We start from the raw sequence: 143,481 nt of genomic DNA on the forward strand, positions 1-143,481 counted from the left end.
TTGTATCACCGTTTTTTCCGTGGTTTAACTTAAAGGACAGCCGATTTCAAATTCCTGATGTGCACATTGTACGTGCATTACTTATATACATGCAGTATATAGCAGGGCACTAGTAACCGTGCCCATAGCGCAGCAGTCTGTTATCTTTATTTTAATTTTAAACAGGGTGGCAAAAATATTCATATTTTACACAGGCGAGCCTAATTTCCGTCTGGGTAGCTCGCGTCATCTCCTTTCCCACCTCATACGAGAAGCGTGATGCTAGCTACGTTTAGCGACGCTAGCTGGGCAGCACCTTTCGAAATAAAACAGAATGTAGGTAGCTTCACGCTACTCCTCGTACAGTTCAAATAAAAGCACATTTGCGCAAGATTTTCCTCCCCGGCTACAGTCACATCGTCTCTCGACTGCTTTCACTTCCGGGTCCGAGGCCGGCGGAGACGCGCTCTCTCTTTCTGGTAGGTTTAGACAACTTGAAACGCACATGGAAGCCGCGTAATGAGACAGAATCGTTTACAAGGGTTTGTGTAGTAGATTAACGCGATCAATCGGTTCAATCCCTCACTCTGTAGGGAGACGGGCAGGTGCGAGAAGCGCTTCCCAGTTTCTCATTGGAGTAACAGCCAGGACCACATGTGCAGCTGGATAATATTTAATATTTAAAACCAGAAAGCGAAATAGCGGCATACATGCGTTCATACCGACGATATATACACGACTAAAGCTCAGTATTTCTACAAGTGCGTTTACACGCAGCAGGCTTGGAATGCAGAACAGCTTTTATTTCTTTTATTTTTTCCCCCCTTATCGTTTCTTTCCCAATTTCCTCTTACCGCAAAGCACAACTGCCGCTCGATAAATCCACTTGCACAACAACCGGCTTAGCTTCTCCATTTATATATATATGTGGGTTTAGCTCTTTAACTTAAAGTTTAAGGGCAAGCAACAGTGGCGGCGGTTACGGGTTTGTTTTCATGAAGAAATACCGAGCCGCCCTGGGAAGGATGTGGAAGTGGAGCAATGGTCTCCACACGCTGGGGCTCAGGGTCCGGGTCGCGCTTGTCCCTTTTAAAACTGGAGCCGTCGGATTGTGCCTGTAATACATCAGCATCATCATCATCATCATCATAATTAATAACATCTGTGAATTGCGATAGGTACAACACCAGTAATAACCGACGACAATAATAATAATAATAGCTGTGAATTACGGTAGGTGCATTAACAATAACAATAAAAGCAACAATAATAATGATAACAACGGTGAATTACGATGGGTACAAACCAATAATAACAACGACAACAGAGCAACAATAATAATAATAATACGGTAGCTATGAATTACGGTAGGTGCAATAACAATAACATCGACAACAATAATAATAATTGTGACAACTGTGCATTCCGGCAGGAACAATAACAATGATAACAACAACAACAATAACAACAGTAACTGAATTACGGTAGGTACAATAACATTATTATTATTATTTTATTATTATTATTATTATTATAGCTGTTGCTATTATTGTTATTGCACCTACCGTAATTCACAGTTACAATTATTATTATTGTTGTTGTCGTTGTTATTATTATTGCACCTACCGTAATTCACAACTATTATTATTATTATTGTTGCTCTTGTTGTCGCTGTTATTATTGGTATTGTACCTATCGTAATTCACCGTTGTTATCATTATTATTATTGTTATTGTTATTGTACCTACTGTAATTCACAGTTGTGACTATTGTTTATGTTGTTGTCGTTGCTGTTATTGTTATTGTACCTATCGTAATTCAAAGCTTTGAAGTCAAAGGTTGGTTGGTCAAGGTCTTTATATCTTATACCTGCTATTGTATTAGTACATTAGTACATATTAGTACTTTAGTACTATTACTGCTACAAGGAATTTTGGGTTTGCGTGTTGTTTGCGTGATACCTTGCCCTATTAAAACGATGAGTTAAATACAATTGTACTGACACGGCTACCTTAGATATTTCTAATCAATGTTCCATGAAAAACTTTGAAGATATAGAGTATCTAGCGAACTAAAACTAGACAAAGTACCTTCACGCAGTGTTGCGTTGGTACCTTTCTACCAACATTTGCAAAAAAATAACTATCGGTGTATAACGAGGCACCAGCTCATCATCTCGTTGTGTCTCAGCTAGTGAAACACTGATACACTCCTCTCCCTCTCATTTTGCCGAAAGAAAGTGTTTTTAGAAGCTCTTTCTGCTAGGATGGCTCAGAAGAACACTACCAGCCTTTTCTCAGATCACAGCTTTGCAGCATCGGATGTTCCGAAGACTGCCAGTCCTGTGACACAGATCAGGTGGTTGTGCGGTGCTGGGACTGTGTAAGACCGGAGAGAGGGGACAAAGGCAGTTTAATCAGCCTGGAAAGCTGTGTAATTAGTGGAAACTGTGCAAAACATCTGAGGAAAAGAAGTCAGAGGATGGCCAGGTCTGTGCTTCTCATTTAACCTGGCATGTGATCCTGTTAAAAAAAACCCACACAATACTCGGTTGTAGGTCTTAACTATGGCCATTGTCATGTTATCTGGGCGAGTCATTTAACTGCAGTGTATGTCGTTTTTTTACTTCTGTTTTTCATTGGGTTTTTTTTACTAGGCAAAGGTAACCACACAAAAAAAAACAGTTGCCGGTCATCTCAAAAACCCCAAGTATGGCAAATGTCAATGCGTATAAATTCTGTTCTTTATCATTCTTTTGCATTTTTACAGAGGGTATAGAGCTGTGGCGGAAAAAAAAAAACTTCCAGAAACATAAAATCGTTATCAGTAGGTTATATCGATAATCCACCTCTCCCAGTATCTCTCAAAAACCTCCTACTGGAGTCTTAGCCTAAAGGTTCATTTTTCCATTTTATAAATCTCCGAAACAATAACCAGTTTTCTCTGGTCGGGGGGTCTGTAGCCATTTACGGGCTGCAGGGTATTTCGTTTCAGGAAATACTGTCTTGCCTTCATCTAGTTGCTTTTAGTCGGAGGGCAGTTTATATTGGTGACCAGAGGGGGGGGTTGTTGCCCATAAAGGGCATGTGGTTGGTAAAGTTTCATCCAGGTACCAGAGGAATACAGGACGTCCTGTCTAGGAAGTTGCTAAGACCTGTATAGAGGGGAGAAAAAAAGCTGTCATTTAACATACTGGACTCCTTCTGAATGACTGTGTTTGTTGTCCCAGCGTTTGACCTTAAAATACCTGCTCTCCACTCATTGGAGCGCTGAGACTTATTTTAGCGATTACGCTGACGTCATAAAGCAGCCGCAGAGTCCCTGGGCTGGTGCCATCATTCCCTGCAGTCCGGGTCTCTGCCTGACAGAGAGGCCGTCCCACCAGGGGAACCCAGTCTCCCGAGGGGCTTGACGAGGTGAGGACAGGGATTTTTAGGTGGATGAGGGTAAAATCTGCAGGTAGAAATCTTTCCCTGGCTCAGCTAGAGCTTGCTCGGTCTTTTAACTTATTTTCACAGTTCGGGTAATTTTGGTTGCTTTTGAAGTAGACAGCTCAGCCTTTTGATTGTTTGATCTGTATACCCGACAGAAAAGAGCAGTTCCTTGCTTTATATTGTGAGGGACGGGGAACTAGGGACTTAATGCAGAAAAGCTGGATCAGAACCTTTAGGGATCAGTGGGTTTACAGCCCAGAAACCTGGAATACTTTTCTTCCCAGGAGGTCAGTTGTACCAAGCTGCTCTGTGAGGGAGAGTTTCATATGTCCTGGACCACTCCATACCAATTTAGAGACAGATCCAGCAGACAGTTTGGCAGACAGCACACACGTTTTGGGTTTCTCAAAGTTTAAAGACGATGTTTTATGAGACGTTTCCAGAACAAAACAAAACAGGTTATATGAAAGGGCTGGGTTTGTCTTCCTGTTTTCTTAAATCCCAGGAAGTAAAAGCTTTCGTTATTTTTTTTGTTAAAGGTGGAGGGGAGTTTAAATACCTGCTCTGTGAAAATTCTGCCTCCTGTTTTATTGACGTGGATATTAAGTGTAACTCCAAACCGGGTATTTTGGGAAAAAAACTTGTTCCAGAGGTTACTCAACATAGAAACCTGAATGAAAGTATCAGTACGTTGTTTTAGAATACACTGGTTTAAATGCTATAGTTGACTTGCAAAAAAAAAACCCAAAACAACTCCCATAACTAAAAAAAGTCTCCAGTCTTGTATATTACCCAGAGGAAAGTCAGTGTCAAGGTCCCCAGCAGCGTTTAACCAGTAAAGTCGATTGTGTTCTCACCGGTAGCGCGGGCGTGAAGTGTAATTTAACTCCGTGTGGACGTGCTACCAGCTCACATGGTGAACAACAGCTGTCAGGGGAATTCTGCTCCTCAGTGTGCCAAACTGGGCTGCGCTGGCCTGGATCATTGGGAATATGGCCAGGACCAGGGGCGAAACCTACATGTATCCAGAGAAAGAGCTCAAAAGTTACATTACTAGATGCTAGACTCATAGTGAACTGTGTTGTCAGTTGTTACAATTAGGAAGGATCACTAAGCATCTAGTCTTTCTCCAGTGTTCCCCACTTTTAACTCTTTGCAGGACTGCGATTGTACCGGCCTTGTGTTCCCTAACGTGCATTACAGTGACTATCAAAAGTATTCACTCCCTTTGGCCTTTTTTTAAAAATTTTATCGTGTTACAACATGATGTATTTCACTGGGAGTTTTTGCCCTTTGTGGACAGAAAACACTCTACAGTGTAGTATCAAAGTGAATGCAAAATTCTACAGATCCTCCTGAATTCGTTATAAATATTTGCTCATACTCCCTCAGGGTATGAGCAAATATACGCCACAGATTCTTGATTGGATTGAGGTCTGGGCTTTGACTGGCTCACTCCAGAACATTGACTTTTTTCGTTTTAAACCCCCAAAAAAGTTTAAAAAAAAAGGGTTTGGCTGTACGCTGGAAAGGTTTGGCTTGCCCTACTGGAAGATGAATCTCTTGCAGATCCCAGCTGGTTTTCCTCCAGGATTTCTCTGTACTTTACTGCATCCATCTTTCCTTCTGTCTTTACCTGTCTTCCAGGCCCTGATGCAGTGAAGCTCCCCCCTAGCAGGATACTGCCTCCACCGTGCTTCACAGTAGGGATGATGTTCTGACGATGTTCACTGTTACACTTGCGCCAAACGTACCGCTGAGGCCAAAAAGGCCAGTTCTGGTCTCTTCAGACCATAGGCTCTCCTTCAGCCTGGTCTCGGAGTCTCCCACGTGCCTTCTGGCAAAGTACAGTCGAGATCTGATGCACGGTTTTTGTCACTCTCCCATGAATCCCAAATTTAAAAAGCGCCCAGGCAATTTTCATATGCATGTTTCTCCCATCGCGGCCAATGCAGACTGTAATTCCTTAAGACTTGGGGCCCTCCCTGATTAGTGCACCTCTTGCCTGGAGACTCCTTGTTCTCCACAGCTTCGCAGTTGTGCCTGTGTCTTTCTACATTTCTTTACGATGGACTTTGCTGTGCTTTGGAGGATGTGTAATGCCTTGGACATTTTCTTCTACACCTCCCCCGATTGGGGCTTTTCTATAACCCTATCCCAGATCATTTGTCTTCATGGTATAGGAACTGTACAGCTGTGGGACCTCCCAGAGCTAGGTTTATTTGTCCTGGATGCATGTTTTGTTCGGATAAAAAAATCGCAAATAAATACGTTATGATTCTATAAAGTAACATGGTAAAATGTGAAAAAGTCCAAGGGGAATACTTGTGACTGTAGATAAAACAGCAGTTGTCAGCATAACAGTACGAAGTGACATTCTGGTCAGTGAAGTGGATTGTGGTCTGACACCTTCATTCAGAGTTGCTTTGCTCTGATGCTGTCAGTTCTGTCTCAGTACTGCTAGAAATCGTTAGGCTGCCTGTCCTTCCTGCAGTAAGACTGTCAAGTCTGTGCTTGGCTTTGTGGTAAAATGCCTCCATACTGGGCCAGCCTTGGCCCTGGACCACACATGTCCTTGTGTGTCTCTGAGGCAGTCATGCCATGACCCTGATTGTCTGTCTCCTCTGTCCACAGGAGGAGTCCATCCGGAGAAGGACTGATGGCGCTCGTGTCTGGGAACACTTTCCTGTTACTGCTGGGCAGCCTGGGGCTGGTGGCACTGTACCAGCTGCTGCAGAGGATGCGCCAGAAGGCCTATATCCAAGACGCGGTGGTGGTCATCACGGGCGCCAGCTCCGGACTGGGGAAAGGTGAGACCAGGGATTCTGTGCCTCTTTCAGCAGGGAGACCCCCCCTTGTCATCCCATTGATGGACCCTGGGACTACCCTGTTCTAGCACAGAAGCAAACTGCTTTGTAGAAAATTGATCACAAAAAAAGAGCAAAACAGTCCCATGACAGGTAATCAGGGCACCCAACAAACTTTGATTTTTGAGAGCAAACCTCATCACAGAGTTAGAGGATTGATTGGCCCGGGCTGGGGTGATAGGTAGACATTTGGGAACACTTCTTGACGGTGTCCATTCGCTGGTAATCAGTCACGTATGTCTGGGTAGTCTGTTGCCGTTGTTATATTAGAATATTTAAAAAAGGGTTGTGGCAGATGCAAAATGATGTTCGGATTTAACAGAACATCAGATCTGTCTGCGCGAGTGTGGAGGAAGGTTTGATCACTTCTCGCTGGCTAGGGATTGATCATCAGGAACAGACATTTGTCTCTTGCTCCCACCCTCCAGAGACAGGCTGATAGGTTGGATGGCTGTCCTAGGTAGTCCGTTTCATGAGGAGCTCGAGTGAGGCTACTTGTAGCTTGTATACCAGCTGGAATGTCAACTCCATCATGACTGGGATAAGATTCAGGTCAAGAAGAAGAGAAGACGTATTTTGTGTAACTGGAGGTGAATTTTCCAAGGTTGTTTGTAGCTTTAACGATTTACACGTGAAGCATAAACAATACTGTCACAATCTTAAACGTCTTAGACACAATCAGGGGTTACAATATATAAATATAGCAACATTTTATCCAGTCTCCATTGCTTTCTACTACTGTAATGACAGTTTGATTTTGTTTGAAAAGAAACCAATCGTATTCATTTCACCACGGCCCGAATCTTAAAACGCATGATCGCAGCATCCTGAGGTAAGCTGTACGTCAATAAAAAGTGCTCTAGTAGCACGTCCAGCACATTTACTGGTCAGATCTAACTGACTCATTGGCTCCACTTGCTCCTCTCCACTCCCCATAAAACTCAATGGCTGCTTCTTTTGTGTTAGGATTATCGGTTATCTTAACACAAGATGGGTATAGTTTCAAAAGAAGATCTAAAGATCAAATAATGTGCCTGCAAGTTTTTCTTTCACACTGCTGCCAAGTTAAAAAAGGCATGTTAGCAAAGACAAATGGTTACTATCCTGTACACCTACAAAAAGGTAAATGCCAGAATTCTTCCTCATATTTTATTTGTGTGCCTTGAGATGGAGTGGTGTCCCGTCCAGGGTGTATCTCGCCTTGTCTTGCTGGGGTAGGCTCCAGCTCTCCTGTGACCCTGTCCTGGGTAAAGCTCCTGTTTGTCGCCCCCACCAGAATGTGCCAGGGTGTTCCATGCTGCTGGTGCCCGCCTGGTGCTCTGTGGCCGAGACAAGGCACGACTACAGGAGCTCTCCAAAGAGCTGGCTGGAGTCTCGGATAGCGGCAGAAAGGTGAGTGACATGGCATGGCTCTTTGTCCTCTCCCGGGGGGACACCTGTACAGTTCGTTTTCAGTCCAGGAGATTTAGCTTCAAGATCCCTCATTGCTTACAGAGCACTGCAAGAGCATGGCAGACAAGCTACTGTATTTATCTCATTGTAAATTTGATCCAATTATCCTAATTAATAAGATAATAATATTACATAAAATTAGCTTATATCCTTATTTTTAAGGATGTTACACACATTAGATCAAACCTGATATGCTAATAAAGAGCATCTTTATCTCATTCCAGCATTTAGGAATAATTGTAGCTACAGTAGAGCCGACAGGCTCCAGCCCATGTTAAATGCCTTACAGGGTCTGATCACATTACGAACTCACAAGGACTTGAGGAGTGCTGTAGAGGAGTATTAACTCATCAAACTGGCAGTCATACACCATATAGCCATAGGCTGCTATACTAAACCCAGCCACCAGCTAACACCGTGATGCCCTTATATACCATATATAAATAATCACACCCCCGTCAGAATGGATCTTGAGCCCACTTAGCCCATTATTAATTAACTAATGTTTACCCGGTGTGACTTTTTACGACCCTTAGCAGCAGGTCGGCTATAATTTCAGTCTTTCCTGATTAGGCACACCAGGCAACAAAACTGTATATGGAAAGGTGTATTTTCCTCTGAAAAGATATAGATCTTTTATATTGCTTTGAGGGGCAAATATCCCTCTAGCACAAGGTCATCTGGGTTCACTGATTCTTCAGTGTGCTTTACTAAACCACAAGCCCAGTGCTTGATTTCAGAACCTGTGGAACCCCTTTATACCACAAATGATAGTAACCTTGTGCGGAGCCAGTCGTTTTATTCTGTGTTGCGTGATTTGTTCCAGTCAGAGAACCTGGAACAGAAATGTTTTGTGCGAGTCAGTCGTGCTTCAGAATGTCCTATCACACGCCATCACCACCAGGCTGTACTCGACTCAGTGGTGTCAGAGGGCCTAGACCCCAGGAAAGCTGACTGGGCTTTATCTGATGTTGTTTTCTTTCTGCTGAACAATCTGTATTCACCTCGGCACTCTGCCAGCCTCTTCGCAGTCTTTCTCATTTCCTGGCTTTAAGTCCAACTGCTGCTGGATTCCTCAAGCAAGCTGTAGGATATATAGTGTCTGTGTTTGAGCTGGATGTTTGTTGAGACTGAAAAAATTGTTCTAAATGAACTTGTCTTGGGGCAGCATTTTCACATCATGATCGGCTTTCCCCAAGGCAGCCCCTGCGAGGTTACTGAGCAGCTCACATTTCTGATTCCAGAGAATATCCTGACTTTGGGTAAGGGCTGCATTCCGAACATCTGTGAAACTGGGAAAAAAAAAGTTGGATATTTCTCCTTCAAAGCTGTCTTAGGGCTTGTCATAAAAATCTCAGCACTGACATCAAAGACCCAAATCTAGGAAGAGCGGGTTAAAATTCTTCACCACGTGCAGAGGAAAGAGGGTTAATTGCATGACCCGCATTTGAAATGTTAAAGGCGTAACCTTTAAAGGAGAAATCTGAAAATACAAAACGTGATGCTGTGGTTCACGAGTAATGGGGCCACATTACTAATAATTGGGACACGATCCAAGTTCACATCAGCCTAACCAGCGGCTCAGGCTCAGTGGACATTGGGTGCGTGTGTGCGGAAATGTTCACTGATTAGAATCTTCGACTTTCACAGACGTACCCACCGAGCACTGTGACCTTTGACCTTTCGGACACGGGCACAGTGGCCAGTGCCGCAGAAGAGATTTTAAAATGCCACGGCCGTGTGGACATTCTCATCAACAACGCGGGTATCAGCTACCGGGGCACCATACTGGACACCACAATCGACGTGGACAAGGAGGTGATGGACATCAACTACTTCGGATCAGTCGCTCTTACGAAAGGTAATGGAATCTTTCATTTGCCCGTCCACATTGTCTGAACTCCTAAAACTGGACAGCAGTGACAGGTGGGGTGGCAGATTCTAAACAAGTTGCATTCAAAAAAACATAATAAACTCCTGTGGTGAAGAGAGATGTAAATGCAGGCAACAATCTGAATAAAATGAAACAGGTAGAAACGAAAATATTCGTGTTATAGAATTCCGTTTTTGATCACACAGCAGTAAATGTCAGGATCATCTTTGATCTAAGTCAGATCAAAGGCGACTGGACTTGGATCTGTCCCAGCACAGTTTATTTTCTGTTTCTGGAATGGGCCTGCTGTGGGCTGCGCCACCTCTGTCTCCTCTCCTCCGACCTGCCTGCTGAAATCAGGTGTGGCACGATGCCTCGGGGTGAAGCCTCTTCCCGAAGAGGTGGAGCTCGAGAACGCAGCCTGCTCTTGCCACCCTCTCTGTAAACAGTGTCTTTGCAGCCATTCTGCCCTCGATGGTTCAGAACCGGAGCGGACACATCCTGGTGATCAGCAGTGTGCAAGGGAAGATCGCTATCCCCTTCAGGTCTGCCTGTAAGTACCCTGCCTTGCTTTCAGTGCACGTTTGCCATGAAGCAGCACTCTGGAACCTAAGTAACTAACAGAAAAGCCAACATCGATTTTTCCTTTGGTGGTGCTGTTCGACAAAAGCTTTAATTCATGGAAAGGCCTGAATCCACAGAACACTACTAACCCTTCAAATCCTCCATCCCTTCCAGAAAAGATAGTCCAGGCAGTAGTACACGGGAAAAAAACTCTCTCTGGGTTAAGGTCATCGAATCCGCCCAAAGTGCACAGCTGTAAAAATTGCTGTCCGCTACGCAAACTAAGACTTTTGCTTTTCTCTGTCAGTTAAAGGAGCAAATTGAATAATGAGTGAAAGAATTGGGATGGATATTTTTTTTTCCAGTTACGGAATTGGGGGGTGCCAAGGTTATCTCTCATGGCCAGGCAAATTGTGTCTTCTGGTGGGGATGATTAAGAGTGTAACTTTCACGGAGGCCTTATCTGTGATCTATCCCTGGTAACATGCCCGTCATAGGGAATGACATTTTAAGTGGCTGCAGTACTTGAGATAATGTGACTCGTGACTTGGTGTTCAGTGAGGAGAAGGCAACATGCTGAACGTTTTCATCCAAAAAGAATCCTGAGCACCTCCTTTCTGTGGTTGCTGGTTGTAACAGTTTCTCTGGTTAAGATGCAGATAGAATTGTTCGTTCAGTTGCGTGCCACCGGGAGGCAGTGTGTGCTATGAGCGTTGGCGTTGTTTGGAAAATCGTGTTTCAGAATGTGAACGGCTGGGCTTTGCGGTTGAGTTTGGATCAGCAGTGTTAAGGAGAGGAGTGGAATGAAATGGAGTTTAAAATGTGATGACTGAGAGGAAGGACAAACAGGCCTTCACCCCTGCCTTTATGTGTGGGTGTATGAAAATGTACGTGGAACACATTGTATTAAGAAGTTTGAAAAATGTATAGTGATGCACGCTATGCATTTGTGCAAAGGAATGCCTGTCCTCCTGGTAGGTGTGTGTAGCTTTTCTCCTCCAGTGCTCAAGCCAGAAGCCATATCACCCTGCAACTCCCAGCTGGCAGCCCACTGAAGCTTAGTAGGTGTGAGCCTGGTCAGTACCTGGATGGGAGACCTCCTGGGAAAGTTAAGGCTGCTGCTGGAAGAGGTGTTAGTGGGGCCAGTAGGGGGCGCTCACCCTGCGGTCTGTGTGGGTCCCAATGCCCCAGTATAGTGACGGGGACACTATACTGTAAAAAAGACACTGTCGTTTGGGTGAGGGGTAAAACCGAGGTCCTGACTCTCTCTGGTCATTTAAAATCCCAGGGTGTTTCTTGAAAAGAGTAGGGGTGTTTCCCCGGCGTCCTGGCCAAATTTCCTCTTGGCCTTTACCAATCATGGCCTCCTAATAATCCCCATCTCTGAACTGGCTTCATCACTCTGCTCTCTGATGTGTGGGGAGAGTACTGGCGCACTGTGGCTGCCATCACATCATCCAGGTGGGGCTGCACCTAGTGTGGTGGTGGAAGGGGGTCCCCATTAGCTGTGTCCGAGCCACTGTGTGCTAACCTCTCGCGTTCGTCCTCTGCCAGACGCCGCCTCCAAGCACGCCACCCAGGCCTTCTTCGACTGCCTGCGAGCCGAGGTGGAGCAGTACGGGATCGAAGTGTCCGTCTTCAGCCCCGGCTACATTAAAACCAACCTCTCGCTCAACGCCGTCACCGGAGACGGGTCCGCATACGGAGGTGAGCGTCGCATTTCAGCTACAAACATGAAGCGCTGTACGTTTGTTAGCAATTGTCAGCATTGGGGGGGTCAGTGGCTTTTAAAACAAAATCCGTTACAGTTACAAGTGACTTGTACAAGGGTTTACAATTTCAAATTAACAAGTTGTGGGGGGGTGTTTTTAAAATGTATGATCTATGTAGTATGGCTATAGTTAAGTCCTACATCTCAGTGCAAAGCAGTGCATCTTTTCAAATGATTTCAACCTTTAATTTACAAAATAGGAGTTACATAGTTACAAGCCCTTACATATGGAACTTGTAACTACAGTGCATTACTTTTTTTAAAAGTGATTTACCACTGATACTGGCAATCGACCAGTGATGCTTACAGGACGATATCCCTTTGGATATCTGCAAATATTCCTCTTTGTTTTACAAGTCGTTTTCCTACAGATGTACATAGTGAATTGGTACAGGCGGTTGTTGTTTTCCTAGTTAATTATCATGGTCTGCTGCTCCTGTGTTACACAGGCTCCACAGTGCCTGACTGGAGACGTATTCCAGCTGCCCAACCACGCCCCAGGGGGTATACTGTATATATTGGGGCTGACCGCCATCCTGCCAGTAATCAGCCAGCTGTAAACACGCAAAAAAAATATGTTGTCGTTCTCTTTTCGACACTTAGGTCAACACCTTTCTAAACAGCCAGTTTAAGTAAAAGGAGGAAATTTTGCACTAGGGAACAAAAAAAACTCTTCCAGTTATTTGTCCATGCCTTTCATATCTGTTTTCCTGCACAGGTCTGATGAAAAATTGCGTGTGGTGGGGCAGTTTTACTTGGCTAGTGCGTAGGACGGAGTCCTTTTGGCACAAGCAGACTTCCATGTTTTTATTTACTTAAGCAGAATTGCAGCCATAGCTCAAATTCCTGTTATCTTGCTCAAGCTTAGCTGGACAAAATTGCACCAGACTGGAATTTGTGGTCCAGCCAGTAATTTTAAATCTAAGCAGTCCATAAATAAAACTTCAGCAAGACTGTTACTAAGCAGACAATAGTCCCTGCCCAAAGAAGCTGTGGATCCTATAAAACCACATTGCTTTTTGTAAATTATAAAACAATGCTAGTTTTAAAATTACTATGGCATTCAGCTAATGGAAGTTGTACATTTGGGGAGTCAAGAGTCCCAGAGTTTTACTTTAAACACATCTGCAGATATAATTACATTGAATGTGACAAAAACATGGGCACTTAAACTACCTGACCAGCCCTACCATGGAAAACTGTGAAAAACTGACATAGTTCAAAAAGAGAAGTAATTTCGCTGCCTGGTATGAACTGGTTTGCAGGATGCTTTAGTTTAACAATTATGTAAATCAACCTATAGGCACAATTTGTACCGTTTAGAACACTTGTCTGTGTTTGTCGGTGCAGTGATGATTTTAACTCCCTGTGACCCTGCGTTTAGAAACAGTATTCCCCTTCAGAAGATACATTTTCAAAGTGTGTTTGACTTCCTTGTTCAGTGGCATCAAGCTACACGATTTCTTTGGACAACACAGACGGTAACAGTGTTTCCTGATTGCTCAATAATTGTTGCATGCAATTACTGAATAATTATTGCACACAATCATAGAGTGATTGTGCAAAAACACATCGATTTATTTCATTGAAAATGCAATACGTTATTATTGTTTGGCACCTACTCTTGGAAATAATTTCAAGCAGTCACTGCACTTAATTTCGAGCAGATGAGGCCAACGGCTCAGAACTGTTACTTGACACTGTTTAGCTAGAGCAATCGGGCGTTTACTGGGGTGCGGCTAATTTGATGACCCTGTTCGAGTCCGTATTCCATGGTGCAGTCCGCAACCTTCAGTCTCAGCAGAAAGATTTACTCCATTGCTCGGGTTGTCTGATTCCTGAAAGAGGTTTGTCTCCAGTCTGATTGCCTGGTAGTAGATCTAGAGTGGCCAGAAGGTGAGATCAGCGATGACAAGGAGACATTTGCGCCCGGATTCTCAAAACGTCCTGTAAGCGCAGTTCAAGTGGAAAATGGGGGATAAGATCTCGGACATCGCCAGGATGAGTACAGGCCATTAGGAGGGGAGCTTCCCCGCTGATCTGGTTGTCTCTTGTGTCTCAGTCATGGATAAGAACACCGCAGAGGGCTGGGACCCGCAGGATGTTGCCAGAGCCATCCTGGGGGCTGTGGGCAGCAAGAAGAGGGACGTCATGCTGGCCGGTCTGCTGCCCACCCTGGCGGTCTACCTCCGGACCCTGTGCCCCAGCGTCTTCTTCAGAATCATGGCTTCCAGGGCGAGGAAGGAGCGCAAAGCCAAGAACAACTAGAAACCCGCCTTCTACCCGATGTCCTCATCTCCCCATGGCTGGAGCTGCTGGTGTTGTTTGGAAGGGTGGGAGGGAACTGGCTACTAGCAAACATCTTTGCACCGTACTTGATTTGAAACACTACTAGTGTTACTGCTAATATTGCTACGGATATAGGGGGCAGGAAAATCGAGACTTATAGGATGTGGGATTATCAATAATTGAAATCATTCTAGACCCCGATTGTCTTAGATATGTCAAGAATGTGCCGGAGTGGTGGGTATCGTTAGAGGCACCAGAGCTCTTCGTTCTCTGGCACAACTCTGGCAAAAGAGTAATAAATGTGAAGCACACTAGGATCAGTTTTTAATTAACACTAACAATAACACAAACTAAAACAACACAACATGCAGTATACAAGTTACCCACTTCAGAAAACAGGATGTTTCAGTGGCCCACATTTGGACCTCCCAGAAAAAACCCAAACCACTGACCCAGTACTCAGAAATCCCACATGATGCCTTACAGGCTCAAAAGAGAGTAAAACCTCCGCCCAAAATAAAACTGAATACAACCCAGAGCTACATCTCCATTCCTGTAAATCCGGCTGCTCCAAAGTGAATGGCCTAACCTGGAGAGAACGTTTTTAGCCTGGTAGCCTGTTTCCTAAGATAAGAGGACAGCAAGCTCTCTTAAAGAAGGTTCAAATACTGAGCTAGAATCTGGCCTTTAAGGTCCTCTTGCCAGACACATGTCTCCTCTTCCTCGCTGTCTCTCTTCCTTCTCTTTCTACTTGCTTAGCTGTCTTTTATCCTGTGTTTCAGGGTGTTGAATATTTACTAATTCCCCAGGAGGTCCCCTTAGGTTTTTGCCTCTTCTTAAGCTTACCTAAAGCTCAGTAAACACCTCCACTACAACTCATTGGTTCTTAAAACCTCGAGAACTGCAAAAATTAGCCTCTTAGCTTTTTCTGGCAAAATCATGTTTGTAACAAAATCACTAACCTGATCACCAGGATCATGGAAGTCGAGAGAAACGGTGGCGGTTGAAAACACTGATACAAATCCTTCCAGCCACTTACAGTGCCTTGCAAACGTATTCGGACTTTTAAAGCTTGTTGCTAGTTTACAGCTTGCAGTCATGACCCTCTGAAGTGGCCATTAGTTTTTTGTTACACAACCTACTCCACACATGCAAAGCACAAATACAAAAAGTTATGACTGCATAAGTATTCAGACCCTTTGCAATTTGTTTTAGGTGCACAAATTACTTTATCAAGCCACACAGTTATCTGAGTGGCCCCTGTCTGTGTGCAGTAAAACTGGTTCTCCTGATTTCAGAATAAAAACACCTGTCTCTGTGAGGTTCCTTATTCAGGCCATGAAGCAATGTTCAAGCAAAGACTCAAGCATGAAGACTAAGGTCCCTCCAAACTGAGCAGATGGTCAAGGAGGAAAGTGAGGTGCCAAAAATGAAAGCTGTGGTCAGATTAGGCCTCGTTGGTTTAAATACCAAGCGTTACGTATGGCACAGACATAACACAGTACATCTCCCAGTCAAATTAAAGTGGACAGAGAAAAATACAGGCATATACAGGAGGAGAACCAGTTTTGGTCTACTTTAACTTACAACTGAAGCGAAAATTCACCTCTCAACAAGACAATGATTCAGAGCACGAGGCCAAAGCTACATGGAAGTGACAACTGGAATATGTGCCAGGACACTAAGGTATTGTGCCGAAGAATGGAGTGGAGTTTTTCGACAACTCTTCCAGCTCTCGTTAGACACTGGCACTGTTCCAGCTGTTTAGAAGCACTACACAGTTGTACCCATTCCTAAGACGAATAGACCTAAAGCTCTCAGTGACTTCAATGATTTCAGGTCTGGCTCCATGAATGATGAGGGGCTGTGAAAGGTCACATATTGGGGCTGCAATCGAGTCCGCCCTCCAGTTTGGTTACCGTCCTGGAAGGGGAGTTGATGATGCTAAAATGTTTCTACTCAGAAAAATGTAACCACATTCAACCACATTTTGGTTGAAAAACTAATCACACGTTTCAAATTAGATTGTCAGCTTATCCTGTGGATCGTTAGTTTTCTGACCAATAGCTCACAAAATGTATCTACTAATGGTTTAACATCTGTCTTCATTTACACTTCTACTGGTTCACCACAAGACTGTGTTCTTTCTCCCGTTTTTCATCTCATATACTGTACTGACGACAGTCAGAGCAACTACGAAAATCATTATATCATCAACTAAAACACTGTCATGCTGATGACAGTCTATTATTCTCTCTCCTCTCAGAGCCAGGACAAACACACAGACCCATTCTGGACAACTCCTTCAGCTGGTGTGATACTTCCTGCCTAGAGATGAATGTGTCAAAAAACCCAAAGCAATATCTTTCCCACAACAATCCACAGTTACAAATATCTGGGCACTGTGTTTGACGATAAACTTAAATTCACCGAGAACATTGATGTCATTGTGAAGAAATCCCAGGGGCGCTTTTATGGTCTGAGAAAAGTCCAAGTAGGAATTCTTTCAACATTTTATAGCTCTTTCATTGGGAGTATTTGAACCTTTTCTTTTATCTGTTGGTTCGCTTAGTCAAAAAAACTCCTTCAAAATGTTGTCAACCTCTGAAATCCTTGGTGAGCCTTTCAGACCCCTGGCACAGCTGTGTGCCCAGCAGCCCCTAAGGAAGCTCACTTCCTTCAGCAGTCTCCTGACCTTCTGCCTTCAGGAAGACGTTTTTATCCACAGCGCAGGATGGATAGAATGAAATTTAGCTTCATTCCAGAGGCCTGAGGCTCACGAACAATGACTGGAAATTATGTCTATTGGACAGAGCCCACCACCCCTACTCCCCCCACAAATAATACATAATACCAGACACTGCTACTGTCATAAACTCAAAACCTTCTTCTTTAGAAGGGCATCTACTTAACTGGTTCTGTTATTTACCCCTCTGCTTCTACTGTACTCAGTACACCCATCTACTGTCTCTTCCTTCTGTGTATTCTTGTGGTGCATATACTGTGCATTTGTTCATTGTTGTTGTCGTTCTGTAAAGCGCTTCAAGCCACCTTTGAAGGTGTTATACAAATCAAGTTTATTATTACTTTCAACCACTTCGATGGTTCGTTTGCTGTTATACCTATGTCTAGTTTTTCTTAGCAATGTTTGGTTTTTCTTTGGGGGGCTTTTTGGTTTCTTTGTTTTGGTCTTGCGTTGTATGTTGCACCAATGTGCTGCTTAAATTGCCCCCGCCTGGGGAATAAAGTATGTTAAATTGAATGAATGAGAGTCTGTTCAATCTATCTGGATTCTATTGGGAAATTAATCTGAGGATCTTGTGCATTTAATTCTTGAAGGGCGCCGATTTAAAGAATACCTCGTTCCAGACCCCCCACAATGCTTTGCTCAAATACAGGTTCAAAAATGCCATTTTGACTGGGAAAACAATATCTACTAATGGGTAAGAGGCCAGCTACTCCTACGTTTTTAATTCACTGATGAAAGCGAAGATGTTGGGTAAGCTCCGTGAAGTTGCTCCCCTACAAACTTAACCTTGATTTTTAAGTATTTTCCGTGCGTTTGCGTGAACGGGAAATGTTTGTTGTCATCATACTGTAATCATAAGAGTTGCGGGTTTAGCCTTAAGAAGCGAACAGTTGCATGATCTTAAAAAGGCTTTAACTAGCACGTCTTACTAATTCGTAGCGTTTTTAATATTTGTTATATCTGAAGGAGCAATCAGTTTCCCATCGTGTCCATTTTATATATGCAAACCAAGGGATTTAAAGATGCATTACGTCTTTCGAGCCACGTGAATTTAAAAATTCTAGAATGAACAACTTCTTGTATTTTCTGCAAAGCAAATTCTGAAACGTGAAAGAGATCCAAGAAATTGTTTAAAGAAGCACTATTTTAGTTAAGCTAGATAGTTCAACACATCTCCAAAAGCGTTGGAACCTCAGGGTGTCTCACACATACAGACCTCGGAAATATTTGAATATTTTTATTTTCAGATCAAATAATTGAACATATTTTACGTTTTAAAGGCAAAGACGAAAACCTCCGCCAGAACAGTTTTTAAAGGAGACCAGATGAAGGCTGATACAAGATTAATCAAACCTGGCTTCTGACTTTTAATTATTTAGAAATGTCTAAAACACGGACTGGATCTTGGAGCTGGCCGTCTCCGCTTTGACGCAAGAAATTTGAAATACAATCCCACTCCGTACTTCTAGCCGAGCCGCTGATGAAGTAACCTTATTGAACCTTCAATTGGACATTTACGTTTTGTTTTCAATTCAATTCAAAATACTCTATTTATCCCCAGGGATTCAGATTGTCATTAGTAAAAGGTTAGAAATAGCGTCAACCTTGCGCCAGAAACAGTGTTTTAGATTTCCCGTTTTTTAGCTTTGGATCAAGCGGTAAGAATTATATAGTGTTTGATAGTCAATCTCAGCTGTGGTTACTGTACTGTACTGTACTGTACATCACTCATTGGGTGTGGTTCCCCAGCACTTTTCACTGTATAACCTTTATATGCAGTGTATAATACGATACTGAATTTGAATTACTTCATCAGAATGAGTTTGCGTCTCTCTCTTAAAGATGACAATTATGAGTTCATATAAAGTTCCTGCATACCTGTCACACACAGTTTCCGCTAGTTCGTTGCCAGCTGTGTGATATTCATAGACACCATTTTTACCACCTGCACTCTTTGCACTTGACTACAGTAACTTTCTTATCTTATAGTATATTAAATAATAGCTTCTCTGATAGTAATAATAAGGAGCTCTAATAGTAATAATCAATGCTCCTTTGATTGCAAAACTAGTTATTACACCCGTATCACTATTCTGTTTTCTATGCATACAGCAGTTCACTTTGTATTTACATGCATTGCTTTTGATTATTAACTTTTCAATCTGAAAGATTAAAATTCTATGTGGAACCTTGCCAAACGCCCATGGAAATATGAAATATAGCATGTCGTGACACCTACTAGCATAAAGGAACTAAAGGGATACTCTGTCCAGATACCAGCTGGGGTATAAAACATTTAGATGAATTTAGTTGTTCATATATTTTTTTTAAGTTGTCTTTAAAATCGTTTCAGACATTTGGTTTAAAAAAAATTTAAAAACAACATTTTAAACACTCAGACTTGAGACATACATATGACACATGACATACAGGCTCCCCCAACTGCATATTTTGATCCTTTATTTTTCATTGTCATTCGAAAAGATAATCAAGTCATGTCCAGTCGCAAAATAGGCTAGAAAAGTGCTTTACAAGGGCGTTTCAGTACTTTTAATGCTTGAAAAGAGAGCAAACAGGTGGAACCTCCTCATCTCGGGACTGTGACTTGGCTTTAGGCTGAGTAAGAGATGTACATGGCCGGTATTTTGCATGGCCGGCCTGGTGGCTCCGCGGGCTGAACCATCGGACGCTTCTAAAGTTCAGAGAGCAGATCGACTCCCGGAGAGTCTTGTGAGTTGAAGTCAAGCCCCGAGCCTCCCCGTCAGTCTGAGATCTAAACCCCGGGTGTAGCTCTCGTGCTGTCATGGTGCTTCTTCTTCTGGGAAGGAGAGATCCTGCACACTGAGCTCGTTGGAGGACACAGCTGCCACAATGCAGGTAGGAGTATCTCTGCTCTGCCGGCACACAGCCTGTGTTTTACAGTCCAGGCTCTTTTGCACAAAGCACCTATTAAATGTAAAGTGCTTTGTAAAATACCAGCTCTTCCCTCGTGTATTCTTGTTTCTGTCAGTATCACGTGTGCACCTGTCCTTCTCCAGCAGTGTTTAGACATGAACTGGATTCTCTAAGTATCACTTTGTCCACCTGCTTCACTGGAAGAATGTGTGAATGTTCTCTATTAAAAATATTTATTCATGGAAGATAAATTTTTGATGTTCATTTTCACATCACTGTGTACTGAACTATGAATTTCAGTTTGTAGAACTTTTGTGATGCCACCACGGGCACTGCACTGAATGGGAGGTATTTTAAGAAGATTTCGCTCAGACTGTTGATCTCATTGAGATGGTGGAACTGAAGTACTGCAACATAAAACACCGCAGTGATGATCGAAGTGGAACAAGACAGAGGAGCACTCATACCTGCAGGCCATATAAATCAAACCAAGAGATGACAGAGAGTAGAAACTGAAGCCAAGCTGCACACAAACTACAGCTGACTGGATATGGTGAGTACGTGATTTCCCATTTGGAAAAGAACATAGAGAACGTGTTGGAAGACAACAGGAAAACAAAGACTTTGTATGAAACTAAACCATAGCAAAACAAAGAAAGGGCAGGGGGAGAAGAGAGAATTAGAAAAAAGAAAAAGGTAAAGAAATAATCAATAGCAGGTAGTATAAGATAAAAAAGTAAAAAACAGACCTTTTGATCTGACATGTCTTTAACTCACCAGATCGGGGACTCCTTTCTGGTTCTTTATGACCTCGCTACCTGCCATGGGAGTTTGGGCAGGCGTTTGCAACTCTGCTGTAGATTTCTCCTGATGCTGATTATAAAACTGCCTCAGAAATTCATTTGGGAGATTTCGATGGCTGTTTGCTTAAGTCAGTTCTCCCTAATGATTATCAGTTTGTAAAAGGCTACACAAGAGGTTCTAGGACATTAGATCCCTGTTATGGTAACATTAAGAACGCCTGTAAAGTTCATGTCAAACCACCAACATGATGATCTGATCTAATCCAAAAGAAAGAGCAGGAATTCAAAGCTGTGATAGATTGAGAGGGGAAAGTGATTCAGAGGAATATATAGGAAGAATTGAAACATGATAAAAGAGATTATAATTCCAAGGTGGAGAAACTAATGAATAGAAATAATGTACAGGAGGCGTGGCGTAGGATCTAAACCATGATTGGCCAGGTGCCCCTTAGTAATGTGCAGAGTCTTGAAGAGCTTAGTCCTGTATTTTATAACGTATTCTAAAAGTCACTAGAGATGTATACAGTTCTGAGTTTGTGGAAGACATCTGCACATTGGCATAACTCTATCTTAAAAATCTATCACCTGTTAAGTGAAAATATTTCTGTCCAGTTACATTAACTTCAGTCACAATGAAATAATTTGAACAAATAGTTTTAGTTCATCAGCACAGCTGCTGGAGGATATTCAAGAGCTGAAGGTCTTCTGTAACTGAAGGGATTGATTTGTGTTTATTTTACTTTAGCGACTTCCTAAGATTTCATGAAAAGGCGTGTTTTGTTGTTCACATGTTTTTAAACAGTGTACGAATAAGTGGCACTCTTCCCTGTGGCCCATCATTTCCATACCAAAGCCCCAGTACAGAGACTTTAAATATCCTGGGTCCTACAGGGCTCAGACAGGTCATTTCATCTCAAACTCTTGGAGTTTTATCTGGGACTCAGTATTGCTAACAGGTACATTTACATGCTCCTGGGCTTTCTACTGTACTAAGCATGTCAAGTCCAGCCCTACCTGATGCAGTTATAGATGAGATAAAAACTCATGAATATAAATGTTATGATTTTAGGGCCACTTTGTCCTAGCAGAAACCCATCTCTGACACTTGTACTGTTATTTTAGACAGTTTTAATTGGGTTAGGTTTGTCTGGCAATTTGTTTTTATCACAGTTATTTAAGATAATATTTTACATACAGCTATATAATCATAGATAATGATTGAACAATAGGCTTTGTATTGATTCTATTTTCCTCTGGGCTTGAGCAACTGTCTCTCCCTGCTGCTGACAACCCAGTTCTACAGAAAACCTGTCATGAGTTGTTTTGAACTGTGGGAATTATATTTGTATCTGCAGTTAATTGTGGGTGTCTGTATATATGAGTGCTCTGGGGCAGTGTAACCTAGCTTGGGGAAGGCCAGTAACTATCTAAATATCACAAAGGGACATTGGGCAGATTAACCTTTACTTGTGTGAAACTGACTGATTTTTAGGCTCATAATGATTTTCAATATCAATTTTATATATACACGAAACAGACATGAAATGGTTACATAGCAGTTTGGTTCTACAGTAAGTAGCCTTGTCTCATACTGAAATCTGTTTTCATATTTGTTGATGGAGGAATGATTACATCTCCAGTGATTTCTGATTGTATTTCTATACTCTCAACAGTGCAGAAAATCACAGGCCTTTCCCCTGTGTTCCTGAGCTGGGGGGGATCATGAGGACCATCTGGACACTCAACACAGTCTGCAGCCTCACCTGCATGAGAGGTCATTCTGAACAGCAGGTTCTTACACCATTAAGAGGGAGTTATGATGCAGGGTTTTGTCATTCAGGGGTTTAAAAGATATCACATTCCAAATTCTTTTAAGAAATGTTGCTATGAAAACAAAATAATGGAGTGATCATTTTATCACTTGATACTCATTTTCTGTTTTGTAAATAGCTCTGCACCTGCAGTAACAAATGTTGAAAGTTGTATCTCTTCATGTCTCTTGTTTTTCAAGGAATCAGTGGATAGTTTAGTGTTTTGTGTTTTGTTTTGTGAAAAAAAGGAAATGTAAACTAATTTTGTAAGCAAACAAAGAATGGTTTTCCTCCTGAAATGTATTTTTCTGAGTAAACTTCCAGTTTCTTTCATTATGTCTATGCTCTGGGGACCAGGATAGATATTAAGATTGATTTACATTTGATATGTTTTTGTCCTAAAGTAGTAAACAGTAAATATTTTATAGAAGAACTGCCAAGGTGAATTCTGCTTCCTGCAGATTAAAGCGTAATTTCTTTTTGAATGTTCAAAATGTTTTTTTTTCCCGTCACTGAGTGATAGTTAAACATTTGAAGAGTTTTAGTGTTTCTTCTTTGAAATATACGTGCATCTTAATCCTTGGTTGTTAAATTGCTTTAGTTATTTAGTCTGTTCTCAAAATGCTTTCTTAAATGTGGAATGGTGTTCAGAGCTGTTGTGTTGTGAAGCAGATTGTGGGTGTGTGCATTATAGCACCAGACAGGTGCTAATTAACCATGTAATGCTCTTTCAGAGGACAGGCTGCTCTGCTCATACAGGACTGTGATCATTTTTCTCATTGTGTGCTCAGCCACAGGAAAGCACACTAAACCTCTCTGATGGGTTTACATTCTCTCTCAAATTCTTGCCAATTATATGAAATGTCTTCACACAACACTTTGTAAATAACATTGGATTCTCTTGTCTGTCCTCAGTCATCAGTTTCTCAGAAGTCAAGCTGCAAGCAGGACTAGACTCCAAGATGAACTTACTGGGACTACAGCTGCTCATCCTTATTAAAGCTGTAGCTCCTTATTATTGTCAGAAGCAGTCTGGACAAGAGCAATATTCACTTAGAGGGAGCTGTGATATTAAGCAAATGCAAGCATCGCTAAACAATTATTTTAGCGATGGGAATTGTCTTATGACACAGTTGCTTGTGTACAGGGTGCATGCCTTTGTGTACATTCTAGCAACAGCTGGAGTTTAACAGTCAAAAGGCTTGTACAATGACTGCCATGGATGAAGATGAAGCATCCTAAATTCAAAACTGACAGCCACTCTGAGCCGTCTGCAGGTTCATTAAAGAAACAGGAGGACGATCCCCTGTCGAGATGCGCTTTTACCACATAAAAGGTGAGCGCACCAAGATACCCAAACAAATTGGTTCAAGAAACAATCCAATGACACTGGTTTATTGCAAAAATTGAACAAAAAGAAACCGAACAGGCGTTACTCGGTCGGCTGATATCCAGAAGCTCCAGCGGTCCGCTGTCTGGAGCCCCGGGAGAGGAAACGCTCCAGTCAGGACAGCCGGCCGGAGAGACCGTGGGCACCTGGGACCGCGAGGTGAGTCCGGCTGCTCTCCGGGATCAACTGCTGCTTAAACAGGGGAGAAAAAGCGTTTTTTTTTTACATATAGTCGCAAGTTCTGGCCTCTCGCCTTAACCTGTACAAAGTTACACCACTTTTGGAAAGCAAAAATAAACTGTTTAGTCGTAGGGAGGTGTTCAACGGAGCGAAACCCTGTTTTACCCGTACTGACCATTTCCCTGTGGTATTTTCCCCCACCCTCAGATTAAGTGAGCACAGGTGTGGGCTTCTTCACAATCTACTGCTTTGCCATACTGAGAAAAGTCCATTGGTCCTTGGATTTCTCCGACTACAACCACAAAGATCTCTTAAAACCCGAAAGCAAGAGGCTCTGCAAGCAGAGTGCTGATCGGTTGGATTCTCACCTTCGAACTGACTGCTCATCTGTCCGATTTCACGCCACACGGGAGCTCTGCGCTTCGGCGTCCAGGCTGTTATAGGGGACAGGAAGGCCGGGAAGCTGGAGAGGAGAAACTAGTGAATAAGACAACTGCTGAAGCACCACTAACAGACCTGAGCAAACATTAAAAATACAGGTCGCCATTTTAAATAGTAGCAACAACGATCCGTTCAATTTCGTCTGTTGAAAGATACGAAGGTTACTGGTTTAGTTTGAGTTCAACCAGAAAACCTTTTCTAAAAATGCAGTTACTGGTCGCCTTCTTAATTATTCTGAAGCTCTGATTCCTTTTCATGTTTCATTTTGAACTACTCCCTTCTAAATAGGAAGAAAACTTGTCCGGCATTCTGCTACCCAAATGAAACAAAACATCCCGGGAATATTTTCATGTCACTGCAGAGCCACTATTTAAGGATAAAAACGCAATACTGCTGCCAGAACAAGTTTTAAAGGACACTAATTGAAGGCTGATAAAGATTAATCACACCTGGCTCTGGGCTGTTAATTAATTAGACATGTCTAAAACACGGACTAGATCGTGGAGTTGACATGGATCCCTCAGTCTTTCCGACACAAGTAACTGGAGTCAATTCCGTTCCATACTTTTAACTACACCGCTGATGAAATAACCTTATTAAAACTTTAATTGAGGATTTACGATCTGTTTACAGTTTAATTCAAAATACAATGTTCATCCCCATCTATCATCAATAGTAAAAGGTTACAAGTTTACCCTTGCGCCAGAAACAGTGTTTCAGAATTCCGTCTTTTAGCTTTGGGTCAAGCAGTAAGAATTATACTGTTAGTGTTTGACAGTCAGTCTCACCTGTGATTACTGTACTGTACGTCACCTACTGACCGTGGTTCCCTTTTAACTGTAGAACCTATGTATACCGTGTAGAACATGATATAGACTTTTTTAAAGTAATCAAAATGAATTTGCATCTCTTAGAGATGACACTTAAAGGTATGAGTTATTGCAAATCTCCTAAACACCTGTCGCACACTGCTTCCACTAGTTCACTACCAGGTGTCTGATATTCATAAAAAACACTTTCACCACCTGCACTCTGTGCATTTGACTACAATAACTTTCACATATGATAGTATATGAAATAATAGCGTCTCCAATAGTAATAATAAGAAGCGATGTGATGCTTCATTGATTACAAGACTAGTTATTACACCCTTGTCACTATTCTGTTTTCTATGCACACACCAGTTCACTTTCTATTTACATACAATGCTTTTGATTTTTAAATCTTTAATCTTTAAGCTTCTATGTTGAACCTTGTCAAACGCCCATGGAAATATAAATATACTGTCGTGACACCTGCTGTTCTGAGGAAATAAAGGGATACTCTGCCCAAACACCAGCTGGGGTATAAAACATTTAGACCAATTTAATCGTCCATGTATTTTTATTAAAGTTGTCTTTAGAATCATTACAGACATTTTAAAAACATAATGCCTGGTGAAAGAGCAAACAGGGGAATCCGCCTCGTCTTGGGACTGTGACTTGGCTTTAGACTGAATAAGAGATGTACATGGCCGGTATTCTGCGTGGCCGGCCTGGTGGCTCCGCGGGCTGAACCATCGGACACTTCTAAAGTTCAGAGAGCAGATCGACTCCCGGAGAGTCGTGTGAGTTGTAGTCGAGCCCCGAGCCTCCCCGTCAGTCTGAGATCTAAGCCCCGGGTGAAGCTCTCATGCTGCTGGGGTGAGTTTGTCGAAGTGGCTGTTCTCTACCACGCCGGCCGTTTTGGGGGGCTCCATTTTCGGGGCCTTCCAAAACAGGTCAAATGGGGGGTTTAAGTCCTTTATAAATGCACAGATCGGAATTCAATTCTAAAAAGCAGCCCCTTATACCACTGTGACACCTGCAGGACAGGTGTGGCACTAGCAGTGAAAGAGAGGTGCAGTCCTAACTAGGAGCGACAGGGGTCTCTCTCCAGCACATTTCTCTTGATTCGACCAGCTGGCCGCAAGCTAAACGAGTCCAGCAAACAGACTCGTAGGGGAATGCTACTGTGTTAGGTTGTCTGAAAATCTTCAGCCGTTTTATACTTTATGTATGATTTGGTGAGTTCAAGTTTCTTTTTATCTTCAGTAGCGTGAGTGTTGAGCCCTTGTAACCGAGTGCACAGTTGTCATTCAGGAGCCGAGCCCGCCCCCAGAGTGACCTTCCTCAGCGGACACGCCCCGTCCGCCTGTTCCACAGGTGCGCTCGGCAAGATGGCAGCGGGGTGAGTTTCTGCGTCGTGAGGTGCGTTTGCGTTTTATTTCTATTTTTCTTATTTTAAATGCAAAAAGTCAAATTTCACTTTGAATACAGTTAGACATAAATGTATTGTTGTTGCAACTTTTGTTAATTGGTTTTGTTTCTCTTTAATTTGTGTTTTAGGACGCCGAAAAGAGTCTCCTGCTCGTTTGAGCGTGCTCTCGAAGTTTTAAAAGTTTGCATTCAGCGTTCTTGTACTACATTTCATGTAAGTATATATCTTTTTAAATATGGTATATCTAGCTCTTCTTTTAACGAAAAAAAACTGTAATTTGTCCTCAAACATGTGCTGTAAAGTCAGTAGCTGTGTAATCTCTACTCTTCGGATTCGGACTATAATAACGCAGAAATGATAAAATGTTGTAAAGATTAAACCGACTAATTCGTAAGTTTTTTTTAAATTTCTCCAGGTAACAAAAGGATTTGAAGAACGGACCTCCACTTATGAAAGAGTTTTTTCCAAGGTAAGTTCTGTCCCTACCTTGCGCTACACTATTTGTGTAACTCGATAAAACAACATGTATTTCCCAGCATTTTAACAAAAGAACAGTTTTCTACCAACTTGATCACTTCTTTTCGTTTCATGGTGCTTTTGTGGAGTAAACTCTAAGGCGCTGGTTCTTTTTTTATGATACTTTTATTCATCTATTGAATTCATTGTGTAAAGATGGATAATAGCAACAAAGTTTATCGGTGGTTTTCAAGGCCGAGTTTATTTGAATATTATACACGCTGTTACCTGGACTTGTATTTACAAGCAGCATTGGATTTCTATGTGGCCGAACGTATTTTCTAAATAATGGAGTAGTGGGACTGAGATGTATTGGTTTTTTCCCATGGTTTATTGTTCAATTTGAGTGCTTTTAAATTTCTTTATTTACAAGTCCGATATCCCGTTAATTTGCTCCTTTTTCTTTTGCCTTCAGTTCTGCGGCTCCTGGTTCTCTGCGCTCCGACGATCTCCTTTCCAGCTCCACTCCAGCAACTCGACGAGCGTTGGCAGGTTCTTCTCGACAATGTGTGCTTTTTCTTGCATTTGATTTTTGTTACCAGTGGTTTGATCTGTAATGTCCCGATTCAGTGCTGTAATTTATTCTTGACCTGCATGTTTTCTGTTGACTGCTGTTATTGTATGTGCTGCGGCTCCTGGTTCTCGGCGCTCCGACGATCTCCGGCAATTTTTTCTTGACAACGTGTGCTTTTTCTTGCATTTGATTTGTTACCAGTGGCTTGATCTGTAATGTCCCGATTCAGTGCTGTATTTTATTCTTGACCTGCATGTTTTCTGTTGACTGCTGCTATTGTATTTGCTGTGAATTCTGCAATAAAAACTCGTTTCATTGTCTGCATTGTCCTGTATTTTCGAAGGTGTGAAGTGTTGTCTTGCGGCGTGCGCCATGCACCGCAAGGCGACAACCCATCGCACTGACCTGGAAAAGTGCGAGGACGCCCGCCTTTTTAGATAGTCTGGGGGGAAAGGGTCCCTTGGGGGGAGGAGAAGGGAGGCTAGCTCTAGCCAAGCCCCCTCACTCCCAGCAGGAGGGGAAGGCAGGCTGGAGATGGTCTCGGCCCGAGAGAGAGGAGGCACCCAGGGCGGACTCAGCCCATCAGTCACAGCTTGCAACTGACAGCTTTCTAAGTCCACACCCCAGGAGACCTGCCTCTCTGCAGGGACCAAAGCCACCGCCATCCTCTCCTGCCGGGAGCGAGTGGGCCTGGCTAGAGCTGCGGTCAATCAGCCAGCCCCCGCCTACCCCTCTCCAATGAGGGGGGGTGGGCGAGGCTCGGCTTGATTGCTACCACACCCCGAGAAAAACCCCAGATACTAAGTTTTTTGGCGGGAAAATCTGGACACGCTTAAAAAGGGGGTAGCCTTTGACCTTTTCAAGTCAAAAAGCGATAGGGGGTCCCCTTGCGGCCACAAACTGTAAGCAAAATCTCTCCGCCAAAAAACTCACCAACACCGGGGTTTTTCAGGGCCAAGGCGGTACAGAACTCTGCACAAGAAATCAAAGAACAAAATCAAGGTTCAATCAACAATTTATTGAGCGAAAATGGCATACAAAACAAAGCATTACAATACGTCGGATGCACAGGCTTCAAAGTGGAAATAAACATGCATTTCTATTACAAAGTGTCAAAGCACGGCTACATTAACGCTAAATAGTGTTACAAGTCAACAGAGTAAGAAAACATTTGCAAACAACTACAAGCAAAGATACAGAAACACACAGCACGTTACTGTTTCTCCGAGTTATCAGTCGAGGCAGCGACCGGAATGAAGACTGGAACTTCGTTGCAATTCCTGTAAAACAACAGAAATCAGTATTAACTTTCGGTTACAAACAGGATCTCGAAATTATCCTAGCTACTTCGATCGAGTTTCTGAACTGATTCACACGTTCAAAAGATACAGTAGCAATAAAGCGATTAGCCTGGTGCAACAGAGTGTTCTGTTCAACAAGGTATAGAAGCAGTTACATTTAAAGTGTGAATACCGGAACACAATACAGCTACAGTGTGTCGATTAGAGAAAAGCACATTCTTTTTACTAAAACAAGTTCGTAAATGCACGAACAATTAATCCATATTGTGATGCATTTTGGAAGCTAAAACGGCTTCTAACGAATTTGTATTATGCGCATTAAAAAAGCGACATTGATCGCAGTTTTAGCAGAAAATGATGCTATAAATAGCAGGCTTACAGTGTTGTCGGGTCAAAACCATTTCTGCCCTGGAAAAATCTAGTATCGCCTAGTTTGAGTCCTCTTCTGACAACTGTAGTGTACTTCAATACGATACGTGTAAACGAATAAAAAGCTTTATACTTACATAGATAATTTCAGCAGCTGAGCCAAGTCCGTCCTGCCCGAAGACACCAAACTGGAAACACAAGAACACAAATATTTAGATTATTTAAAGAGAATTTAAACTACGTTTTCTTAGTAGAACAATCTCTAGACATACTCTGGAAACTCTTTCCATACTCTGGGAAACAATGGGGAAAAAAAATGTTTAAATTCTAAGTTGGCTACTGTTTGTTTGGATAAATGCGCACGCTTGGTTTTGTGAACAAAGTTCACCAAGTTTTTGAAAAAGATTACAATACGGATAATCGACGTTTTAATTCTGCTAAAACGGTGTTTTTCTTCGATGTAAAAGGAATACACACGTTGTGTGTGTACACAAGGGGCTTTTTAAAAATAAGTGAAGCGTTGCAAACTAAAAAAAAAATAAAAACTGCCGGTAAAATGCTATTTAGCTCCCAAAGAAAATACTATTTTAGCCTTTTCATCTGCGACGTTAAGACAACATAATTACACGAGTTAAATTTAATATACATTCAAATAAAGGAAAAATAGAAAAGAATCGTAAAAGACGCGGAACAAACTCGCTCAGCTCCGCTCTCTCCAGCAGAACCTGGCGCACAGGTGCGCGGGGCGTGGCCTGCGAGAGATGTCATTCGAGTGGGCGTGGCTACAGACTGACGGTGCAGGTCGCTTTTTTTCTTGGCTCCACCTGATAACGTGTTAAAGATATCGAGCATGTTTACAGAAGCCCCCATGAGTTACAAGTTCCAAAATCTTTTTTTTCCCCACAGCCTACTGAGTAATCACAGTGCGTTTATTCCTTATTAGTATCTGAAAGCCGCATGATGTGAATGAAATAATGTAGCAATATGCAGGCGAGCTGTGGGCTCTAAAGTTCTCTGCAGTACACTTACTGTTCTATAACCTGATCTATCTTAACTCTGCACCAAGAAGTCAGATTTTTCAGTGTGAACGTTTATCATGCACTCAATTTACCACCTTTCCACTTCTAATTAGTCATGCAGCTGATGTGTTCATGTAATAGGTTACAAGAACATGAGAAAGTTCAAATGAGAGGACAGTATTTGATCCATGTAGCCCTTTTGGTTACTGATATCAGTTTGATTGGATAGTCTCATGTAGCCATTGCTTAAAAGTAAAGAGGCTGTTGGTTTCAACAAAATGGCTGGATTGCTTGTGCCACTCTCCCACAACTCTTTGTGTAAAGAAGTTATAAATACACTTCACCTTGACATCCTTTCATGTTTCGCTAGGTTCATGTTAAAGTAGTCCACACTGTATTACTGCAACTTATTTTTTTCAACCGGTTAACTGCAGTAGCTAATTTACTTGTTAGGATGATGTTCAACACTAGTTTACTGGACTGAAGTATACATAACATTCAAAAAATGAAAATTTCTCAACCTCAGTGCAACCCCTTTCTAATCTTTAAACCCTCCCCTAAGCATTACAACTAGATAAAAGATCAGGAAAGCTGGAGTTTACAAATGAGGAGGTGGAAGAATATTTGTAAGAACCCACAGCGACCCCAGACACCAGGAGGAGCTGGAGACGATGGCTTTACTCGTTAAACCAGACGGATCCACCAATGCTGTTGAAGAGTCAGAACCTACCTGGCAGGAGATGAACCATTTCTTAAGGAGGTCTAGAGCAGGATCAGCACCAAAGCCAAATGGTGTCCAGTAGAAGACTCCCAAGTACTGCGAGAGGCTCAGGCGCAGACTCTGGGAGCTGGTGAAAGCAGCAGGGAGGAAGAACTCAGTCAAGGAAAGCTGGCTGATTGCAAAGAGGTGTGTGAGGCCATGAGGGTAGTGGCTGCCACTATGGACATCTCAGGCTCCGAGTCTACAATTCGCTGATGCCTCTGTCCTCTCTGATCTCCTCTGAGATCACGCCTCAGGTCCCTCACATCACCAGGCTCTTCACTCGTGGTGTCCTGAGCTCAATGAGCTTCACCTCTGGCTCTCACCCTCTGGCTAGTCCTTTTCAGGGAGAAGCAGTGGAACTCAGACTCAGCTCACTCATTACACCCAGTCTCCAGCTCCTCACTGTCGGGCTGAGACTTGACGCACTCATGTTAGAACCACACAGCCCCTCAGTGCCTCACTCTCGTGTCCTAGGCTGTGCACACACAGCTGCCAGTGGACCTTTCCTGTGCCCAGTCCCCACTGCGAACTACCTCCACCCTCAGTGGAGCTTAAGCTCCCTCTCACTCTCATTCACAGCAGACTTATTGCACAGCCCTGTTCTCACACTCAACAGGCTGCTCTGTCTTTAAATAATCTCATCTTTCACACCAGACAATTCCCTCCAGAATAGCTGCTCTCACTCGATCCCTTCTATGTTCTTCTCCACAGTCTCCTCTGACACCGTTGCTCTCATATCTCTCCCCTCATCAGGGTTTCTTCAACTGCAGCCACTACTCTGCTCTCACATCCGGCAGACCTGTTCTTTCCAGCTCTTATTATTAGATACAGCTCTGACCTGGTGACTCTCACTGCTGTGCCTCGGCCTGCATGTTAACAGGAGACCTGTTCTCCTCTGGACTGACACTAACTCAGGACTGACATCCTGCTTCAACTCTCCCAGGGAAGTTTTCAGCCTAATAATCACACCTCCAGCTGAATCTCCTGAGCTTCCAGACGCTTTTCAGCTGTGGTCACATAGTAATGTGTAGTTCTCTATTGAGAACTCCGCCTGCCTGCCAAACACACCCCATATGACAACACAGGTGCTTCATAACAAAAGAGCAGAACTCAACAAACCACAAGCACTTCAAAAACATTTCATTTCTTAATGCAGGTGAAATTTGTTTCACAATTTAGGCAAGTAGGCTAACTAGGCTGACTATGAACAACAATTCTATTGATGTATCTCTACAAAAGAGTGGCATTCCAGGAGTGACTAGATGCCAGGAACATGCTGGCACCATTTCTAAGATCACAGGAAGTGCAAAGCAAAAAGACCTTGCAGTCCTATGGTAAAATCTAGCTAATGCCTGTGGAGTTATACTATATCTCACAAGCTGGTTGTCACCATTTTATACTACTTTGTTCCTGGAAGGTTTTAAGAGCTACATCATCTTTTGATCTATAGACACAAAGCAGGGAGCCCTGAACTGACTGTGTCCTGGGGCATCAGTGTAGAGGAGGCACATGAGCAAAAACCCAGGGAATATCAGTCCCTCATCCCCGAGTGCCAGAGAAATGCGTGGACAGTATGAAGACTCCCAGCTGAAGCTGGTTGTAGAGGTTTTGTGGGACAGTCACTTTGGAGAGGCCTGGGGCTGCTTGGTGTCAAACAAGCAGCAAAGAGAAAGTTAGTGGCCAAGGTCAGTAAGCAAGTAAGTGCAGTATCCAGATGGATCTGGATGACAAGGAGTGAGCTTTGGCTGTAGGGAGACAGACCTGAGCTGTTATGAGTGGATCTGAGTAACAACACATGTGCCATAAACAATCCAGTGAATCTCAAAGAAAATGAGGGTTATATGTCTTCACACCCCTGTGTTAGTTTATTGTAAATGCTCCTCTGGCAGGGATTACACTAACAAGATGTGTCTTGCAAGTTTCTGGCCCTTTTGAGAGGGGATATGTGACCAATTTGGCGGAAGATGTTCATGGTCCATCTCCCATCCCTGAATTGTTCAAACTGGTAGAAGCAGTAAGAACAGTTCATTCATAATGGGTTGTGCCTTAAACAAAGAGATGAAACTGAAAACTGATAGGCGCTGGGGTTCTTTGAGTACATGAGGAGAAGCCAAAACCTTAAGCAAACACAAACAAAATGTTATTTCAGACTCTACTGGTGATTCAAAAAGTCACTCTGCTAGTTTTTTAAGTGCCTGCTTACCAAACCACCAGACCAATTCTCAGTGCAAATGGAAGGAAGCTGTTCAATGGGAAAAAACTGTTAAAGATCATCAGCCAATACAGGGCATCAAAAAATTGATGGTTAATTCTATGTCTCAATGTAATCCCTCAAGCTCCTTAGTTAACTCAAATTTCAGGAGATTAGCAAAGCATGGATTTGCAATGGGTCTGCAGCACTGATTTTCTCCTTTGAGAAACCTCAGGTGAGAATGCTATTCCAATCATAGCAGACATGGACAAGTGTTCTGACGGAGGAAGAGGAAGAATACTGGGTAGGGATGCAGAAGTGGTTTAAGAGTTCATCAGAAATCTGTACATGTATAAGGAATATATATAAGCCATTACCAAATCATTATATTTCTCTATTAAACGATTCCTGAAATAGATTGAGGTATGGTGAAATGTTTCGGAACTAATAATGTTCGAGGAAAATGGATTAAAGCAATGTTGCACTGTCCCTAGAAGGCTTCTGTAGGCACCTTGCATTTTGGCTCAAGCCCAGGCTGTGGTGTTTCTCTGAGCCAGGATGGCTTCTGAGCAGGTAGGGATCTGGAAACAGGTGTGCACTATTCAGCTGGACACTCCTGGGCATTCCACATGAGGATTGTAGGGCTTTGGGATAGGTTCCCATGGAATTAGCCAAGCCCCTGTAATTAATGAAGAGGCTTATAAAAGTGACGTTTGGGAGAAAAGCAGTCAAATGTCAGCGTGAGTATTGCCCATGCTCCTGTGGTCTGGAGTAGTGGGATTTGTTTGGTGAGAAGAGGAAGATGTCACTGGTTTGGAAAATTCAACCAGCACACTTTTACTGAAGCCAGCAGATCCTTCTTGGGACTTGACAAGCTGAGCTGTGTGAAAACACAACGTTTCGGCCGTGGAGCCTTCACAACGTTGTGTTTTATTTCTTCTTTTTTTCAGCATAGAATAAACTTATTACTTGTTCCTTTGCAGCCTATGCATACTGACACAGCTACCCACCTAAGCTGAGCTGTGGCTTGGAAATGCAGTAAGGGATGCTGTCCAGTAGGGGGAGTTACATGTGCTGGGATGGTATGTAAAGGATGCGTGTGCCAGCTCATGGGTAAGCTATGTTGGGGTGAGCAAAAACCAGCTGAGCTTGTCCACATTGGTGTTTCTGTATCTGCTAGATGAGGGTTAGCTGGCTGCACTGTTGTACTACCTCTGGAGGCAGTAGATCCTTCAGTACAGGACTGACACTCTGCACAATTGAGTCTTAATGGGTTCGTACAGTGCCTTGCGTTGATCTATTCTGTATGTCTTGGCAGCATGCTGTTATGGAATCTGTCACTGAGAACCCCATTCCAAAGTACAAGGAAGCTGTAGTGGGAAGAACCCAGTGCGCTCCCGATTTGGGGGATCCAGAAACCCAGTCTGACCCTGGTGAACAGCCAGTGGGGAGAGATCCCTCCACCAAAATCCAGGTAGGGCACTGTGGTACTTGGCTCAGCTGTTGAAATGAGTGGAAAATGAAGGTATTCTGGATAAAAGCATCAGCCTAACAACCCAGTTCCTTTGTGCTATTGGCTGCTTCCTCACAGCAGTATCTCCACTGGACAGTGATGGAAACCGTCCTTCAATGATGGTAATGATCTGGGTGAGGTTGAGCATGCTCTCCGTGCTTGGGAGTCCAATGTGTGACTGTCCTGGGTATGAGTGTCCAGTGTGTGGTGTCAGGACTTGGTCATGTAATCTGTCCTTTCAAGATGCGCAGGAGAGGTGTGCTCTTGGTATCTTTTTCCCCACTTCTGAAAAGAGCCCAGTTGATCACATGGGAAGAATGGAGAGATGTGCTGGGAAGCCTTTTTCTTCTGCCCTGGGAAGAATGGAGACTGGCAACTGAAGCTCTCCAGCAGGAAGGGGAGATCCTCAGCACTGCATCTGTGATGTGGAACCAAGATCTGTGGTTTGTTTGGGGCTCCTCTGACCTTCTGTCATGTCCTTGAGCCTGCTCTTTTAATATGTGTATCATGTCTGTACAATAAAGCCAAGGTGTCACTGGAAGTCTCATGTACAACCATTAACTTTGAACTCTGTCCTGCTTTATTGGACTGAAGATCAGTACCTTCAGGGGTAGCTTTCATTGGGCTTCAATGTAATGTGGAGGGAAATTGCTGTATCTTCTCATGTACTGTTCTCTCTTAAGAGATGAATGGCACCTTGCACTAACCAAGGAGCTTCAGTTGTCACACCTGTAAAGTAAGTCTCTGCCTATTTAATCTATGCAACTGCAGAAGAAGGGATCTATAGACCTCATCCTGAAACACCAATTGAAGTGGTCTTACTGGTCCTCCATTATTTACCCAGGAGCACTGGGGAGAGAGTGCAGTTACATACATTGATCACTCACTGCCAGGAGCTCCTTTAAGGGTCCTCATTTTGTTGTGACTCCTTCAGAATTTTACATCACCTGGAGGGTTGGTCCAAGTCCTTAAAATAGGCAAGTATGGAACCTGCAGAGCCCAGCCTCCCCCAAAATGGGGTTGAGAGAGTCTCCACTTAATCTAGAGCATATTGGGTTCTGTTACTTCAGTGCAGTGAGAGAACATCTTTTGGCGATTTATTAAATCTGGGTACAGGGCACAGCTACCATTCTCACTTTAGGTATTTTGTATAACTAGTTGGGGGCAGGCATGTAATTACAGTTATTAATTATTTATTATCTGTTGGTACAGAAAGCAGGGAATTCCACAAAGCTTGCATTAGTGTCACATATGCAGATATGTCTCCGAAAGAGACAGCAAACAGAGCTGTACCTTTACATTTCAGGATCTTGGTCTCTTGTGTTCAGAAGGGTTTCATCCTACTGCAGTTATTTCACTACCACACAAGGCTCAGTCCTCTTTTGTAGGTGATGTTTGACATATTGGCAGGGATTCACTTTATCCATTGTGAAAATGCAGCAGTAACTGGTGACATGCACCAACAGGCCCTCTACCAGTTAGAGGAAAAGAGAAATTAAATTAATGGAAAACAAGCCTAGGTTGTCTAGCCTAGCCATGAATTCAGCCAGGACTACAGGATTAACATCCCTACACTTTAATCTTTACAGACCTTTCTTAAACATCCAAACGATTGAACCTCTTTGAGCAAGGGGTAAGATGGAAGAGCACCTACCACAGGTCTCTCCCACCCCAAACCCCACTTGCAGCAACAGTCTTGATTCCAGCTTCTGTACCGGTCTTGAGTAGGCTTAGACTTGCTTAATGTGAGATCAGGCTACAAGGTAGTAACACTGTGTTTTATTTTCCAGATCTGCTTCCTGACTGAAGAGCTGAGGAGTTTTTATTGGCAAAGTTTAGAACCCAGAGCCACGCTCTGTCGACTGGTGGCTGGAGTACCCCTATCTCCTATTGGTCAGCTGTTCGTATACTGAGGAGCTGTTTCTGTTGCAAGCTTTATTATTGGTCGATAAGAGGAGGCATCTATTAAATTCCTATTGGCCTGATGTGGGGAGCTGAGAAGCCAATCAGATCGTTTTCTACACTCCTCTCTGAAACAGAATGTGTTTGAAGTTCCTGAAGTACAGGACTGGTAGGATTACAGAAAGTCACAATTGTATAAATTAAATAGAAGGCAATTTTCTATCCTCTGAATCATATTTACATCTTCATTAATATTCTTTGGATTATAATGACCACAAATGAGTTAGAACAGAGCTCTTATTATAAGTATCATGCTTGACAACAGAATCCACCTACAGTATAACAAATGTTGTGTGTGTGTAGGTATGTAGATGTATGTAAGTTTGTCATACAGTATGTCTATTGTATGGTGTTTATTCAGATTGCTGTGGGTGTTGTTTTTATGCAAACTTGTCAGTTGTGGTTTGACTGCTAAAAGAGCCTTGAGCTATGTGTTACGGTGACCGGGAGGTGTGGCCACCATACTGTGTCCATATAGCGCTTAATTGTAACAGTTTGGGACTCAGTGTTACTGTCATCACTGAAGCAGGAGACGATTTTTATTGACTCAGTATAAATCAAGTAAAAGCCACCATTCAAACACAAGACACAAAATGAAGAAAACCCAGACTCGCCTGTATCAGGAAGTCTGCGCATAGCTTGACCTGGACATGCATGCAGAATGCCAAGTTTACACCAAGAGTGCAGAAGATGAGAAATGAAAAAAATTAGGAATCCCTATATTTGTGACAGTGCTGACTTTCTAATGAGAGAAACTGAAACACGTTAGTGTTCACTTGCTAATGAGAGGACTCTCTCCAGTTTTAATCGAGAGTGTGTGCATTGTGGATTATTTCAGACCTGAAGGCTTCTTCTTCTGGGAAGGAGAGATCCTGCACACTGAGCTCGTTGGAGGACACAGCTGCCACAATGCAGGTAGGAGTATCTCTGCTCTGCCGGCACACAGCCTGGGTTTTACAGTCCAGGCTCTTTTGCACAAAGCACCTGTCAAATGTAAAGCACTTTTTAAAATACCAGCTCTTCCCTCATGTTTTCTTGTCTGTCAGTATCACGTGTGCACCTGTCCTTCTCCAGCAGTGTTTGGACATGAACTGGATTCTCTAAGTATCACTCTGTCCACTTGCTTCACTGGTAGAATGTGTGAATGTTCCTGTAAGATGTTTATTCTTGGAAGGTACACTTTGTTCTGAACTATGAATTTCTATTTGTATAACTTTTGTCATGCCACGACAGGCACTGTACTGATTGGGAGGTACTTTAAGAAGAATTTGCTCAGACTTTTGATCTCATTAAGGTGGCGAACTGAAGTACTGCAACATAAAACACTGCAATGATGATCGAAGTGGAACAAGACAGAGCAGCGCTCATAACTGCAGGCCATATAAATCAAAACCAGAGATGACAGAGAGTAGAAACTGAAGCCAAGCTGCACACAAACTACAGCTCACAGGATTTGGTGAGGACATGATTTCCCATTTGGAAAAGAACATAGAGAACGTGTTGGAAGACAACAGGAAAACAAAGACTTTGTATTAAACTAAACCATAGCAAAACAAAGAAAGGGCAGGGGGAGAAGAGAGAATTAGAAAAAAGAAAAAGGTAAAGAAATACTCAAGAGCAGATAGTATAGGATAAAAGAAGTAAAAAACAGACCTTTTCAACTGACACGTCTTTAACTCACCAGATCGGGGACTCCTGTCTGTTTCTTTGTGACCTCGCTACCTGCCATGGGAGTTTGGGCAGGCAACTCTGCTGTAGATTTCTCCTGATGCCGATTATAAAACTGCCTCAGAAATTCATTTGGGAGATTTCAATGGCTGTTTGCTTAAGTCAGTTCTCCCTAATGATTATCAGTTTGTAAAAGGCTACACAAGAGGTTCTAGGACATTAGATCCCTGTTATGGTAACATTAAGAACGCCTTAAGTTCATATCAAACCACCAACATGACGATCTGATCTAATCCAAAAGAAAGAGCAGGAATTCAAAGCTGTGATAGATTGAGAGGGGAAACTGATTCAGAGGAATATATAGGAAGAATTGAAACAGGATAAAAGAGATTATAATTCCAAGGTGGAGAAACTAATGAATAGAAATAATGTACAGGAGGCGTGGTGTAGAATCTAAACCATGATTGGCCAGGTATCCCTTAGTAATGGGAGCTGGCTTGAGCACACACCCCACTATGTAAATGAACTGATTTTTTTGCTCTGTTCGAGAGAACCTATTTTTAACAATGTGATTGACCCCACTGGTGTGTCTCTCTTTACTGTAACATCGAAACAAGTGAAGTGTATGTTTTTTGTGTTTTAAGGACTCAAAAATGAATGTGCCTGGAAAATCTGGAAGGCAATACTTTGCAGAAATGAACAAGTCATTAAGAGCTTAGTCTTGTATTTTATAAATTATTCCAAAAGTCACTGGACATATATACAGTTCTGAGTTTGTGGAAGACATCTGCACATTGGCATAACTCTATCTTAAACATCTATAAGTTAAGTTAAAATATTTCTGTCCAGTTACATTAACTTCAGTCACAATGAAATGATTTGAACGATTAGTTTTGTTACATCTTCAGTCTGCAACCAGTGCACTCAGGGACCCCTGTCAGTTTGTGTTACAGAGCGAAACAAGGAGTGGAAGAAGAGTCTGTTGCTTTGTTAAATCAAGAGTACAAGCATTTAGATACTCTGTCATCCTAGGTGTGTGTACTTCTTGCTGACGTATCTGCATTTAACAGTATTCAGCCAAACAGGTTGGTAAGGAAGATTTTGGATATGCGAGAACATCACACAATTACTCAGTGGATATACAATTCTCTTCCTGGTCGGGGACAGTATTTGTGAGTGAGCTTGGGGAAGACTCTCACCATCAGCACCAGCACAGTGGTAAGATTCCTAAGATTTTATGAAAAAGTGTGTTTTATTTGCATGGTGGCTGTCAGTTTTTAAACAGTGTACGAGTAGGTGGCACTCTTCCCTGTGGCCCACAACACCATACCAAAGCCCTAGTACAAAGACTCCTGCAGTGAACTTTAAATATCCTGGGTCCTACAGGCCTCAAACAGGTCATTTCAACTCATCCTCTTGGAGTTTTGGTTTGTCTGGCAGCCTGTTTTTATCACAGTTATGTGAGCGAATAATTAACATCCTTACATTTACATACAGCCCCAGTACAAAGACGCCTGAAGTACCTGTGTCCTACAGGTGCTACTCTTGAAGTTTTATCTGGGACTCGGTGTTGCTATCAGGTAATTTTACATGCTCCTGCACTGACTACTGTACTAAGCATGGCGAGTCCAGACTAACCCCGTGCAGATTTAGATGAGATAAAAGGTTATGAGCATGAATGGTATGATTTAAGGGCCACGTTGTCCTAACAGAAATTTATTTTAGACTACTTTAATTGGGTTCTGTTGGTCTTGCAGCTTGTTTTTATCACAGTTATTTGAGCTAATAATTTACATACATACATTTAAGTACTGCTATATGATTCATCATAGATAACTATTAAACAATAGACTTTGTATTGATTCTATTTTCCTCTGGGCTTGAGCAACTGTCCCTCCCTGCTGCTGACAACCCAGTTCTACAGAAAACCTGTCATGAGTTGTTTTGAACTGTGGGAATTATATTTGTATCTGCAGTTAAATGTGGGTGTCTGTATATATACAGTATATATTAGTGCTCTGGGGCAGTGTAAAACTAGCCTGGGGAAGGCCAGTAACTATTTGAGTAACACAAAGGGGTGTTGGGCAGGTTAACCTTTACTTGTGTGAAACATTGATTTTAAGGCTCATAATGATTTTCAATATCAATTATATATACATAAAACAGACATGAAATGGTTACATAGCAGATTGGTTTCTACAGTAAGTAGCCTTGTCTTATAGTGAAATCTGTTTTCATATTTGTTGATGGAGGAATGATTACATCTCCAGTGATTTCTGATTGTATTTCTCAACTCTCAACAGTGCAGACAATCACAGGCCTTTCCCCTGTGTTCCTGAGCTGGGGGGATCACGAGGACACCTGGACACTCAACACGGTCTGCAGTCTCACCTGCATGAGAGGTCATTCTGAACAGCAGGTTTTTACACCATTAAAAGGGAGTTATGATGTAGCATTTTGTCTTTCAGGGGTTTAAAAGATATCACATTCCAAATTCTTTTAAATGTTGCTATGAAAACCTAAAATAATAGTGATCATTTTATCACTTGATACACATTCTCCATTTTCAGTAAATAGCTCTGCACCTGGAGTTACAAATGTCAAAAGTTGTATCTCTTCATCTCTATTGTTTTTCAAAGAAACAGTGGATAGTTTAGCGTTTCGTGTTTTGTTTTGTGAAAAAAAAAGGAAATGTAAACTAACTTTGTAAGCAAACAAAGAATGGTTTTCCTTCTGAAATGTCTTTTTCCGAGTAAACTTCCAGTTTCTTTCATTATATCTATGTTGTGGGGGACTACAGAGATCTCAGAGACCCGGAAAGACATTAAGATTGATTTACATTTGATGTTTTTGTCACAGTACTAATCAGATATTTTAAAGAGCTGTTGAATTGGATTCTGCGGCATGCAGATTAAAAGTTAATTCCTTGAATGTTTAAAATGTTTTTGTCACTGACAAATAGTTAAACACTTTAGGAGTTTGATTGTTTCTTCCTTCAAATGTGCATCTTTATTAGTTAAGATGCTTGAGTTGGTACTCTAAATGCTTTCTTAAATGTGGAAAGGTGTTCAGACGTGTAGCATTGTGAAGTAGATAGGGGGTGTGTTATAGCATCACACAGGTGTTAATTAACCATGTAGTGCGCTTTCAGAGGACAGGCTGCTCTGCTCATACAGGACTGATCATTTTTCTCATGGTGTGCTCAGCCACAGGAAAGCACACTAAACCTCTCTGATGGGTTTACATTCTCTCTCAAATTCTTGCCAATGACAAGAAAACGCAAGTGTCTCTAAAGAATTATTTTACCAATAGGAACTGTGCTTTCAGGCAGTTGCTTGTCCACAGGGTACATGCAAGCAACAGCTGAAGTTGTACAGGCAAGAAGCTTATACAACGACTGCCACGGATAAAGATGAAGCACCCTCAATTCATAACTGACAACCACTCTGAGCCGTCTGCAGGGGCAGAGGAAACGCATGTAGGCTCACTAAAACAGGATGACGATCCCCTGTGGAGAAGCGCTCTTACGACATGAAGTGACCCCACCAAGATACCCAAACAATTTGGTTCACGAAACAATCCAAGGACACTAATTTATTGCAAAAAATTGAACAAGAAACAGTACAGACGTAACACGACCGGCTGTTATCCAGACGCTCCGGCGGCCCGCAGTCTGGAGCCCCGGGAGAGGAAACGCTCCAGTCAGGACAGCCGGCCGGAGAGACGGTGGGCACCCGGGTCCGCGAGGTGAGCCCGGCTGCTCTCCGGGATCAACTGCTGCTGCTTGAACAGCGGGGAAAAAGCGTTTCTAACGCATGTAGTCGCAAGTTCTGGCATCTCGCCTTAGCCTATACAAAGTTAACACCACATTTGAAAGGCAAAAATGAGGTTTATTCGCAGAGAGTGTTCAACGGAGCGAAACCGTATCTTACCTTTACTGACCATTTCCCCATGGTATTTTCCCCCACCCTCAGATTAAGTGAGCGCAGCTGTGGGCTTCTTCACAATCTACTGCTTTGCCATGGTGAGAAAAGGCAATTGGACCTGGGATTTCTCCGACTACAACCACAAACCTCTCTTTAAACCTGGAAGCAAGCGGCTCTGCAGAGTACAGAACGGTTGGAGTCTCACCTTCGAGCTGACCGCTCATCTGTCCGGTTTCACGCCACACGGGAGCTCTGCGCTTCGGCGTCCAGGCTGTTGTAGAGGACAGGAAGGCCGGGGAGCTGAAGAGGAGAAACTAGTCAATAAGACACCTGCTGAAACACCACTAAGACCTGAGCAAGCATAAAAAGATACAGGTAGCCTTTTTAAAAAGCAGCAACAATGATCCGTTTCATTTCGCCTGTTGGAAAAAAAAGTTACTGGTTTAGTTTGAATTCAGCTTTTCTTTATAAGACAGAAGGCCTTTTCTAAAATCCAGTTACTGTCCGCCTCCTTAATTATTCTGAAGCTCTGATGCCTTCTCTCGTTTCGTTTTGAACTGTTACTATCAAAATAGGAAGAGAACTTGTCCGACATTCTGCTACCCAAATAAAGTGAAACATCCCGGGGAATATTTTCCTGTTGCTGGAAAGCCGGTATTTAAGGACAAAGACTCAATACTGCTGCCAGAGCAAGTTTTAAAGGAGACTAATTGAAGGCGGATAAAGATTAATCACACCTGGCTTCGGACTGTTAATTAACCCTGGAGTTGGCATGGATCCCTCAGTCTTTCCGACACAAGTAACTGGAGTCAATTCCGTTCCATACTTTTAACTACACCGCTGATGAAATAACCTTATTAAAACTTTAATTGAGGATTTACGATCTGTTTACAGTTTAATTCAAAATACAATGTTCATCCCCATCTATCATCAATAGTAAAAGGTTACAAGTTTACCCTTGCGCCAGAAACAGTGTTTCAGAATTCCCGTCTTTTAGCTTTGGGTCAAGCAGTAAGAATTATACTGTTAGTGTTTGACAGTCAGTCTCACCTGTGATAACTGTACTGTACGTCACTCACTGACCGTGGTTCCCTTTTCACTGTAAAACCTGTGTATACAGTGTATAACACGATATAGACTTTTAATGACTTTTTTAATTAATAAAAATGAATTTGCATCTCTCTTAGAGTTAATACAAAACTCCTAAGCACCTGCAGTACAGTGCTTCCACTAATTCATTGCCAGTGGTCTATTCATAAAAAAACACTTTCACCACCTGCACTCTGTGCATTTGACTACAATAACTTTCACATATGATAGTATATGAAATAATAGCGTCTCCAATAGTAATAATAAGAAGCGATGTGATGCTTCATTGATTACAAGACTAGTTATTACACCCTTGTCACTATTCTGTTTTCTATGCATACACCAGTTCACTTTCTATTTACATCCTTGGCTTTTGATTTTTAAATCTTTAATCTTTAAGCTTCTATGTTGAACCTTGTCAAACGCCCATGGAAATATAAATATACTGTCGTGACACCTGCTGTTCTGAGGAAATAAAGGGATACTCTGCCCAAACACCAGCTGGGGTATAAAACATTTAGACCAATTTAATCGTCCATGTATTTTTATTAAAGTTGTCTTTAGAATCATTACAGACATTTTAAAAACATAATGCCTGGTGAAAGAGCAAACAGTGGAATCCGCCTCGTCTTGGGACTGTGACTTGGCTTTAGACTGAATAAGAGATGTACATGGCCGCTATTCTGCGTGGCCGGCCTGGTGGCTCCGCGGGCTGAACCATCGGACACTTCTAAAGTTCAGAGAGTAGATCGACTCCCGGAGAGTCGTGTGAGTTGTAGTCGAGCCCCGAGCCTCCCCGTCAGTCTGAGATCTGAGCCCCGGGTGAAGCTCTCATGTTGTCGGGGTGAGTTTGTAAAGGGGGCTGTTCTCTACCACGCCGGCCGTTTTGGGGGGCTCCATTTTCGGGGCCTTCCAAAACAGGGAAAATCAGGGGGTTTAAGTCCTTTATAAATGCATAGTTCGGAATTTAATTCTAAAAAGCAGCCCCTTATACCACTGTGACACCTGCAGGACAGGTGTGGCACTAGCAGTGAAAGAGAGGTGCAGTCCTAACTAGGAGCGACAGGGGTCTCTCTCCAGCACATTTCTCTTGATTCGACCAGCTGGCCGCAAACTAAACGAGTCCGGCGAACGGCGAACGTCACTGAATTGGGTTCTCTGAAAATCCTCAGCCGTTAAATACTCAATTTATGATTTGGTGAGTTCAAGTTTCTATTTATCTTCAGTAGCGTGAGTGTTGAGCCCTTGTAACCGAGTGCACAGCTGTCTTAGGAGCCGAGCCCGCCCCTAGAGTGACCTTCCTCAGCGGACACGCCCCGTCCACCTGTTCCACAGGTGCGCCCGGCAAGATGGCGGCGGGGAGAGTTTCTGCGGCGTGAGGGGCGTTTGTGTTTTATTTCTAATTTTCTTCTTTTAAATGCAAAACTCAAATTTCACTTTGAGGAAAGTTAGACAAAAGTGTATTGTTGTTGCAACGTTTGTTAATTGCATTTGTTCCTGTTTAATTTGTGTTTTAGGACGCCGAAATGAGTGTCCTGTCTGTTTGAGCGTGCTCTCGAAGTTTTGGAAGACTGCATTCAGTGTTCTTATACTACCTTTCATGTAAGTATTTTTTAAAGACATGGTATCTCTAGCTCTGTTTCCTTTGACGAAAAAAGTTTTAATTTATCTTCAGTCATTTGCTGTATAAACGTTTTAACCGTGTATCTGTTAGTACTCTGCTTTTCGGAATCGGGTTATAATTTCGCTTTCCGTTCCGAAATGATCAACTTTTGCCAAGATTAAATGTACTCATTCGTATGTTTTCTTATTTCTCCAGGTGACAAAAGGATTTCAAAAACCGGCCTCCAGTTATTAAAGTGTTTTTTTCCGAGGTAAGTTGTATTCTTATCTTACACTATACTATTTATATTTGTGTATTAAAGACGACACGTATTTCACAGCATGTTAACACCAGAACGGTTTTATACTAATGTTATCACTTCTTTTCGTTTAGTTGTGCTTTTGCTGAATACAGATAGGAAACACTAAAGCGCTGGTTCTTTTTTATGGATTCTTTTATTCATAATAGGCTGAAGCTACTCTCTAAATATTGGAGTAGTGTGACTGGGATGTATTTGTGATTTCTCATGCTGTTACCTATTGGTTTCTTGTTGAATTTGAGCGTGTTTGTATGTTTCTTTATTGGGGCAGTTTATTTAAGAAGTTAAGACTTCAGAACTTCAAGTGAATCGATTGTGCAAATCCGATATCTTGTTAACTTGATCCTTTTTCTTTTGCCTTCAGTTCTGCGGCTCCTGATCCTCTGCGCTCCGACGATCTCCTTTCCAATCCACTCCAGCAACTCGTCGTGCTTTGGCAGGTTCTTCTTGACAATGTGTGCTTTTCCTTGAATTGTATTTTGATACCCATGGCTTGATCTGTAGTGTACCCTTTGTATACCGATTTATGTTATTGTTAACCTGCATGTTTCCTGTTGACTGCTGCTATTGTATGTCCTGCGGTTCCTGGTTCTCGGCGCTCCGACGATCTCCAGCAATTTATTGACAAAGTGTGCTTTTCTTGCATTTGATTTTTGTTACCAGTACCTTGATCTGCATGTTTTCTGTTGACTGCTGCTATTGTATGTGCTGTGAATTCTGCAATAAAAACTATCATTTCATTGTCTGCATTGTCCTGTATTTTCGAAGGTGCGAAGGGTCGTCTTGCAGCGTGCGCCACGCACCGCAAGGCGACACCCCATCGCACTGCCTTGGAAAAGTGCGAGGACGCCCGCCTTTTTAGATAGTCTGGGGGGGAAAGGGTCCCTAGGAGGGAGCGTGGGTCTAGCCCTGGGGTGAGGAGAATGGAGGCTAGCTCTAGCCAAGCCCCCTCACTCCCAGCAGGAGGGGAAGGCAGGCTGGAGATGACCTCGGCCCGAGAGAGAGGAGGCACCCAGGGCAGACTCAGCCTATCAGTCACAGCTTGCAACTGACAGCTTTCTAAGTCCACACCCCATGAGACCTGCCTCTCTGCAGGGACCAAAGCCACCACCAACCTGCCATCCTCTCCTGCCGGGAGCGAGTGGGCCTGGCTAGAGCTGCGGTCAATCAGCCAGCCCCCGCCTACCCCTCTCCAATGAGGGGGGGTGGGCGAGGCTCGGCTTGATTGCTACCACACCCCGAGAGAAACCCCAGATACTAAGTTTTTTGGCGGGAAAATCTGGACACGCTTAAAAAGGGGGTAGCCTTTGACCTTTTCAAGTCAAAAAGCGATAGGGCGTCCCCTTGCGGCCACAAACTGTAAGCAAAATCTCTCCGCCAAAAAACTCACCAACACCGGGGTTTTTCAGGGCCAAGGGGGTACAGAACTCTGCACAAGAAATCAAAGAACAAAATCAAGGTTCAATCAACAATTTATTGAGCGAAAATGGCATACAAAAAGCATTACAATATGTTTGATGCACAAGCTTCGAAGTGAAAATGAACATGCATTTCAATTACAAAGTGTCAAAGCACGGCTACATTAACGCTAAATACTGTTACAAGTCAACAAAGTAAGAAAACATTTGCAAGCAACTTCATGTTAAAACAGAAACATACAGCACGTTACTGTTTCTCCGAGGCTTCTGTCGAGACAGCGACCGGAATGAAGACTGGAACTTCGTTGCAATTCCTGTAAAACAACAGAAATCAGTATTAACTTTCGTAACAAACAGGATCTCGAAATTATCCTAGCTATTTAGATCGAGTTTCTGAACTGATTCACACGTTCAAAAGACAAAGTAGCAATAAAGCGATTAGCCTGGTGCAACAGAGTGTTCCTGTTCAACAAGGTATTGAATCAGTTACATTTAAAGATAACATTTCAAGTGTGAATACCCAAAGCACAATACAGCTACCGTGTGCCGATTGCAGACTAACATTCTGTTTATGCTTTCCGTTTGGATAAGCACTCTTTTCCTGAAACAGTTTAGTTAACACAAATAATCCATCCATATCTTTATAGGCTCCGTTGTTTTAATTGTTGTGATGCAATTCGAAAGCCTAAACAGTTTCTGAATATTCTATTAGACGCATAAAAAAAACGAAATTGATTGTAGTTTAGCAGGAAATGATTTCTATAAACACCAGGCCTATAATATCGGTTCAAAACGATTTCTGCCCTGGAGAAATATAGTATCTCCTAGTTTGAGTCTTTTTTCGATGCGGTGCATTACATTTCCAAGAACAATTCTCGGGAGATACTTCAAAATGATACGTGTGAACGAATAAAAAGGTTTATACTTACATTGATAATTCCAGTAGCTGAGCCAAGCCCGTCCTGCCCGCAGACACCAAACTGGAAACACAAGAACACAAGTATTTAGACGATTATTTAAAGATAAATTAAACCAAGGTTTCTTAGTAGCAAACGGCGTTTTCACTAGGGCAGATAGCGCAAAATATATTTGAATGAGATACTTGTAAAGAAATGAATAAAATGTTCATACTTACGTTTAAACTCCCAATATTCAGTGCGAATCATGTCCTTCCCGAAGACACTAAACTGAAAACAGCTAAATTTACAATTTTAAGCCCATTAAAAGGTTAATTGCAAGCGACAATTATATCACGAATGTAAGAGCAAACTCTGGAAAATAACGAAAATCTTTACAAAGCTACTTTTCAAAGTACTTTCCAAACGCAGGTTTGGATGAATGCACACGCTTAGTTTTGTGAACAAAGGCGCATGAAAAATGCTATTTATCTCCCAACGAAAATACGTGTTTTACCCTTTTCTCATGTAAGGTTTATTCTACATAATTACCTTAAATTTTATCTACATTCAAATAAAGGAAAATAAAACATAATCATAAAAGATTGCGGAACAAACTCACTCAGCTCCGCTCTCTCCAGCAGAACCTGGCGCACAGGTGCGCGGGGCGTGGCCTGCGAGTGATGTCATGCGAGGGGGCGTGGCTACAGACTGATTGTGCAGGCAGCTTTTTTCTTAGCTACACCTGAGGAAGAAATCGAGCGTGGTTACAGAACCCCCCATTAGTTACTAGTTTCAAAATCTTTTGTTCCCCATAGCCCACTGAGTAATCACAGTTAGTGCATTTAATCCTTATTAGTATCTGAAAGCCGCATGATGTGAATGAAATAATTTAATTCTAATTAGTCATGCAGCTGATGTGTTCATGTAATACGTTAAAAGAACATGAGAAAGTTCAAATGAGAGGACAGTATTCGATCCATGTAGCCCTTTTGGTTACTGATATCAGTTTGCTTGGATAGTCTCATGTAGTCTCAAAAGTAAAGAGGCTGTTGGCTTCAACAAAATGGCTGGATTGCCTGTGCCACTCTCCCACAACTCTTTGTGTAAAGAACTTTTAAATACACTTTCCCATGACATCCTTTCATGCTTATCTTGGGTCATGTCAAAGTTGTCCACACTGTATAACTGCAACTTAATTTTTTTTAACTGGTGAGCTGCAGTAGCTACTTAACTCATTAGCATGATTTTCAATACTAGTTTACTGGACTGGAGTACATATTACATTCCAATAAATTCAAATTTCTTAACCTCAGTGCAACCCCTTTGCTAATCTTTAAACCCTACCCTAAGCATTACAAATGGATACAAGATCAGGAAAGCTGGAGTTTACAAAAGAGGAGGTGGAAGAATATTTGTTCGAACCCACAGTGACCCCAGAGACCAGGAGGAGCTGGAGGCGATGGCTTCACTTGTTAAACCAGACGGACCCACCAGTGCTTTTGAAGAGTTGGAACCTACCTGGCAGGAGATGAACCATTTCCTAAAAAGCTCTGGAGCAGGATCAGCGCCAGAGCCAAGTGGTGTCCAGGACAAGACTCCCAAGTACTGCGAGAGGCTCAGGCGGAGACTCTGGGAGCTGGTGAAAGCAGCAGAGAGGAAGAACTCAGTCAAGGAAAGCTGGCTGATTGCAAAGAGGTGTTTGAGGCCATGGGGGTAGTGGCTGCCACTATGGACAACATCTCAGGCTCAGAGTCTACAATTCGCTGATGTCTCTGTCCTCTCTGATCCCCTCTGAGATCAAGCCTCAGGTCCCTCACATCGCTGAGCTTTTCACTCGTGGTGTCCTGAGCTCAATGAGCTTCACCTCCAGCTCTCACCCTCTGGCTAGTCCTTTTCAGGGAGTAGCAGTGGAACGTCCTTGAATCGATCAATCCAGTTTGACCAGACGGACCCACCAGTGCTTTTGAAGAGTTGAAACCTCTTCAAGCAAATTTACAACTCTCTTCTTGTTTGAAACAAAGAGGAATACTAGTTGGATTGCACAAATGGGTTACACCTGTTTGTTTCACCTAACAATCACAATGATGAAACTAGTGATTGATGCTCGTTTTCCAGTAGCCTGAAGAAGAACGCTTCTCTGTTACTTGTAAAAAGTTGGGGAAAGACCTTTTTTCTTTTTCTTCATTTTCCCTAGGCTGAGAGTTTCCAGAGAATCAGTTGTTGCTGTTACAGCACTATCTTGGTTTCTTTCTACTTTGTTTCCCTCTTTCTTCTCTTCGGCTGTGACAGACCCAGGTGATGCATCTCTCTCTCAGGGTTTCAGATCTCTCTAACCTCAAAGTCTGTTTGGTGCAAGAATGTGGTAGCATTCTCTTTTGCTCTGACAAGAGCAGGTTTCCCCGGACATAAAGTTACAACACGCTTAACATTCCTGTGACAATGAAACTTTAAACAGGTTTTAGTATTTTATCATAATAATTCTTGCCTATTTATATGCATTTCTATAGTGTTTCCTTTAGGAATCAAACTATACATGCCGGTCACTATATGGTATACAAAAAATACATAGGTATCAATTTTAAGATGGGTTTAATTGTATTCTAATAGATTTAACTCTTGCTCACTGGACATTACAGTGTTTTTGACGGAGAGCTCTGGTGTTAACTGACAAAGTCTGCAGTAGAGCTGTTGATGTGAAAATGAGGTATTCCTCTGATACGTTACGAATCCCACAGGTACAACTGCTGCCTCTTTGAAAGCGACATGATGAAAAAGCAGAGATAAGATATGAGAGACTCCTGGTGTTCTATGAAAGTATCAGGGGAAATTCAGATGACGCACCAGAAATTGACTGTAACTCTCCTATCAGTTGTGGCCTGCCTGCTGTTACAATCAAATCAAGCACGAATACAAAATCCCAAAAGAAGTCACCTGTGTTTGCTGGCGTTTCCTAAGTTGCAAATATCTCATTGTGGCTTACTCTTCATTTGGCTCTCAGAGTGTTTGACTACATGGACTGAACCGGTATTCAACACCTGTCCTGTTTATTTACTCGGATGTTGAATCTACTGTCAGCTGTGTATCTCCTCGGGTTTCTGATTTCTGAAAGAGAGCTCTGAGTAAAGCTGTCTGTCTTGTAATTTTTCTTCACATCTGCATATTTTTCTGTGTACTGTATGTGTGCCTTTTCTCAACAATTGACCAAAAAAAAAAACCCTGACATAAATTCTTAAAGATTTCAGAATTTGCACATATAGCAGTGCTATATCAGATAGTATGATGATATGAACAAAGTTTATTCCATGCTGAAAAGAGAAGAAATGACCATAACCTTTACTTGTTTCTTTGCAGCCTACGCATGCTAACGCAGCTACCAACTTGAATTTCTAGTATGATGATAGTACTGATAATATTCTCAATCAAGAAACTTTCAATTGAAGGGGAGTTTTGCTCATTGTAATAAATATGCTCCACCAAGAACAAGGTGAGTCGGTTCTTGGGCTATCTTGTGCTGGTCCACTGTATGAAAAGATAGAAGATGTTGTGGTATTACAGATTATATTCTTTAATTCCAGTTTTGACCTTGTATCTATACTTCTGTACTGATATTTACAGTGGAAGATAAGCAAGAATAAGCTAAGAAATGTAATGAATTTCAAATGCCACCTTCAAAATGCTGCAAATACAAAATTTCTGCAATTTCCCTCACGGGATCAATAAAGTATCTATCTATCTAAACCTCTGAAATCCTCCGTATTTTGTAGTGATGAAGAATATCTGAGTGCAAAGATTAATCATAGACTATGTTATATGTCTGGGATGGATAATTTTGTTTTTTGACAGATGTTTGAGACGTACCAAGTGACTGAAGACAAAAGTGACTGTTTAGACAAAAATGATCCTTGTTTTCTGAGTAACGACAGCAGATATTATGTAAACTATATAGTATGTCTTGCGTTTACTATACATTTTGTTTCAGTAAAAAGGGGGAAATTACTTTTTTAAATTACTCAACTAATAACTAGCCTTTCAGACCCCTGGCACAGCTGTGTGCCCAGCAGCCCCTGAGGAAGCTCACTTCCTTCAGCAGTCTCCTGACCTTCTGCCTTCAGGAAGACGTTTTTGTCCACAGCCAGCGCAAGACGGATAGAAGGAAATTTAGCTTCATTCCAGAGACCTGAGGCTCACAAACAGTGACTGGAAATAATGTCTATTGGACAGAGCCTATCAAGAAAATGTGAATGTACTTTAATACCTTCCTAAATACTACACGCTGTTACTTTCAAACACTTTCGTGGTCCATTTGTTATTTTTTATATACCTTTTTCTCCTAGAATTTTTTTTTGCTGTTGTTATGCAATGAATGTTGCACTGCTTGCTGCTTAAATTGCTCCCCTGGGGACAAATAAAATATTTTAAATGTTATTTACAGTTAGTCTGCTTGGAAATGACACCTGGAACCGGAAAGATGATGATGCACAAAGCACGAAACAGGATTGTACAAGGAGAAAGGGCTGAGGCAGGCAGAAGGAGGAAATGACCCTTTTCAGCAAGTCCAGCCAGCGGTAGGAATGCACAAAAGTTTGTTTTCCTAAGACGAAAACAATAAAACTTGCTTTGGGGGGGGGAACATCCTATTTGTGTTTCTTTTTGTCTATTGCAAAATGATGGATTGCTCTACTCCTGCCTTGGCTGTATTAAAATACGGCAGCAGTCCAAGAACTTTCCAAGACTGTTTTTTTTTAACTTTCTAAAGAGGAAGGAAAGCAACACATGCTAATTTCGCCACAAGTTCACAAGCCAAGAACTTTTTTTTACAGAAGCAGTGCCCGTGCCGAGCATTTGTGCGTTCGACACTTGGTCCGGCTGTTTCGTGAAAGGTGGCCAGGTCAGGTGATTACCGATGTGCACTGGGCTTCACAGCTGCACATCTGAGCTTTCTTTCATTCAGTGAGGCATTGAACACGCACTGAAGGCTGGCCAGGAAAGTGAACACTGACAAGGACAGTAACAGCGCTGATCTGTACTGAGCACAATGTAGGGATGCAAGGAGTCACAGCACAGTTCAGTGAATGTTTAGGAGGAGTTGTAGTGCCCTGAATTACAGCAATATTTTGAACTACAAAAGGTTTTATAGTTCAGCTCCAGAAATTCCTGCTAATGTTATCCTGCCTTTCAGCTATTCCTGAGGTATCACACACAAGAGCAGGTGTCTGTTTAACAATTCTCTCAAGCTAGGTCAGGAGTACTGATCCCAGGCCAGAGTCAGATTTCTACATCTACAGCGGTGACTGTATAAATATATATAGCTTCTGCATCCTCAACCCAGTCCACCTATTAAATCAACCCTAAGTCAAGATACAGTATAAGTTCTCTTACAAGGGTCTTAAAAAGTTCCTGGAGGGCCCAGACTCTCTATATTTTGACTCTATACTGTATAATTGGCCTAATTATTTAGCAGCAACAGTAATTGCGTTACTTCTAGCTAGGCCCAGATGTGATTTATAGGTAACTACCTGTAATGAAGAGCATATCTTGTGCAATCAACAGTAAAAAACCTGAAGAAAAATCTGATATATATCTGTGCTTTACAACACAGCTTGAAAGAGCTGCTAGTGTCTCCTCTAGCTCACCTGTCACTACATTGGGAAACTGGGCTTGGAGGCTGTGTTCCAGAGGGATTTGCGCCACCTATGGGGTCCTCAAATGTCACAACTCTCCCTATTCTAATTTCCTAAAATTGTGATCTGATGAGATTCCATGCAGCCAAAACTTGTAGGACTGTGGAGTGGATTTGGGATTGATATTTTTTTCGAAGATGTGGAAAAAGACAACAGCATTCCAGCTGGGGAGCAAAAGTTCCAGCTGAAACGTCAGTTGAAGAAAGCTGGGCCACTCCCAATTCCCAGATCTCCCATCCATCCAGTTTCTAACTGCTTTATCCAGTACGGGCTCGGGGGAGTCGGGCCTAAGGCAGGGTACACCCTGGACAGGACGCCATTCCATTGCTGGGCAGAAGCACCAACACAAAGTCCCACACATCCACACGCCTAATTTTCCCATAAGCCAATTAACCTACCTGTGTTTGGACTGTGGAAGGAAACCAGAGCACCCGGGGGAGAATGTGCAAACTCCACACAGACAGCAGCCAGGGCCCCAGCACTGTGAGGCAGCTGTGCGAACCACTGTCCCACCATGCTGACCTCTCAGATCTTTATTTTTATTATTCCGTTCCCCTGCAATTGCAGAGATAATCCCGGAGTGAACTGCTCGTCCTTAAGACGCAGCTGCATACATACTGTACAAGAACGAAATTCTGGCGCTGAAATTCCTTCTGGCGCTGAAAGTTGTGCATGGAATTCTAAATGACAAGCACGCCGGAACAATTCATCCACTCACTCAGCCCACGTTTCAGGCTGGTGGGAGGAGACCCACAGATACACGACAGACAACTCCATGCAGTAGAGCACCTGGACCAGACTCAAACCCGGGACCCTACTCCACTGTCCCACACATTTGATCTTGAATATGAATTAAAAAAAAAAATACTTTCACCTTCTGGAGTGAGCTGTCCCGTTTGCATTCATCAGGTTTTTTTCGCCATGCATGTTTGGCAGGACATGAACAGTATTCTTGCACACACAGGTGAAAGCGGACACCGTCACCAAGTGGCCAGATATTTAATCTCCGGGAGGAAAATACTTCTTGGCTAATTTATCCTGTACGTTTACATTATCCTACTGTGTCGGGAGTAAATTTACTGTAGCTGCCTTTTAGAGGTCACAGGGATTTTCTGGCACTGTTCTTAATGAGCTGTATTCTTTTTGATTGGCTGTCAAATTACCATCTCCCTGCACCGCATTCACGAACACTGAACACACCCTGGGGGCCTGTACTGTTCAATCCATTGGCTTAATAAATACACTGGTTGCTCTGAAGAGATAGCTCCCTGATCAAGATCCAGATGGAATGAAATACAGTGCAATGTAATGCATTTGATTACTTCTTTATTCTTTTTCTAAAACCTGAAAAACCCGCGAAGCCGACTGCAACTTAACACTCAACTTAAATTGAGTTTTTGGTCATGAAAATGAAGGTTTGGAAACTTTGCAGCTCATTAGATTGTGGATGTAATGAACCTCAGATGAACTAAAGAACACTGAATCAACATTTTTTTGTTCGTTTTAGCTACCTTTGGAAATGTGAAAAGCCAGCTAACAGCAGCGAGTCATTGAAAATGACAAAGGCTGTCAGAAATGCTCTGTACAATTCAAGAAAAGCCCTACGCCAAATACAATACACCACTTTATACATCACAATTACAATATCTTTTGCTCTGAGACTGCTCAAAATGATTTGCCTTGAATAATTATTAGGCAAGGCAATTATATTCAACACCACATCTGCATTTTTATAAGAGCAAAAGGCATGTGTTCCACACAAACCATCAGCTTTGTAGAGAGCATTTGTGAAAATAATTTATGTAACTGCAATTGACCTGCTCAGAGGAAAAACGATCTTTGAGCCTGTCGCTTTCTATCGAGCAACACCTGCACTATTCTCTGGTGTATAGCTTACCTGGGCAAACAGGAACAAGTGGTGATGCTGTTATACAGTATTAATAACTGTCCAGAGACATGCCGGTTAGTTAAATGGCCTTGGTGTGAGTGTGGTGTCCTGTCCAGGGTATATCCTTGGTATAAATCTTGGTGAAACACTGACTGCTCATACTGTATGTAAATTGTACAACAATTTGAATGTAGACACAGAAAGCTGCTCTTCCCAAGCACACAGAGCTGCTTGCGAGATTCGAGATGTGTTTCCCAGAGCAGTGGAACCAAGACATATTCGCACGAATGGTTAATGGATACAGGAACCACAATAGAACTGAAACCTCCGAAAATCCACATGAAAAGCATTCTGACTGATGTTAATACAGATGAGATATGAACGGCTCCATTCAAACCAAGATTTTTATAGGTGAATGCTTTCACCTGAGGCTCCGATTCACGATTTTGAGATCTGAACATGTCTGAGCAAGACTCTGTGACTAGAAATAAGCAAAGTGAAAATGAGCAAAGTGAAAATGCTCATCACTCCTTTAAAACTCTCGATCTATGTCTTGTTTCTAAGATTAATAACTTGATAATTAGCGTTGGCTTCAAAAACCCTTGTTTTCGGGGAGCAGGTCACAACACACACACTTCTGTAACTCTTTGGACTTGCTGAAAATCCTTCCCACAAATCCAGTAAAAGGTTAGCGCTTGCATTTATACGAGTCATGACTACACCTGAAAATAATATTAGAGATCTATTTGAATTTTTAGACCCTTTAGAGCTTTAGTCTCTTCAATACAAGCTTTTCTGTTTGCTGACAGAACAGGCATCCTACTCGAAGATTCATCCCACCCTGAACCAAAATTGATACAGCCTCTGTCCATGTCAACCGTCTGGGCTTGGAACTGAAGCCATAATGACTTCAGCTCAGAATTCAGCTGAAGACCCAACTGAGCCAGCTGGGCAGATCTCCCCTGGTTAAAATTAGAATGCAGATCAGATCCCAGTACAGTTTTGCGGAGGGGAAATTATGACGGCAGCTCCTGCTGATGGCAATTTGAGTTATGGCACAAACAAGCCAGGACAGTAACTTGAGGTGCAACTTCAGATCCATGGTGCACAGAAACAGGGTACTGTAGACCACAATGTTACTGTGTACAGTGTGAATAGGCCAAGCTGGTGAGAGCAACTTGTGCTACTGTTTTGCACAGGGAAGCCAGTGGCAGACACTCAACGACTTCTTTAATAAACTTGTGCAATAACTGATGGCTTGCGTTTCGAGGGCTAGCAGCATGTTTTAGCACCGGCCACTACTGTTTTTCAGAGTCACCTGCAGGATTTCCACACAGCGTGTGGATTTTTTAACCGCAGGCTCTGCCATGAGGTTCACACTAGGAGAAATAACTCAGGAAAGGCACCCAACAAGTAAGACTCTATTCTTTACAGTGTATTACATTCACCATGGCATACTAGAATCACTGGAACTTTATGAATCGGTTGCAAGCTTGCATTTTGTAATTGCTGCTAAGTCATCTCACACTTTCAAACTTCCAGTGGAAACCTCTGGGGTCTTGCAACACACGGAGTGCAATATTTGCAGATTTGCAGGTGACAAAATGCAAGGACTACCTTAACGCATTTGGCGCATTAAGGCAGGTATTTCCATTGCATGCAAGTCTCAGGTTTATTTAGTTGGCATGACAGGGAAAGTCACGGAAAGAGGCAAAAAAAACTAATAAGAGCGAGTTAAAATAGGGAATGATCATGTTTCTGAATAAACACTACAGCAAAAGGATACCAGAACGATATTAAAAAAAGAAAGAAAAAGAAAATACAGAAAAGAGTGTTTCAGATTTCCTAATATTTAATGAAGTGAGGACTCTCTGACGAGCAATAAAGGGTTACAATAAAACTACCAGGAAAGAAAACATACCAGGCCTTTGAGAATACTTCAAAACTGTTTTGTCCATTCACTTTCAATGGTCTCTTAATCCTCAATTTAGTGTACGGAGGATCGGGGGAAAAAAAAAATAGAATATCAATCAGTGCACTGGTGATGTTACTTCAAAAGTAAATAGAAAAAAAAAAATCCCTATAGTTTTAACCATTATCCCTCTGGGCTTCAACCAGAAACAAAGAAAGCTTTGTGTATGTCAAACAATACTAGATGCTGATTTTTTTTTTTTAAAGGTCTTTTAGGGCTGTTTTTTTTTTTTTTTAATAAATCATACGACATAGAGTTCATAAATCTTCTTTACGCAGTAAGCCAGGGCGGCCAGCGCTATCGTGTTGTGGAGTCTCTTTCTGTGAATGTCATCCTTCCTCACCAGCACCACGGGGGTGGAGGAAGTGAGCGTATGGAGGGGCAGGCGGGACAGTTTCTGGCTGTCGTACTCCACTTGGTACTTGCAGCAGGGGTCGAACTGCCAGGAGATGCCGTAGAGCGCCGCGCAGGCCACGCTGACGGCCCCCGCCGGCAAGGCGATGTAGCGCGAGTACTCCAGCGGCAGGGACAGCGGGGTGAGCAGGCAGGCCACGCCGGACAGCACGGCGGTCTTGTGCAGGCAGTTGCCCACGGTGACCCAGCGCGCCGTCTCGTCCCCGATGCGGGTGGGCTCGATCACGATGTACTTGTACTGGGTCTCCAGAGCCTGCTCCAGCTCGTACTCAAACTGGTCCTGGGCATTCTCCCCGTTGTAGATCTCGTGGACGATGTAGCAGTCCGTAGTGGACATCACACCCCTGGAGAGGATTCAAAGGGGGGGGGGGGGGGGACGACAAAGGGGGAGTGATTAAAGATCAGAGTATTTTTACTTCCGATAGTTGATTTTTCCCATTTTCCTTGCAGATTGGCCAGCTTGCTGATGGATACACAAGCTGCTTGTATCACCTCCACACTGGGGCAGCTGCGCTGAACTGTCACAGCGTTTCAAAGGCTCACTCGCACACGAGCCAGTCTGATAATGTGCAAGAGACAAAGTCTTAATTAGAAAAGAAACTAGGAGCTAAAGAAGGTGAACAACGCTGTGCTGACACTGTTGTGCGCGGTTTTCCCCACTATTGTATTTTCCGGCTTCACAGATCAGCTGCCAAGTTCTTTTAATTGCTCGTCTGATGAGCTACGCTATCGAAACAAGATCGGAGAATGAAGACGAAACCCCTCCTCAGTGACCTCTCGGAAAAACAACCTGACTTCATAACGACAGAGACCACAGGTCCTCCATCAATTTGTTGTAAGCCCAGAAAAATCAATCAACACAGAAAGCTTAGTACTTCTTCAATTTTAGGACAGCCTGTTAAGGCATACCTTGTTTCTCCACTGTTATGCTTCGTGGGGGGGGGGGGGGAAACAGGGAAAAACACAATATATTTCATAATTAGATAATACATAATATTCACAGAGGTGAAACTAGAATCAGTTGGCGGTGTTCTGATTCTTGGAGCCTGGCAATAGTGAAAAACCTGTAAACGACGCTCTTTCAGACTAAAAGTGACGTCGCCGAAGCTGAAAAAACTTCAAATACATTAAAAAAAACGCAAATGTTTTTTTTTTTAATTCAGCATTCACAACAGAACTTTCAAAATGTGATTTTTTTTTAAGATCCTCAGGGGACAACCAAAGCATCACACAGAAATAAAAACGAAACGGTACCCACCCCATGAACGAACTTTCCGAACATTTATAGTAAAAGTATAAAAGTCCTTTAAGGGCTGTTCTGCAGATCATAAAAAGTTCCACAGCCTTGCAGCAACTCGACATCCATGAGTGGCCAGTTAATACAGTAAAAAGAAAAGCACATTCTTATGAGTACAAATTGCACTGCACATACAATTACACTTTTAACTAGGAGCACTGTGTACATACATAGCCAAAAAAATAAGCAATATCGAAATTCCCATCCCTGTAATGAGGATATTTAATAGAAATATGTAAATTTAATTTCAGAATATGAAAATAGTGTAAGATGCCTCTACAAAAAAAAAAAGCATATTTTCCCATTATTTCTGCCCCTCGCTGTGTATCGTTTGAATTACTACTGTCATTCACAGGGCAGACCTCATCACAGCTGGGTGAAAAGATTTCACTGCTGTACCGGAGCTAGATACAGAGCTCGCAATGAGGACACGACTTTAGACTAACCACTGCATGCTCTCAAACAAAGAGGAAAGATGAATCTTCACTTCAGTTTATTTTTCTTTAGGAAACACTGCTCAGTCGTCATTGCATCCGGGAGGCAAAAAAAATAAAAATAAATAAACGCTCACTAGCCGGACTTTGCAAATGGCGACAGTTTCTACTACTAGTGAAAATCGTGTCTTCCACTTCAGCGTGCTTTGCTGAATGAAATTTAGAGAATACGAGTCCCTGTGTGACATCAAAACTGGTATGGTAATATGTAATCACAACTTTGGTAGTGCATTTATTTTTATTCAACGTACAGCTGTCTTCGGCTATTCGAGGAGAGACGTAACACCCTAAATAATCGAAGCAATATACTTAGGAATACGATGCCACGTTTTGCTACTTACTATTTATTTGAACTTTACTCACTTCTAATTTATTTACAGTGGGCCAGATCAGAGTGACCAAGGTTCACTCAAGTGCAACGTTTGCATACAAAATGGCTCCAAATCCAATCAGCAGACATCACATACATTACAATATGAAGACAGAAACAGTTAAGTGAATCGTGAAGAATACATAAACTTAGTTTGGATTTACTTTCAACTCTGGTCTTGAGATCTCGGTTACAGTACACCGCTGATTACTTGCGGTTATCCAAAAAAAAAATAATACAATCAACCCATCAGCACCGTGAGAAGCTGTTCACACTGTGAAGATTTTTTTCTAATTAATGTCAGTACTAGGCTTGTTCGGATGCAGCGTTTGTGGGATTCTCGGCCGTACGAGAGTAGATAAAACCACCCTGCGACCTTCGCTTAACTCCCCCCCACAACAACACAGAAAATGTATGTTCCGCGGCTTCTTTTTTGTAACAGAAAAAAAAAATAACTTGTAAAATAACAGCACACTCGCTTCGTTAATACAGGATTTCGGGACAATATGAAGTCGTTCGATTAGCAAAAAAAGGTTATCGCGTCTCTGTGTCCGAGGAACAGAGTCAATAAGATGTAAACTTCTTATATTATTATAGAGTTCACTTCGCCAAACGTGCAATTGTGTTAATTTATGTTGCACCCGTTTTAACACACCCCACCATTTTCTTATCTTGTTCAACTACTTTCTGTAATCGCTGTAATTCCGAACATCGAGGTGTTGACAGTTTTTTTTCATAAATCATTGTGTTTGCATTTCTAATAAACACCTTATTAGATAGTCTCCACAATGCACTGTTTTTGTTTTGGGGGGAAGTGCTTTTTTATATTCTCGGGTCTGTTGAGATCTTTAATCGCGATCCTGGTCTCACAGCACACCTAACCAAAACAAGGCTTCACACGGCCATTAATGAAAGGATATTGACAACTGGCAACAAAAAATAACCCTTAAAAACAAAGGCGGAATACATAAATATTCTTTAAAACCGCCAGCGATGATCAAGGTGTTTAAATTTCGCTTGACGGCGAGAATGAAGCAGCACTGACCTCTCCCTGTTGACTGGGACACCGCGCCTCCTTCCCCACGCCGCCATCTTGGAGACTTAACACACTGCGGCTGTCATAACGTCAAGCAACGCAGCATGGGAATTGTAGTTCTTTTCAGGAAAGCCTTGTTTCCCTTAGCGACGCTGAAGCAGTGGTCTGGAAACTACAGCTCCTGTAGTCTATGGGGGTCCTGCTTTTGCAAGCAGACGTTCATGGGTATAGCTGTTTGCCGTTCGGTTATTTTCCGATCACAAAAGTTGACCAGTAACGTCGAGAAACAGACTACATTTCCCACTGCATATTGTGTGTTGACCAGGGCGGCCAATCGAACGCAAGGACAGCACTAAGGGGCACTATGTAGGACAAACTGTTCGTAAAGTGAGTGTCACAACATTTTTTAAATTTGTTCAGAGTAATTTTATCAAGAGATGGTTCATAAAGATTCTTATTCTTTAAAAACACTTCACTTAGCTACCCATTTGAAGTAACTTTTCCTTTAAAAGTGTTTACAGTAGGTTAGCGAAAGTTGAACTCAATGAGACGTATTCACGCAGGTCAAACTCGACCGTTATCATTGCATAATTGTATTTGTAACGGCTCTTTTTTCTACTTAGTCTTAGACCATATACATTATATTGCTATATAATATATTGCTATCCTCTATATTAAGCTCTAAAACGTAGTGCTTTTACTATTGCAGGAGTATTTATGTTCAGTTCTCATCTTTATCCTACAGTACACCACTTATTTAGAGTCTAATAATTCTATGGTAATTTCCTTGTCAGCTACAGTATGTGAAGTGGTCAATATTACGTCTCTTATAGAGGCTTTTTGCACTTGGACAACGTAGTGATCTTTCGATATTTGCCTCTCGTGAAATTAAACTCATGCAGTACCCAGTATATAAATGTACTATGTATGTGTGTATTCATACAAAATGCCAGTAAGCAAATTATCTTAGGTTATTGCGATATTATAAAAAACATATATCAGAAATAGTGGATTAGTGGATATTTATATAATTGTAAGCGGCTTTTATATTCATATGAACTGCCAAAGTGCAGAGCTGAACTGTAAAAGTGCAGGAGTCGATCTACATTATTCTGAAACCGAGCTTCTATTCAAATTAAAAATGCTCACTCCATGAAAGATGTGCGGTATTGAGTAGTACTATACTAGCACCGTAGTGCTTACCACAGGACTATGATTTAAGAGTGCGGTCTGCATTGAAATGCGTTGATTTCCCTGGTATGTGGTACTTCATGTAGCCAAAGAAACACATCATTTACTGCGTTTTATACGATAGTTTTCAAGGCGCTTACCGCAGTATTTGAAGGGGCGGTGTAAGCTAATGGTGACTGATTTTTCAGGCATTTAGCTTTCTGTTCACAACATTCCCAAATCGGATCTTGACCTGCCCGCAGGCCTTTAGAAGGGGTAATATTTCATGGGTCATGCTCTGTTGATTGGGGATGGGTTTCAGGGTAAATGCTGAAGGTGACATCTCCGGTTTATTTGGAGTTATATTTAACATCAGTCAATCAGTGTCAGAGCAAAATGAACTGCTCAGCCTTTTGCCTGTGCAGTTCAACACGTTGCAAACTGCTTCTCCAGTCGGCTTCCTGGTTATTTAATAATTAGCAGAGGCTTTATAACATTCAAGGTGCTTGTTGTGTTAATGTACAGCAGTAGTGTGGATAAGAAGGGCTGTGTGTTGAGTCATATATCTGCTTGTTATTGTGACTGTACAGGCCTACTTCAAAATATTTTTTTGAAAACCTGGACTTCTTAATGACCTGAGAAGGGCAAAGGTTCTTTTACAGCCCACCCTGAAAATAACATAACAGATTTTATTCAGCAATTTAGAGTCACAGGAAATCACTGAGGTGACTGAGCTGTTAATACTATAATGTATAGTGCTATAATATAATAATTCCATTGATCCTGTACGCGACAAAATTGGTTATGAGCTAATTGGGGGGGTAAGTCAGTTGTGAAAGGTGATAGCAAGTCTGTCAACAGCGAAAACCACAAACATTGTGAAGGAAAAGTCATGGTCAAAGTTCAGGCTCATGAAAAGTTATCCGTGTGGGAGACCCAGACTGTACTCGATTGTGCCAAATGTATTTTCAATGATTTCTTTGGCAAAGGAGATGGAGGGTTAGATCGTCTGAGCGTGTGAGGCTTTGAACCCACAAATGTCCCCTCTGAGTCTGGGTATATTGTTCGTCAGTCCCCTCAGCATTTCTCAAAATCTCAGAAACGAATTGGCTGGAGGTGGAGGTAGGATTGTGGGCTTGTGCTGACCACTGGGTCTCTTTTTACTTTTTCATTCTGCTCCACCTCGCTTTGGAGCCCTGAGTACATTTCTCATGGCCTGTTGGATGTGTTTCAGCACAAGCCCCCCCTTTGAAATTTTGTCAATGTTTTTGACAACCAGCACATTGCAGGATCAATGCCTTATGCCTGCAATTTCATGTCGCAAGAGAACAACAACGCAGCTGTTCAAAGTGTGAGTGCGTCGTTAGGATCTGTCCTGACTCTTCTGTGAAAGCACTCACCCGAGTAATGCTGCCTCTAGATTAGGCTTTTTTGAGGTCAGTCAGCAAAATGTGAAATTTGCCTCTGGGAAAAAAAAATGTTTTTCCGATAATTAAAGGCCAGATTTGCAGAGTTCATGTCTGTAAAAATGTTAGCTCTGTTTTGGTTTTTTTAAAATCAAGAGGTAGCCAGTAAGATTATCTTTTATATTCAGCTAATATGGGAGTTCACCTTGAGGAGCCTTGTTTTCGCAAAGCCCCTCCAAAGTTTTTTGGACTCTAGGGAGATACCAGTAAATTTTTCATTCCCCCTTCATTATTCAGCGTACAATAGGAGATAACCTGGCTTCCCAAACATTTGAATGACTGAGGACGAACTCTCATTGTGCTTATGAGTAAAATCTCTATTTAAATAACTTGTTGATTATTAGACCTGACTTGTACCTCTAATTATAAAGATATCCTGGCAGTTTAAGTTTTTATGCCATCACAAACCGTTGGGATTATTAGGAGAAAATGTGTCATAGGCTTTTTTATTGTAGACTGGCAAATAGGAGGAACAAATCCTCTGAAACCGATCTTCAGCGATGTTTGAACCGTCTCCCAGTATTTAATAGAGAATACAATCCACATAGTCTGTTTTTAGAAGGTTTACTCATTTTTGCACATTCAAACAGGACCACGGAATCTTCAAAAATGCAAATACCAGTTGTACACGTAAATAAGACATCTCAGAAAAAGAAAAAAAACAGACAAAACCATTTAGTCTGATCTAACTGGAAGGATAGGCAAGGAAAATCACTTTCCACCTGTAATTTCGTAGCTTTATTGTCAATATGTTTATTGATTTAAAGAACAGTGATGGAACTTGAAATACAGCAATAGCGTAATGAGTCCTGAGTTGTAAAGGCACGTAACTGTTTTAGTCTTTAACAGAAAGGACTACGAGGGGATCTGATTCAAGTATATAGTAGTGCTCAAGGGCACTGATAAAGCCAACCCACTGAACACAAACCAGAGAACACTGAGGATGGGCACCTCTTCACACAAAGGGCTGTGGTAGTGTGGAACAAGCTACCCAGCCATGACGTCAAAGCCTGTACCCTGGCTTTTGTCAAGAAACGTCTGGTTCAGAACCTCAGATCATAAACCATATGAGTTAGATGGGCTGAATGGCCTCTACTACATAAAAGACACAGAACATTATAGAAACAAAAGGACACACAAGAAAAGTAGAGGGATCGTGGCAATAATGACAGTGGAAGGAGCTGACATGAGATCCACAAGAGCAGAACAGATCAATTAACATTTGCACCAGGATAAGTGAAGTCTGGCTTATGCTTAACAAGACCCCGAGGACCCGTGTCATATAAAAAGAGCTGCTGTAGCAATCCTCCAAGTACTTTTACCAGGATATATCAAAGTCTCTTCTCCACTGTTTTTCCTTCTTCTTGGGAATCCCCAAAAATACCACCAGTAAACGTAGAAACAAATGTCGCCGGTAAACGTTTAATTCATTGCTGATGCACATTATTGCAGGTGAATTAGCTGTTATGGTGGGAAAGAACTTGACCTTTAAGTGAATACATTTGTTTTATAATGGGCCGGTGAAACTACCTTTTAGGTTTATTGCATAATTACTGCAGGTTTTGAAAATGAGAAAGCCAAAAATGTTAAAAGGCATTTTTTGAACATGACCATGACACTTTTGTCTCATTGCTTTCAGATGTCAATGTGCACACATTCTTGTGTTTATACAGGTGAGGGTAGAGTCCAGCCCAGAGCCACAGCAGCGCGGAACCCGAGCTCATCCTAGTTTCGCTGGTGTTAAGAGGACTAGAGAGCATGTGACCCCCCTCCTGGATGGGACACCAGTCCATCACAGGTACTAACCCCCAGAACTGCTGGTTCCCAGCCTCACTCAAGGTACAAGAGCAGTGTCTGCAATGGGGACTCAAACGCAGAACCTAGTAGTCATGAGTCCAACCCTATACTCACTACGCTACACCACCCACGATACAGACAGATTTAGGACTAATTTATCTGAAATCATTGAATATCTTCTTTTTCCTTGTCATTTATTCTTTTTAAAAACGTCTGCCAGTTGGCAGCGTGGGGAATAAGACTCCTTTGATTCAGATTTTTAAAAATCATCTTAGAAATCTGTTTCAGAAAGCTGTACCAGATTCACAGTATGCTGGGCAGCCAGGAGGGTGCTATTCGACTAATCCCACATAGGCTGGTAATGCAGTCCCTGCTGTGTCTATTGAAGGAGTAAGGAAAGCAGCTTCTGGCAGTTTTTAGACTCTCTCCTGGCCCCGGCTAGTTCTGCTGGTAGAGCATGCGACTCATAATCTCATGGTAGTAGGTCCTTGTCTCACATCGGGCACCAGGTCCTCAATGCTGGAGGTTGGGCACAAGGCGAACAACCCTGTCCTGTAAAAAATAAACTGTTCCAGAATGCCGGAAGGCATAACGGACAAACATCCATCCATCCATCCTAACACTCTGGCTCCTACACTGCAATATTACCAGCATCTCCAAAGGGACCACTTTGTGAGGATGAAAATAAGCAGCAAAGGATAAAAGGGAATACTCTGCAGTGCATGATTGCCGGATAATTATATCACTGAAAACAATTACAAAGACTGTCAAAGAAAGAGTGTTTTCATTTCCCGGTTTCCACTTAGGGGAGGCGGTGTGGAGAAGTGTTGGGGCCCCAGTGGGGGGACACTGCTCTGGTGCCCGAGGCACTGTTCCTCACGGCCTGCTCCAGTGTTCGCTCTCCTATCTCAATAGAGCACCAGCTTGTCACTGGGAAGCTGGACTCAATGGACTTATCTGGTTAAATAAGGCGAAGCTGAACTGAGAGAACTGACTCCTGCCCTGAGAGTTTTACTTACGGGTGATCCAAGATAGAAAAAGAAACGAGGCAAACGACAGCCAGAAAATAAGGTTGGATCAGTAGAACTACGGATTTAAGCACTGAATTTTACCATAATGAATCTGAAAAAAACTACGGTATTTGAATAATTAAAACAGCACCCTGTCCCACCCATGCTAAGCTTTTATCATTTGCATTCCAGACAGAAATAGAGCAGAAAAGTGTTTACAATTCTAAAGATCCCATTTTCCTGAACCCTAGCATACATAAAGGTCCTATTATTATGTTCAGAATGGCTGTTTATTCAGATTCTAGGTGGGAATTACAACAATTCTAAAGATTCCCTACCCTGGCTCAACTGAACCTCTTTCGTCTAGTTTGTCAACTCTCTTTATGGGAGCGGACATTTGGGAGAATATGGAAAATGAATGTGAAGAGATGTGTGGGTTTGGGGAACTAGGCTAAATTCTAGGTTGGGTATAAATGGGATATCTGGAAAACAAAAAAAGTATTCTAAAATGTCTGATTTCAAACTGGTCTGATTTATTACGGACCTCCCTCCCAAAAAGTTGTTTTGCGCGCATGTGCAAAGAGTAATCACAAATGAATGCATCACAGGTTTTTTCCCCCTGCACGTGCATGTGACACACATTGGCTCAGCGAGGACAATGCTGGGTTTCCCACACTTCCCACAGTCTGTTCTCTCTCGTGTCTGCCGGGGAAAGATTGTAGGGTGTTCATCCAAAAGAGGCTGAGCCTGACTGGGGATAACTGCGAAGCACTTTTCTGTCTGATTAGGAAAACCCACCATCATTCTAATGGTCTTTGGAAACAAATATGCTAATGTATTGATTAGAGATTTAATTAAAGAGTGTTTTTTTTTTGCATGCAATGAAAATGAACACTATCAAAATCTTAACTCAGTCCTTAATTACCTGAAATGTACTGGAACAATGTGTACAGAATTTCGATCTGCCTTTTATTACAATCACGTCTTAGAAAAGCATGTCTGCCTCCGTTTAATATTTCATCAACTAAAGAAAGTTATATGATATCACTGTAACCGAAGACTGCCTCTCACCACGATTTTACCGCGCAAAGATTTTGTTGCGTACGTTTTCCATTTCCTCCAAGGCACCTGTTGGTGTACATTTGTTCATTCTTCGTAGTTTTAAAAAAGAAATAAAAATAATGAGATCTAAAGTGCACCATGCTGGCTGGTGTTGTGGAGTTTATTTCCCAATACATCCACCTTTATAATGCATTGATGAGAGTCATTTGACATTTGAAATTATTTATTTTGGGTACACACTGGAGATCAATATAAAGGTTTGTCTGTTATTTATATAATTAACTCTTTAGCGCACACAGGTAGATACCAAGTAGACATAAGCTGATACCGAATGCATGTCGTCAAGTTATTTGAAAGTCTAAAACTTTTTTAAGGTGACATACAGTATATATATTTTAGACAAGAGATATTGTGGCTCATTGATGTACAACTCCCTTTCATGAATGAAGCAAGGTCAGATAGACTTTTGAAATTAAAGGCTTCTACCCATGCATTTGAGGTCTACCCGGGCTATTGTCTTAGGAGGCCACTGACCTGTCCATTTCTCTCAGTTCAGCTGTTCTGGAGTTCTTGGAAAGCTGGAGCAACAGTACATCAGAATATGTGGCTGTTATTATCGACTCTTGAAATCAAGATGTAGTTTCTAGAGTCCATGTGTACCTGATTCAGAGTCTCAGGCCCCATCAGACCACCACACCCATCTGAGACAGATCACTTCTCATTCTAGGGAGCACACAATGGTTCCTATCCTCTACTACGACTGTGGCAGGGCTTTTACAGCAATCTGTCACCTTGCCTACATCTGTCAGCTACATTGGTTTCTTTGAAAATGGCAGATATTTCCTGTAATACATATATATACGCGCCCCCCCACCTCGCCTTTTGAGATTGTCAATGAATCGACTGTCCCACATAAGGGAAGGGTATTTTCTTTGGAGACCCACACTTCCCCCTGTCAATATCCCCTTCTTTTGACATTACAAGCCCCACATCACAAAAAGTCACATCTCACAACTCCCAACTCATTGTTAAACCACCAGTAGAGGAAAGAGTGGCCAGCAAGAAAGCACCCAGATCTCTGCTCCGACCAGAGCTGCCAACTGGCTGGACTGGACCCCTCGAGAACCCTATTTTTAGTGACACTTCTGTTCAATAAAACGTTACGCAATTCACACATATCGAGAGGGATACACAGCAAGGGATCCATTTCTCACAATGTGTAAACCAGCAGTGTAGCTTCGTTTTTTTATTAAAAAACGGCTGCTTGCTACTTGCCTGGGATACACTATACAGAACACGAGATAATCCAAACACTTAAAACGTAAAACGGATTTCACTTGATTTATTAAAAAAAAACACCTAAAGGCTTAGTAGGAAAGGAGTCTTCGGCAGTTTCATTGATGTCTGCAGTGTGGTTGTCCTTTTTTACTGACATAATGAAAACATATATTGCAGGTATTCCCTTGTCTAATGAAACTCAACGTACTGTTCGCCTATACTATATGTATAGTATAACCTTTGCTTATCCTAATGGCCTATTAACTATGCATTTTTCTGACTCATGACAATACATGTTACAAAAAATCGTGCTCTTTAATGTCACAGTATATAGTTTTCCTATGAACGCTGACCTTTCTAAATTGGTGGCATGTAGATGTATTTCAGACACGACCTTTCATAAGCTGTGAATAGTTGGCCCTATTCTGTTATACTGGATGTAACAGAGTCAAGTTCCTCTAGCTAGCACTGTAAATATCTTCCACTGCCTCGGATCATTCCCTGAGGCCTTGACTTGTGCACTTGTGAATTCACGTAGCAACTGGAATTGTAACAGAAAAGGATAATAAAAGTTCCTGAAGATCACGTTCTTCCATCCTCCATTGCTCGAAGCTTCAGTCATCATGAGTGAGGTATCCAAATACGCTGCCCAAAGACACAGTTTACTTCCGGAAGCCCAACTCAACCCACCTGGCTAGCATCCAGCTTCATTCTGGTAACCCTTGTCAAGTAGCAGATGAATCTCAAGCAATGAGGATGAAGTATGTCCCCTCCTTGACATGTAACCTTTCCCAGATCTTTCCTGGACATCGCGGTCATTGGGTCTTGTAGGCCTTTTGACTCAGTCCTCACCTGCTGAAATCGTGCACAAAGGCAAAAAGAAACCCCAGCATCACCTGTGGGAACATGTGTTGGAGCACCAGCTGGGGGTTTCCTGTTTGAGATAGAAAGGCCTTTTCAGTATGGAGTGGCTGTTCCACAAAGAAAGATCGCTCCACCTGTTTCTGTCAGACCTGCAGCATCCCGATCACGATGGAAGCGGGTCCCCTCTTCTTGTCTTCCTTGTTAAGATGGAATCCACCGGCTCCATCGTTCTCCCTGGATGTGTGAGTGCAAGCACCACTTAGGCGGACCGAAATGGATAAATAGGATCCGGCAGGATGTTCTGTGATCCTAAATGAAGCACCTGTCCTCCAAAACATGCTCCCCTTTCCCCCTCCCACCCCACCCTCCCCTCACACTTCCTGTCCTCTGACCCCAACAGACACGGAGCCTCTCTCTTCCTCTCAGGATCAGTGCAAGATTCGCTCCAGGTACTGAGGGTGTGGGTTTTCTTTGACATATTTTTGGATGTACCAGCAGGTCAGGTGAGCCTTCAGGTCCTCCTCAACCACAAAGTCCATGGCGGCCTTAACAGAGAGGTGGGGGAAAAAGAGAAACCAGTTTACCGTCACATTAATCCACGAGGATATAAAAGAGGATACAAAAATTGAAGCTGGTTTCAAGCCAAGCCAATGCTGTCAAGAGAACGTTTGGGCAGATACAGCTCTACTGGAGACCTGGCAAGGGGGTTAGCGTGGGTTCGATTCCAGACCTGGGGTGCTATCTGCCTGGAGCTTGGATGTTCTCCCCGTGTTTGCAGGGGTTTCCTCCAGGTGCTCCAGTTTCCTCCCACTACGCAGACAAACTGGTATATTAATGGGCTTCTGGGAAAACTGTGCCTGTGGGTATGTGCTCTGCGATGGAGTGGCGTCCTGTCCAGGGTGTACCCTGCCTTATGCCAGTTGCTTGCCAGGATAGGCTCTCTCTCCCCTGTGACCCTGAATTTGGAAGAGGTGGTTAGAAAATGGATGAAAGAATAGCTTTATTGGATCCACAATTTCTGCTTTGTATACATGAAGAAAATGTTGTTTGGAGTTTACTTTGGGATTGAAGTGTTTCTGTGCGCGACACTCTTCCTAGTCGCAGAAACTGGAATGGACAGTGGATATTTCAGGGATAACCAAGTATATCATCTGTTGTTATCACCTGCTCTTATCTGCGGAAATAAATGGTAAGCATTGAGGTTCATGGCTGGTCACTCCAGACACAAGCAAGGCGCTGATAACAAACATGCTTGTGCACTGTGTCTTGTGTAAGAGTGGCGCAAGGAAAGAAGTTTGGAAATGAAAGCTGATGTAGTCTCCAGTGTAGCAGCAATAATAAGACTAAGAACAATCTATTTTATATAGCACCTCTTAAGGTACATCATCTAAAATCAACAAACGGTTTATCTGAACGTCACAGCGAACCTTGGCTAATTAAGCAGGAGCTACAAGCATTCTTACACCAGACGGAGCTCAGGGAATGTCTTTCTTATGACTCCACAGAAGATCTTAAAGTACAAAGCATGCCTCCACCACGAAAAAATGAACAATATATAAACCTCCTTATTCCATCTTTCCAAATGGGTTTTCATCTTATTCCAGTCAGCGGTTTTGCCAACGTCAACTTGTGAGCCGAAAAGCTGAGAACTAGCCTGTTTTTCCTTGCATATAATGGGCAGCAGCGTTAAATAAATTTCCAGTTTCAATCAAGTTAGCTGTCACAGGGTCCTGGGTTCCTCCAATGTTTGTCCTATTGATTTGTCCATTCATTTATTACCGTCAAGCACACTGAAGTACAACAACAACGGCAAAAAGATTAAACAGATCATAAACACAGATTGACGTAAGGAGAATTTCAAATTTCAGTCATGCTGAAACTGCTTTAAAAAGCAAAACATGCAAGGTAGTTCTGAATTTATTGCAGTTCCTTGTATCTAGAGTCAATAAATGAGGCCCGGCTTTACTTTTTACATTCTTGCCTCATTCTTTGCCTGAGATGCAGTCAAGACACTCACATGCTCTGAGACAGCAAGATTCACCTAATAGATTAGTAGGAGGCAGAAATAATACTTCCCCAGCCATACAGGGAAAGGCAAAGGGTAAAAACCCAGTGTACACCAGAAATAAGGTCAAACCACACCCTAATGATTTCTCAAGATGCATCATGTCCATCAGAGACGTTTCTGTGTTTACTGTTTCCCCTGGTTGGACACACCTTATGACTGCAAAAGCCTCAGTGCTGCTTCTACACTACTGTGTCAGTGCAAAAGGACATCAATAATTTATACAATGAATCTTGGATACTGAAACAAATGGTTAGATGTTTTTTCCCTCAGCCCATTTTAAATGCAAGTCGGAAAATGTGCGAGGGTGTGGGGGGGGGGGGGGAGGATATTTTTTATGTGAAAACTTAAACCAGGGGATTTTTCTTCTCTTTCAGGCGCAAACAAAATGCGTCCCCGGAGACCGAACAGCAGATCGCTCTCAGACTGAATGGCAACAGCCCCGTCCACCAAAGTGGAACCTGCCGCCTGGCTCTCCTAAAAATGAACTGGCACGGGAGGGGAGAGGGAAAAAAAAAAGAAAAATCAGCCCTTTGTTTTATGCACCAGGTAAATAAACTGGGTGAGTGCACTTCAAAAGCTGCAGGGATTTCACCCGAAGTGAAAAAGCACAATGGGAGTACAGATTGTTTTTTCCCTCGTCCTGTTCCCGCAGCGGCTTTATCAGCGTTATTCTTTTAACGTGGAAAAAAATGAACTCTGCACTACTGAGCTGGCACATCTGGTGGCAGCGTTACTATGCAAACAGTGTGTTGTCAACAGAAGGCTTCGCATCGATGTTTGTATAAAGCGAGAGATTCTCTGGCTTCTAAGAAGCCCAAGAACTTACACTCTGCTCTTCAACTACACAATTTATGCCGTAGCTGGGCCTCTGAAAAGCGTCCGGCTTATTTTATTTTGGTGACTATGCCAAAACTTCAAAGCCTCCACACAGGCCCACAGCGTTGCCATGGAGACAGCTGAGAAACACCAGTGGCCAGGGAAGAGCTCTTAAACTAGCTTTTAGCTTCTGGTGTCTGCTCTCCCTTGTCAGCAGTGTGTGGCCCTGCTCAGTGACGGCATTAGCAAAATGACTCCCGATAAGAGAAGCATTGCCAGCGCAGTGCCCTGCCTTTGAAATGGAGATAAAGCGCAGATGTCTTCCTAAAAGCTTTGATAACGTGCGAGACGGCTACACGTCTCTCGGCTGAACAGCATCACTAACCAGCTGTGAGCTCCCCGCCAGATTCGCTCACAAAGTCCCTTTCTTTTAAGGGCACGCTCTTCATAAACAGCGACTTCTTTAAAGGCGGGCAGGCATGAAGTGGTTTTCTTCTGGCCTGCTTCAAAGCGCGCAGAGTAACTCTCCTGTGGGGCTCCACGCATTGGTTATCAAAGAAGCTCCAAGTCACAGTATTCGGCTGTATTGAAAAAAAGAATTACGAGCATTCCATTCAGTTTATTTTGCTTCTCTGCAAGCTTGGCTGGGGGAGACGCTGAAGTTATACTCTTGCTGGTTTGGAGCCAGGGAATTCTCAGCTAATGAGAAAGAGCTCTAGCAAGACACTGCTTTCACCAAGTACTTTAGGGGAGTCATATGGCCCTGTGCTTTATTTCACACAGGAGAATGTTGAATGGGAGACAGACATTTATGGACTGGATTCCTTTTTCTCCTTGGCCAACCACTAAAACGTTCTTTGCTTCCCACTCCTGATTTCACTCATTGAGGTAGCCGTTCTGCTCATTTTCTTTTTGCAATCTGTGTGCTCCAGGACGCTTTAAACTGGGGGTAGGACCGAGATGGGCATCCTCGCCTCTCTGTTCACGGTCAGGCGGGGAGGCCAGCGCCATAAATCCCGAGGAGACGAGGTAGAGTGGCCAATTAGACGAAAGTGGGGGGTTTCTGGAAGGTGGGAGGAGGCTAAAACAGCTGGCAAATAACACCGCAGGGACACGAGGAGGAGCAAGCACCAAACAGACAGGAGGCGAAGGCCACAGTCAAACACCAGGGCCCACACGCCAGACCACCCCCCTCCAACCCACTGCAATTAATTGACAGGAAGTGTAGCTCACTCAGCTGAACCCCCGACTCCTACACATCTCCACCCCAGAGCCTCGGGTTCGAGTCCCGCCAGTCTCGGCTGTTATTTGGGCAGTGGGGTGGCTCTGTGGCTGAGGATCTGCACCTGTGGCTGGAAGGTTGCCGGTTCATATCCTACAAGTACTTGGGACGGGTCGTAGACAAAAACTTGAGTTGGGACAAAGGCTGTGACAGCATTTATTAAGAAGGACAACGGAGACTCTTTTTTTAAGGAAACTAAGCTATTGTAAGGTAGACAGAACTACCCTTATGTTTTACTACAGCTCTTTTATTGAAAGTGTCTTAACATATTATTGTCTCATTTGCTGGTTTGGTAACATCAGTACCATTGATTGTAATGGGCTGGAAAACCTAGTCAAATTAAGTAGCAAATGAATTGGGGTGCAAATCAAATCACCTGAGATATCCTCTACAAACAGAGAGTGGCAAAGAAAGCCATGTGTGTTATGAATTGTGTCTCTCACCCCCCTCCACTGCGAGTTCACACTTCTCCCGTCTGGGAGACGCCTCTGTGTCCCCAGGTGTAACACAAACAGACACAGGAAATCTTTCATCCCCACTGCAGTATCTCTTTCAATGTTTCGTAACTATCTCCTCCCTTATGTTGCTATAACACTGTTGCATTGACTTCTTGCTTGGTAGAATTTTGTCTGCCATTGTGTTATGTTGAGAGTGCTGTAAAGCAAATTTCCCCAATGGGCCAATAAACCTTTAATTGAATTGTCTTTGTGTCGTATTAGCCAAAACATCCTGCATTTACAATGACAGCGGCGTGGCTTGTCTCTGCTCTGGGAGTGTGCAGCCTGGCTCTGTACTGCATGCCAGTGGTCAGCACAGGCTTGGGTTGCCAGCAGGGAGCACATGAACTTTAAACCACTGAGAGGGGAAAAGCTGTGCCCTCTGACAGCTCCTTCTGTGTCTGTGTTATCAAATGGCCTTTTTCTTGCAGTGTTTTACACACTTCGCATTTAGAAATGCAAGAGTAAGCAAGCACCAGAGTAAAGCCATTACTCAAATTCTGGAGGCTGTGGTACTCTTGAAGGAGTATCCTGCTTGAATAGGTATGCTTGAATAGGTAAATGACAGCCAATCGTCCATTGGCTGTCATTTAGTTTGATCTGAATTACCCTACACCACACAGCTTCGTACAGTGAAAAAACATCATGAAAAAGCACAGAAAAATGTAACCTTTTTTTCTAAGTGCACAAGATTCTCTGGATTAAGCAATGTGTGAGCACTGGTTTTCACCCAGCGATCCTGCCAGGGCTGGAGTAGAGCACTGTAGATGTAATTTTCACAACATTGTCGGTTTTGCTGACTACTGAGTAATTACACCAATACAACTATGATATACAAAGAAAGAAATGCCACATTTCAATTCATTTGGGTACAAAACCAGTGTCTTACCTGGGATTTGAACCCTGAACCTTCTAGTTACAATTTCAATTCCATTTTGTGCCTTGTAGTAACCATATAGGCTACTGTACTGCCACTGCACTAAGTTAAAAAGAAAAATATTTTAATAGAACTAGCATTCGATTACATTTTGTTGAACACCTTACAAAACAGGTTATACATCATAATACAGTTTTATGATTTTGTAACAGTTTTGTTTTTCTGCATGAGTATATATTGTCTCTCCCCTGCTACAATGTAATGCAGCATTGTAGAGAGAAGATATAAACTTGTAAAAAAAATATTGTCTTTAACTTAATAATCTGTCAAGCTAACATCAGTGAAAAGAAGATTTGTACAAAGACTCATTATGGTGTCAGTCTTTACATTATCTGTTCTCAGCTCTGACCTTGTTTTCCTCTCGGTAACCTTGCAGAGCTATCAGATGTGTCACTTTGCTTCCCAGGATGTCAGGAAGCAATGCTGCCCTTAAGGATACCATGTCTACTCACCCATATACATTTTATAGCACACTTATGTGCATGTATCATGTTAACATATTTTTCTCCTTCCATCCATTCATTTTCTAATCTCTTCCTCCAACGCAGGGGGACACTCACACCACGGCCAGATTTCCCAGATGCCGTTACCCTACCAGTATGGCTTTTGACAGTGGGAGGAAACCAGAGCACCAGGAGTAAACCCACGCAAACGCAGGTAGACCATAGAAACTCCACACAGACAGCACCAGAACTGAACCCAGGACCCCAGCACTGCAAGGCTGCAAAGCTGACCACTGCTCCACTGTGCTTCCATTTCTCCACGACAACACCCCCCCAAAGAAAACTAGCAACCCTGAACAGAAAGGCAGATCTCCTTGAGTGCCTCCACTAGATATCTCTGCATGCAACTCACTGCAAAGATGGCTTCTTTAATTCACCTAAAAACAAAACACAGGCGTTGTCTATTTTCGGCATCAGTCTTGGTCTAACCACACAGGGGCCAGGGGCGACAGATTTTTTTCTCCTCTGTTGCCTTTCCTCAGTCTGCAATAAAGACTGGCCCAGGTAGTGTCCCAACAGCCTAAAGTAGTCTATTGCAGATTAGCCTACTGTGTGTCATTCTCTCTTAATCAGTAAATACAGAAGCCTGTCTGGCAAAGCTATCAGGCATAGCTCCGAGTCCCATACCTTGGCCAGATGTTTAGCAATTCCTCTTCCTCTGTAAGCATCTGGGACCTCCGTGTGCTGCAGATCAACAGTCCTTTTCCCCACGTACTCATAGAGAAGTACAGCTCGGTCATGAGACCCTGAGGATTAAAGGAGACACCATCAGCCATTCTGCAGACGCACCTAGATTGTTGCCAGTCTCCCTTAGGCCCACCAGGACTCATCAAGTAAGGGCATCTTTGACGACATCTATTCGGATCCAAGTAGAACTATGATTTTACTGTTCTGGGCCATAATGTATGGCTCATACACCTTAGGTAATAATAATAGCTTACACTTATATAGTGCTTTTGGACACTCCACTCAAAGCACTTTACAGGTAATGGTGACTCCCCTCCACCACCACCAATGTGCACCCCCACCTGGATGATGCGATGGCAGCCATAGTGCGCCAGAACACTCCCCACACATCAGCTCTCAGTGGGGAGGAGAGCAGAGTTGAAGCAAATTCATAGATGGAGATCATTAGGAGGCCATGATTGGTAAGGGCCAATGGGAAATTTGGCCAGGACGCCGGGGTTACACCCTTACTCTTTTCGAGAAACGCCCTGGGATTTTTAATGACCACAGAGAATCAGGACCTCGGTTTGACGTCTCATCCGAAGGACGGCGCCTGTTTACAGTATAGTGTCCCCATCACTATACTGGGGCATTAGGACCCACGTGGACCGCAGGGTGAGCGCCCCCTGCTGGCCCCACTAACACCTCTTCCAGCAGCAACCTTAGTTTTTTCCAGGTACTGACCAGGCTCACACACGCTTCGCTTCAGTGGGTTGCCAGTTGTGAGTTGCAGGGTGATATGGCTGCTGGCTAGGTACAACACAGAACCCCCCCAAGAATGAAAGGAATCAGATTTGGATCTGAGTGGATGATATTTTCTCTGTGCTGACCCTGAACATCACAAGGATGACACAGAGAATCGCTGCCAGCGGGCCTTGCCAGTCACAGGCCGTATGAGAGGTAGCCCTGGGAAAGCAACTTCGCTGTTGCGGGCAAGGACAATTCAATCCAATACTTTAATGCCACAACCACCAGTTGCATGGAATTTGGTCTGATGAGCTGCTACAATTAAAGGACAACAATACCAATATACAACATGGAGCCTATAATAAACAGCATCCCGCAACACATCTTCACATAGCACCCTAACACACACCAGTAATTAGATCAGTAACACTGAGACCAGATACGATAACGATGAGCCGCGCATAATTTTCTAAATTAAGCACTGACTTCTCAGCCTCTGAGTAGCTGCTGTTATAAAATTCGGTAGTCCTTATCTTGATAGGCCTAGGACACTTACTAGAGAGGAGAAAAGTCAACAGAGGTTGGGCAGGATGGGGGTCAGTGAGCATCTCTGAAGCTTTGCCTTTCAATCTAGAGACGTACAGTGAGTCCACAGACAACCGCTGCAAAACGCACACATCAGAGACCTCACCCCCTACACACCGAACGAGATCAGCAACCCTCACCTCCATCCACACACTGTAAGCAAAATACTGTCATGGCCTCCTAATAATCCCCATCTAGGAATTGGCTTCATCACTCTGCTCTCCTCCCCACTGAGACTTCATGTGTGGTGAGCGTCCTGGCGCACTATGGCTGCCGTCACATCATCCAGGTGGGGGCAGTACACTGGTGGTGGTGGAGGGGAGTCCCCATTACCTGTAAAGCACTTTGAGTGGAGTGTCCAGAAAAGCGCTATATAAGTGTAAGGAATTATTATTATTATTATTGCTGCCTGTACCACAAAGCATTCACAAATCCTCATTTGCTAAAGCTACACAAGGTTAACAGGCTGCCTTTTTAACTTGGGTCGCTATGCACACACACTTCTCTGTATATAAACCTAGCAAGATTTAGATTTGTGTACTGTGTGACTACACATTTACTTTTCCTCCACAGCTTATAGAGCTGACACAGTTCCACCATAACCACTATTTACACTGAACATATTATATATACACGGCATATAGTGTAGATTATGTAACTCTGCTTTCATGATCCCACACAGTTTACCAATAGATGACTGTATAATGCTCTTCCAAATACATATATATAATATATAACCATGAGCACTAGAAGATTTCTGACAGGACACAGGGGGTAACGTGGAGGGTAGCCACATGCAATACGGAGCCTTTTAAACAAAGGGAAACCAGAACAGAGTAGGGCTTTGATAAGCAAGTAACAGGGTTGCTAGGAGAAGAAGGGGGAGGTGGGGGGGTTTACCAAGGCCGTCACATCTCTAATCTCAACGCCGTGCCCGGGTTACACGCGTAGCCTTCGTTTCAAATATGGCCACGTCGTTTCCTGAACACCTTTTCTCACCCTTTCGCTGCGCGTTACTAACAATCAGAGGCACACTCGTTTTCCTGCGTGATTCCCCAACCACGTTCCGCCCTTACGTGTGGTGTCTCAGATACGTTATGTAGCCAAAACTGACAAAAGGATCCCGGTTGTTGTTGCTGTTGTTTTTACATGGGGCTTCAATTGAGCTCAAGTTTGGAAGAGTTCGACTCCTGGCACAGACAGCGGGTCCCTTCCCCCGTTTCCGCCTCTCTTCGTCCAGACCAGCTCAGCGAGCCTGAAAAGGGTTGCCTTTCAGGTTATTTGTTTTAATGACCCTTTTTTTAATCAGGAAAAACTGGCGAAACGTGTGCCGCTGTGCTGTCGAGGCCCGACCCTCCCGAAATCCCAACACGCTTCGATCGGTCCACTCGCGTCTCTCCTGCTTTTGTTTTCCCGTTTCCATTTTTAAATCACCGTGGGTAGTGCCTATCTGATATCGTCCCCCCCCCGCCGCTTCGTATTTTAGGGCGACGTGAAGGCTGAAATGTAAAAGAACAGGGGAGGAAGGCATCGCTTTCGGTGACAGGAAACTGAACAAAACAAGGTCTAGAAGAAAACTATACCTCAGCTGCAGCGAGGGGTTTTAAGCAACAAGCCGGGAGTTTGCAGTCTTTTCGTCGCTCCGTAAATTACCGGAACCAACCGCGATCACAACCTCCACGGTGTTAAAATGGAGATATCTAAAAACACATTTTGTGTTGTGTTTGGGGAGGGGGTTATGGGGGTTAAAGCAGACGTCGCTAGTTTTTAAACTTCAGCTTTTACTCCCGCACGATTACCGTTGTTAAAACGACGATGCGAAACGAGTACGATGAGGATGGCTCGTCAAAGCAAGCAACAACAACAACAACAACAACACGATTCTTCTAAGTGCTCGTTTGGAAACAAAGGGAGGGGGGGAAAACTGCAGTAAAGTGCATTTGCAATCGCGATCTCCGGACTTTACCGTTTAATCTAACAGTGAACTGCCTCCTCTTTCTGTCGTGCTCCACTTTGATCGGGCAGTTGAGTTGTTCAAGGACGTTAATCTGCGCTGCCTGGGCCATCTCTATTATTTCTGTTAGTATTTTCTCCCGAGATCATGCAAATAGGTAATCAGTGGGCTACGAAGTAGGGCGAACTACGACGGAGAGGATTCATGATCCCGTAAACTGACAGAGAAGTGAACAGAACACATTCTCCAGCCCCAGGAAATCAGCTGGAGGGACACGTGGGGCGCCTTGGCCAATCAGCAGCCGCAGCAACTGTTTTGATCCGCTGCGCTGCTGCTGCGTTAAAGGAGCAAAGCTCTCCCAGGCTCTGCCGGCGCAAGGAAGGCCAAGGGCCCCAAATGTCGTGCCCCCCGGCTCCAGTGGAAGCCCTGGAGATTATAGTGTGAACACAGCGCGACAGCTGTAGGCACGGCTCTTGGCATGACCGGAGCTGCTGATGTGCAGGCTAGCGTGTCGCCTGCAGCTTTGCATGACTTGAGAGCTGCAATTAATTTTTTTTATAACTGCGTGTAGACCACTGTCCAGTCACACACACACACACACACACCCTGAGACGATGTGTCAAGCTCTCAGCGGCCCAGGAAAAGTAAAAAAAAAAAGCACATCCATGGCAGAAGTTCCTAGGCCTTAAACCCTGAAGCGACTGTTACTGAAATACATGACTCCCATGCGCGTACAGACACAATCAGCATGGAAAAACCAGAGGGACGCCTGTCTGGAACCGAGAGGTGTTGCCTACTCTTACCCTCAGGAAGACATCAGCGAACACAAAGACACAAGCATCCATTGTCAAATCTTTAGAGAGCGGCCAATTAAGGATGAAATGTCCCTTCGGTGCTAGGAAAACAGCAAAAGTACTTAGGGCACATAAATGCCCATAGGAAGACTGTTGGTGTTGAGAACGGGTTGCTTACTCCAAAGATTGATTCCTGCACAAAAATCGTAAATTGGTCATTAGCCTACCTAGTCTTTTACCTATGGATACAAAGTTTCAGTTTTTCCTGGGGCCCCCTGTTAAAAAAGTGAGTGTGCCATATTGCGAAATGCCATTCACAAAATTAGCTGGCAGCTGCGGTAACATTTTTTTTTTACCATATGTGCACAAGCAGCCAGCCTGAGGGAAGCTGCTAGCATTTGCTGTCCGGCTCTGGGAAGAATTGTAACTCTCCAGCTTTGAACTTCCGATCCCCAGTTTCTATATGTTAGCTACAAACCTCCATATCGTGGCCCACGGCTTTTGCACAAATGATGGAAGTTCTCATTCAACAAATACTACAATGTCTAAGCTCAGATAGTTGCATGCACGTGATACTTTTAAGATTTGTGTTTAGCAGGATGCTTTTCTAAGAACCGAGAAATTATAGTTTTATAGTGATCTTACCACTAAGAACTCATAATGGTCTAGAACGTTAAGACCTATGTGACTGATTATGTTATTGATCAATTAATAAGAAACTATGAGTTGCTGCAGCACCTCCTGATTGTTCCTTTGCACAAGAAAGCAAAGACTTTGGAAGAATTTGAAAAAATGCGAAGAATGCTAATTGAGCTTAAATGAGTTCCCTTCACTGACCTCCTCTCTCTCTCCGGGCTTTGCAGATAATACTGAATGATCCAACGGCATCGCTTGCAGTGAAGGTGAAAGATTACCGAGTCTACCTGTGGTTTGATCTCAGTCTTCTGCTCCCTCCACGGACACCCTGTGAAGTCTCTCCTGGCAAAACGAATCAGTTTCAAAGGAAGATGAGCAGTCTCGCAGACGGAGAGTGACAGGAGCGCCGCACTCTGTCCCAGGCAAGCCGAATGTCATTTCTCAGGCTGACACTGCGTGAGGTGTGTCGGGTCAAAGGGCCTTTTTGACCACTTCAAGCTGCAATATCGCGGCCCTTTTTAAAGATGCTGAATTATAATTAACACATTATGATAAGCTTTCTTTAGGATCAAGGAAAATTCAAAGCTTTCTCTATAATAATAATAGGTTCTGACTTCACACCTTTCCTCACCTCTCTCCACTTCACACTTCCTGAGTTGCCTCTCTGCCCCTCCTGTGTCCTCCCCTCTCCCAGCTTTTGTTCCTCTGTGCTATTTCATCTTTGCTGTCTGCCCTGTCTTTCTCGCACCTGAAGAAGGCTTCACGGCCGAAACGTTGTTTTCTCCCTTCTCTTTTCAGCATGGAATAAACCTTTCACTTGTTCCTTTGCAGTCTATGCATGCTGACACAGCTCCCCACTTGTATTATTATTATTATTATTATTAGGCATGTAGTAGGTGAATTGCTCCTAGCCAGATGTTTTGGCAGTACAAAGATTTTGGCACTGGTGTCGGTTGCCACTCCGTGAATTTGCAGCAGATTATTTTCCATGTATCTGATAGGTTGGAAACATCCTGCTAGCTGAGTCCGTGTGTTGTGTCTGTATTGCAAATGAATAGCTGACTGGGTTGGTTTAAAAGACAAGACAATTCCCAGCTTTCTTGATCAAGTGTGCACTGCCGTAGTGGAGCGGTAGAGGAGAAAGTGGGACCTGGATAGAAACATTCTTGAAAAAAATGGTTGATAAAAAACGAAAAACATTGTCTCTATGTGAACAGTAGATTACATTTATTAAACAATAATCCTATAAGTGAACAAAACAGAATGATCCTGAAGAAGGGTCCACGGCCGAAACGTTGTGTTCTCTTTCTTCTTTTTTTCCAGCATGGAATAAACCTATTACTTGTTCCAAAACAGTATGATGCCCTAAATAATATTTAAACTTCCTGTGAAAATTAGATTATTGTTTAGGATTAGCACAGGGCATTTAGAAATGCAGAAGAAAAGATTAGAACAACTTTTATCTCCAGCTGCAGATGAAATACCATGTTTTTTATTCCATGGTGTTCTCCACTAGAGGGCTCAATACCCTGTAACAAACCCAGACAACAAGTTCAGACATGCACTCAAGGTTTAGAGGGTTGTAGGCTCAAATTGAAGAGAGCCATGTGATCACTTCTACAGCACTGTTTACTTTTAGTCATTCAAGCTGCATGTCCAGAAAGTGAAGCCTGACCCTTGTTCTATCTAGGACTGCTGTCCAATGAAGTCTCTTTCTTCATGGAAAGAATTGCAAGTACTTATTCATTTAGCATCTCATGATGCTGGAGAGGCGATTGATTCATGCCTTAAAATAGGCATTTTGAAATGTTTTCAAAGCATAATTAGCTTCTTTTACCGGATGCAAGAAGGGACTGCTTTGACAACCTTTTTTTAAAACAAAACTCTCATGATTTAGAAAACCACATCTAGTTTTTAATCAATCCATTCCTTTTCTAACCTCTTTAACTGATATGGGTCACAGGGGGGGCTGAGTCTATTCCTGGCCAGCATTATTTTTTAATATTAAAAGAAATATTAGGTGTAGAGATTTAAAGCACGTGTTTGAGACCTGAATGTAAAACGGTGTAAGAACAGGGTTGTCGCACCAAAGTAATCATAACGATGGCGACACATACTGTACATCGCTGCACAAATCTTTGACACTGAAGACTTGATCAGGAGTTACACTCTACGAGCATCAATAACTTGCTCAAAGCCTCCATTACTGCTATTACAACAACTTTGACTTTTATTTATGCGGCTAAGTTAAAGGGAGAGGAAGCCACGCTTTTCGTTTAGAAATCTTTAATTCACATTAAACAGGATCTTAAAAAATAAACAGCCAAAAAAACAGGTGTTGTAGTACCTAATCCATTGCAATCACCAAACAGATCTAAGTGACTCATTGTCAGGTGCGTCTCTTGAACAACATCATCGGTTCCACACTACACACCCATAAAGGTGAAGGCTACTGTTGTACTTTAACATACAGGGGTGAACTCTTAGGTTAAAAATAATGTAGACCATCAGAGATTTTTACTACAAAGAAGGTAAAACATTGAGTGGAAGGAAAACAACAATGCACTAATGTCTTAAGACATTTGCACAGATTTGGGAGCTCAATTCATTATCCAAGATATATGGAGAATATAATATACTACTGCGATGCATTGGCATACCTTCCAGGATGTGTCCTGCCTTGTGCCTGTTGAATAAAGTGGTTAGAGAATGGATGGATGGGTATTATATATCTAGACCCCCTCCTTGATGAAAATTTCCTCAGGGCAAGCTGACTCCTGAGGAATAAAATGATTTCATCTTGTTTTCACACAGAAGGGCCTGCTGTTGCTTTTTTCGCTTCAAGTTCAGTGGGTCATTCATCTGAAGGGCATATTCTTCTTCTCCATTTATTGGTCTGGTGGTATTTTAAGAGCATTAGTCTGAATGAATGACACAGATGTTACACACTCTCGTTGTCTGTCTGGTCTCCTCTTGTTCTGAGCATACTCAGAGCATGCTTCTTTGCGTTCTTTAATATACATGTATGCATTGCAATAAGCAAGTATTCTGTGACCCTGCAACTTATGTCATTTATTAATGCAACGTGTAGAAAGAAGTTTGGAAAGTGTTTTTTGTGTAAATGCTGTACGACGCTGCAACATACTGACAGAATCCGCCTCACAGTCTGCGCAGTTGTGTAGTGAAACATGCATTGTACCAGCTCTAACGTCATGCCGTCAAACGATAGCTGCTACGCGAGACTGGAAACTGTTTTTCTTTTTGATAGCACACGACCAAAAAAAACAAGGTGCGTTATTTTTTTTTGCTTCACACCGCGCGTAATTCCGCAAGTACCCGTAACGCTGTCGATGGAAACGAACGTCACGCAAGTACACATACTTCCATCCGGCGTGGCAGTTTTTGGAAAACACCCCACGAACTTGCCACTTCCTAAATCTCAGAGCACCAGCTCGCCAGCAGGAGGATGCTACACCCTTTCAGAGCAGCAATTATCTTTCTCGGGACTCAAACTTGATAGGACGAGGGCCGGCCCGCTCGCCTCCCATTGGCCCGCAGCGCCGCCTGCCGCCTTCCGATTGGTCGAGCGCGCTAGTACGGTCTTGGATGACGTCATTGATTAAAACCTCCAGTCACCGAGAGAACGAACGGAGTCCTGTACCTTGTGGCTTTTAGGGGGGGGGGTTATTAATGAATTATTTGTATTGTTGCTTTCACTTTTTCATTAATAATTTGGGGGAGCTTCTCATGAATGCCTCTACGCTGCTACGGCCTATGGTGTAGAAACCGCCGCTGGTGTACGGTGTGCTCTGGCACTGTACCGGTAACATAATTCTGGCATTGTTTCTTTGATTGAGCAACGGCGATTTCTGCAACAGCGCACAGCGGACAAAAGTTGAGAGATCCGTCCCTCCTTGTGCGGTTCGGTTCGGCGATTTCCCTGAAGATCGAGCCTGCGTGCTCCTTGCAAGCCCGGCAGGATTGTCGTTGCATTGAGTCTCGGAAAACGGATACTGTTTCTGTGCGTGCATTGTCCCCCCCCAGCTCTTCAACAGGCGTTTCTGTACAGTGCACAACAAAATCAAAGGCTTGCACCTCGGAATTGGGAACCCACAACATGTCAATGTCCAGAAACACCGGTAAGTGAAGATCGCCTTAAATTGCTTATGGCGCTGTTTTGCTAATTACTGGACAGAACAAAAAAAAAGCAGTAAAGGTCCAGGTGTATCTGTTTCACTCAATAAAACAGATTATTGCAGCCCGCACATGTAGTGTAATTGCTTGTGGGCTTCAACCTAGGGTCGTGTTTGCCCCCTCTCTCTAATTCCCTAAGTATCGCCCGTCACGAATTCCCCGTCTAATTTCAGCCTTTTATTTCCAGTAACTACGCCGCTGGGATACAAGCAGAACAAATAATTCCTGTTTTATCTGCTTATGCGGAAACTTAAGCCGCTCGCTGGCTCAGTGGCGCGGCACGGAAAAGCATTATATATATTTTAGCCAAGAATGCACGATTTACACCGGGTCCCAGTTTGTTGTTGCCCAAGCAACGATTGAAAGAAAAAAAAAAAGAAGCAAAGTTTTCTTGTGCATTTGGCCCGAGCCAGCTGAAGAGGGACCGGGCTTGTTCCTAACGATATTGAGGACACCGGCGTGCAGTTTGAGCTGCGACCTCTTGGGTGGTGGTGCAAGACCCGGAACAGCGTGCGCAGCTGTGTGGGTGTCGGGGGGAATGGCGGGTCGGTTCGGGAGGTGGTCGAGGGCTTGGCCAGAAGCAGCCGGGCATTAGTTTAGGAAGTTAGAAAAGTAGGTTATCGCCGGGAGAGGGTGACGAACTGTTCACGTGACCGTGCGAACTCCGTGCATCTCAAAAAAATACGAGACCAACGATTTTGTTTTTCTAGATAGCAGCAATATTCTGCAACGACTGTGGGCTTCGGCTACAGCAATCACAGTTTTGCGGGGCAGCGTGGGGGGTTCCGTCTGATTTCCTCTGTTCAAAACGTTAGAGACGTGATTAAAGGCATTGCGACTCATTATCAAAGGCAGTGAAAAACGGCGAGCACAGCACGGAGAAAAAAAAACCCCGAGCCTGGTATCCGAGTCGCCTTAGAGCGGACTTCCTCCTTACCTCAAACCCAAGGGCACAGGGAAAGAGAATTCCTACAAAGTATCCAATGCCACTTTGGAAAATCTGGGAAAGCCCACGCGAACGTGCGTTAAAACACGTTGCCAAGGCGTGTTTGTTTTCATTGGGGCAAAAAAAGAGGGCTTTTCCTCCGTGTGCGCTCTGCTAGCGCCAAAACAACCTGCAATGAGTAAAAGTACGGGAATCTACACCAAGCACATGTTTATTTTGGGTGAAAGATTGAAACGGGTGTATTTTAAGACTTGGGCTTTCATTCTTACCTCTTGAATGGGACAGTGTAACTTGCAGAATTCTGCACGCATAGCTTTAACGTCGGTAAGTGGTATTTAGTCGCCTTTTTTGTCGTAGTTGTCAGCACCTCTCGGGCTGTATTTCATACAGCGTCTTGTCTTCCAACTCCTTAATTCCCCATTTGTCGTCTGTACCGTGCTCAGGTTGTGATTCATCTAGTGTTTTCTTCTGAATGGCGTCGCTGACTCACTCTTACTGCGCGTTTATATGCTGTGACTGAGAGAGGTACTGGTGTGTAGGAGGCATGCGGTGCCATTTTTTTTTAAAGGGACGAGACAAGTCAAGCAATCCTGCAGGTTTATTCCTATATGACATGACTTTCCTCTGCCCGAACTGCAAGAAAACATGTTCCACACAGCTCTCCCCAATTTTGCAATTTTACCCGTCCAGTGGAATTTGAACCATGATTACGATTAATGTGTCAACTGGATTGGATTCATGTATCAGCACCCCGATCCAAGTATCCAAACTCCTCAAAGGCCTCAACAAAGTCAGCCAATTGGATTTCTGCAGAATGAGCAGTAAAACACAAACCAGATGACCAGGAGTGGGGAAAGTGCATTTCAAATCGTCAGGTGTTTCATGAAGCAAGCTGTAGTATCTGCTTCAAACACATGGCTGGTCAGCTTGTTCCACACCCCCCCAACTCTTTGGGTAAAGAAAGTGTTCTGGGTTTTAAATCACTTCCATTAAGTTTCGACTTATGTGCCCTGGTTCGTGTTTCACTGTTAATGCTGAAGAAGTCTAGAGGGTTGACTTTGTCAGTCTTAAAGCTGCGTTGGCTTTTTGGTTACTTTCATTCAGTCTCGGTATTAAATATTTTTCCTTTGCACTGAAAAGCAAATTCAAATAATTAACTCAGTTACTTGAAGGAGGCTACAAAAGCTCTTATTTTAGTGACTTAAGGCTCCAACATAGTTTAGGCATACTCTGTGGGTATAGCAGAATTCACAAGCCTGGATGATAGCAGTTGATATTAAGTTGATGCATGATTGCATAATAAACTCATTGTGGAGTCCATTGATCAATAAGTGTTCCAGTCTCCTTAAACATCATTATCAGCTCTTGTAGAAAATTAGTATTGACTTACAACAGCTGCCTGGTGGCAGTTTAGATGTTGGGCCTGAACAGATACTTCATATCAATTGCTTTTCTGTTGTATGGCATTTTCATTGGCACATTATATTATTGGTTCCTGCTTATACAGTAAGGTCTGATAATGAGCTACTTCATCTTGACAAATTGCATCTCAAGGAAGTGCAATGGGGAATGAAATTAGTGTCGCGCATAGCCTCTCAAGCAATTGGCAAAGCACATCTGCCCTTGGTGCTGTGTAAAGTTGTTATATGCACCTATTACACTTTCAACACTTCTCACTTAGACACCTTTTATTAGACAAGTTAGCCAGCATTGCAGCAACTGGTCTGCTGGCATAAAACGACATTGTGAGGGGTTCGAAAAAACGTCATATTCAGAAGGCTGGAAACCGCTGCTTTAATTAAGGGTAGATCACAGGTGCTAGTGTTTTAGGAGAGAGGATGAAACCGAACAAAGGCCTTAGCCGGACTGACCTGGTTTCTGCCAGCTCCTCGTGCCGGCCTAATTAAATGCCCTCCCATGGCCTGTCAAATTGAGTCATTCCAGCTTTCAACATGAGTCTGAAGCAGAAATGTCTGTAATGTGATTATAGTGCCACTTCTTAAAACTCATTAGCAATTGTTATGGTCGTTAGGGGGGAGGGGGGTTGTGGGGAATAGTGTCTGTGCACAGTTTCTTAGTTGCATATGAATGTAGAGAGTTTGACGATGTTTGCTTTCCAACCTGAAGCTGGTCTCTTCGGGGATCGTTATCTCAAGAGGCTTCAGCTGTGTAGGCAAGAGCCAAGCATCAGAAAGCAAAGTGAAGTCCCCTATAGCCACTAGCATGTATTGGTCACTGACTGGCTGTGCAAAACACATGAGAGTTCTTTTCCACTTGCAGGCTCTTTATTTCTGTACAAGCTATATGATACAAAAAGGAAAAGGACATTAAAAAATGTATTTTGTATTTTTTTTTTTAGAATTTTGACACATGGCTGGCAGAGACTGACGATGGCCTAGCTAGCTCAGTGATTTCCATGACAACTTATTTTTTTTAAGGCGGCCAAAATCATCCAGTACAAAGGTAATACATGATGAGGACCATCAAGTAGATTTAGTAATAATTCACAATTGCTGGAGAGTTACTTCCTGGACCCGCAGGGTGATGAATCAGTGGCGCTCCAAGTCAGAGGTCTGAAAAGCTCCAGATTGCATTTCTCTGACATTCTTGACATGCTGCCCCCATTTTCCTGCAATGTGGGACCTCTGCAGCCAGAAAAACAGATTTTTTTGTGTGCGCGCGAGTTGGTCAGGGGGAATGGCCGTTTTATGAATAGGTGAGCTAGGGGGTTTTACGACCATTTTGTGAGAGGAGGCAGAGTGTCTTCTCTCCTCCGCGCAGAGCAACAGATGGTTCCTGTAGTACAAGAGAGCGACAGAGAGATGTCCTGGTTGTAAAAGTTCATTAATGCACGCAGGAGTCAGAGAGTTAGGTCAGGCAGCAAAAAAAAAAAAAGGCCGCGACTTGCTTTTGTGGCTTTCATTGTCCCCTATTCAAATGGCACAGGGGCACAAAAGCCCCAGAACCAGAAGGTCAGTCCTTTGGCCCAGTTTTTGTGAACAGCCCACGCCACAGCTGCGCAGCCAGCGCTGGCTTGACGATCCGAGCTGTGCGATTGGTCCGGCGCTGTTGCTGAAAGGCGAAAAAAAAGTAGTAAACCCCACCCAGAACACCCGTAAATCAGGGTCTCCTAACCAGCGCACCACACAGTACAATGAAGTGCTGTCCGGCCGACGCGGGTGTTGCACAGACATTTGAGAAGGAGTCACGGGCCCACCAAGAAGGAATCTGAAACTTCTTTTGATGCCTCAGTTAGTCTTGGTCCCAAACCTCACTCTTGTGCTGTGCCATTTTAGGAGCTTGGCGATGCCAACTTAAGGTTTTTCAGGCTTAGTGGATCCCAGGGCTATGAACAGACTATCCAAGATGAGAGGAGAAAAAGCTCAGAGCCCCCGCTTGAATCCGAAGGTTCGTCCTCCAGCGAGTGTGTTTGTAGTGTTTCTGAATGGCGACCATGATGTGGTGACGGTGAACCCCCGACCTCCTGCCCCTGAGCACACCCTTCACCCCCCCCCCCCCCCCCCCCACGCCCCACGGTCGTCCGGCAACGGCCCAGTTTCCGATAGGTCTGCATCCGCGGAGGAGACTACAGTAAATCAGGAAGGGGGTCAGGAGTCGGTCAGTGAGAGAGCAAGTCCTTGAGAAAGAGTCCGGGAGTCTGTGTAGGACAAAATAGCAACTGGGTAGAGCCTCTGGAGAAGCACTTCACTCAGGAAACTGCTCAGGGCGTGTGAAACTTTCTTTTAGCCTTGACACCACCTCTTCGTGGTGCTCAGTTAAGATTATTTCTCAGTTAACATCAAAGCTGTATTATACTGATCTTTATTATTCAAAGACCGCAACAAGGGTTACTTTGTAGAGTGATACGTAATGTAGATAAATCATAGATGCATATATGTTCAAACCCTGACAGAAAGTTCCATGTATGTGCCTGTTAGTTTGTATTGGGTGTGCCTCATATGCCTAGCTACTAAATTATACACTCTAGCTTTTATTAAGGAATACTTGCTTCTCAAATGCAGACGAAACACAAAAAAAAACGTTAAAAACTGAAACTGTTTGAAATGTATTGCTCTTTTAATTCAGCTCAGCCTAGCAAAGGCTTAAGTAGGCAGAAAGAATGTCTTCTAACTTCGTACCTGAGGGTCCCATCTGTCTCTGTCTGTTTGCATGAGTAGGAACTGGAAGAGAGTTTATAATGGGGAAGAAGAGGCTGTTCTTGGCACGGGGGTGTGGGTGCTGGGTAGGACAGACCCAGCCATCTTGTCCAACCTGAGACCCTGGTTTCTTTTAAGCTCAGACGAGATGAGATCCCCTCATCTTTATGTCCTCTGAAATACGCCGGAATTGGCAGAATCTGGGTAGAAGCTACCCAGCCTGTATATAATTTTGCAGCTCGGGCTTTCATTCAGCTGATGACCGGGTTCTGAAGGGTTTATTTGAACTGTCCTAGTCTGACGGCATGGTTGTTTTTAGCTCAGGTGCCAGCCAAGGTAATGATTACCTATTAACAAATGCAGTTGGTTGGCGGAGCCTGTTTCAACCACTTTTCCTGTGCTCTCAGGTGTTACTTTGCAACCTGTGTGGGATAGCATGGAGCAGCCTGGACCCAAAAGTGGGGTGAAAGAAAAAGAACAGAACAGAAAATGTGTAATATACAGCAGGAGGGACTCAGCCGCTAGCAAACAGTTTCATGTGACTCTAGGAGATTAAGGAAGAACTGGTCATTTCACCTAACGAATTTTTATAATAGTCCAGGTGTGGACAGCACTGTGGCACAGTGGTCAGCATTGCTGTCTTGCAGGGCTGGGGCCCTGGGTTCAATTCCTGGGGTGCTGTCCGTGTGGAGTTTGTATGTTCTTCCCATGGGGTTTCCTCCCACAGTCCAAATACTGGAAAATGCATTGATAGTGTGAGTGTGTTTGTGTCTGTGTGTGCTCTGCTATATCCACGGTTACTGCTAGTTAAAATGGATGGATGGGTTAATAGTCCAGGGGGTCTTTTTTCACCCAGAGAGCTGCCAAAAAGGTACTGAAAGCTCGCAGTACAATGCAGTATTGTCTCACTTTGAATGGTGCAGGCAACAGAAGGGAGCTTGTGGCGCAGAATTCTTGTGAGCCTTAAAAGGACTGAGCACCTTTCAGCGTTCAGGTCTCATCACCCTACTGCAATCTGCAAGGCATCTAAGTAATCCAGCGCCCACCGAAAATCTAAGCCTCCTTTCCCCGTGAGCCACCCCAGATTCCCTCAGTGAGCTTCCCGGCTCTTTAATGAGTTACAGTCCTGAGTCACCGGAGTATCACAGCTGCAGAAGTACTGGGGATTGAGATTGCGCACTTAAAACAAACATGGGCAGGTTACTGCACTTCCTGTTGACTTTTTTTTCCCCTGATTGGATAACAGAATGTGGTCATAGAAACCAAATAAGCAAGCACTATAAAAGCAGGCAGCAGTTTGCGTGACTGCTCGTGTGTTTGCTCCGAGGTGGGAGTTAAGTGCTCGCCTACCGTACATGACAGGCAGCAGAGGGAAACAGGGATTGCTTCCGCTTTGGAATGGAAGGGGGTTCAAGGCTGAGTAAAATACAAAAAAAGGGATGTTTTTTTTTAAAAAAAAAAACCTGGAGCTAAAACAACATTTTCTAAGGACTGAAGAAACAGAGCTTCAGTGAAACATTTATAACTTGCTTTTTGTTCTTTTAAGATACGATCACTATATTGGCCATATACAATTTCTTGTATAGATAGATAAGACTATTGATCCATAGGGAAATTGATGAATTAGTATTATGAATTTGTCTTTTCACATACCCCAGCTTGCTCTCCATGAGATACACAGACAGGGAGAGAAGCTTGGGGTCAGAGCGCAGGGTCAGCCATTTATACGGCGCCCCTGGAGCAGTGGGGGTTAAGGGCCTTGCTCAGGGGCCCAACGGAGTAGGATTCCTCTGCCGGCCGCGGGATACGAACCGGCAACCTTCCAGCCAGAGGCGCAGATCCTTAGCCACAGAGCCACTGCACAACGGTTTATTTTGGACACGTGTGGACTTTATCACGCGTTACGAAAAGCAACTACCCTGTGCTTCTTGATTTATCCCAGGTTTGGATTAGAAATGCTCTTTCCGACTTGCTTCATTGGTGCTTGGGTCTATATTCGCGCGACTTGGTGCATTGAGCAAATTGAGCAATTGGGATGTTTTGCCGTTTTCGTGTTTCATCTTGACCTGTCCTTTGCAAAAGCATATGAAATGTAGTGAGTTTCTGTTTTTTTTGCATATTATGGGTGAAAATGCAGGAATTTCGGTAGGATCCCCTTGTCGTTAAAGGAAAGCAGTGGCACAAGGAGCTGCAGTCAGGGCAAGTTCAGAAGAGGGAAGAAGTGCCCGTTTATGCGAGTTCTTTAGGCTATAAAAGCTCATTTTTGAGTCCACTTCTTGTTGGACCCTGGAATCCTTTGATTAAGGAGGAATACTTGGATGCTTTGTCTGGTCACTTCTTTGCAGCTCAGACGCAATCAGCGCTAACAGAAGATCCGCGAGTCGTCTGCTGTTGCCTGGTTACATATTGCAATGAGAGGCCACAGCAAGCGTGTCCTCAAGTGTGTTATCAATCTGTCCTGTCTCAGGGCACCTTGCTGTAAGGGGTAGGCACTGGGGAAAGGAAGCAAAACATTATTTACCTGTCTGCAGAGCCCAATTCCAATTTCAAATGGCTGAGGTTAAAAAGCGGGTCTTTGAGTTTGTATTTGAAAGGAAGGAAGAGGAGCCACCCCCTGCGTTCTGTGCAGCCTTACGACCTGATTTCAGAAGCTGCTTGCCAGGTTAAAGCATGAATAACTGCAACTGAGCCTTGCGTGTCCAGTTAGCGGGGCAGTTTTCCACACAGATCGGTTTCATCGTCACGCTGGTAAAGAATCAGCCAGCTGACGTGCCCTGATTAGCTAAGCCACTCGAAAAAATGCACCACTTGTCAGCAGTCAGAGTTGTAGCTGTCAAAGATAAAGGTGATTATTTTTTTTTGTAGGACTTCCTTTAGTGGCACGAGTTAGTGTGAAGCTATTGATCACCGTGCATGGTTAAGCTCCGTGGAATTTCTTTGAGGGGGATTTCCAAAGGCTGATTCTGCATCAGAATAGTAGGCTGCAGTGGTTTCTAGTCATCAGGGTTGTTAAGAACAGATGCATGAGTGCTGGGCAGATGCATGAGAGGGGGATGTTTAAGGAGTTCTGAAGCTCTAGAGGTGCTGGAAAGTCCTGCCACAAGACAAGGCAAATGGTTCCCGACAGTGTACCATTGTATATGAATATTACTATTTTTAATTAAGAAAATATCTGCACAAACTCAAGATTGTGTGGCTGCCATATTAGTGCAGATAGACCGGAGAGGATCAAAACCCTTTTCTTGGTTTGTAAAAGAAAAGGCCCCCCATCTCCACCCATTTCCTATGAAAATCAGGCGGGGGGCAGTAGACTTTATTGAGAGCGAATTCGTCCACTTTAAGACATCATCCGGCACATCTTTTCATAGTAAAACGTACCTGCAAGTAAAACCTTTTTATGGGGAGGGGGCAAAGCAGGGAGGTAGATAATGGAAGGTGGGTAATCCACACTGTAATTTTAGACTAAGTAAACTTTAACAGAGAAGGTGTAGCTGGCTGACTGTCTGTACCGCTCTTGGCTTGACGTAACATCCTGGCAACAGGCACCTGAAGCAGCCCCCTTCTACTGCGGCTTTCCTTCCGAGTTCCGCTGGCTGGTTCCCAGTCAAGCCCCCTCCTCTTTCTGGTTCCAAACTGGAAAGAATGTGGCCGAACGGAGGTCGAGCCGAGAGATCGGCCCTGTTATAGTGCTCGTAACTGGCCGGCAGGCCAGCTTCTGAGCAAGAAAATGAAAACTGCCGGGGGGGAAGAGGCCACACCACCAGCTGCAGTTTGCAGCGCACATGAAGTGGCTTTCGTTCACTAAAAACAAAAAGGGAAAACCAGCTCGTTGTTTTTTTTTTTTTTCCGGCAAGTCCTTTAAATTCTCCGCACAGTGCACACTTCCTCTTAGCGGTCTCGCGCCTGCTTGTGTCATTTCTGGGAATTTAGGGAGAAGAGAAAGGGTAAATTCGACCCATGATTAATTCCATGGGTATGAATTCAGTGCTGGGTGAGCGATCCCGGATTGTCAGTTTTTTTTTTTTTACAAAGCAGCAAATTTCCCAAGCTCAAAAATCTGACTGAAAACCAACCGTTCCAGCTAAAAGGCTGCATTTCTCCAGCCACGAGTCAAAGAAAACAATGCCCTTGCACATAACTGCGCCAGAATACTTAGCTCTGCAGTTATAACTGCTTGCATATTAACTTCTGCAATGGTAATCAAGTTTCTTGTTTGGTAGAGGTGTCAGGAAAAACACAATCTTTTTAAATGCTTACTCAGGTTTTTTGGGGAGTAAGAGTGATGTTTGTTTTTGTCCTGGGATCAGTCCTGCAGCTTCAATGAGTAAGTCTCATCCTGACAAAGTTTACGGCCTGTGTCAATAAACCAGACTAGCCCCGAAATGGCCCAGCGATACTCTGTGTGACTTTGGTTGTAAAATGTATGGAAACAATAAGTACAGAATCTGGAATATTTGCAGGTTCAGAGGCTATTATTAAGTGGAACTGCAGTTTGAGGGGGATGAACTTACTGTATATATATATAAGGGGTATTTTTATATTTCGGGGTTAAAAAGCATTGATGAGTGCATTTCAAACCGGAATAAAAGAAAAATGTACACGGTAACATCTAAAACCTCCAATTTACATCAGAAACATCTCTTTGAATCGAATAGAAATATTGCTCTCGATTTTGAGACAGATTTGCCAACAAATACTACTTACTAAACTCTGCATGCAGATCACATTGGAACATTTCTGTGGTGAAATGTCTGCTGCACAACCTGTACTTATTGACTCGTACATCACAGTACACGAGTCATTACAGGGACTAGTGAGCAGGAAGGGCTGCATCAAGTCGCAATTCGTGGGAACTATCACTCTCGGCGGTTTGCGACAAACAGTGGCAAGCTTACAGAACTTTCACCAAGTTCATTTTTACACCTAATTACGAAATTGTTCCAATTTTTCTACACCATCAATGAATTTATTTTGTTACCGAGCTTTAATAACTGGCCTGAGAACCTGGGACCGCAGTTCCCCTTTAAGAAAACATATTGCAAGCCTTTTGATGGACCGATGGTGCTTATTCTCACACATCAGATGACTGAGTTACTCCTACACACGAGTGAGGCGTGGTGGGGGAGATTGAAACCCAAATGTAGGCAGCTCCTTTGTTACGCACCCGCTCGAAACTAGCTGACATCATTTTGCACGCGGAGTTCTCAAAAGGCCCGGATGAAACGAACGACTGTGACGCACTCCAAGCTGTCTTTTAAAAAAAGGCATCTGTCTTTCAATCCCCGGGTGTTAGTCACTCAGAGGATTGGATTATTCTCTGACACCGAGTCCCGAGACGTGACTTTTTTTTTTTTTAGAATGTGCTATTGTCAAATAGAAAGTGTCCGCAGGCCAGTAACCCATCAGGAGAGTTTGGGATAACATCCAAGGCGATGGCTGCAGCTACCCCTTCCCTGACAGAGATTAGATCATTTTATCCACGCGCAGCTGTGGTTTCTGCAAGAAGGATGTTTTTTTGGCTTTGCTCGTGTTCTGCTCTGAATCGCCAGCTTGTTTCCCCCTAAGTGAGACACTCTGGCAATACGGAAGCTCTTCCTAATGTATGCAAACTTTTTATGTTCTGGTGATTAATGACGCACGTGGGTTTCTGGCTAGAAATCAGAGACACACAGAACGATTATCACATGGTCTGTACTGGGTTCTCCTTGTGGTAAGGAATCTTATGGAGAGATCGTGCATCACTATTTTCCCCATTGTAATAATTCTTAGGTTATTCCCATTAGGAAAACAAGTGAAAACGACTTGAATTCCAAACATTCTTGAAGTTTCGCCACCAAATAAAACCTAAATAGGCATAACAAGCAGTATATAAGATGCACTGCATAAATATTCACAACATTGTTGTTAATTAGTACATACAAAGTCCGGAATCAGTTTTGAGAGTTAATCATCAGATATCTGCCCTGAAAAGCTGTGCGATTGTTTTTTAGTAACATTTCTTTCAGACCATCAGAATGGTTACAAAAGAGATGGAGGCATTCGACCCATCAAGGCCATTTAGTAGTTAGTAGTAAATTGATCCCAGGATCTCATCCGATCATTTCTTTAAGGAACCCCTGGGTATCGGCTGCAACACCATGGCTAGGAAGGCTGTTCCACACCCCTACAACCCTTTGCATAAATAAGTGCCTCTTGTTCTTGCTTTTAAATGCACTGCCACTTTCCACTCGTGTCCTTTGGTTCATGTGTCATTCTTCATCCTGAAGAAGAGTTCTCAATGCCTTTGAGAGTTCTGAGTACTTGTATCAGGTCCTCTTGTAGTCTTCTCTTTTTTGAAGACTAAAAAGATTCAGTTCTTTCAGCGTGTAAGCTTGGGACATTCCTGGAAGTCTTGGAATGCCTCTCTGCGAGAAAGAAAAAGCATTAGAGAATATTGATGAGGGATTTTCCAGGTGGCTGATGTGTTCTGGCATTCGGAGAGCAGCACTGGGCCCAAGTTCCAGTGAGAACATGAATATTTCTTGTTCTGGAGGAAGTTGTGCTACAGTCATTTCAACCAGATCCCCATACTCTGGAAATAATCTGTGGAATGCGACTGAACTACAGAGCTGGGCTTCAGACAGGAAGCAAACCCCAAATACTTTGCATGCTCAAACCTTTCATCCTTGTTTAGCGCTTGGCTGCCGGTGGTCAATTCATTAGCTGGGTTTAGCAGAGTGTGCAAGTTGTTACACGAAGGCATGTTCTTGCAGCCTTCTGAAACGAACCTTAAAATTGTATGTGTACATTCCACAGATTCTGGAAAATTCACAGGCCCACAAGGCGGTCTCGGACTTAGAGGTGGGGAAAGTTCGGTGGAGGTCACTGTACTTTCATCCTGTCTAGGAATTTCAGAAGGAGTTGTTAACTTATCCACTTCAAAACTATAGTTGTTGATGTTTGCTTCCTTCCAAGAAATTAGAGGCTTACTAGTTGCTTGAAGTCCTTGTTGCTTTTAAGAGGTGTTGGTTTTTATATACAAATCCCCGGGTTGCTTTGTTAGATATAAACCATTTCATTAAGTCACTATTTGGTCAGAGTGTGCATCATGTTTACAAATGCTTGATAACCCTGCCCGGGCCTAAGGTCTCAAGACTGCAGTCTGACTTTTTTTCCCCTTTTGAAACCTCTTAATGTCTTGGAATAGGCAGACGTTAGAACTGCTGCTTCTCTGGTAGATGAGAGAGAGAGAGAGATGCCGTTGCATGTGACTGTTTTTGCTCTACGTTTCAAGCCCCAATTGCAAATAGCATGTTCCCTCTCTCTGGTGTCTATGAAAGGTTGTAGGGACCGAGCAGGCCACTGTGGCAACTATTCTAGGGCGGGCTGTGGATGTCCTGGCTACATTTGAGCTCATTAATTGGTAACAGCACAGGCATGAAGGTATTCATGCCCCCACTTCACCCCAGGGGTGTTCAGCCAAATGTGTGCCACAACAGTCTGTTAAAAAGATAGCCCCAATCTGACCTTACTGGGCCTACATTGATTGAGACACTGAAGCATCTGTCAGTTTTGAGCCAAATGGGTGAAGTTTTCTTATCTTAAATAGGTGACTGTGTTTGTACTGTATGTCGCTACCTGACCAGGATAGCCGTGTGTCTAGAGTTCCCGATTGCACAATTTCAGTTTGTTTTTGTTGTTGTTTTCAGGAGGTTAGAGATTGTCGAGATGAGCTCTATTTATTGCAGTTCCAGTGAACAGGAAGAAAAAAAGAGCCATGCTTCTTACAGGAAAAAAGCCATGCTTATTATCCAGCTTATTACAGGAAAAATCAGTTTGCTGAGCCAATTACCTTCTTAGATGGACAGGCACGATGATGGTTTGACAATTTTATTCAATTGCAGGTTTTTTCCTTTCAGGGCGTTAATAGGGAATTTCAGACACAAACACACATTTTTTGGCATATAGAATCTTACAATATCCAACAGAGACAAAATACAGGCCTGAAACACCGTCGTCATTCTTATAAGGTAAAAAACGGCTTAAGATGTACCTGGTGAAAGTTGTAGCCGAACCAACAATCCTTTTGAATTTGAGGTGTAGGATGCATCAATGATCAGTCCACAACAACTGTGTAGTGAAGAGGCTACACACTGAATTGGTGACAGAATGTTATATTAAGAATGCATATGATAAATCAAATACAGCACAAATTCAGGTTGTCACTATGCATCATTCATGCCTTATGTGCTTTACAACTCTGCGTGATCAAATGGACAAAATTGTCAATAGCACACGTGCATCGCAAAGGGAAAGTCTGCTGCTAAGCGCGTGTGTCCTCCTCTTTCCTGTTCCGTTCTGGGAAGAAGGTGGTCAGACTCCACACAGGCTCGGCAGTTTCCAAGAATTTCAAATTAAATCTCCAGCCTGTTTTTGGCCAGCCGCCCGGGCGAGTTTAAGCGGGCGGAAAAAAAAAAGTGACAGCAGTTTCTTCTGAAATGACGGACACAAGCCAGTGCCAGGTCTGACGTCGGTTGAGCCAGTACAATATTCGCGTTCACATGTAACAAACGTTAGGGCTCGTGTTAGACTTTGGTTTGTAGAGTCGGGATGAGCCTAATCATTTTTCCAGTCGTTATATGGGGCTCAGTCTCGCGTTACAGACGGTAACCCAATGCTATCACCATATAAAAAGATTGTTCTGCGCATCGCGTCTGGTTACTCGGGATTTCTAATGCGTCGTTTTATTTTTAAGACAGGCTCCGCTTATTGATCTCCTCACGAGCTTCTGGTTACAACCAGAATGTATTCGTCTTGAGCAAAGAGGGGGTCTAGGCTGTCTTAATACAGGCCGTGGACAGGACAGTGTGAATTGTGTATTGGGGGTGGACGTTTCATTTTGGCAGTTCAGTAAAGTGATGTTGTCACTTCTGAAAACCACCCTTTTGCAAGTCCTTAATTTGTATTATCTGACCACAATTAGGTTACCTAATCTGTGCTGATATGTGCAACAAAGCATGCCTTTTAGCCTTGGGGTTTTACGTATTTTTTTTTCCTCTCGTAGGTGTATTATTTCTTGCATGTACTTTCTAAAGTTGGCTGCTGCAGTTTTACCAAAAAGGCACGTGATGGAGCAGCTTATTTAAATATGCTTACACAAGCATGCGTGTGGGCACTATTGTCCGTCTGTGGAATGATTTGAGACAGAGGAAGTTTTTTTTTTTTGGGCAGTCGCTGGTGAGGAACCACAGGCCCTGAAAAATCACGTTTTTAAAGCACATTTCTGAAAAGAAACAAATCTCATTGTGGTAGGTGTAGTAAGTATGCATACCCTAGTGCAGGTAATTTAAAAAGAAAGAAAAGATTTTGAAAGCGTTTTCTGAAAGTGCTGGCATCTTGACTTTTAATCTTGCTGCAATAATTTAGCCTGGAAAACTTGTGCTTTTGCAGTTTCGTTCTCTTTTTGGGGGTTGGGTGCATCTTTGGGATACTTAAGGATGCCCTAAAACATCTGTAAGAAGGTTTTTTTCTTTCTGTAGCTCATTGGAGTTGTTAATTACAGACGTGATCATAGCAAACTCCGGGACTGCAGCAGTCTGGACGATCAGGAATGTTTTTTTTTTGTAACCACCATTGTTGTCTTCTGTCCTTATCCATCCAAAAATGGAAGCATATTGGTAAATGACCTTCTGTCTTGTCTGTCCTCATCACATACTCAGAGTTGCAGTATGCCCTTGTATATGTAGAGCTGTCATTATATTTCTTTGTGGAATGTTCTGAGTGTAGGGATCCAGCACTATTCTTTTCCTTCTGAAGGAATTCTACAGTAAAGAAACCAGTTGGAAATACCTAGTTTATTTCTCTTCGTCTGTTTCACCAGAGGCAGCCTGCATCTTGGAATTAAGGGCTGAATTGGACAACCACAGCTCAGTGTTCACCGGAGCGCGTTTTACAGGGCCTCTGCAAAAGAGGCGTGTTTAAAGAGGCTTAGCTCTGGAGAGTAAAATGTGTTGTTTATCTGAATCACAGAGGAGGCAGGGCAGTGTGCCATTCGGAAATGTTACCAGGTTCTGTTATAAATATAGTACAGGGATCAACATATTTCTGGGAAAGTCATCTGAATGGTCACCATAACTCCATTTCCATGAGTGCCATTGTTTAACGGTAAACAGCACCAGTAGTTTGCCACTAGACCCAGGATTTGGCCAGGATACAAGCCTCCAGCAGTTAGCTGCTTTGCATAATGTGCTCCTTTTCAGATGTTATTCAAAGAATACGTAACAGTTCTTTTGACCGTTTCTAACATCAGCCTTGACGTCTCAGTTCACTTGTTTTGCTCACATACTGTTTTGTCGCACGCTGAGGGTACAACAGTTCTCAAACCAGTCTTGACAGGAATTGTATTCCAAAAACATCCCGTTTTTACTTTTTAAGTCACTTGTATTTGATACAGTTGGAAATTCTTTCACAAAAGACTTTCGGATTGTTTTGCCTGTTTTATGGTCCCACCATGCCATTTAATAACATTCTACCAACTGCTTTTGAGTTTGCCAAATGCATTATACTGCTGAAAATAAGTTGCAGACATTTGACTTTGCTTTATCTTTATGTGCATTTTTTGCACCAATATCATATTCTGTCAATATTTTTCAGTTTTCCACTGCAAATAAGTGGAAACTGAACCCTGGGATATTTTTAGTTTTCCACAAGCAGCCTTAGTTTAATTTGGGCCTGTCAGCTGTAAAGGAATTTATAATCACAGTCAGTAAAACCTGGCTCAAGCTGAATTACAGTAGATCTAACTTCTTGAGGAAACTATTGCTTTGAATAAGACACAGCTCAGAAAAAAAAAGATCACCAGTCATATTGATTGGTTTAGGTCTATACTGTTTTTGCTTCCTGTTGTAAAATGGTTAAAGACTCCTAAGAGGTTGGGCCTGCCGAGTAACTCAAGAAGTAAATGTGCTCATCTGACTGCATGTTAAGCTCTATGGTCACGGGTTCGAGTTGCAGTCCTGTCACTTGCCAGCTGTGACTGTGTGGTGGTCTCAGTGAGGGACATACATCTCTCCCAATCAGCACTGCCTCTCCAGTACGGGGCGGTGCTGCCTGTGACACATTAAAAGCTGATTGGCTCAAAGGTAGGCAGGTAGGAGGAGTCAGCCTGCACTTCCCCTGTGTGCAGGCACAGGTTCTGTTGCTGTGAGATGGGGAAAACACCCAACTGGCTGTTCGAAATACAGTGCGTATAAATGACTAATATCTGGCAATTCTAAATAATAATTTAGGTTTTTCACATCGGTAAATATTACAGTTACTCCTAATATTTGACTTCTTAGGTTGTAGGAGTGTTTTAACTAACTTAATTAATTGTGTTACATCTTTAATTTGAAATTCATCCCTTTAATGTTATTTGGAGAAATGTCTATTGAATTATAGAAAACTAACAGTACCTGTAATATGTATCTATAAAATAAAAGTACACTTAGGAATAAAATAGCATTAAAATCCTCTCTAAAGACATGGAAACATTGCAAGTATTCTGTCAGTTTAAAAGGAAGGCTAACCACAATCCTGGTTTGGGGTTTACTGACAGATATTTCCAATCTAGGTTTTGAACCTGTTGACACAGCCTAGCTCATTTGACTATGATCTCTACCAGGGACTTAAGATACTGCAGATTTCCAAGAGATTTGGGATCACAGAGGTTATGTAGGATCCTGAATGCTGCCTCTGCTTTCTGATGTCATGAATCCATCTCTCAGATAGAATGATGTTTTTTTTTTTTACTTTAAAACTGCATGTTTCACACTGGTCAATTTTGTTTTGAAAAGTAAGACACATCTGCCAACAAACGGGAAAACCCAAACCCCTTACCCTAACAATACCAGTAAAGAGGTCAGCGGTTTTGTGGACTTTTCGATAGCCCTACGGTGGTAGAGCTTTCTGTAAAACAATACTGACGCAGAGGTTCACAGACTAGATAAAATCTTCGCACTCAGGTCAGCATTCCCAGGGGGGGGAAATTTGATCTCCCACCTGTTCGGACTCAAGATTGTGCCACTTGGCTGGTGGGCCCAGGAGTCAGCAGTGACGCCAGTTTGGCCCTTTTCCACTCCGGGGGGGGGGGGCTTTAAACCATGTAGCGTCTTTCTGTCTGATGCTTCACAACTTAATATGAGTAGACCAGAAAAGCCACACAAGAGAGGAAGCCACCCAGATCACTTGGTTGCTAGGAGCTAACTTATTATTATAATTGTGTGTGTTTTGTATGGGTGCTGCAGTTACCTGCCAGCTTCAGAACCGACATGCGGTCTTGGCAAATAACTGTCTCTTAATTGTGCCTGTGTGTTTATAAGCACTACAGTGGAGTGTTGTCCTATACAGGGCACAGTCCAGCCTTGCACTCTGTGCTTCAGAAGTAGACCCTGGGTTGCAATAACGCTACCAGGAAAAAACTGCTTTCTGTTCATTTTTAGATGGATCCATTTATCCTTTGGGGTTTGCAGAGATGTTGGATTCAGTGCGCACATGAAGGGGACAGTTTCACAGCCTAATGATGTCCGCAGATCCTGTAAGGCTGTGGCTGCTTCCGACGCGTTCATGATTTAGCTTTATCATGATTTTAAGATGCAGGAAACCATGCAGAAGTGCATTTAAAACTGAGAACAGGAGGAACTGCTTTACACAAAGAGTTGTGAGGGTATGGAACAGCCTGTCCATGATGATACCTTGGTTTCTTTCAAGCAACATCTTAATGAGATTATTGGATCAATTTCCTACCACCTACCAAACAGCCTAGTTGGACTGAATGGAACCTTTGATTTGTTACTTTTTTTTAATGGTGAACGGACTGAGGGGTGTGGGCTTGTGATTCAGTGTACACACTCGCCTGTCATTTCATCGCTCGTCCCCTTGGTGTCGGAATGTTTTATCAGCAGCACAGTTAAAGAGCAGGGGAACGTCATTCTTTGTCTTAAATTACAGTCCATTGAATTTGTTTTCATCTGCCAAAATTACAATCTAGACTGCATGTTCGGGATTTTGGGAGGATCTTTTACTGGTGCTAACGTGCAGTTTTGCCTTTTTTTTTTTTACGGTCATTACTGTACTGTCAGTGATATACTTCTAATGTTGGCTAGCCTGTTCGTGCTACTACGCAAAGCCTATTCCACAGCAGTACGAAATTCGGTCCACATGAATGGGACAGCAGGAAATGCTGTCCAACAACTGGAATTGTTAAGGGATAGTAGTGTTTAGAAACCAGTGCCGTTTCAACTGCTCTCACCCTCTTAAAAGACACTTAGGGCCTCACGTCTTAATCTCCCGAGTCTACTTTGATTGCCAAAAAACCAAGGCCTTGAATGTTTTTGCAGTTCCTGGAAGGCAGTAGACAGTTCAGACATGTTAGGGTCGTTTTCCAGGGAAGTTCTGCAATCTTGTGCCACAGTCACCCGGCTGATTCCCAAGGATCCTTAATGAATCATCCATCTTAGAATCGGATGAATCCGGTCCAGCTGTCGCTGGCCTGGAGGGCCCTTGGATCGTTCAGCCATTTGAGTTTATGTGCGAGCTAATGGCCTCCTGTGTTTGCATTCTACAGGAAAGATGAAGAGGAAGCCGGGTTTGAAAATCCCAGATGACGTCTTCAAGCAGAAAGAGCCTAATCCTGTGTGCGTATTTGTTGATCTGCTTTTAATGCGTGCATGAAATGAATGAATGAATGAATGAATGAAAGAAGACCCCCCGGTTAGGTGTATGGTTCAGCTACAAAAAACCTTTTCTAGCTCAGTGGACATAACACGCAGGGCATTTTGACTTAAACAGCATACAGCATTGTATGTTTTAGCACTGGTTAATCAGCTCAGCTTTGCTGAAAGCTGTGCACAGTACCTTTTAAGGTTCACCTTTTGGTAAAACAGAATTGCAGTCACAGGTGTTGTGGTGTCACTTCCACGAGCCATGTGGTATCAAAACTGAACATGTTTCTTCTCATTTCAAATGAACAAACCCCATGGAATGCCATTATTCCATTTTATAAGGCATAAACGTTCTTGTCACATGACTTGGAGTAAAATTGATTCATATTATCCGGGCATCGATCGACAAATCCCAGACAATAGCATCATGAGGGACACAGTTAGTGATGATTACCAAATAATCTCTATATATATATTTATATGAGTTAATTGCTCCTAGTGCATTAGAAAGTAAGATTTCAGGCACTGTATCATGCTTTCAACAAAAATGATGGACCACGTCTTGTGTCAATTATTATGTAGTTCTAAGCAACACGTATTAAAATATCATCTGTGTTCTTGACACATTCTACAAAGACCAGAATAAATCAGCGCCAGCACATTTGGATCACAGCTTTCAGTATGTTTTTTTAACTGCAGTTCTCCTCCTACAGGCCGCCCCGAAATTTGGATTCCAGGACCTTCATTACAATTGGAGACAAAGTAAGCATGTGAGACTTTTGTATCTTGATCCCTGATAGCTGAGTGGAATCCTGAGGCGTGCATTGCCTGCAGCATGAATTCCCAAACCAGCGCCTCTCCCCACCACTAAATGCAGCCCAACTCAGAAACCTGACCCCCATGTAACAGTTCTAATGCCAGGTGATTTTTCGCTCTGAGAATCCTCAGAACCACAGTCAAGAACCTTTCCAAAGTTAGTGCTGCAGGAAAACCCAGTTGAGCCAAGAAAGTGAATTAAATGAATTGTTTATGATTCAGCTTCATGTTTTAATGACTGTCCTGAGCTGTTGTCTTGACTATATATAGTAGTGGATAAGAAAACAAGGAATTCCTGGGTAGCGTCATTATGTTTATTCTGTAAAATGTTTTATACATCTTTAATCGCTGCTTATTTCTTTGCCTGTATACACCCCTAATTTGGAGTCCCCAGCTGTGTCGGCAACTCCTGTCTTCACATGTGAAGTCTTTTCTGAACTTTTGAGAGACCCTTATTACAGCTGGTTCCCGGTTACACCACCACCTTCTGTCTCCCAAAGCAAGCGGACTCTGCTAAACGTCTTTTCTTGCTTACAATAATGGTATTATCTGCACAAGTCTTTGCTGGAGTCTTGCTAATTAGTTTTCTCGACAATTAGGAATAAAACCCTGTATATGCAGTGGTAAGAAGTTGAGGGGCAGACAGCTGGCCTGTTTTAAATCTGTGATTCCACACTTGTCTAGCAGTCTCCAAATCGTACAGTCGCAACAACATCGCACTCGCTCCCTCCTACAAAAAGCGGGCAGTTTTCAAATAAAAAAATCCTCCCTGTCCAGTCGGATCCAGTATGTATATCCTCTTCTGAAGGATACACTTTGGAATCTTAGACCCGAGCTGGTCTTTTTTTAGAGATCAGAAGTTTTTAATTAATGATGCCACCTCTACTCAGAAATTAAAAGGAAGTGAAGTCTTGCTTTGATATGCAATGCATGACTCCATAATAATAAAATAAATCATTATTATAGATTCTTCTACATTCTGTATACATTCAATTTACATGGATCCTAAGCTCATTCATGTGGAATAGCCTGGCTGCAGAATGGCTGTTACACAAGAAGTGGCATGTGATTAAGGGAAGAGAGCAGTTTCTTGCACTGGTGCTGTAGATGCGACAGACAGCTCTAGGGCTCTGTCAGCCTGAGGGAGGGATGACATCACATAGCAACCTGTCCTGCACCCTGTGCACACAAACCACTCTCCCTGTCAACACTGACATCACCAGCCTGCTGAATCAGTGTCCGCAACACTGAGGTTACCGTTCTATTCTGGTGCACTGATGTCGGCATTTGAAAATGACATCGCGTAAAACAGCTTTTAAAATCTCTGGTCAGTTAAACAGGACACTTCAAAAAACACTTTTGCAAAAGCTGCAAAAATGGTTCAAAAGGCAAACTTTGTGAATTATTGTTTTTGTTTTAAACAATTTTTTTAAAAAATGATTTTTTAGCATTTCGGTCCTCAAAATGGTATCGGCAGAAGCTGTTTAGTGACTGAATTACGGTTCTCTTTCTGTGTGTTTGATGAAAATGACCGACCAGCTCATTCAGACATTTTTTTTAAAGGAAAAAATACCACTTTCACAGCACCAGTGGCTCCCAGGTGTGGCAAGCACCTGTTGTGTTCCTACCCTGTTAAAAAGGAGTTAGTAATAGTAAGTCCATAGTACAGTTCTGTCACATTCCCTCGATTTCAATATCTGCTTTCTGTCAGTTTTAAGCTGCATTACAAACTTGCACTAAAGAGAAGCATGGGGACTCACAAAAATAGAAACACTCCCAAAACCACTGTGAAATTTGCACAGTGAAACAGTCGTGCCTTCAGTGAAGGCTTGTTTATGGAGGACCTTTGCACTGTCTCGGAGCAAGGTGATACAGAAGGTATGTTCAGAGCCGGAGAGCTGTGCACGTGCTCAGTGAGTAATCGGCTGGCATTCCACAGGGGACAAATATTAATGACATGTAAAATAACCCACTATACAACAGCAAAGCTAGCGCAACACTGACCCTCCGCTTGCGCCAGCCAGCCCTCATACCAGGAATTATTTTGATGTTGGTGATATTGAAGCCCATACAGCTGCTCAAGAGTTTAGGACAAAAACGAGCAGGTTCGTCCGTTAATCTCAACGTGCAAAGCAGCTGAAACCGGCCGCTGTCACTCGGGAAAACCGCAGGAATATGGAGGTTATGCTGGCTTTTGCTATTGTTGATGTTCCTTTATAAAACAGGAGCCAAAAATCCCTGCCAGCAAAAAGTTCAGTGGGAGTTTGGTACCGTTTGTCGTCTTGGAATGCATGGCTTTAGGGACCGCCTGCCGAATGGTCACGTCAAGCATTATCGTTAGCACTGCTAACATAATGGCAGTATCCCTTCATTTTGTATTGTATTCCTATGGCAAACTGGCTGAATTTTAATTCCTTCCAAGGTTCTAGTTTGGGGCAGAAACATAGCATGCTGATTAGGTGACCGCCTAACCTAAAAAAAACCCAACCGATTTTCCGAATATGAACTTGCCCTGGGGTTAAAAGCCGGGTTGGTTAGTGCCTTAACCTCCTGCCAGTCCTGTCTCCTCCCTGCTGTGGCGTGAACTGTCCTCCTTCCCACCCACTGCACTGGGTTAGTGGGGAAGTGCAGGAGCTGTAGAGCTGGACCCTCAGTTAGTGCGCGACGGGAACTTGCCCAGCATTCCTTATGGAAGTGTCAGCCGGGAAGAGTCCGGAGATGAGCCGTCCCGATGCCTTTATGTTGAAGTCATACGTTTCTCGCCAGACAGGTGGCAGGAGTTCTAAAATAGCCTTCTGCCTTTAAGAGAAGGTGGTTGGCGCTTTCCAAAAGCCTCTACTGTTTGACTGTGCAGAATTTCCTTAAGAAACCTGTCAGCAAATACTGTGGCTTAGAACAAGTTAAAATAAAGAGGGAAGAGCACTGCCTTACTTTGCTTCTGAGAGGAAAATAGATATGACATTCTCATGTCATATCAATACACTTTATGTGAATAATAATAGCAGACATTTTTGTCTCTCCGGTATAGTATGTTTATGTTTTCCCTATGTTGCAATTTTCTAAATGGGCTAAATGACCCTATCTTATGTGTAATCTTTCTTATATTACATAACAATAAGGGATTTCCCCCTACGTGGATGATGGCAGACATCATTGCTCCCCACACACCAGCTCTCAGTGGGGAGAACAGAGTGATGAAGCCAGTTTGTAGATGGGGATTATCAGGAGGCCATGATTGGTAAAAGCCAGTGGAAATTTGGCTAGGATGCCGGGGTAACACCCCTACTCTTTTTGAGAAACACCCTGGGATTTTTAATGACCATGGAGAATCAGGACCTTGATTTTATGTCTCATTCAAAGGACGGCACCTTTTTACAGTGTAGTGTCTTTGTCACTATACTGGGGCATCAGGACCCACACAGACCGCAGGGTGAGCTCTACCTGCTGGCCCCACCAACACCACTTCCATCAGCAGCCTTAGCTTTCCCAGGAGGTCTCCCATCCAGGTACTGGACAGGCTCCCACCTGCTGAGCTTCAGTGGGCTGCCAGTTGTAAAATTGCAAGGTGATATAACGGCTGGCTGTATTAATTCATCCCCAGATGGTCCTAAATGCAGGCAGGTGTTCTATATACATATCTGTAGTAAAACATATTAGGGAATGTGAGGGACGTGCGCTATTGATGATCGCTGACATCGCAAAAGGGAAAGGTGTAACGATTCCTCATTTTGAGAACAACTACCCCAGTATCTATTCCTGTAAAGCAAGGAGCCTGCAAACAGTGCTGCTGCTGAAATGCTACTGAGAAGTGATGTTAGGCTGACATCATGTTTTTATACTGGTCTATTTCAGAAATTTCAGTGTTGAACACTACCATGATTCAGCTTGAGTTAAGGCGTGGCTTTTGTTACTGGATATGAAATGATGAGTCATTATTTTTTCCAGCAAAAGCTAGACAGTATATGCTCCAAGCAGTGCACCTTGTACAGTGAAAGGACATGAAAAACCTGCCTGTTAGGCCTCAATATGCATGTATACTGTAAGTATGAATTCAGCAAATTGCAAATCCGTCATCTACGTATTGTGTCTTGATAATAGTGCCCTGTGCACAAGAACTAATGCAATCTCCAGCAAACACTTAATACAACACTGCAATCTTGATTCCATTCTTAAACAGAAAGGGTGGGGATGCTTCTCATATTTCAGGTTGAATTTCCAGGCCTGGCAGTCAAATTTACAGACAGGCATCACCATTCGTGAGACGGAGGTGAAAAGGGAGGTTAAACAGGCGTTTCTAAAAATGTCGCAAGGGGGAAAGAGGCACCGCGCTAAGGAAAACCTTCAGCTTGAGTCGCACGGAAGGATTCTGTCCGCATTCTAAGTTACAGACTGTCTGCGGAAATATCATATCGGATCATAGTGTTTGCAGGAACTCAATATTGCTGTTTGGGAGCACGGCCAGCAGGTCATTGCCTTAATCCAATCTAGACATAACAAAAAAAATGTACTGATCGCACGTATATTTAATTAGTCTTTACAAACTGATATGATTCAGTCATTTAGCTCTCACGGCAGCGTAATCTTTTTCAAACAGCCAGAACTCGCGTTCGAGTCCAGATCTGTTCACGTTCCCTGTAACTGCTGGGACTGAAGCCAGGTGTTAATCGCAGTGTTCAGTGCTGTGTTCAGTAAGACCCTGCTATATCTGAATTCAGCTGTTCAAACAAGGAAGAGCCGTGGCTCTCTGAATCAGGGTGTTTATGAGCAAAACGAATAAAAAAAAACCTACTTATTTCCAGTGAGCATTTGGTGTATTTGTGTGCCCTTGTATTCATTGTAATGGAATTTAGTATCCTGCTGTTGTCCAGTGCTGTATACTGCTCAGTGACATTTTTTGCATGCTGTAGACCTTGAGCTTATACACAGGGGATGGTGATAGTCCACATTTAGAACACTCTGTTTACAATAACAAATATTTCCCTTCTAAACTTCAATATGAGAGTTCCTCCATATCATATTCATAACAAATATTTGGGACATTATTCATTTTGTTTGCCCCCTAACGTTTGAAGCGTGAAGGTAGGAGTAACTTGGCAGCCATAAGTGTACCAGTTATTTGCCAGAGTTCCACTGCCTTTTCTTAAAGGTTTTATGTCCTTTGCCTGTTTCACAGTACAAGACCCTGTCACACAATGTACAGCGGAGTTTTTTTATTTATTCCTTGTATTAATAATACAAGTTAGATGCACCCAATCTCTATGCAAGCACTTGAAATGTATCCCTTGTTTCCCAACATTCAATGTGTCATTCGGTATGTTGTATAACTTCCAGCAAAGACAGTTAAATAAAATAGGTCTGAATCATGTCAGGTGAAACTGAAATAAGTTCACAATTGCTGTCTTTAAAATGTCCACGGAGCATGCTTGATTTTCCAGGCATTCCCACAAAGCATGCACTGTAGGTGGCCATGTGCAAAGAAATTAACACGGATTTCAGATCAGGTCACAACAGACCTATGCCATGGATATCCCAATCTGAAAGAACTGTCGATGAACAACATGCATGTGAATCACGAATCACGAGCTTCAAACTCCATCCATCCATTTTCTAAATGCCTCTTCCAACTCAGGATTGCAAGGGAGCTTCAACCTATCCCAGCAAGCAATGGGCGCAAGGCAGGGTACACCCTGGACGGGACGCCAGTCCATCGCAGGGCACACACAGATCCTAACGTGCACACACTGACAGCAGGGCCAATTTTCCCAGAAGCCAATTAGCCTACCTCTATGTCTTTGCACTGTGGGAGGAAATCGGAGCACCCAGAGCCAACAAACACAAACACAGGGAGATACACAGGGTTTACAAATAAATACCCACTGTCAGGTATTTTGGTATTTTGCAGTGGTCAGCTTTTCTCTTTTTGTACTATAATGATGCCGTCTTGAATTACAACTGCGGAGCTGTGACTGTGCTCCTAATTTGAAGTTTCATGAGATTTTGACTGTTACAAGAATTATAATTTGTCTCCTCTTCTGTGCACTGTTTGACATTAATAAATTTATTGATTTTAAATTCATACATTTATTTTAGCGGCCTTTCTCTATCTCTGGCACTATGAACCTTGCATGCAAGCTGTACGTTAAGGAAAAAAATACAGTTCTTTGTAAGTGTTTGCTGATTTTACAGTTTTTCTAGATCTGTTTTTAGGAAATGTTTTCAAATTATGAATCTGTGCTATTGTTATTACTTTCGTAGCCTTTGGGAGTGTGACTAACTGCTTAAAGTGTAACAAAAGATTAAAAGCTTGTCTGTTATCAAGAAACAGTGGTGCTCAGCAGTGAGATATAAATGGATACAGTTTTTTTCCTCCGGAGGAAATTTAGTTCCACTAAGAGGCAGTGTTTTGTATGCTCCAATTTATTGGCCACTTCATTTTTGTTATGTACGCTCCAGTGTGTTGTTTACGGACCATACTAATTCAGTCTTCCAGGAAAGGTCTTTTTGCAAACTTGCATCACTGCTTGCTTATGTGGGGACAAATGCGTGTTACACCGTGTCCACCATGTCCATAGGAACTGGACAGCACTGTTAATCCCCAGCAAAAGGCTCCTTCACCTTATAAACTCCCATTTGTCTTGGAGAAGTAGCATTCATGTGCTGGAGGTGGAAAATCACAGTTCAAGGCAAAACAAAGCAGTCCCATTCTTGAAAATACTCCAAACACAATCTCGGGGTGCTCTGAGGAGTCCTCAGAAATGGAAACCTATTGACAAAGCAAATGTCCTCCATATCGCGTATGCCACAGGACTGGAGCTTTATTTAGAAGAATCATATTTCAAATTGGTTTTAAATTTGGGGGGTCCACACTAAGAGTGATGCTTTTATCAAGAAAAACACAGAGCACACCTCAAATTGAGCATGCAAAGCTTGTAGGCTTAAAAAGAGACAGAAACACATCTACTAAACTGCTTGTAAAAAGTGATGAAAGTTCCTTGTTCTTTTATTTTCCATTGTGCTTGAGCACACCGATACAAGACCCAGGTAAAAATTAGATGCTTTCTGTCTTTGGCTCTTTAAAAGACTGTACTGTAAAGGAACTGCAGGTCAAACCCCTGGATTGGGTTCAGAGAATACTCAGATTGATGAAGCAGCACTACTTAGAAAAAGCCGTGAACTCGTAAGAGAGTATCCTTCGCCTCTCCTGCTAGACCTCATCCTCACCCCACACCAGCGGCTGTACAACAGGATAAGAGAAAACACTGAATTCGAATATATACTGTAAAAGCCTCATCCCGCTCGTTTGAAAATTCACCTGTTGTAGCCCCTAAGTTCCGACCTTTGGAAATGGTTATACGGTAGCGCCCATATTCTGTAGACAGTAACCACCCCATTACAAGGTTATGGATAAAATAAACGCCCAGCAATCTCTTTGGATTTAACGTTCGGCGTGAGCTGCAGAGGCGAATGCACAATTGCATGATTGCTTACTGACGACAGCGGGAGATATTAAAACCGCCGGTGGGAAATTCTTCATTTCAAGCCTGCAGATCTCATTAATAAATGCCGGTTTTCTCCTGCTGCACAGATGGGATGCAGGGCGATAATGGGTTCATTAAATAGCGTGCATTTTTTTCTGGGGGATCTCATACTATATGGAAAATTGCACGCCTTCCCTACCACACAAGCCCTCCTTTCCTGGATAAATACCCTACTACGCACAGGGAACAAAGAAACTGTAGCCCGGCGTAGCTCCAGTTTCGATATAAGGTTGTGGGAGGCTGAGAAAAGGGACTGGCTGGCATTAGTAGGATTCCTTTGTATTCAGCGGTGAGGATTAGTTTGCAATTTATTGTACAACTTTGATCTCCCTCTCCCTGAGGGGGAGATGTTGGGCCCTTTAACTCGTATAAGGAACACAGCCAGGATTAAACAGGTGTAACAGGTGTTCCTCCAGTGGATTAAAAGGTGTGACCCGCATATTTGTGAGAGTGTTTTGGGTTATTTATTTTTTTTAAGATGAGACAAGTGCCGCATTAAAACCTGTCTGACAACCACGAGGTTTACTAATCGCAATATCGTGCTTCACTGGGCATCGCATCCTTATTCTCCATTTGTTTTCAGTCTTGGTGCCTATTCATGGAAGATAACATTAGATGACCTTTCTACTTGCCTCATTTTTAAACTAAGGTTGTTAATTTATTTTGTAATCGGGTTCTGTGGCTAACAATCGTCATGCAGTATCTTTATCTTACCTAGGGGGTGATTAGGTGTCAAATAATTAGCCTTTTTGCCTATAGAAAAATTCAAAGACTGGCACTCTCTCATTTCCTAGAAAACCATGATGGGCAATCAATGAGATTGTCAGCCCGCTGTCTTGATCTTTTTTTCATGCTGTTTTCCTTCTCCTACCTTGGCCTGCTGTTTAAAAATAGCCGGACAGCGATTTCGACGTGAGAAATGTGCTGTATCCTTCCTTTCACTATTGTGTGTCTGTCCGCACTCACGATGCCTCTAGTGATTAAGAGGTAGCCTGATTATAACATCAGTAATAAGGTAATTTTGGGAATAAAGAAACAGAATTAAAGTGATATTCTGAAGCTAATAAAGTTCAAAGATGGGGCATTATTTATCAAAAGCAACAAAAATGGTTTTAATAGGTGGACTCATTTCTTTTCAGATGGCCGATTCTGTTAAAAAAGTTAAAAATGCTTGAACTCTGTCAACTCTAAAACAATTCTCCAGCCACAGGGAATTTTAGTCCCTCAATCACACAGGTGATACTTGTGACTTGCTTTCAGTCCTGCAGTGTACTGATTATATATATATAGTTGTGCATTTCTTTGAATGATATATCGCAGCAGTATTCTTTTCCAACAGAAGAAAGACGTCTGCACTGTAATTACAATCATTACAGCTGTGACATCTGAAATGATTATGGTTAATAATGATTTAAAATCCTTCCTGTACTCAGGAGGGTTCAAAATGAATAGGTATTGCTCAACGGGGACGATAATGAAGACACAACGAGTGCTAATTGTGTTTTTAAGGGTGGTATGTTGTGGTAAATTATATGGATTCTCAGTATGCAGCGGCTCTGCCACAGCTCGGGCCCTGGGGTGTTGGGCTTGGCTTGCTCTTCTCACGGATATTAAGAGTCCCCGCGCCCGCTTGTCTTGTTGGGTTGCAGAACTTCGAGGTGCAGGCCGACGACCTGGTGTCGCTGTCGGAGCTGGGCCGGGGGGCGTACGGCGTGGTGGAGAGGGTCCGGCACGCGCAGAGCGGCACCATCATGGCGGTGAAAGTGAGTGAGTCGTCACGCGAGCAGCTCCCCGGCGCTCGGGTCCCCCCCGGGGGGCTGGAAGAGGCACAAGCCTCCCCCGTTCATAGCCGCCCGAGACTTCATTATCACGAGAAGCCGAGCGGAACTTTGGTCAAACCTGAACTCTTGACTTGTCTGGATTTTACTGCTCACCAAAGGCAGTGCTGACCAACAGGGGTTTGCATGAGTTTCAGCTAGTGCAGGGAGTACCCCTTCACGTTTTCATTTCCGCATCTTCCCCCTCCTTACTCTGAATCAGGGCGTTATCATTTTTTGGGGGATTCCAGACAAACACATTTCATTGGCCTTTGACGGTAAGCGGGTTGCTCCAGGAGTGGTTAAAGTAGGGAGCTGAGCCAGCATGCGTAGGCTGCAAAGGAACAGGTCAAGGTTTATTCCATGGTCAGAAGAAAAAGTCTCTTTGTCTTTTCAGCATTGGAATAAACCTTGACCTGTTCCTTTGCTCTGGTAGAGGCCAGACACAGTATATAAAACAGTAGGGCAGTCAATTGCCGCACAGTGCCTTTCGTCTCATGTCTGTGGCTCCCGTTTTCAAATTTTACCCGGCAGTGAAGAGCCTGGAAGACTTGAGAGCCACTAATTTGTCACACGGTGTACTTGAAATTTCTTAGTGGAAAAAAGCACAGAGCTTCCACTGCACCACTCATAGAGCAAGGCTAAAGGAGAGATCTTGTTACCTCCCCTACAGAGGATAAGAGCCACTGTGAACAGTCAAGAACAGAAGAGGTTGCTGATGGACCTGGACATTTCTATGAGGACAGTGGATTGCCCTTACACTGTGACCTTCTACGGAGCCCTTTTCAGAGAGGTAGGTCTGAACATACAGGCAAGAGCTGCATTTACTCGCTGTAAGACAGCAGATTCGCTTTCTTCCCAAAAGCCTTTTGTGGAATATGGAGTCTCCTGTTATATTGCACATTTCATTAGCCACAACACTTCTGATGATGAGGACAAATTTGCCCAGTGGTGGACACATATCTGTCACTGTATATCGGTTAGAGGCAATTCTGCGGTGTATTAGAGACATGCTTTCCCACAACCGGAATGTTAGAAGCAGAAAAATATGTAGATGTAGATGACTTTAACTCAGCTATCCTATATTATTAAAGTTAAATAATAATAGTTTAACAAAATAATGCACTGCTAGGTAGTGCTTTGTATCCAAGAGTAGAAAGGCTTTAAGGGGAAATGCAGTTCAGTTTCTCAAACCGTTATTAAGGCTCATTAACTAAATTCATTGACAGTAATCGCAAAAGTTGACAAATTCCGAATTAAGCACAAAATTGTGAACTTTCTGAAAGTACTGGATAGTTGCCGCAAACTGCTGGTCTCACCACGGGCGAGAGCAAGAGTTCACGTGAATTGAGACGTGATGGCCTTCCTGCTCACTAGTCACCGTAATGACTAATGTAATGGGATGTACGAGTGAATAAGTACAGGCTGTGCTGCAGACATTTTACCCCAGAAATGTTCCAATATGATCTGCATGCAGAGTTAACAAGTAAGTTTTATTTGTTGGCAAAACTGTCTCTAGGTCGAGAGCAATATTTCTATTGGATTAAAAGAGACGAATTCTCAAGCCTGATTGTTTACAATGTAATAGGGCTGTTTCACCTCACCAGAAGTTTTGTTGCCTTGTTCTGAATCCTGGAATATGGCGCTGCGCATATTTGCATTTTTCTTCCATTTTGTAATGTAAATTGGAGGTTTTGTATGTTACTGTGTATTTTACATTTTACTTTCAAATTGTCTTGAAAGGCACTCAACAATACCAGTTCTTTCTAAACCCCAAATAGAAAAACAGCATTGCAGATCCCCGCTAATTCAGAGCAGAGTGCTAAGAAATGGGAACTTCATTTAATCTCATGTAGTCTAACGGTAAATGTTTTTTCTGAAACTTTTCTGCACTTCTCCTTCCTTTCTTGCTGCGTAGGCACTGATTTTGTATCTTCCAAACCTCCAAAATCTGTGAAAAGGTGACCTTCTCTCCAAATCCCCGGAAAGTTGTGCAAATCCACATTAACAATCATTTTAGAAATATTCAGGGGCAGCATTTAAAAAAGATGCACGATGGAATTTTTCAAAAACATTTCTAACATGTGTAATGTCAGGACAACTTCCTATACATGTCAAACAAGTGGCATCTGAGACGCTTGTACTCTGGATGATGACAAGGTTAATTCTTCTCTAGGGTGATGTGTGGATTTGCATGGAACTGATGGATACCTCACTGGACAAATTCTACAAAAAAGTGATAGAAAAAAAGAAGAAAATACCAGAGGACATTCTAGGGAAAATGGCTGTGTCTGTAAGTGTCTGATTTGATCTGATTTTTCAATGCAACTGCACAGGACTAACAGATCCTATTCTGCCTGAAAAAGGTTATACCTATTCTGCCTGAAAAAGACACTCAAGTCTTTAAATTGTCAACACTAGTTCTTTTTTATAATCATGCAATTCCAAATTCATTTCTGTTGTATATTATTTTAATTTTGGAATTGCTCAATCCAGATATGGGAGGTGTATTAACTGGATGTTTCCTGTATTTTTCTGCTCTCCAGATTGTCAAAGCATTAGAACATTTACACAGTAAGCTGTCTGTGATTCACAGAGGTAAGAGGTGCCCTCTGGGGAAATTTGGGAGTATTGCAGTCAATTCATATACATTGTCTATGTATACTGTATATTGATTTTGACTCCTGTCAAACTGTCAGCGTCTTAGACATACATTACTGTTGGCGCTTGCATCCTGATTGCAAACACAAACAATTAATGTGCAGTATAAGATGATGATCTATAACATGTGTCTTCTTATGTGTCTGATAGTTACAGTATCTAAAGCATTTGTAGACACCTGAAAAGTAACTATGAGGGCTTGGTCACATGGTTACATTTTTTCGTTTTGATGTCGGCAAGGGGTTGATGGAAGCTGTTGCCAGCCTGTTGCCCTGTGTGATCACTCTGGCCGGCACAGTGGCAACAGCTGGGCAACATGCTGCCGATGTGTGCCCACTTTAGGACACACTTGGGAACACCGTTCCAGCAGCATGTGAGCTTCCTGCCAAATCATATTCCATAGTAATAGTGCTACCTGACTGGGGGGGGGAAGCCCCGATAGAGGTAAAATGCAGAACAATACACTTAGTGTTGTTTTATGGAACAAATTACAAATTGTTTCAAAAGGGAAATAAAAGAAGCTTTTCTCGTGAGATCATGCCAGGAATTGGGGGAGTCTCTCAATATGAACTATGGATGAAGGCCTGATGTTGTTCGATTTTAGTGTGTGTTACCAGTAGAATAGTTTCTCAAGAATAGGCTTCAAAGGGTATTGAGCAGTCATGAGCGGTGATTAGCTGTTCTGAGATCTGCAGTGTGGTCAAGACACATCCCGTGTGGTGCCAGTTTGTTGACCACAGATTAAAATTCTAAGTGCTCTCTTCCTGCCATCAACAGCACTTCCCTGTGTACCTGGGACATTAAACAATGAAAACTATGTTCCCCTACAGTCTCGTCAAATGCAGGCATCGTACACACAAGCAATAGTTCCCTTGCCTACTGTGCAGAGTGTGAAAAATCCGTATGTGATGCATTTGATGTCTAGAAGTTTGCACTGTGCCATGCAGAATTACTTGTCATTTGCTGCTGCAGATCAAAACGCATAATTAAATGTTTGCATGTTTTTTAAGTGTTATTTTGTTTTCCCACCCCCACAGATGTAAAGCCATCAAATGTCCTCATCAACAATGAAGGCCACGTGAAAATGTGTGATTTTGGGATCAGTGGTTACCTCGTAGATTCTGTTGCAAAGACCTTAGATGCTGGTTGCAAACCGTACATGGCCGTGAGTATCGCCTATCGAGACAGGACTCCTCCTTATGTCTGTCGCTCACATTATCAGTCCCTTCTGTAGCGTACAGTTTGGCTAGTGCAAACTATTCAGTGTCCCGATATAACTCAAAGTATGTGCATTTCTCGTTAACCTGTGTGTCCTCTGTTGAAGAACACGACCCACTAATCAGCTTCTAAACTCGAGCTGCAGGAAACAGTTAAAACCACAGACAGAACTGTCATGGTGCAACGGGGAACTCTGTGGTTAGATTCTGTTCTAGTGATTAAAAAAAGCCCAGCTATCTAGTTTATTCAGAAGTTTCACACTCAGCCTTAAGAGAAAGTGCGCAGTAAAATGTGTGCTTTTCAGTCGTTTGAGTTGATCTTGAACCCGCTTTTATCTTCACAGATCAAAAACAATATCCGGCTACGGATCTTTGCGTTTCAAAATATAATTTGCAGGGGAGAAGAAGAAAGATCAGTCTGTGCACGGTTTTGATTTCATTCCCATATCGCGGAAAACCTCAGCGTGCTTTCTTTCTGATGACCTTTGGTGCAAACACTCCCTGACTTTGTATTTCCAGCCTGAGCGGATAAACCCCGAACTGAGTCAGAAGGGCTACAACGTGAAATCGGACGTGTGGAGTCTAGGAATCACGCTGGTAAGGAAGGAGTTTTTGCCCCTCTGTCCCCTGTTCTTAAAATTCTGGAACTGACCCGGTACTGTTCTTTTATGTGGCCCTGTTGTGAAATCCTCAGCGATCAGCTGACTTGGTTTATCTGCACGAACCTCTGGCCAGCTTTGGAAGGATGAAAGTTATGGGCGTGCGTCCTTCAAAATAGACGTCGTTGAGTTTCCTGCCTTATTTCACTCTGCAAGGTCCCACTCTGCCTACAGAAGCACTGGCATCAGGCAGAGGACTGATGCAACTCTCTGTAATCACACAAGTTCACAGGCACCTGGGAAGGCTAAGCTGTTGAAAACAATATTGCGAATACTGTGGCTGCTCCAGTCCCACCTTATCCCAGTGTGTCACTCCATTGGGAATCCCAATCAGCTATCGACAGATCAGGCTTGAACCAGTTGGACTGCAATGTAAAGTAAAATATTTTACTGTTAATGCCACGCAGCATCTTAAGTTTTCCTTTATCAGCGCGAGCCACTTTAAATTAAATTTTCATCTGTGGGGAAAAAAATACAACATTGATTGGCAACTATTCTCTTGTATAATACTTAATGCCTCCCACTGACACTCTGTTCATTATTGCTTTACTGTGATTCACATCCACTGCAACTGTTAGAAACTCAATTAGGCAGCTTGTACCACTTAATGAAACGAAGCGTGTTTGTTCCATTGAGCTTATCTGACAAAGGATTTTTTTTCCCCATCTGAGGACAGAAGGAAAAATAAAACAAAAGCCAAAGGCGTTTTTTGATTAACGTCTTGTGAGATCTTCTGCAGACAGGCTGATCACCCAGTGACACGAGATATGAGTGCAGGTTACCGAGTCAGGTTATAAATTCGGCCTTTTTAGGTCAATCCAAAAAGAAAAAAACACAAGCCACGTTCAGAGTCTTGCATGAGGCACAAAAAACAAGCGATGAAAAAGAATGATTTCTTATGCCTAAAGTCATCTCTGTATGACAGAATAATTGGGGAGGTTTTTGTTTTATTCAGTGTAAAGCTCTTCCTATCAAGATCAATGTAACAACAAAGGGGTATAAAAATTGCATTGCTCTTAATGTATGCTTAGAAAATACGTATGTGGAGAGTTCTTCATCCTCATATCTCTAAAATATGAACATTAGTGTTCTTGTAGAATTCTGCACTTGCCTTTTGATGTAAAACAGCCAGTGTTTAACATGTAGACAGTCTCATTTTGCCGAGAGTGTTTCCATCATTTTCAACAGAAAAAGCTTTGTATAACATCTTTCCCCACGGGGAATTTAATTTCTTATTGTTCTGACAGATCTGGAACAGAAGGGGTTGCAAGTGAATGAATAAAATACTGTACCCAAAATGAGAGAAAGATAAACGAGATGGCAGAACGTACACAAATGTGCACCAAGTTCGTTTTTTTGCTGACTCGTTGCAAAACGTGCTAAGTAGATACGGTTTTTAAATCCATTCTTAATCCAGACCATTCTACTTAGGTTGCCCAGGTGGCCTTCATTATTACTTAATTAACCCTAATTAAAGTTCATTATGGGAATATTTCAGAACTTGGTCGGTAAAATCTTCCATCACGTAGGAATATTAATAAAAAAATATAGGGTCTTCTTGGGGTGCCCCTCCTGTGTGTATACCGCTACAGTATGTTCTTGCTATCGGATCGGCTCGTGCTGTTTGCTGAAAGTTTCATCCTCAAACAAAGACTTTGCGCACCGGAAGGGCCGTCTTTTTGGTTTCGTCTTTGGGTATTAAAAAGTACAATGTTGTGTCGTCCCCCCCCCCCCCCTCACCTCAGATCGAGCTGGCGATTCTGCGCTTCCCGTACGAGTCGTGGGGGACCCCCTTCCAGCAGCTGAAACAGGTGGTGGAGGAGCCCTCCCCCCAGCTGCCGCCGGATCGCTTCTCCAGGGAGTTCGTGGACTTCACGGCACAGTGGTGAGGATCCGTCGGGAACGCCGCCCCCCCGCGCGTCGTTCTGTCGGTGCCCGGCAAGCGCCCCTCTGAGCTGTTCTGAGGACCCCTCTTCGTGTATCACCTGTGCTAGACCGACTGTCGCCTGTGGCTTTTGGCCCCCGGATGGCCTCCACAGGGGGTAGGAGCTGATGTTGGGGTAGGATGTGGGGGCCAGCAGCCATTTCACCCTGTAGCTCTCACCTGGCAGCCCACTGAAGCTCAGCAGGAGTGAGCCTGGTCAGTACCTGGATGGGAGACCTCCTGGGAAAAACCAAGGTTGCTGCTGGAAGATGTGATAGTGGGGCCAGCAAGGGGGTGCTCACCCTGCGGTCCATGTGGGTCCTGATACCCCAGTATAGTGATGGGGACACTATACTGTAAAAAGGAGCCGTCCTTCGGATGAGACGTAAAACCAAGGTCCTGGACTCTCTGTTCTTTACTTACTTTTTGGATATAGGGCGGTACATCACAATAGTGTAGAAGCTTTTGTCTGTGTTACACATAAATAGCACCCAAAAGTCAACTTGCAGTGGAGCCTGACTCATTATTTCTTTGTGTTTTGGATGAGTCTCAGAAAGCGGCTCGCTAAAGGTGCTGTACAAGTCTTAAATTCACTGCTTTGTAACCCTTTTAAGTTCACTGTACAGCTGAACGCCTGCAGAGCTCTTTACATAGAGATGAAAACTCCACTGCAAAGAAAGTTCTGCACTCGTCATATTGCCTTGAGTTTAAGGCCCATTTCTGTAAAAAGAAAAGCTTTTTGGTCTAACTTCTATTTCACAGCTACAGTACAAATTGTGTCCAAGTTCTAATACACAACGTTTCTCATTTTAAAGTTCTCACTGACAAATGCAATGCTTGGTATTTTTTTTTCCAGTTTGAAAAAGAATCCAGCGGAAAGAATGAACTACCTTGAGCTGATGGTAAGACTGAATGTTTTCTAACAGAGAAGGTTCTGAATTATTTCAGTCAATTCTCGCAAATATATTGATAGAAAAGAATACATTCTAAACCTTTCAAGAAGCCACTGCTTCCTCTGATTTTCCTTCTTCGGGATGAATGACACCGCCTTCACTTTTATCCAATACTTTCCCATACAGTCGAGCCTTATTAAGCAATGTTTATGGCATAACGCAAGTGATTGATTTGCCATTTTCATGCAAATTTAGGAGAATTTGTAGAAGTCTTTGGACAGAGAGCTAGCAACATGAGTCAGTGACAAAGGTCTCAGAAGTACAGGATCCAAAGCAGGGACTGGGGCTCCAGTTCATCAGTGAGCACCACAGAAACACACACAAAACGGGAGAAAAAGATACAAATTCTCAACTGTGGAACAAAACTGATGACATTTATATAATTCCTAGAAGCTTGGACCTACAGTTTTGGGGCAACAAGGAGAAAAATCAAAGACAGGAGGTCTTGACATTAGCGAGGGTGGGGAGCACAATAGCCAAATTCATATATAACCAATTCCACACCTAGACCATCGCACCAGTATTAAGTACATGTGGTTAAAAGACATCAGTAACATCAGCAACCCTCTATTATGTGATCATGAAAAGAGGGCAGAGAGAGGCTCGCTCACTAGTTAGATTTGTCTGGCAATCTTAGTCTGTTGCGTCGTTCATTCGAAAGTTGTGGTTAACCACCTTCACACCAGTGAAAGCAGGGACGGATTTTGGCGTTCGCAGGCCCTGGATGTGCAAAACGAGGGGTAAACGCCAATCGAATGACGTCGATGGACGTGACGCACTTTAAACTCTTCTCATGCTAAACCACGTGATTGATGGAGAGAGTCGAGCGACCATCACTTCAATCCTTCTAGTTTCTAGAAGAGCCGCTAGATAGCGTGTGATTATTGATTTGGAGCACCTAGAGCCGATCCCAAGCCTGTTGTTTCAGCTGGTTTTTCGTCAGTCACTAGTGTTTCCCTCCTTCGTAGGCCCTAGGCACTGTGCCTGCAGTGCCTAATGGGAAATCCGGTACCGAGTGAAAGTTTGAATTCTCAAGGCGTGGCTGGATGGACGGACTAAATCGTGCCACACCCTCCCCTCCCCCACTCTGAATACGTTCCGTTCACTCCAGTCTTTCTCCTTCTCTCCCGTGTAGGAACACCCTTTCTTCAAAACGCACGACGCCAAGGAAACAGACGTAGCCTCCTTCGTGAAAGAGATCCTGGAAGACGGACAGAATTAACCACCCTCTCTTCTTCCTTTCTGCACCGTAAAAAAAAATAAAAATCCCTGGATTTGTATAAAAATGGCTGTGGCGCAGTCGCCACAGACCCCATTTTTTTTTTAACGTATAGCAGACTGACCATACATCATTTGCAGTATTTGCTAAGATCATTTTTGTATATGTATGATATATAGTTTGGTACACAAGAGGAAACTTTTCATATTTAGCTTTCAAACCGAGACGATAGCCATGGGTATTTTTTTTCTTGAGAACTGTGGTGTCGCAACTGGGCAATGCCTACTCGGTACACACAAAACGGAGGGGAAAAAAAAGCGTATTTAAAGAATCTGCTCCGCCTGTAATCCTGTGTCGAAAAACGTGTAGTGTTTGTCATAATTCCACGTTCTCCTGTTTGAGTACTGCAGTCTGCTATAAGCTTAAATAGGCGGGTTAACCATTATATCTGTATTATGTATATAAGTGGCAGTGATTAATTTGCTGAATGTATCAGGGGGAAAAAAAAGGGAGGAAGACAGGCGAAAAGGTGAGACCTCTGCTTTCAGAGGTTTAAAACTGATTTATTTATCTTTTATCTGTTCGCATGGTTGAGAGGGGGAAAAAAAAAAAGAAACTAGCACTTTTTTTTTTTTTAAAGGCCACTGACTGATTCTAACAAATGTGAAAACGCTGCTTACAGGAGCTAAGCATTAATGTACTCCAACTTCTGATTTTTGAATCCTCTCTCGGATGTTTTCTCTTAATCGTGCACTTTTGCTTTTTTTAAAAAAATTTTTTGCCTCTGGCCCCCTTCAGTGTCATGTTAGTGCCGTGGAAGCTTAAAAGAGTAATAGGTGAATTAAAATAAAAGACACCTCCACTGTGATTCATTTGTTTTTCTGTGCCAGCAGCCTATAATATTTACAGATGTTCCCAGGGTGTGCTGATCAATTTTTCACAGCCCAAAGCCCCTCCAATCAGATGGTTCGGATTTCTGTCTTTCCTCCATGAGATAGCCTTGCTGTCCCTGAGGACACAGATGTACCTTGCTGATATTGATAAACCTGTCCTCCAGTCAGGCTGACACCTTGCACTTACAAATCATTTAGTCAGGACTGGCTCTTAATTCAAGAGAGCTTGACTGATACTGTTCTGTTGGCTTGGGTACAAAAAAGGAAGATTAAACTGAGACACGGGCAGTGCAGTATATCAAAAACCTTAGGGTGTTTCTCAAAATCGGGGGGTCTCTAGTTTATGTTCCAGTCCAACAGGTTAGGAAAGTCCCCATTAAATGAGCAGTTTCTCCAAACAATTTATTTGTGATCGAAGAAGCAGTTGTTAAACTTAGTCATGTAGACATTGTGTGCAAAGTTTTGTATGTTCACTTTTAGGGTGTGCTTTAAGATTATCCAGCTTTCCAACAGGAAACAGGACCAGGAAACCAATGTGCTGGCAGCAGCCTCAGTTCTGAAGTCAGGGGGGTCATGTCTTTATTTCCTGTATTTCAAAGCTGGAAGTTAGATCTTTGATCAGCATTTCTTACCAAAGTGTTTAACAGACCCTGAACTGCAGTGAAAATGTACCTATGGAACCACAAGGCCACTGTTGTTTAATATGAAGTATCGAGTCCTTCGATCGTCATTGTTTTCATGTTAACCCCTTTGTGTAACGTACTGCACACTAAATTGGCTATAATTTTAAACATTTGATCATTTGTGCTTAAAAACCTATTTCCAAATTTTTTTACCCATTACAGAATGTTTACTCCACACATCCTGAATTAAATTAACTGCCTAGACTTAGGTCTTTCTGATTCTAATATTTATGCCACTGGTTGGAGGATTATTAAGGCTGAGCAAATATTTCTGAGTCCCTTGTTTTACAAGGTCTAGTGGTTTGTTATGATCTGATTAAATGATGTTTGATCAGCTAGACTTTTATCTAGTATGATATCTGCCAGTCACCCATCTGACAGAACAGAATTTTGTTTTAGCAGAATCTTTGCAAATCTAGGATTTTCTGTTTTTGAGGTGGGTTTAGGCATTGACTACTTTATGTGCCTCTTCATTTGCAAAAAGAGCTTTTGGCAGGCTTAAAAGTTTGCCTGATGCAAAACTGCATTGACTGCCAGGTCACTTTGAAAAAGGATTCTAGTTACAAACGTTCAAAAGCACACCAGTATACTAGAGAACTCGGTGCCTGTATATTTAATGTTCTGGTTCAGTAACATTTCCTTGTGCGATATCCAAAGTGTCTACTGGAGAACTGTGTCAAAAGGCCTTTATAAATATAAGAACTTGGTTCGAGCTCTCAGGCAAATTGATCCTGTGCTGAACTGCGCACTGCCTTTCCTCACAGATAAACTAAACAATAGGGCTGAAACGAGAGATGGAACATTAATCATTGTCATAGATCCGTGATATTCGACAAGCTCTGGTCTGTTTGTAGATATTTCGAATATTAAGCTACTGTATTGACAAGAATGTCCTTTCTTGGCTGTGTTTCTCCTTATTTTGCTCTTTTTTCTATATGCAGTAGTCAGACCCGCCAGAGGTCAGGCAGGAGCTTTGAGTGAGGCAAGTGAAACTTGAATCCCCCTCCATCTAACCACAGAGCGCTGCTCTGGATAGAAATAGACAAGTCCCTCAGTAGTGGAACTGGCCAGTCTGGTTGTGCATGTGCAACTGTATCCGGAGCTGTTCATGTCACTATGCACTTAGTTACAAGCTACCTAAGGCAGGGATTCCCAGCCCGGGACTGCAGGGGGTTCGTGAGATTGTGATGGAAACGTCAATGTCAAATTAAATAGTCCTGTTAATAAATAACAATGTAATAATAAGAATAACAGTAATAATATTAATATTTTACCAGGTGAAAAGAAGCATGTTAAGAGGGGTTGCTGTAGCATTTATCTACAATTTATTGAAAGGTTTGATTTAGTTAAAATCTCAAGGGGGTACTTGAGGCAAATAATTTAGTTTGAAGGGGTTCAGCTGATAAGAAAGGTTGGGAACCCCTGATCCAAGGCAAAAATCATGATTTGGAAGGATGTGTCTACATGCAAATGAGAGGTGAGGTGGATGGATATATATGCATTATGATGAAAAGTTCCTCTGATGAAATGGATAGAGTCACAGACATTCAGCCATAATCAAACCAAAGTCCTTAACTGACTCTTAACCTCGAGTACAGGATCCAGAGAGGAAGCTGCATTTTCTTTGGAGCTGAAGGTCTGATTAAATGCATGTCCTCTGCAGCGCATTGCAGCAGGCTGTAAGATCTGTTAGCATCTGCTTCTAGTTTGCATTTAGTAGCTGTCAGCTGGAGAACTTGTTGAAGGCAGCGTGAAAGGGGTTTACACACACACACTGCTGGGACTTGTTCTTTTGTTAAACTTGGCGAAACCAGGCTGTGACGCCATGCATCTGCTTATATTATACACTAGAGCTTATCGTTTGCGTTTCTTGGAAATCAAAATCTGTTACAGTTCACTCCCAAATGCTCTGCGGTGTGCCTTTGAAAATAAACCGTACGCCCCACAATGTCTATGTCTTAAGTAAAAAACGTTCTTCAACACTTACTGTACAGGAAACTAGATGCCTTTTAAACTGCTTTGTTGTAAACACCTCTACTACATCTAAAGTGCTTTAATTCTATCTTCTCAGTATTTTGAATCACTCCCCTAGAGTCAAAAATATATAGAAAACTATATATAGCATCAAAGTCCTAATTAGGATGAACTGAAATGCATTTCATAAGAAACCATTGTTTTTAGTTTTAAAATGGATTTTTCAATGCCTCGGAGAATGTTGCCTTAAAGTAATGTGATGGGGTCTGCTATATAACAGCTCAAAATAAGATCTGAATCTCGAGATTTCCTACCTAATGTTTCAGACTACAGGTCCGCACAGTGATTCAGCTGCTGCAGTGCAGAACATAGCAGGCGCTATATGACAAAGCACAATCGTCTCCCTTCCAGTGCTAGCGCAGATCTTGCGATTATTAGACAGACAATTATTTCTGCGTCCTACTCATATGATTGAGTATTTGAGTGTATTATACCACTCATCTGGCACCATTCTTGTCTTCTTCCAAGTCCTGTCAGTGCTGAAGGTGAATCTTATGGCTTTGAGTCTTGTTAAATTTAATTGAGGCTGTCCTGTTATTTGGTGTTGGATGTCCCATTCCAGGTGCAGCCTTGAAAGACTTGTTCAGCCCATGATTCATGCAAACAAACAGCTAAGGAGAGTTTCTATCTATATGTGGCATCCTTTTAACAGAGCTCTGTAATAATCAGAACTCCTTTTACAATGTTTTTTTCTGAAGAACGTTATTTATTTTTTTGCAAATGGGACTTTTATTCTATCCTTTGGCCTTTATTTTATGTGCCTTTGCTGTGTTATTCTGGAACTAAGCTGTTTTATTACAATGGTGAAAACTGCCAAGTCAAGACTCGTAACACGGAGAGACTTCTAGTAAATCTGTCCTCTTCTGCAGAAGACTTTGCTTAGTATAACAGCAGCCCTGTTCAAGACCTGCTGGAATTCATTGAGTGAATATGCTTGGAGATATGCTTTGCTTATAGCTAAATTACTGCAACTGCATGAAAATGTGAGATGAGGTTTGGGGATGGGATGTAGTGTCAAAATACAATGTTTCTGTTTGGTGACTATTGTAAAGATGCATTTTAATTATTAAAAAAATATATTATAAAATAAAATTTTTAATCCATTTGTCCAAAGTATCAATATTCAGACCCTTATTGCGAGTTGGTTTTAGAATATAGGTGTGCATAACTGGTATTCCGCAAATGTGTTTTTAACAGCAAAATGTATGCCACAGTGTCATTAGATTTCACAACAGAAAAATATTTTGCATAAAAAATGCCTTGTTAACACATTTATCTTTTCAGTCTATTTGTTCTGGTGAGAAATCGTAGTTTTAAAATGATCTCTACTGTGATGTTATGGATAAACATGTACCTTAAGCGTGGATTTTTCAGCTGTGCGACAAACCTTTTCTATCATGCTGTTCATGGAAATCCTAAGTGTGAAAACAAAGCAGTTTACAACCATGTGCCTGCCAAGATGGTAAATGAAAATCCAAACATGTTTTAACAAAAAAGTGCCAACTGGGACAATTAGAAAGCAATTATGTGAAGCTTGCCTCATCGTGAGGTTAAATGCGTCAGCTGCTTTTGACCTCAGACTCTTGTTTATCTGAGTCGGCATTGAGCTGGTTTCACAAATGCCATTTTTCAAGAACAGCAAACAGCTCTGATTTTTGTGAAGTGGAAGTCAGGATTACATTCGGCAACAGCCTTGAAACTCTGACATCACTGTTTGGCCAATGCCAGAAAATATGTTCACAGTAAGTCCACTAATTTTAGAAACTGCAGTGTAATTCTGATGTGGCTGTTTTAAAGATGGTGTTACGTCTTTACTCAATACACATGTTATTATATATGTAAATATAACGTCCACTTTATGCACAGATATATGTCTAATCTTGCCAAAATTGCAGCAATATAAGTTCCAGTTTGGTACCCATAAAAGGTGGGATTTTTTTCAAATTTCTCAGTGGAATAATGATGTAACAACAAAACAAGTCAAAAAGCTATTTTTATGTTGGAACACGTCATGTTATACTGCACATCCTGATGTTTAAAGCTATAGGAACGTACAACAGCAAGACCTGCCTACATAGAGATACAGAAAATTGCTATCAAGAGGGAGACAAATTAATGACTCACCAGGAGAGCCCTCAGGAAATTATCTGGTCTGACTGCAGTACTTTAAATGTCCACAACGAGATGCTCTAGCCATCAAAATTATGCACTGGCTCACAGAACTGGTTCTCACTTTCAGACGCTGAGCTCTCTCTTAATCCCTTGCCCTAATTGCTAATATTTCAGATGCTGTTATGCAAGTCCTAAGAATAACAGTTCATGCTGGCAAAGTCCTAGGAGTGATCACAACAGATTTCCAAATACAAATTCGGCCTATGCCTGTTAAAATGAGGAGAATACAATGCGTGAAAAAAAAAAAAATCAACACTGCCGTTTTTTACTTTCTGGATGAAGCTGCTCCTATTCTGCACACTCTGCACTGAATCAGGAGAACAGGTGGCACAGCGGAAAATAAGCGTCGCGGATTGCGACCAAGGATTAGAGTGCAGAAGGGTATTTACAAGGGGAGGTTCTCATATCTAGATGGTGCCTTCGAACTGCTGACCTCGGTGGAAGGGAATCCTTTTCAACGTAAGCTGAGTAACCCTGGTGAAAGCTGCACTGGATGAGCGAGGTGCAGCAACACAACACTTCACTCTCCCTACTTCTGCCCAAGCGTATTGACAACACTGGCACATTTTGTTTCTACATAGATCTGCTTAAGTCCCGTGCTTCTAAAGAGCAAGAAAAGGCATCAACCTGGCTAATTAATCAAACTGTCCTGTTTCCCTGCCTTTAGTGGTTGCTGATAACCGAGGCCGCTTAAAAGAAATTCATGGTCTGACTGAAATGACTTTATCATTAAGAAGTCCAAGGCTCAGCTGGAGGAAAAGGTGAAGCCTTCTGGACCTCCAGAGCTGAGGTTGTGCTTCCCTCATGAAGACGTTTCTTTTTACAAAAGACACTTTGGGCCACCAACCCACAGCCAACATTCTACGTTTTGTGACCCACCTGAATCTAACATGCTATTGTAATCAGGATGGAAAGTGAGTTAGAAACACAAAATGACAGTGGCCAGTGATTCAGAAAGATTTGCAGACGAATGTCTTTGAAATAAATACTTCTTGTCAGCAGGAAGTGTTCCATAATTAACACACAGGACTATCAATAAGAATAAGGATATAAAATAATTCATTGTTCTTGATGGAGAAATACAGTAACCCAGATACATGGTCTTGATATCCCGTATTTGTGTCAGATATCGGATGAGAAGACTGATGAGAGGAAGGCAGTGCTAATGCTAATTTTCACGTTTAAAAGTGCCCATTTTCTAGACTATTTGGAAGAGTGACAGTTTGGTGTTTTGCTGGTCACAACAGCTGGGCCTTTTCTGGCTTGTCCTCAAGGAATTAGGCACAAAATGGAAGTCCTCACACCTCCTTCTAACCAAAAACAAACTCCTCCTTTGTTGGGAGACCTATTTTTTTTTCCCTTTTCCACATACTTGGATAAAGAAGAAAGGGAAAAAGAGGTATTTTTTTAGGCTTTTTAAGGCTAAAAAAGACCCTCTGTCTTGGTTCTCCAAACGTTTATTCTCCTCCAAAGCCAAAAACCGCTTATTTCCTTACCTCTTTCAGTTTGTCAAAACACCTAGTTTCCAGCACAAATCGCCACCCTCACACAGACAGCTTAATTTACTCTGCCACACCCTTATGTACCATGAGCAAAGCTGTGCTTCATTAACTCTTATTAACTCTGATTAGACTTTTTTCTCTTTATTTAATAGACAATTGGAAAAAAAACAACAGGGGATGGAGATTATATCATATCCATGGCCCATAATAAACTTCCCCTATAACTCCAGTCTATGTTCTGTCACAGGAATTGGTAGCAAAGGACCTCTGGGTAGCTTGTTCCATACTCCCACAAACCTTTGAGTAAAGGTAGGCCTCCTGCTTTTACAATGCAGTTCCGCAGACTTTCCACTTGTCCCCCTGGTCTGTGTCTCACGGTTGGATTCTGAAGAAATCTTCTGGTTTTACTTTGTCAGTGTCAACCACTGGAATCAATAAGAGCAATGTACTGTAAGCACTGGGTGAACAAATAGACTTGCACTTGAATTGACTGACAAGAGTAGCTGATCAGGGGGATTTCCACACCAAATTTCCCCAGAACTTAGTCACACCTTCTACCGTCAACCACAAGCCAGCTATTTCCTTATATTTTACAGTATTGTTATTCTAATAAAGAAGTCAATGAAATTAACTCCACCCTGCAGATAATATGAAAATGGAAATAGTTGTCATTGATAACTTTAAAGCACCTCACACACTGCTAACACCAATAAAAATATATATTTTGCATTGTGCCCTGAAGTGTACATATGCACCACGTACACTGATATACAGCAACACCTACTTCAGCTATTACTATTTGCAGATCTGTGTGCCACAGACCTTACAAGGATGAAAGGTTCTGAATAAACATGATTCAGGCTGCGGAGCAAAGCAGACAGACTCCGTGCCTAATTGCGGTCGGACACAGCATGCTGTACATGAAGGACATGGGCCAAATACTAGTGCTGTCTCTCCCAGTGTCACATATAAAAAAGGATGCAGAGTTTTAAGAACAGCCTTTCATGTAATCCAAAGGTGGTAAATGAAAATCCTGCAAGGACATCAAAAAGTGTTGCAGAACGTTGATTGCCAAGCTATCTGATGATATCTTTAAGTTAAGAGGAAAGGCACTGGAAGCTAGTGACAGGAGGCTTTAAAAGACAGCTCATCATTGCTCACAAGCGGGCGCAGAGAATTTCAAAACTCTGGTGCTGAAATTCTACCCAACGTAGAAGGAATCATGGAGCAGCAGATGCAGGCATTAACAATCATTTCCATAGTGAAGCTCGAGTGCGTGTCTGCTTACCGATCAAAGTGAGCAGAGGCCCACTGATTAAAAATAGAATAGGAGTCAATGGAAAGTCCCGTCTCAGACAGGAGAACAATCATCTGTGTGTAGAGTTCTGACCACAGCTCTCCTTTGCGGGTGATCAGCTCTAAATTTCCTTTCCTTCTACTGAAATTCCGCTAACAATAAAGCTGTGCTCAAGGTGTTTTTTAACATGGGCTCGGCACCTCTGTTGCCTCAGGCATACAGTAATAACCCTTTCATCTGTTCCTGTGTATTCTGCCAAATATTTTAAATGGAGTGGAACAGAGGAACTATTCATCTCAGGCCAGCAGCTGATGTTTTTAAACCTCGGCAGTGCAAATGAATACTTTGGGCTTCTCTGAGCGGTAGAATACACCTCGAGTTGACCACTGCCTGCGCCTGGACAGCGAGAGTGTTACATAATGTGCAATTAAAGGGGAAAAGATTGTGAGTCATAAGTGCACCTCAGTGGTTATGATCTAACCCACATTGCTAACCCCCGCAAAATGTCTGTAGAAAAAAAACCCTTCCTAACACTGGCAGGTGTCTATATGACTATAAGACCATTATCCCTACGGACTGCTGCAAGGATCCTGCAGGGCTCCTTCATGCCTGCAGGATCTTCCCTGCAGAATTCTTGCCGGAATGCTGCAGGGTGTCTGCAGGAATCTGTAAAGAGCTTTCTCTGTGGGAATTGGGTCTCTGTAGGCCAGATCAAATCCTGCACAAATTGAGCACAGTGTTTGTGAAAGCGTTATCACGTAAGGCTGGAGCTGGTCAGGACTGGAATTGGAGACCTCTAAGGAAACCCGGGTTCTGTTGTCAAGTTGGGTTTTGGCAGGCCAGTAGGTGGCGCTCTTGCCTCTGATCCAGAAATGATAGACCAATGTCGCAGTACGGTAACCAAGAGCGCTATGTTTTAGGAGGAGCCTGTCCTTCGGTTGAATTATTAAATCGAAGTACTGGCAAATTAGACATGAAAGATTCTTTCCGTGCTGTCCATAAGAGAAGGGGTCTTAACACTGGTTACTGGCTAAATTCCATTCTAGATTTACACAACCTGACCTTGCTAAAGATCCACTGAATTCAGCTGCTGAGGTAATTTCTCTCTTCTCCACCTGATCTGTGTAGTGGGGCCACTATCAGGACTCCTGAAAGCAGTCACCAGGTGAAGGTGAGAAGTGAATGTATATGTACTGTACAATTGCTTTGGGACCCTTTGGAATGTAAAGTGTGACCTTAAATGTAAAAATTACCAGGTGTAATTCTGCTTAAATCAACAATGGATGAATGGCATTCCTCAATATCTTCATCTTCGCTAAGGCACTGTGCTGTCTGCTCTCCTTGTCATGAGAAAAGGGTAAAAAAAATCGACACCCTCCCACGGTTTTGAGTGAGCCAGCGCTGTGAGTCAGTTTACTGACAGCTGAGTGACCCACCCCAGGAAGCAGAGATCGTGAGACACAGCCACCACACCATTTGAGCAGGAGAGAACGAGGACGAGGATGAACTTAGGTATTCGCTGGGGACCAGGGGCTGTGATTCTTTGCTCACTTGTGCAATTGCTCAAACTGAGAGAACCACTTCAGACACAGCTGGGGCTGAGGTGGGGGCGAGGGGCGATTTCATACAGGGGTATGATCGTGGGTGGCGTTCCCATTGGTGTGATAGATGCTCAGAGCTACACTCTAAAACAAAACCAGCCTCCTGGTTTTGAATGACTGTTTTGGCAGGAAGATGAAAAAAAACACCACCGCCACCTTTTCCACCAAAGGAAACACACAGCTCTACACACAAGTGGGCTTTTTTTTTTTAAACAAAAAGAAGCGTTCAGGGAATGGAAGAAACTGAGGATGTGTTATCATCGCGAACGGAACCCATTCTGTAATGCTGTTTCATGTTTTCCACTTTGCCAAAAAAGAAAACGAAGACGAGAAAGACCAAATTCAAACAAAAGGTCAGCGCGGGCTCGGCTTTTCTTATCAGTGAAACACTCAACTACATTTTCCTCTTCTTGGAATCAAACTCCTTTCCTAATGTCTACAGAACAGCAGAAAAGCTTCTTTTCTTTCTGTTGTGTACGTGTTGCAGCTCATGCAGGGACATTATCGCTGAGCCCAGCTTTACCTTAAATACTTTCCTTTTACCTGGTAACTAACACAAAAAAAACACACCTCAACATACCTTGCTGTGGATCAAAAGGTACTCCATAACTAAAGCACACTTTTTTTTTTCATTTTGAAAAGGCTGTTGCTGTCAGCTACCCACCTGATGAACAAATTTTTCTGGCTCATGAATATAACCGCTGATGAATGTTAAGAAGCAATTTCACCTGCCACCACAGTTCTTACTGTATGTCCCATGCATTGTGTAACTCCTCACTAATTTGTATAAGAGCCAGTAATTGCATTCCTTTCATTTGCTTTAACATTTTATGCATAAGGAAACAGATACTAATTTTTCAGGCTTAAAAGCTAGATGACAGTGGGCAGAAAAAACTGGTCAAGATACAGTAAATATGAGATCATACAGAGAATTAGCGCTAACAAATGCATACCTCAATAGGGAATTGAAATTAAAGACCTTCATCAACAGACAACTGCCAACATGAATTACTTAAAAAAAAACAACCGTTGCTTCAAACTCGGTTCAACAAAGCATAGGAATTCAACAACATGCCAAGAACAGCTACTTATAAAAAGTGAGACAAATAGTTTAATAAAGTAAGATGCAATTTGAGCGTGCTGTTCTATTTTTAGGTAACCTGTGAATTTTGGTACTGCTTATTCTCCCAAACCACCCATCAGGGTGAATAGTATACAACAAACTGTACTAGGCTCGCATTGCTATACTGAGCATTGTGAAATTAATACACATTGGTGTTAATATAAATATCAGTAGCCAAGGAGTAATTATTTGTTGCTCTTACATCCACAAGGTGCACCATTAGATGACAATCCATAAGAGCACACCTTAGCCCTATAAAAGGACACTATCACGTTTAGGTTTCCTTATACGTTAGTGTTGGCTCATGCTAAGCTAGAGCCCATAGGGGTTGCATTTAAATAGAATTACAATTGAGCACACTGCTTAATTTCACTTAGAACCACTGACAGAATTTCAATTAAAACCATTGACAAGAACAATCGTTAATTATAACTGCTATTACTGACGTGTGCATGTGAGCACTAGAAATCTGAAAAGAGCATAAATGTGCTGTCAACTGATGTGTTCTGTTTATATCATTAGGGAGCCCATTATTTCACAGTTTTAAAAAATGTCCTGACTTTTTTTTTACCTTGTGCACTCCATAACTAAAGCACACTTTTTAAAAATAATTTTGAAAAGGCTGTTGCTGTCTGCTACCCCACCAGATGAACAAATCTAAAACACCGTTTTTCTGGCTCATGAATATAACTGCTGATGAATGTTAAGAAGCAATTTCACCTGCCACCACAATTCTTATGTTCCATGCATTGTGTAACTCCTCAATGATTTGTATAAGAGCCTATAATTACATTCCTTAACATTTGCTTTAACATTCTATGCATAAGGAAACAGAGGCTTAAAATAGGCTTAAAAGCTAGATGACAGTGGGCAGAAAAAAATGGTCAAGATACCGAAGCTACGAGGTAATATGGGGATAAATTGGTGCACTTAATCATTGCAGGCACTGTAAACACAGCGCTCACCAGAGCAGGATATTCCAGAGAACACCAACACATTGGAGACACAGAAGATGTCATTGCAGAACGTCTCATAAGTCTGTTTGCCCACTGTCCCATTGTGCATAAAATTCAGACAAAGCTAACTTGGATTATTAAGATCCAAGTAACCACATAACCACCTGGGCATGAAAATGTAAAAATGTCTAATGGGCAGAAATTCAAATTTTAAGTACAGTATATAATCAGCATAACTTTGCAGGCTTTTCTGACCAACAAGAGCTGAAATCAGGCCTTTCATGCCTGCCAATGTGCTGCACACTCTCTCTCTTGTTTTCTTGTGCATCAAAATGAAACTGTGAGGCTGACTCTGTGTCACACCGCAGGACTAAGGAAGGCATGTGAGTCCCAGTTGCTGTTGTTTGTTTAGGACAATCTGATTCTCTCCTGAGTTTTGAATTTACTTCTCAAACCTCCAAATGAGCTGCAATTTCTATAATGGAAAATGCCTAATCAAAAGTGATAGGATGTTCAGTATTATCTTGCTTTTCATAATGGCGATATACTGTACAGCTTAGCACTGATACTACGCTTGGTAAAATACAGATATCTGACCTACTCTTTGCCTGGAGTGGCTGATATAATAAATCTGTACAGTACACAGGCCTGAAAAAGGCCACTGTCAAAGCAGCTTAATTTGGTGCAAAATACTTCCCCATCTCCACTTCCTCTCTTCCAATGAGATTTGTCTGATTTTTAGTATTTCAAGGCAGAGACAAAACTGACCTCCTACCAGCAAAAAATACAGAGTGTGCAATAAATCTTGTAAAAGGACCATAATGGATTATATTAAACGTGCCTGTAAAATTATTTTCTTCATGTAAACTGCTTGTGGTACCCCCATGGTAATAATATAGGCAAGCATGGACAAATATGGTCAACCGTGACATAAACTGCAGGAAAAAGTGCAAGGCATTCAAGCACTTTGACAATTTTAAGTAGTAATGTCTTGCTTCCTATCCAGCTAACAAAAAAAATACCTAGAGACCTGCCCAAAGTCTGGAACACCAGCATAGCTGTAGGGCATGAATGTATTACAATTTCATTATTTGACATCAAATATGATTTAAGAAAATGTTTATAAGGTCCTGAATATATTGTTTAGGAGTAGAACCTGAAAACTAAACTACAGTATATAACCTTTTTCAGGACTATAGAGGATAATATTTGCCCTGTTCAGACAACATGACAGATTCTTGTCATGTGTGACTGCAGATTACACAACTACCAGCTAAATAAGAAGGAACTAATAATAGGAGAAGCAAAGATTAAATCTTGTTCCATTTCTTACGTGTGCTGATAAAAGCAACATCACCACATCGGTTGCACATTATTTTGCCTCAGAGGAAAGGATTAATTTCACAAGCAAATGCAGGTTTCATTATTAGTGTATTTCAGTCTACTGTTCATCAGTTCCTTTAGAACTGTCCTGTCCGTGTTACAATCCAATCCAAAGACAAACATCAAATGTACTTTACCTTGGCCAAGGTCAAAAGACCAAACCGATTCAGACCACCTGTTCATTTTAACATCTCACGCATTTCCTGTGTTTTGTAACTCTGTAGTGGTTTTTTTTTGCCTATTTTCTGCCCAAAACCCCCCCACCTTTAATAGATTAAAATCAAAACCATGACATAGGTAGCCGTTTACACTGTTTGTACCCTTTCTCTCCACAAGAGGGAGGTGTATGTTAACGCAGGTCACATTTAAAGCAGGTAAAAGTCATTTCACAGGACACCAACCCAAAGGAATAAGGCTTTTGTACTCCGTATTAGACAAATAAATGACGGACTGATTCAAGATGGCCTAGAAGGTACATTTAACTGACAAGGGCTTGAGACTAACGCAATTAGCTTCTTAATGAGTCGACATTTCATTAGTACTTGAAACATCCAAAAATATAAACAAATCCACAAGAAGTTATTCATGGCTAATTTGTTTCTACTGTAGTTCCTCCCTCTGTGAGCTGTAGAACCTGTGTGCGCGCACACACGCACAGCTTAGGGCGAACATTGGACAGGATGCTAACGATACAGGAAGACTTCAGTAGAGAGAATCCCCTCCGATTGAAAAGAGCAGGATAGGCACGTCTGTGCGGCCTGGTATTACTTCTGCTCTGACAGGGAAAGCAGGTCTCTGTTGCCTTCAGTCATTTGTGCTTCAGGCTGGCAAGCTGTTGTTGATTGGATTTCAGTCCGTGTGTCACAGATCCAGATGAAGGTAGACAAACTACGCCGACTGGAAAGATGTGTACCCCCACTTAAGCACTCCACAAAAACCATTATACCCTGAAGGCCAAAAGAATTCAGGAGAGAAGGAATTTGCAATTGGATCTTATCACCTGTTACACATACATAACAATAACAAAAATCGAATTGTTAATCTTTTTTTTTTCTGATATCTGTTAAATTAAGCTGTCTGAGCCATCCTCATATTTCTAAATCAATTAGTTCTGTGTCTGTGGCTCACCTGCCTTTTAGATGCATCTGTATCCTCCATTTCATTTCGGATTTCAGCATTTTTCATTATTCTTCATAATGCTTCAGGTGTATGTCTTGCCACTATTTCAATGATGTCTCTATTGTTCAGACCTTTAATGTCAGTGATCGTGACTGTATTTTGTATCTGATTAGTGAATCAACACTGTTACATTATTATAGGGTCTAATTGCTGTCTGTCATCATAACATGCAAGCCTGTTTATTGGACATCTGCATCATGTAGGTATTAATCTATCATGACTGTCTGTTCTTGGAATATACTTGCAGTTGGTTATTTGTGAAACTGTTAAATCCAAATTCTTTCATTCTGCATTCTTTTTCTAAATTTCTCTTAAAACATTATCACTGTTCTAGATTTATTCACCTATACTCTGTTATCTCTGAAGGCTTAACATGCAAGAGCCGTAGAAGTGCTCTGTTTCTCAGCTGAGGCAGGATGACTGCCTTAAGTGTGAGCTTGGCCAAGTTGAGATCATTTCTGCTGTCTCCGGCTCGTCTTTATGTAACAGGATTACATAAGTAGTATGTTCCCTCATCACTTTGTAAAGTGCAGATAAAAAGCAGTGAAAAATCTTATTTCAGTTGTGCACCAAACCAGTTATTTTTTGGCCAAAAAGTGATGCTTGGATTTACATAAAGGGAATTTCATAGGACTCGTAAAATCCATGGATCTCCATTAAGAGCACAGGAGCACACAGTTTGAAAAGAGACAAGTGCAAAATTAATGTATTTCCTGGTGAGCTGTATTGTTTTTCATACGGCTTGGGAATTAAGGGATTTAAGAAACACAAAGAAAGCATTAAATAATAGCTGCAAATTCCCGATAAATTCTTATCGATTGCCACCCACACCAGAATATTTCAAGCACTTTCCCTGACCTTCAAAGACAAACGTTGGTTATTAAAGTAGTAAGAAATTATGTTGACCAGACCCCCGCCATTAGCCTCAAATACACGGTGGAAACTCACCAATTGTCTATTGTTTTAAAGCATTACTGAGAACATGCTGCTAGTATAAACCAAATTGAATTGAGACTGAATGACTGACAGGACTGGAACTTGTCCCAGCTTCTGCAAGTAACCTGAGACTACTTGACCATCCCAGGATGCAGCAAATCTGGCAAGCTTCTATATAGCTGGGTTGACTGAAGGAATTGGGGTGAATTATGTTGCTCTGGGATATAACAGCAGGTGTCTAACACTGGGAAATTGAACCGGTGACCCTCTGGGAATTGATCTGATGTTTGAAACCCTTCTCCTCTCACTGATCCATGACCAAGCTGCTCTGATCAAATGCTAAAAAGCACAGTATCACGGATCCTGGACCGCGATCCATGATTATTGATGCTAGACAATGGCTCCCCAGTATGAGATAAAAACATTTCAGTGTTCATTAAGATTACAGACACGACAGTGACTCCATTCTCAAGAAAACCCTGACTTTAACACCGGAATCTATTTAAAACGAAATAAGCTTCTCCCCTTTCTCATGAAGGAACTTCACAGTGTGCTAAGATCCTCGTCAGAATGCCTGCCAAAAAGATGTGCTTCCTAAATATGATCACAAATTTTCCCTGTTAACAGACATTGTGCAGATCGAGCAACGTATACATCTTCAATCCCAAATGCCACAGTTGTTTTATATGGACCTGTTCTCTTGAGAAGGATTAAAAGTCAGTTTCCCCAGGGTCTAGTAACAGTCACCCCTCCTGCCTCTGAATGTGTCAGTTTTCCTAATAAGCGTGATAATTGTGCTACTCCACTTCACTGCTGTGTTAATGATTATTGTCACTCACATCTCTTTTTCCTACTATCAAGCCGCACTAAAAACAGAACACTTCAAACCTGAGAGCCATATTTTTGTCAAAAACAAGCTTAAATATAGCTGTCTTATGTAAAAATGCTAAAAACCTGTGAAAAACTGCCCTGGAAGCAACCCTGTCTACTGAATATATTATAGTCCTTTGGCTGTCTGGAAAAAAAAATCCCAAACGAATGCTGGCTGAAACTCTACAGAGGTAGCGAAACCGTAGTTAGTAAAAAGGTGAGGCAATGGGTTAAGATTCTTCGTGTTAACAGACCCGAATTAGGTTTTAGCCAATTATCAAAAACACGCTTCGAAAAACGTAACTTCCAATGAACACTGGCCTCCAGCAGATATGCAGATGCTTGCAGGAAACTGTTCAAGTCAGAATCTCTTTCTGCACTTCTCACAGACCAGGACTGCAAACAAAGCACTTGGGAAGAACAGGAAACTAACAGAGAACAGAGGTGTGGGACATGAAAGGCATGACAGTTACAAGGGAATGGACTGGGTTAATAATGCCCCAGGCTTTTTAAACTGAAGAAACAAAAACTGCTGTCTTAATTATTTCTATTTTTTTAATCCTTAGAGAATCACATACGACTGATAGGCACCTCAAAGGTGACTTTCCCTCAAGGCATGTTTAAAATGTGGCTTTGCACCATTTACTAAAAAAAAAAAAGCTAATTAAATTCCAACTGCAAAACACTGCAATTATTCTGTATGTTACAATTTCACTTATTATATTGAAGAACCAACTTATTGTTAAAGTAGCTTGATTTCCCCAGTGTTGACTGGGAGCCAACAACTTTTTCATGACTAATTTCAAACACATAAAAGCTTGTTGTGAGACTCCCAGCTTTCATGCAACTGAATCCCAGCATCTGAGTCAGATTTAACAAAAGCTTAACACTCAAAAAGAACACCAAGACTTACGTTTTAACAATGTTAAGACAACTGAATTTCAAATTGGGCACTAGAGCAGTCATACTTTTTTTTACACGCAGAGTGAAAGGGAACTTCTGCATCTGCAGAAGCATGAGAATTTGTACATGATTTTTAATTCAGCTCTTAAAAGAGAATGATTTTGCTCTCATTTTTCAACAAATGCTCCAGTTTAATTATACCAGTTTAATTATAAACAAGGCAAATTACAATCAAATAATTACAGCGTCTGATATAAAGGGATGTTATTGATTACTTCAATTTTCTCCAGAAATCCCATAAAGAATTAAACACAAATTGCAGCAGCATGAAAACTCTCTATAGCTGACAGTGATCATGTCATCACTCCATTGTCAGACCTTCATGTTTCAGCTACAATTACATTATTTTATATTTATTTCAGTACATACATGTTAGGTCTTATGGTGGGCATTTTTTAGAAATAATCACTATTTTCCTGTATTCTACTAACTAGCCAGCAGCTATATCATCACGCAACTCACAACTGGCAGCCCACTGAAACTCAGCAGGTGTGAGCCTGGTCAGTCCCTGGCTGGGAGACCTGGGAAAGCCAAGGCTGCTGCTGGAAGAGGTGTTAGTGGGACCAGCAGGGTCAGTTCACCCTGCAGTCTGTGTGTGTCCTAATGCCCCAGTAGAGTGATGGGGGACACTATACTGTAAAAAAAAGGTGCCATCTTACAGATGAGACATAAAACCGATGCCCTGACTTTCTGTGGTCATTAAAAATCCCAGGGTGTTTCTCGAAAAGATAGGGGTGTCCAGTGTCCTGGCCAAATTTCTCCCTTTCTCAATCGTGGCCTCCTAATAATCACCCATCTATGAATTGGCTTCATCATTCTGTTCTCCTCCCCACTGATAGCTGGTGTGTGGGGAGCATTCTGGAGCACTGTGGCATCATCCAGTTGAGTTTTGCACCTTGGAAGTGGTGGTGGAGGGGGGTCCTTATTACCTGTAAAGTGCTGTGAGTGGAGTATCCAGAAAAGCGCCATACTGTATAAGTGAAAAGAATTATTACTAATTACAAACATCAATTCAATTTTTAAGGTTAAGGTAGCTTTTAAACTACTGTATGTTGCTGGTCAGGATAGGATCTGGCTCACCTATGATCCTGAATTGGATAAAACAGTTAGAAACTGTATGGAGGGAGAGCTGATGCAGAAGAGAAAGAAACAATGAGTCTAAAATATTCTAAAGAAAGCGAGGGCCTCAAAACTAAAGAGACACACCTCGGAATTACAGCACAATTTGCACAACACAGCTACTGACTGGAATACAGTCATGAACTGACATCTTTCCATGAGAGCTAAGGGGTGTTAAAGAATAGTTCTGGCACATGGTCCTGGCCACACCAACACTGTTGATAAAATCTCCTTCCCGTTTCGCCCATGTGAGCGAGATCAGTTTTCGCACTGAAAAGGTCACAAATAACAAAAATAACATCTGTTGACTGCGCCACAGGGCTGGAGGCACAGAGGGGGCGACTGGCAGTGGCTGTCCTGAGTTCGTTCTGCACTTTCAGTCAGTGATACACCCTGGAAACCAGCCAGCCTCCGACTCGGGGTCCTGCAAGTCAGGCATTGGGTCACAATCCAGACGGCAACAGCTTTACCGGCAGGGGGGGAAAAAAAAGGAAAATGTCTTGGAATTGCATTTAGAAAAAGGGGAGTCCGTAATGAAGTACTGACTTAAAAAATATTTGGATAAGTGTTACGAAATGTGTCTGGGTTGAACTATGAATTCTGAAATTCTATCTCTTGTCTACACATAGAAATCAAACAGCATTTGGTCCCTGTTATATAAACAGTCCCTTAAAACTCATTGAACTCATTGAATTCTTCTGGATTTTTTTTACTCTGTAATAGAAGTATATTCAGGTGGCGCAGTAGGTAACATTGCTGTACTGCGGTCCTGGGTCCCTGGGTTCAACTCTAGAGCTGGGGTGTTATCTGTGTGAAGTTTGTATGTTCTCCCCATGTTCAAATTGGTTCCCTCGCACAGTCCAAAAATCTACGGGTAGGTTCTTTGGTTTTGGGGTATATTGGCCCTAGCTGTGAGTGTGTGTGTGTCTGCACTGCAAAGGTCTGGCATCCTGAACAGAGAACAGAAACTCAGGGATCAAGGTGGGACAGGTGAATGCCTGTTGGATCACCAGCCCACTGTAATCACACCCGGACAGCAGGTGTTGGGGAAGTTGTGGGGGACGGGACAGTGGCACAGTGGGTAGCATTGCTGCCTCGCAGGGCTGGAGCCTGGTGTTCAGCTCTGGGCCTGGGGTACTATATGCGAGGAGTTTGCATGCTGTCCCCTTGTTCATGTGGGTTTTTGTCCTGTGCTCTGGTTTCCTCCCACAGTTTAAAGACGTACTGGTAGGCTAAATGGTTTCTGAGAAAACTGGCTCTGGTGTGAGTGTGTGTGTCCTGTGATGGACTGGCATTCCGTCTAGGGTGTACCCCAGCTCGTGCCCATTGCTTGCCCCCGTGACCCTGAAATGAATGAAGTGGTTAGAAAATGGATGGATCTAGCATTCTGATGAAAAAGGTATGCCGAATGCAAGCATTAACTTCCAAGCACAGTGAAATATTATGAACGTATAAAAACCATTTGTTCCCCTTGCTTCTCATTACTTTACAGCAAGAGATGGGGATGAAGCCAGCACAAGCCCACTTTTGCAAACCACCGACAGTGTTGATAAACAGCCGGGATAGTTTGCAGCCGCCACCTGAATCTTAAGGCTGGTGTTTCCCAATTGTGGTTTAGTTCAGGACTTCTGCACTGTGTGCCCGAGTCTGTTTGTTTTGTCAGCTGCTCTCGCTGTTTTCTCTTCTTTCATCTCTGGGACAAACTATCTTTTGTGATTGCTTATTTTAAACGCATGTGTCCCCAGATCAAATAGGAAGACGCGTGCTTGCTTGTTTTGCAAGACGAGAACATAAGAACATAAGAAAGGTTACCAACGAGAAGAGACCATTCAGCGGTCATTAGTAGCCGACCTAAGGATCTCATCCAGCTAAGTCTTGAAAGACACCGACAAAATGGCTG

The 143,481-nt window shown here is 42.6% G+C and overlaps 4 protein-coding genes and 5 long non-coding RNA genes across 18 annotated transcripts; 4 read left to right on the top strand and 5 right to left on the bottom strand.

Moving 5' to 3' along the window:
* Nucleotides 1-263: 263 nt before the first annotated feature.
* On the top strand, nt 264-28,086 carry dhrs7b (dehydrogenase/reductase (SDR family) member 7B). 6 transcript variants are annotated; one of them, XM_088612822.1, is made up of 8 exons: nt 264-458; nt 5,061-5,116; nt 6,048-6,223; nt 7,557-7,672; nt 9,383-9,593; nt 10,066-10,158; nt 11,724-11,876; nt 14,003-14,767. In XM_088612822.1, the coding sequence occupies exons 3-8, from the start codon at nt 6,073-6,075 to the stop codon at nt 14,206-14,208; spliced, it is 930 nt and encodes a 309-aa protein (XP_088468948.1). In that variant the 5' UTR covers nt 264-458; nt 5,061-5,116; nt 6,048-6,072; the 3' UTR covers nt 14,209-14,767. The 6 variants fall into 6 exon arrangements, with proteins under 6 accessions (XP_088468948.1, XP_088468947.1, XP_088468946.1 ...); XM_088612823.1 differs by lacking the exon at nt 264-458 and adding an exon at nt 3,276-3,395; XM_088612819.1 differs by lacking the exons at nt 264-458; nt 5,061-5,116 and adding exons at nt 5,123-5,258; nt 27,713-28,086 and having other exon boundaries at nt 14,003-17,180.
* On the bottom strand, nt 23,862-24,780 carry LOC148645200 (uncharacterized). Its single transcript, XR_015928480.1, has 3 exons — nt 24,692-24,780; nt 24,426-24,520; nt 23,862-24,069 (listed from the first exon to the last, which is right to left on the bottom strand). It is a non-coding gene; the product is annotated as an uncharacterized LOC148645200 (long non-coding RNA).
* On the top strand, nt 26,265-46,235 carry LOC148645201 (uncharacterized). Of its 2 annotated transcripts, XR_015928477.1 has the most exons (5): nt 26,265-26,706; nt 26,865-26,949; nt 27,152-27,205; nt 27,668-27,744; nt 45,930-46,235. It is a non-coding gene; the product is annotated as an uncharacterized LOC148645201 (long non-coding RNA). The 2 variants fall into 2 exon arrangements; XR_015928478.1 differs by lacking the exon at nt 45,930-46,235 and having other exon boundaries at nt 26,305-26,726; nt 27,668-28,086.
* On the bottom strand, nt 28,764-32,044 carry LOC148645202 (uncharacterized). The gene is made up of 3 exons (XR_015928489.1): nt 31,186-32,044; nt 29,574-29,624; nt 28,764-29,046 (listed from the first exon to the last, which is right to left on the bottom strand). It is a non-coding gene; the product is annotated as an uncharacterized LOC148645202 (long non-coding RNA).
* Nucleotides 42,161-43,105, bottom strand: LOC148645203 (uncharacterized). Its single transcript, XR_015928479.1, has 3 exons — nt 43,015-43,105; nt 42,684-42,749; nt 42,161-42,335 (listed from the first exon to the last, which is right to left on the bottom strand). It is a non-coding gene; the product is annotated as an uncharacterized LOC148645203 (long non-coding RNA).
* Nucleotides 46,236-57,209: 10,974 nt separating the features above from the next.
* tmem11 (transmembrane protein 11) lies at nt 57,210-61,072 on the bottom strand. Its single transcript, XM_088612178.1, has 2 exons — nt 60,968-61,072; nt 57,210-58,105 (listed from the first exon to the last, which is right to left on the bottom strand). Exons 1-2 carry the CDS (start codon nt 61,012-61,014, stop codon nt 57,589-57,591), a joined length of 564 nt encoding a protein of 187 aa, XP_088468304.1. The 5' UTR covers nt 61,015-61,072; the 3' UTR covers nt 57,210-57,588.
* A 195-nt stretch (nt 61,073-61,267) lies between these two features.
* Nucleotides 61,268-83,496, top strand: LOC148645205 (uncharacterized). 2 transcript variants are annotated; one of them, XR_015928240.1, is made up of 5 exons: nt 61,268-61,345; nt 65,268-65,392; nt 72,048-72,232; nt 75,754-75,862; nt 81,318-83,496. It is a non-coding gene; the product is annotated as an uncharacterized LOC148645205 (long non-coding RNA). The 2 variants fall into 2 exon arrangements; XR_015928239.1 differs by having other exon boundaries at nt 72,048-72,219.
* natd1 (protein NATD1) lies at nt 68,791-79,930 on the bottom strand. Of its 2 annotated transcripts, none has more exons than XM_088612179.1 (3): nt 79,673-79,927; nt 76,336-76,454; nt 68,791-70,150 (listed from the first exon to the last, which is right to left on the bottom strand). In XM_088612179.1, exons 1-3 carry the CDS (start codon nt 79,770-79,772, stop codon nt 70,034-70,036), a joined length of 336 nt encoding a protein of 111 aa, XP_088468305.1. In that variant the 5' UTR covers nt 79,773-79,927; the 3' UTR covers nt 68,791-70,033. The 2 variants fall into 2 exon arrangements, with proteins under 2 accessions (XP_088468305.1, XP_088468306.1); XM_088612180.1 differs by lacking the exon at nt 68,791-70,150 and adding an exon at nt 74,837-75,247 and having other exon boundaries at nt 79,673-79,930.
* Nucleotides 83,497-84,703: 1,207 nt separating the features above from the next.
* On the top strand, nt 84,704-127,593 carry LOC148645207 (dual specificity mitogen-activated protein kinase kinase 3-like). Of its 2 annotated transcripts, none has more exons than XM_088613405.1 (12): nt 84,704-85,229; nt 103,970-104,039; nt 104,780-104,828; nt 114,070-114,183; nt 114,911-115,030; nt 116,414-116,530; nt 116,784-116,835; nt 117,936-118,063; nt 118,635-118,712; nt 120,520-120,659; nt 121,555-121,600; nt 122,787-127,593. In XM_088613405.1, exons 1-12 carry the CDS (start codon nt 85,208-85,210, stop codon nt 122,871-122,873), a joined length of 1,023 nt encoding a protein of 340 aa, XP_088469531.1. In that variant the 5' UTR covers nt 84,704-85,207; the 3' UTR covers nt 122,874-127,593. The 2 variants fall into 2 exon arrangements, with proteins under 2 accessions (XP_088469531.1, XP_088469532.1); XM_088613406.1 differs by lacking the exon at nt 84,704-85,229 and adding an exon at nt 98,717-98,888.
* Nucleotides 127,594-143,481: the final 15,888 nt, after the last annotated feature.

Source organism: Lepisosteus platostomus, chromosome 19, assembly GCF_059453375.1.
Source record: "Lepisosteus platostomus isolate fLepPlt1 chromosome 19, fLepPlt1.hap1, whole genome shotgun sequence".
Lineage (NCBI taxonomy): Eukaryota > Metazoa > Chordata > Actinopteri > Semionotiformes > Lepisosteidae > Lepisosteus > Lepisosteus platostomus.

What these genes read in the sequence shown, in the direction of transcription:
- dhrs7b (XM_088612819.1), top strand. Translation starts at nt 5,137, where the DNA reads ATGTTCACTGTTACACTTGCGCCAAACGTACCGCTGAGGCCAAAAAGG. An exon ending in ATCAGTCGCTCTTACGAAAG is followed by an intron (nt 9,594 to 10,065) that starts GTAATGGAATCT and finishes GTGTCTTTGCAG; the next exon opens with CCATTCTGCCCTCGATGGTT. An exon ending in TATCCCCTTCAGGTCTGCCT is followed by an intron (nt 10,159 to 11,723) that starts GTAAGTACCCTG and finishes GTCCTCTGCCAG; the next exon opens with ACGCCGCCTCCAAGCACGCC.
- tmem11 (XM_088612178.1), bottom strand. Translation starts at nt 61,014, where the DNA reads ATGGCGGCGTGGGGAAGGAGGCGCGGTGTCCCAGTCAACAGGGAGAG. An exon ending in GTCCCAGTCAACAGGGAGAG is followed by an intron (nt 58,106 to 60,967) that starts GTCAGTGCTGCT and finishes AATCCTCTCCAG; the next exon opens with GGGTGTGATGTCCACTACGG.
- natd1 (XM_088612179.1), bottom strand. Translation starts at nt 79,772, where the DNA reads ATGGCCCAGGCAGCGCAGATTAACGTCCTTGAACAACTCAACTGCCCG. An exon ending in GTTCACTGTTAGATTAAACG is followed by an intron (nt 76,455 to 79,672) that starts GTAAAGTCCGGA and finishes TTTAATCCTCAG; the next exon opens with GGTCTCATGACCGAGCTGTA. An exon ending in TTGCTAAACATCTGGCCAAG is followed by an intron (nt 70,151 to 76,335) that starts GTATGGGACTCG and finishes CTCTCTGTTAAG; the next exon opens with GCCGCCATGGACTTTGTGGT.
- LOC148645207 (XM_088613405.1), top strand. Translation starts at nt 85,208, where the DNA reads ATGTCAATGTCCAGAAACACCG. An exon ending in TCATTACAATTGGAGACAAA is followed by an intron (nt 104,829 to 114,069) that starts GTAAGCATGTGA and finishes GTTGGGTTGCAG; the next exon opens with AACTTCGAGGTGCAGGCCGA. An exon ending in TAGGGAAAATGGCTGTGTCT is followed by an intron (nt 116,531 to 116,783) that starts GTAAGTGTCTGA and finishes TCTGCTCTCCAG; the next exon opens with ATTGTCAAAGCATTAGAACA.